We start from the raw sequence: 144,179 nt of genomic DNA on the forward strand, positions 1-144,179 counted from the left end.
TTAATGCAAAACATCCTATATATCCTTGGTCCTCCCTTACGTCTTTGGAACAGTCCCTCACAGCTATCTGAGAGGCTGTCTCCTGGGCTTAAGTTTTCAGCAATTGCACCAAATAAAACATAATTCTCAACTTTTAGGTTGTGCATTTTTTTTCAGTTGATATATATATCTTTTTTTTCTCTTATAATGAATCAGCTCACATGATTGTGGAGGCTAAGAAGTATCATGATCTCTACTTGGCAAGCTAGAGACCCAGGAGAGCCCAAGGTATAGTTCCAGTCTAAAAGCCAGCAGGTCCAAGACCCAAGAAAAGCTGATGTTTCAGTTCAAGCCTAAAGACTGAAAAGACTAAAGTCCCAGCCCAAGGCAGCCAGACAGGTGGAGTTCCCTTCTGCTTAGACTTTTTTTGTTCTATTCAGGTCTTTAATTGGGTAAGACCCACCCACATTAGGGAGGGCATTCTGCTTTACTCAGTCTACTGATTCAAGTGTCAGTCTCATCCAGAAACATCTTCACAGACATACCCAGAATATCTGACTAAATGTCCGGGGTCCCTGTAGGCCAGTCAAGTTGACACATAAAATTGATTGGCACAACTATCAACAGAGTAAAAAGGCAATACACAGAATGGGAGAAAATATTTGCAAATCACACGTCTCATAAGTAGTTAACACCCAGAATATATAAAGAATTCCTACAACTCAACAAGAACAAACCTAGTTCCAAAATGGGCAAAAGACTTGAATAGACATTTCTCCAAAGAATATATACACATGACAAGCAAGCACATGAAAAGATGCTCAACATCACTAATCATTTGGGAAATGCAAATCAAAATCACAGTGAGATACTTCAGACCCATTAGGATAGCTATTATGAGAAAAAAAGCCAAAACCTAGAAAATAACAAGTGTTGGTGAGAGTGTGAGGAAATTGGAACCCTTGTGCACTGCTGATAAGGATGTAAAATGGTGCAGCCATACGGAAAACAGTATGGCAGTTCCTTAAGAAATGAAAAATAAAATTATCATATGATCCAGCAATTCTACTCCTGGATATACAAAGAATTGACAGCAGGGACTTAAACAGATATTTGTACTCCTATGTTCATAGCAGCATTATTCACAACGGCAGAGAGGTGGAAGCAACTCGCGTGTCCAATGATGAATGAGTGGATAAACAAAACGTGATATATACATACAATGGAATAATAGTTAGCCTTTAAAAGAAAGGAAATTCTAACAGATACTGCAATAGTGATGAACGCTGAGGACATGCTAAATGAAATAAACCAGGCACAAAAGGACAAATACTTTATGATTTCACTTAGATAAGGTATCTAGAGTAGGCAAATTCATAGAGACAGAAAGATGAATGGTTGTTGCCAGGGTTTGGGGGAAAAGGGGAATGGGTAGTTACTGTTTAACGGGTCAGTGTTTCTGTTTGGGGTGATGAAAAAGTTAGTTATGAAAAAGTTTAGTTAACAAAAATGTAGCTAATCGAATACAACATAGTAAAAAGAATGCTACATCATGAGTAAATGGGATTTACTCTAAAAGTGTAAGGTTGGTTTAACATTCATAACTTTAATGTAATTCACTATATTGCCAGATTCAAATAGGGGGGAAAAATCATGATTATCTCCTTAGATGCGGTAAAACCTTTTGATAAAACCCAATACCTATTCCTGATTAAAAACTCACCAGGGGCTTCCCTGGTGGCGCAGTGGTTGAGAGTCCGCCTGCCGATGCAGGGGACACGCGTTTGTGCCCTGGTCCGGGAAGATCCCACGTGCCGCGGAGCGGCTGGGCCCGTGAGCCATGGCCGCTGAGCTTGCGCGTCCCGAGCCTGTGCTCCGCAACGGGAGAGGCCACAACAGTGAGAGGCCCGCGTACAGCAAAAAAAAAAAAAAAAAACTCACCAAACTAGGAAAAGAAGGAATTTCCCAACTTGATAAAGAGCCATAAAATATATACAGCTGTTTCATACTTAATGGTAGAAGACTGAATGCTTTCCACTAAAGCCTAACATCAAGAACAAAGCAAGGATGTCTCATCACTTTTATTCAACTTGATATTGGAGGTCCTAGCCTAACCAATGAGTCAAGAACCAAGTTTAAGTGCACAGAGATATGAAAGGAGGAAATAAAACTGCCTCTATTAGTATATGATAGGATTGTCTATGTAGAAAATCCAAAGACTGTACAAAGAATATCTATGAGAACTAATAAATTAGGTTTCAGTATACAAGATCAATATACAAAAATTTATTGTATTTCTTTGTTAGTTGTGAACAATCGAGAATAGAAATTAAGGAACAATACTATTTACAATAATATAAAAATATGAACTACTTGGGGATAAATCTGACAAAAGATATGCAAAGCACTTCTGAGAAAAATTAGACCTAAATAAATGGAGATATATGCTATATTCAAGGGTCAGAGACTCAATATTGTTAAGATTTCAATTCTCCCCAAATTGATCTACAAATTCAATACATTCCCAGTCAAAATACCAGTAGGCTTTTTTTTTTTCCCCCAGTAGTATTTGACAGACTGATTCTAAATATCCTATGGAAAAGCAAAGGGAGAAAGCAGTGTGGATAAAGACAGTTTTTATTTTTTAAAATAAATTTATTATTTATTTTTGGCTGCTTTGGGTCTTGCTGTGCGTGGGCTTTCCCTAGTTGCAGCGAGCGGGGGCTACTCTTCGTTGAGGTGCCCGGGCTTCTCACTGTGGTGACTTCTTGTGTTGCGGAGCACGGGCTCTAGGTGTGCGGGCTTCAGTAGTTGTGGCATGTGAGCTCAGCAGTTGTGGCTCATGGGCTGTAGAGCACAGGCTCGGTAGTTGTGGCACACGGGCTTAGTAGCTCCGTGGCATGTGGGATCTTACCGGACCGAGGCTCAAACCCATGTCCCCTGCATTGGCAGGTGGATTCTTAACCACTGCGCCATCAGGGAAGTCTCAAAGACAGGTTTCAGATTATGAGTGTTTGAGTCTTGAGAGAAAAGCCCAAGAAGAGGAAAAGGAAGTAAAAGGAAGATGAGAGAAGTTGGGCACAATTGAAAAAGAACAAAGTTTAGGAATTAAAACTACATGATTTCAAGAATTATTATGAAACCTCAGTAATCAAGATACTGTGGTATTGTGGGACTTCTCTGGCGGCACAGTGGTTAAGAATCTGTGGTGTACCCTGATACTAGCCGTGGTGTTTCAGTCCGAGTGATGTCATAATAGACCCCTTGTGACGTTATCATTGACTCAAACATTTAAAGAGTGCTTACTATATGCAGAGAATTAGGCATTCTATATGCTGTGATGGTAGCGGGTGAAGGGGGGAAGGAGGGAAGGAAAGAATAAACAGGAACGCTAAAAGAAATAGAAGGTATAGTCCTGCTTTAAATGAGCTTAAAATCTAGGTGTTAGAATTCAAGATCCAGTGTATCAAATGTAACTTCTGGTTCTTCTCTCCTCCTGAGGTTTCGCTTAAGAATGTTTAAGCTTGTAATGGAATAATTGTGTTACAACTTCCTCAGCTGCCCTTCAACTTTTCCTAGACTTGTAGTAACTTGGAAGATAGTATTTGCATGAAGATAACACTCTTTGCACTGACTGCCTAGTGGCTCATTTTTTCAAGAAGCCTGACTGAAGAAGGCTTTGATGTTCTGTAGTTGGCTGGGAAATTGAAGGGAACGCTTAGAGGCTGCTTTCTAACTGAAAGAAGAGTACTTTGGGCAGCTCCTCTGATTGTAGAGGTGGTGAAAGGATTTAGGACACTAGAGCAATTAAAAGGACAGATGGTTTTGTTGGTTGTGTAGATTATTTTTTAATTTAAAAAAATGTGAAAAGTACAGAAAGAAATATAACAAATAGCCATGTGCCTACCACCCAGAATGAACAGATATTAACATTTTGTCATATTTGCTTCAGATATTTTTAAATAAAAGAAAGCATTAGAGATAAAGTTGAAGTCCCCTTTGGTGTTCTCCCCAGACTCCTTCCTTCCTGTTTTTCCCTTTTCAGAGGGCCATAACAAGCATGAATTTGATGTATTTGTGTCTAGTCTCTGTTTATATACTTTTACTGCAGGTGTATGTGTTCATAAACTATGTAATATCATTTTGTATGTTTTAGATTTTATATAAATTGTGGATGTATAACAATTTCTCTATGAGAACTTCCTATGTTGAGTCCTTATTGTAACTTAGTCCTATGTTGAGTGCTTGTTGTAAACTTGTAAATTTAAACAATTTGTTTCAATCCTTCAGAGAAAGGGATACAGGGGATCATAATGTAATTGTCTTTCAAAAATATCAATCAATATGTAAGAGCAAGTTAAATATTTTCCCTTCTAAGATCCTGTTGTCTAAATTACTCCCTCCCCTGTGTTCCCAAATCATTTTGTAAACTTTGTATTATAGCACTTATCTCATTGAGTGTAACTATTTATTATTTGTTTCTATCCACCAGTTGGTGAACCTCTCAAAACCAGATGCGGTACTTTAGGTTTCTTTATCTAACATTTGGCATATTCTTCCTCAGTACCTCCATGGAAACTGTCTAAAATTTGGATATTCATTATAGTTTAAAACTCCTCTCCTCATGGAAACGTTTCTAAGTCCCAGAATACTTTCATACTTTCTTTTATTGTTAGACTGCACCCTCCCCCCAGTCATAAAATATCACTCCCTCCTTTCCTATAAATCACAATTAAGTCTATTTATTCAAGGAAGTTCATAATGTTTTCTGAAAGGGCCACATTTTTTTAAAACATCTTTATTGGAGTATAATTGCTTTACAATGGTGTGTTAGTTTCTGCTTTACAACAAAATGAATCAGTTATATATATACATATATCCCCATATCTCTTCCCTCTTGCGTCTCCCTCCCTCCCACTCTCCCACTCCCACCCCTCCAGGCGGTCACAAAGCACTGAGCTGATCTCCCTGTGCTATGCGGCTGCTTCCCACTAGCTATCTACCTTACGTTTGGTAGTGTATATATGTCCATGCCTCTCTCTCGCTTTATCACAGCTTACCCTTCCCCCTCCCCATATCCTCAAGTCCATTCTCTAGTAGGTCTGGGTCTTTATTCCTGTCTTACCCCTAGGCTCTTCATGACATTTTTTTTTCTTAAATTCCATATATATGTGTTAGTATACGGTATTTGTCTCTCTCTTTCTGACTTACTTCACTCTGTATGACAGACTCTAGGTCTATCCACCTCATTACAAATAGTTCAATTTCGTTTCTTTTTATGGCTGAGTAATATTCCATTGTATATATGTGCCACATCTTCTTTATCCATTCATCCGATGATGGACACTTAGGTTGTTTCCATCTCCAGGCTATTGTAAATAGAGCTGCAATGAACATTTTGGTACATGACTCGTTTTGAATTATGGGATTGCTGGGTCATATGGTAGTTCTATTTGTAGTTTTTTAAGGAATCTCCATACTGTTCTCCACAGTGGCTGTATCAGTTTACATTCCCACCAACAGTTACATGTACCTGTCCAGTATTCCCAGCACCACTTATTGAAGAGGCTGTCCTTTCTCCACTGTACATTCCTGTGAAAGGGCCACATTTAAGGAGAATTATTTATTTATATAAATGTGAGGTTTCATTAAAATATCTATCATTACCCAGCATTTCTCAACATAATCAATTAATCTATTAAATTACTTTGTTGATAATAATACTATATTGTGGGATCCTTAAATAACTGTTAATTTCTCTTGATTTCTTTATATTGCTTACCTTTGTGGGCATTCACAAAGCAGCCTACATACTTGTCAACAAAACTAATTTAGTATTATTGTGCTCTCTCTCTTCTTCATATTTTTTTATGCAGCATGGAATTCATCAGCAACTGGAAATGAAGGCTTTTTAAAGCAAATTTTAAAATCTCTTCAATCTGACAAGCATTTGTTGAGATACTACTATGTGGCTACCATTATACTAGACTGAAAAATATATGATAGGGACCTGTGAAGAAACTAAAAAACAAAAAAAAAATTTAAGATAGAATATAATATTCAAGTGCTAACAAGGGACATGAAGAAGAGACCTGTGAGGAGCAGAGTCTTTGGGAGAATCTTATGGAGAGAGAAGATTGACTGACAAATGAAGGCATTTCAGATAGGCTTTTCAATGAGCCATGGCTTTGGAGGTGAGTGCAGAGTTTGTTATTTCAGGGAAAAAGTAAGGAGACTGGTTTAATTGAGATGAGGTAATGTTGAGTTTACTGCAGATCAGAGTAGGAGAGTATGGGACAGAAATATCAGCAATTCAAAGGGGAAATTAATTTGGTATCTAAATGAAAAATGAAGGGATTCATTTGAGGTTAAGGGAGATTACATAGGATCAGAATGGTAAGGTCTTGAAAGCAAATAATAACAGTTTGGTAAAAATGAAACTTTCAATTTAGGAAGGTTTTTTGAAATAATAGAATAGAAAAAATCCATTGGAGAAGATCAAGACATGACTGTTTAAAACGATGAGTGTCAGAGCTAGGATATAGAAGTGGGACTGATAAGGGAGGGATAAATCCTAGTAAGTGTTGCTAAAGATAATAAGGATTTTGGATCATCTAACAGAAAATTATAAAGATAATTAAAAAAATTTTTTGTTGTATTTCATTTGAATTAATGGCAGAACATCAATGAAGAGGCTATCCAGGCTAAGTACTACCAAATAGGATTATATTGAGCAGAGATGTGGTTACCTAATTCAAGGGAACTTGGGGCAAAGTGTGTTCTAGAGAGCTCCTTCAACTGTAAAATAGGAATAATAGTATTATTGCGTTGGATTGTTTAGATTAATTCACGTAAAATACTTAGAATAGTGCCAGACATGTAGTAGGCCTTTAATGTACAGCAGTTGCTGTTAATATATTTACTATTACTGCTGCTTTTTTCCCTTCTCTACTTTTTCCCTGAGAGCCGCCGCCTTTTCGGCAGGGCTTGTTGTTTTTCAGTACATTTTGCACAAGCTCGGCTTTTTATCAGATCTAGGTCTTGGGCCACGAGAACTGCGGAGTTATCATGGCCATGGTAACTATCCGTTTCGCCAGGGATAAAATGCGCCTGTAAAATTTTTACATACTCCCGTGGCACAGAATGGTGCCTTCCTCTGATCGCTTCCCCCGCCCCCCCCCCCCGGCCACATGATAGTACAGTCCATACTGCGGCTGGAAAAGGTAGCGCAAAAGTTGAGCGCGCCGAGGATTTTCTCTTCTCCCGGAAGCAATTGTTCTCTAGAGCCGGAAACAGTTGCTGTTTCAAGGGAGGTGGGACTGGGCGGGTCAGGCCGCAGCGGCTGACGGCGGGGGAGGAGCCGGGTCCGCTGCCGGGTGGAGGGGCCAGGCGAGTGTCCTTATCCTAGCTATTGGGGCTCCGGCCTGTAAGCCAGTTGGAGTCGCGTCGGCGAGAACGATTGGGCCGAGCGGAGAAAGTCATGTTGCTCTTCGTGGAGGTGAGTGGACTTGGGATTCTCGTCCTGCTCTGAGGAGAGCAGGAGTGTGAAGGCGCCGGCCGGTTCCAGCGCCATGTGACTTTCCAGGCCGTACACGGCGCGGAACCGGCAGATAGGCTGACACAGCACCTGGGCCGTGCAGGCCCGCGGCTCCGCTTTGCGCGCTCGCAGCACTTTAGGAGGCTGTGAGAGGCGAGCGCCGTGGCGGGGGAGAACCGAAGGTGGAGTATCGAGGCTTCTCTGGTGCGGCGTGAGGATCGGAGGAAGGGGAAAGCGTCCCATATGGACCTTCTAGAGGAGGCGAGCGAGGGGGGGGGGGGGGGGCGGGGAGGGCGGAGTCTGCGGAGAAAAGGGTAATCAGGTGGGCGCGTTCCGGGGTGAACCGAGGCCTCGCGCGGCCCTCTGGGAGCAGGCGAGCAACATGTGGGGCTGCGGAGGCAGGAAGGTGAAATTCGGTAGAAGTGTTTGGGAAAGAAAGTTGAAAGCTTCTGTTTAGCAACCCCCACCAAATTTTGTTTGGTCCCCGTCCCTAGATCTCTGGAACGTTCTGTGGGTGGCAAGCGAGTTACTGTGAACGGAGGAGAAGCCAGTAGGATTTGGCTGTATAAAGTTAACTCAGGCAGCCGCTCCGTGGTGAGGGGCTGATTTTATGAACGGATAAGAGCCCTTTACAAGGAAAATTTCAAGAACGAGCGAAACCTAGTTCGGGGAAAGCCGGTTGTTTGGTTTTTTTTTTAATTGTTATTTTAACAATAGAAATACTTTTATTACTTTAACTGGAACATCTGCTGTTGGCCTATTTTAGCTTTAAAACGTAGTGGTTTTACGAGGTTCAGTTTCTCTTATTTCTGTCTTTCTCTTGTGTGCAGTGAGCATCAGCTGACTGCCTGGCTAATGCTTTGAGTAGATTCCAGATCATATTGTTCTTGCATTGTGAAAACGTCAAACCAGCAAAGCTGCAACTTCGCAGCTTGGCACTTGTTAACTGTGCCCACAAAAAGAATCTTTTCAATGAGGGAAGGAATTTACAGGTTGTATAATGGATCGGGAGCCAGTCTATGGCGGGTTTTTTTCAGACGGACGTGGCGGGGGGGGGGAATCTTAATCTATAGTATTCTGGCATAAAGTAGACACATGCTTCTGCCTTTTTTTTTTTAATCTAACCGACAATATGTAGCTGATAAATTTGATATCTTTATATTGGGTTTTAAAGAGACAGCTACCTTATAGAGTATTCCAACCTTGGTAGTAAAGATTCCAAGTAAATCATGAAGAGATTTAAAATTATTGAATCCATTCTGTTGATCGTTTTTTATCCTCGTTGTTTTCCTTAGGCAGAATAAGAAATCATATCTGATTTCAAGCAGTGCCAGTTTGTGTTAGGAATGTTATGCCAAGCAAATGCTGCAGGTTTTAAGTGTGTATGTGTTTTGCCGGGCAAAGGACTGTGAAGTTGTAGTTGTATAAACATGAATTCCAGAATAAACTTTTGAGGTCCAAATTGATTGCTTTGGCTTTGTTAAAATGTGAACTTTAATAATAACTCCATTTATTGACCGTTTAAGCTAGATCCTCTCGTTTCTAAAACAACCTTGCAGTGTTCTATAGATGAGAAAACTGAGGTGGAGAGTTTAACTTAGTAAGACTAAAGTAGTGGAACTGGGATTTAGATACAGGTCATTCTGAAGCCAAATCATAGCTCTCACTAAAATGTTACATATAATTAATATTTTCATTTTCTTTGTAAATCAGCATGTGGTTTTTAATTTTTCACATATAATGAGTTTTACTGAAAATTAACAATGGCATTAAATATTTGGGTCTAATTATATGGTATTAAAATCAATAAAATATAACATACTGGTCTTTCGGCATTTTGTTAACTAATATTCAATCCTTGTAACCTCATGATGTAGGAATTATTCTAAATGAGGGAACCAAAGTTCAGAAGTTTGATGTCTAAGGTCATTCAGGTGTAAATAATGTGGGGACTAAAGTCTGAAGTCTGGCTTCTAGAACATAAGTCACAGACTCCAAAACTTATTTTTGCACTTACTTTCCAATAAGCCAGGGGTTCTTAATCTGGGTCCCTAGATGGAATTGAGGAAGTCCGTGAACTTGGTTGAGGAAAAAAAAATTTGCCTGTTTATTTTCACTAGCTTCTAATTGAAATCTAGAATTGAAGAGAATTAAAAATTCTTGACATTTCAATGGATGCAACAAGAGAAGTGTTTTCATATCATATTACAGTTTTTGCAGATATCTTGAAATGTTTACGCGCATTGCTCCTTATTATATGTAAAAAAAAGTCTTGTTTAATGCACTTGTAAAGAAACATTTATTACTAAATTAGAAATTTTAAAATACTTTCATAACTATACTATAACTGATTTTTTGTAGTCCTGTGTATTTCATATACTTAAAAACATTCTGAGAAGAGATTCATAGGTTAATTGGACTACTGAAGAGGTCCATGGCATGAGGGAGGTTAATAACCACTTTACTACCAACTAAGTTGCTTTGGTAGGACTTCTCTAATCTGGGATTGATGAGTCCTCTGCAGCTGTGTTCAAAATCTTTTATTTGTGTGCATTTTTCTGGAGAGACCCCAGCTTAACTAGTTTATAACTGGAATCAGTGGGATAGGTAATAGGAATGATAATAATATAATAATAGTTGTGGTCTCATGAATTGTGCTCACTATTGATATGTCAGGCCTGTTAAGTCTTTTTGCATGTATACATTTATATACATCAACTCAAACCTATCTATGAGGTAAGTAGGATTATTATCGCCATTTTAGAGATAAAGAAACTAAGGCACAGAAAATTTAAGAAACTTGCCCAAGATCATACAGCTAGTGAATATTGAAGGTGGAATTAGAACTCTAAATTGCAGTATACTGCAATAGAAATCTATAGGCAGACTAGGAATCCTATTTTAGGTAATACTTAGATGTACCTTTTTTAAAACTTGGTCTTGCAGACAAAGGGCTATACTGACTTCAGTAGTTTTATTGTCTTTATCTCATCTCTGTTCTGAAGGAGACACATACCGTGTCTGTCTGTCTGGGAAGAGGTAAAAACGTTTGGATAATATACCAAATTGTCAAACATGTTCCAACATAAATTCGGTTACAAAAAATTCTGAAAGTTTGAAACAGCAATTTGCTGTGTTCTTCTGACTGCTAGAGAGTTATTTAAGTTTTTGAGCGCCAAGGAGGCAGTTTGCAATCTTTTCGTGTTTTTATGGTTTGCCAGTATTTTATTCATTTTTCAGATCATTTTCTCCCTCCAGTATTTCCAGCCAATTATGTCTGCTCTAGTTGTTTGGCAATGTTTTAATTGGATTTCTGTCTCTATTTGAGTTTTTCCCTAAAAATGAATACTTATAACTACTTATTTAGGTAGCAGTGACTTTTATGCACCCTAGGATGCATACTCTCACATAATTTTAAAAATTTATGATAAAATACACATAACAAAATGTATCATCTTAACCATTTTTAATGTACAGTTCAGTGGTATTAAGTACATTTACATTGTTGTGCAACCATTGCCACCATCCATCTCCAGAAGCTTCATCTTGCAAAACTGAAGCTCTGTACACATTAAACAGTAAATCCCTCTTCCCCCAGATCTTATACAATTTTAAAAGTAATTTATCTGACTTCTGAAGTTTTCTGCTTTTTTAGGTGATAACGTTTTAAATTTTAGGTTAGCTTTAGAATCTGAAGTAAGTGAGATATTTGCCTAGATAATTTTTCATTGATTTTATATTTCAGTAATCATGGGAAGTATTGTGCCTTTTACCTCAAGTATAGTACTCAGTTTTTTCCCATTAGCTTAAATAATCACATATTTATAAAAAGTTATTGGATATGACTTAGTTGAAATGACTTTTCAAAAATGACTGAAAAGAAGAAAGTGCCTTAACGAATTGTGAAATTATTGCCAAGAAGAATTATAAATAAGTGAATAGCTGAGTGATTTTTGAACAATTTGATTTTGGAATATTTATTGGAGGTGGATACAGAGTTTTAAAAAGGATAAACATTTTCAAAGAAATATTTTCAAATATAATGGGCTGAAAATGAAGTAGAAATTATTTTTGAAGTGTGAAAAGTGGAATAAAATGCTCAGAAGTGAATATAAAGATGTAAAAGTACCTCATGGTGCTTCAAATTACAGTATGTGAAAAACCAGTAACTAGAAATATTGATATTCAACTATTTTCTATCAATTCAGGCTGTCTGTGAGCTCTATATTACTTCTCAGCTAATGGAAGTGATCTTTAGTACTAGACATGAACATTTGAAATCTGTAATTTTGGTCTCTCCCTAAGAGCTTAAAAAAAGATTTAGACCCTGTAGGTAGAGATGGGGTCCGTGTCTGTATTGCAGAGGAGTGGAAAGTAGAGGAAGTTAGGAAACGAATGCAGCTATCATTGTGAAGTCTTAAAAAAATTTTTTTAAGCTTCCACTTCGAATATCCTTAAGTGAAAATGGAAAGTGACTCTTTAGCTCTGATAGTGCTTGTAGGATTTTAATATATTGTTCCTATAGTCTGTGTTTTGCTTAAGTTGTGTTTTCTTTAAAGTTCAATTCTTGAGGGAGGTTTCCAGTCTTGAAAACATTGTAAACTTTTGTGTTTTGCGCTATGATTTTCTGTAAGGGTTTTGGAATCCTGGGTTCAAATGTTAGCTATGACCTGAGGCAAGTGACAACTTTTTTTGATCCTCAACTTCTTATCTGTAATTTGAGAATGATTCTTCTGACAGTTTAGGTTGTGTTCATGGTGGGTTTTTTTGTTTTCTTTTTTGTTTTGTTTGGCTGTGTTGGGTCTTTGTTGCTGCACGCGGGCTTTCTCTAGTGGCGGCCAGCCAGGGCTACTCTTCGTTGCAGTGCGCAGGCTTCTCATTGCGGTGGCTCCTCTAGTTGTGGAGCACAGGCTCTAGGTGCGTGGGCTTCAGTAGTTGTGGCTCATGGGGCTCTGGAGCACAGGCTTGGTAGTTGTGGCGCACGGGCTTAGTTGCTCCGCGGCATGTGGGATCTTCCCGGGCTAGGGATTGAACCCATGTCCCCTGCATTGGCAGGCAGATTCTCAACCACTGCACCACCAGGGAAGGAAGCCCTGTGTTCATGGTGCTTATGTATTAAGCCTTGTTTGTAATACAGTCTAGGTAAAGGCTTGACAGACACTATCATGTGATCATCACAGCAAGTATTTCTGGGAAATTTATTAAAACTACATGATAGTAGCACTATTAATTGCAAAAGCTACTGTGAGATAGCACTGATTTAAGAGACGTATAACTTTGAGTTTGAATCCCAGCATCGTTATTGTTTTGCTGTAAGCCAAACAGGTTAATTACCTTACTTTAAATTTTTTATAGTTTGAGTATATTATCAATTGGGCAAATAAAACTTTTAAAATGAGAATGAAGCTTGCGGACTGTTAAAATTTAGACTCATTTATATGCAAGATTTAAAGAAATACAAATGATAAAGTGCAAATCGGCACTTTATATTTGCTCTTGTGGAAAAAAATATTTTTTCTAATGTATAAGTGTAAGTAAATGTAAGGAAAAGAAACTTGAATACCACATACTCATGTTTCCTCTCGTCTGTTGCCTTGTCTGGACATTTGAACCAATCTTTAGTTCAGAAAATGTCTCTGTATTTATAAACGACTGGCTCTAAATTAAAGACAGGAGTACTTTAGATGAATATTACTAGGAGTATGGTATGAACATAGGCATAGAGCCAAGGATGAGGAATTTAGTTTTGTTTGATTTATATATTATTGAGGGAAGAGAAAAGCATTTTCTCTGTCAGGGCAGAAAAGTCAGGAGTAATCCAGGGTTTGTATAGTACATAGTTGGCCAGTATTTCATACCACTAGGTAGTGCAAACTACAAAATGGGTAGAGTGACCATACCTCCCATTTTGTCCTGGACAGTCATAGTGTACACCTGTTTTCTGGAACAGATGTCGCACCCCATTTTATTCTCAAAAATGTCCTGGTTTGTATGATAATTTTTCAGAGGAGATCAGAGATTTACTGTGTGCTTTTTGGCTGGTTGTTGTTTTTCCATATCATTAACAAGGGAAGATAGTGTACTAAATTGGTACTAAAGTATTTGTTGTTGAATTGGCTATGGGAAATGTAAATTTATAGGATTTACAAAAATTTGCAGTTGAGCAAGCCAAGGGAAATAGGGTTATTCTATCGTTTTGAGTTGGAGGAAGGAAAAAAATAGGAGGGCAGTGATTGAGTAATAATAAGATACATTTATATGAAAGGTTGCATAAAAGAATGGTTAAGAACATGGACTCTGGGGCCAGGCTGCCTGCTCAGGTTAGGCAACTTTCTAGTTGTATGACCTTGGGCAAGTTGTTTAACTTGTGTTTCTCAGTTTCCTTATCTGTAAATTGAGGATAATACTAATATATGAGATATTATAATTATTATCTATCTCAAAGGGTTGTTAAGAGGATTGACAGTCAATGTAAAGCACTTAGTGTCTGGTACATAATAAGCATAAGTGAGTTGCTGCTTTCACATATACTTATGAAATATCTCATTTCAGTTTTCGTAACAAATGGTTTGCTGACTTGGCTATACACACTAGGAATTAAAAGGTGCCCTTTTTGAAAAGGATTATTTTGATATTTAGTACTGATATTTGAGGTTTGAGGTTTTTTGAGTTCATTTGTATGGTTAGCTATTGGCTTTATCAGATGACCAATTTGAAGTAAAATGACTTGGTATTTTGAGGACTATTTAAATGCTAAATATCTATTAATTGGGTTCTTAGTCTTTAACAGTAAGGTGATTATGAATCTCATATGAAGAACTTTTTAGGAAGAAGTCTAATTTTGATTATATCTTCAGATCAATCCATGATTCCCCCAAAGGTGGTTAGTTGTTTTTTTTTTTGACCGCGTTGGGTCTTCGTTGCGTTCGGGCTTTCTCTTGTTGCGGCGAGTGGGGGCTTCTCTTCATTGCGGTGCTCAGGCTTCTCATTGCGGTGGCTTCTCCTTGCGGAGCACAGGCTCTAGGCGCACAGGCTTCAGTAGTTGTGGTGCACGGGCTTAGTTGCTCCACAGCATGTGGTATCTTCCGGGACCAGGACTCGAACCCGTGTCCCCTGTATTGGTAGGTGGATTCTTAACTACTGTGCCACCAGGGAAGCCCTCCCCCAGAGTTTTAAGCACTCATCATCTGTCATATGACTGAGGAAGTGGGAATTGGGGGAACTTGTCTTTCCCTCTGATATTAGAGGATCAGCAGTAATAGTTTTATTGATGAATAAACTGAAGATTTCCTTCCAGGTGTGGAGTAAGTGAATCCTGATTTTTGACAATTGGGCAAATGACTTAGGTTGGTCCAGTTACCTTGCTATTCAAAGTGTGAGCCTCAGTAACTTCTTTACCCAGGGCTTGTTAGAATACAAACTCTCTAGCCCTATCCCTGAACTGCTGAATCAGAATCTGCATTTTATCAAGATCCCTAAATGATTCTTATGCACAGTAAAGTTTAAGAAACTCTCATATAGCATATAAATTTTATTATTGGTCTCCTGTGTGCTAGTTACTGTTCAAGGTGCTAGAGAAGAGTAAACCATAGACAAGGTCACTGCCATTGTGGAGCTTGCGGACAAAATAATTCAAGTTAGGGTAAGTGCTTTGTAATAGGGGGTAAATTTTATTGCATAAATTACCATGGATCTTACCTTTTAAAAAAAAATTTTTTTTTAATAGCTGAAAATTAGCTGTACCATGGCCCTAAGATAGAAATCATTGCAGAGCTGAATTGACTTCTGCCCTGGGTACTCTAGTTCTTATCTGGTGTCTATTTTCTATATCCATTTCTTCTGTATTGTTAGACACTCTAGCTGGAACTGGGGCCAGGGACTGTTTTACAGACTTGGTGAGGAGATTTGTAATATTCCTTAAATAGTATGTAACTTGTTGTCTTAAAGTTTTCTCTGAGGCAACTGTAGTATAGTGGCAGACTCTGCAGAGTGCCTAGGTTCAAATTCTGGCTCTGTCTTTATTAGCTGTGCAGCCTTGGGCAGATTACCTTTAGGTAATGTAAGGTTTTCCTTATCTACAAAATGTAGATGATAGAATTTAAATGTAGTTGTTATGAAGATGAATTAAGTGTTCCATAAATGTTAGTTATCCTTCTTTGTCAGAATGGGTGAAAAATTCCCATTTTTCATTTTTACTTTCTATAAAATGCCCCTAAGCATCTTCTAGTAGGACTCTGAAGTTTCATGCTGGATGAAATGACAGGTGTTTATTTTTTTGGGGGGGGTGGGGGGCGGCTGTGCCTTGCAGCTTGTGGGATCTTAGTTCCCTGATCAGGGATTGAACCTGTGCCCCTTGCAGTGGAATTGCGGAGTCATAACCGCTGGACCGCCAGGGAATTCCACCCCACTTTTTTTTTAAAGTAGTTGTGGTGTTGTCCTCTCAGTATTGGAGATGTAAAAATTAAACCTGGATGATTGATCTGCCATGAGGCAAATAAGTTTAATCAATTTCTATACTTTATTTCTGTTTTTCAGCATTTGTAGGGTTAAGTGGCATGGGATTTCTGTTTCTGATAGTAAATAGGTAAGTAAAACAAACAGTTATATATGACCAAAGAGATGGTTTTGCCATATTTATGGTGACTTTTTCCTAACTCTTGGTTCTGTTACCTTAAAACTGCTCTTTTATGACCAGAAGGTATCATTTTGCCAAGAAATTTATGTTTCTGTTTTTTCCTTTCATTTGTATCTTTCCCCAGATAGGAACTGGCATAAAATGGGTCAATCATAAGGACTGCTTTTGGCTTATTCGATAATGGCATATATTGCTTAGAGATAGAGGTGTTGATCTGTTAGTTTTATGGACTGACAATTTGAATTTTTTTGTGGTGATTTGAGAGTATCTTTGTGCTTACATACTGCATATGTGTATGTTGGCAGATAGTTTCAGCATGCACTTGGCCAATTTACATCCTTTAATAGATGTTTTATATAACTGTAGCCTCAAGGGCTTACTTCTAGTTCTGTGGGAGAGATAAGGATTTTTTTTTTAATGAGATAAGGATTTTTTTGGGCTTCTTCATTAAACTTAGTCAAAAGATGAGTCAAACATGGTTATCTAGAATTTAAATGAAAAATTAAGTCTTTTTTCTCATTAAACTGACTTGTCAGATTCATTATTGTGTCATTTTAAAGATTATTTGTTATATGAAAACATCAACGTTTTAATTTTTTTTTCAATTAAAAAATTTATTTATTTTGGCTGTGCTGGGTCTTTGTTGCAGCACTCAGGATCTTTAGTTGTGGCATGTGTGCGGGACCTAGTTCCCTGACCAGGGATCAAACCCAGGCCCCCTGCATTGGGAGCTCGGAGTCTTACCCACTGGACTACCAGGAAGTCCCCACATCAAGTTTTTTTGATGGACATTTTCAGTTTCCAAATTTTCTTTATATTGAGTAATTCTATAAAGGACATTCTTATGTATAAAGCTGTTAGGCTAATATTCTCTGTGGTAGCTCAAATAGTGAATGTTTTAAAAGTTTTTCACATCAATATTGACATATTGCTTTACAAAGGTGTTATGACCTTATTTATTTATTTGTTTGTTTATTTATTTGCCATGCCATGCGGCAAGCAGATCTTAGTTCCCAGACCAGGGATCAAACCTATGCCCCCTCAGCGGAAGCATGGAGTCCTAACTGCTGGACCACCAGGGAATTCCCTCTCCACTTTTTTCTGTGCTTGTGCATTATTTCACACACTTGAATCATTTCCATAAGATAGCAACTTGCTTTACTGTTTTTCCAAGTGTCTTCAAAATGTGAACATTTTCCATGTCTTCTATATTTTTTTCTCCATTTTTAAAAACTTTATTTTGAAATAATTATAGATTCACAAGAAGTTGTCCCCAGAACGTACAGCGTGGTACCGTGTACTTTTTGCCCAGGTCCCTCCAGTAGTAACACCTTGCTTAACCATAGTATGATGTAAAGACAAGCAAATTTACGTTGATACAGTCCGCAGAACTTATTCACGTCTCATCAGTTTTATATACAATCTGGTTTTAAGGCTCTAGGATATTCTGTATGTGGCTGGACTACAGTTACTGAACAAATCCTCACTCTCTTGTTGGTGTCTTGTTCTATTCGGGCTGCTATAACAATATCACAGATTAGGTAGCTTATGAACAACAGAAATTTATTTCTGGGAAGTCCAGGATCATGGTGCCAGCAGATTTGGTATTTCGTGAGGGTTTTCTGGTTCATAGATGGTGCCTTTTCACTGTGTCCTCAGTGGTGGAAGGGACTAGGGAGGTCTGTGGACTCTCTTTTAGAAGAGCACTAATCTCATTCATTTTCATGACTTAAGCAACTCCCAAAGGCCCCACCTCCCAGTACTATGACATTGGGCATTAGGATTTCAATATATGAAGTTGGGAGTTACACAGATGTTCAGACCATAGCAGTTGAATGTTTCTAACTTTTCACTATTATAAAATTGTGATGAACATCTTTGTATTTATATTTTTGTATATCTTTCTTTTGAGCAAATCTGACAAGTAGAATTTCTGGACCAGAGAATATATAATTTTAAGGCTTTTGATAAACATTGCCAACTCTTAGCAAAGTTATATGAATTACAGCAGTGAGTTGTTTCTTTTTATACTTGTCAAAATGGCACTAAGTAGTTCAATAGGCAAAATTGACATTTAAAAAATTTTTTTAAATTTATTTTTGGCTGCATTGGATCTTAGTTGCAACGCACAGGTTTCTCTCCAATTGTGGCGCGCAGGCTCAGTAGTTGCGGTGTGTGGGCTCTCTAGTTGTGGTACGTGGACTTAGTTGTCCTGCAGCACGTGGGATCTTAGTTCCCCGACCAGGGATCAAACCAGTGTCCCTTGCATTGGAAGGCGGATTCTTAACCACTGGACCACGAGGGAAGTCCCGGTAAAATTGACTTTTTTTGGCTGGGGGGTGGGGGGCCATGCTGTGCAGCATGCGGGATCTTAGTTCCATGACCAGGATTGAACCCGTGCCTCCTGCAGTAGAAGTGTGGAGTCCTAACCACTGGACACCAGGAAATTCCCTAAAATTGACATTTTGCAATTAATTATTCCTGCTTGTTTTTGTACCTTTTCCCTGTTTGGTAGATCTCTTACTAGTTTGCAGTTCTATTGTTTTATTTTCTTTTTTTTTGCCTGCATTGTGTCTTTGCTGCTGTGGGCGGTCTTGCTCCAGTCAGAGAAATGGCTACTCTTCATTGTGGTCTGTGGGCCTCTCACTGCGGTGGCTTCTCGTTGTGGAGCACGGGCTCTAGATGCATGGGCTTCAGTAGTTGCAGCACACGGGCTCAGTAGTTGTGGCACACAGGCCCTAGAGTGTGTGGGCTTCAGTAGTTGTGGGGGTGTGTGGGCTCATTACTTGCGGCGCACAGGCGCTAGGGTGCGTGGACTTCAGTAGTCGTGGCTCGCGGGCTCTAGAGCGCCGGCTCAGTAGTTGTAGCGCATGGGCTTAGTTGCTCCGCGGCATGTGGGATCTTCCTGGACCAGGGCTCAAACCCATGTCCCCTGCATTGACAGGCGGATTCTTAACCACTGCACCACCAGGGAAGTCCCCAGTTCTATTGTTAATAGTAACCTTCCAAACCTTTTCTGTTTTTACATACCAATATGTTTATCTGCACAATGATTTTATGTTTGTTAATATGAATAAAAACCAAAATGCTTATTGTTTTGCAACTTGAATTTTTTCACTGAATAATATACCTTGGAGCACTTTCCACATTAGTGTATGTAGGCCTTTTTTTTAAAACTTTTATAGTATTCTATGTTATGAAATATACTACATTTTATTTAACCATTTGTCTATAGATGGATATTTAGGTTATTTTCAGTCTTTCACTAATGGGGTCAGGGCTGCAATATACATTCTTGTATACGTCTTCTTCTGTACATTAATGGCTTTTAGAGTGTATACTCTTAACTAGTCTAGAGAAAAATATAAACATGCACAGGAATACTGCTCGTCTATATGCCATAGACCTCACACTTTGATTATTCTTGGCACCATTAGCAAGGGAGACATCAGATTTATGGGTAGTATGCTGCTGAAAGGCATCTAGTTAATTATTTTGAGTCATTATTAAATGCTCAGTGAAATAGTACATCCCGTCAGTAAGTAAAAGTTAAGTTTTTTAATCATAATTCCCCAATATTGGGTATTTATTTATAAATTAAGTATACGTGGCATAATATATCTTGTATGTTAAATATTAGCCTTAATCTCTTTATCATATTTGGGACCTCCCAATTCTTCAGTAGCTTTCTACATTTGCAGAAATGCCCATATTATGAGTTAGGCCTCTCCAGTGAACGTACTAGTCAAAACGCAAATTCCCAGATTCCCTTGTATCTGGATGGATGCAGGCATGTTACTAAGAGCCACTAGTCAGACCACACCTACAGATGTCTTCTATTTGAAAATATACAATGTAGGGAAATGAGGGTTCTATTCATAACTTCCATTTTATAGACGGAAGTGGCAGTAGAGGTGGTCAGCTTAAAGTGGAGTTAGTACAAGGTTGAGTTAGTTCCTAATGGAGAAGTGACATTGGTGCTGGTAATAATAAAAGTTGTAATGGATTTGAGTTTTGGCGTTTACTGCTTGGTGGTGGCAGGGTTAGTGATTTCCTCATCAGGGCACTTCCGGAACTTTTTTTTTTTTTTTTTTTTAAAGAAGATGTTGGGGGTAGGAGTTTATTAATTAATTTATTTATTTTTGCTGTGCTGGGTTTTCGTTTCTGTGCGAGGTCTTTCTCTAGTTGTGGCAAGCGGGGGCCACTCTTCATTGCGGTGTGTGGGCCTCTCACTATTGCGGCCTCTCTTGTTGCAGAGCACAGGCTCCAGACGTGCAGGCTCAGTAGTTGTGGTTCACGGGCCTAGTTGCTCCGCGGCATGTGGGATCCTCCCAGACCAGGGCTCGAACCCGTGTCCTCTGCATTAGCAGGCAGATTCTCAACCACTGTGCCACCAGGGAAGCCTGACACTATCTTTTAATAAATTACCTTTCTGTTTAATTTAGCCAGAGTGGATTCTGAATTCTAACTGATAAGCATGCACTGTTCACATGTCTACATAGGGGCAAATGTAAAGTTTACTTGCATTCTAAAATTGCTACATAAGGACTTCCCTGGTGGTCCAGTGGCTAAGGCTCCGCTCTCCAATGCAGGGGGCCCAGGTTTGATCCCTGGTCAGGGAACTAGATCCCACATGCATGCTGCAACTAAGAGTTTGCATGCCGCAACTAAAGTTTGTGCATGCTGCAACTAAAGTTCCTGCATGCTGCGAAGAAGATCCCGCGTGCCACAACTAAGACCCGGTGCAGCCAAATAAATAAATAAATAAAGATTTAAAAAAACAAAAGAAAAAGAAAAAACTGGTACCTAGAGGTGTTTTTGATTGTTTGTTTCTTTTGCCAAGTCGTGAGGCTTTCAGGATCCCAGTTTCCCGACCAGGGATTGAACCCCTACCCCCTGCAGTGGAAGCATGGAGACCCAATCACTGGAGCGCCAAGGAATTACATACCTAGAGGTTTTTAAATAATACCTGGGTACCTGTCCTGGTGGGGCTACCTGGTGGTACTATAAGAAAATTGGTTGTTTATTGCCTGAGCTAATTAATGATATGAAGTAGTTGTGAATTAACATCTCTAAGCGAAGATGTTGCTTTGGTTATTCATCTTTGGTGCTACTTTAAAGATGCTTTTGCTCCCTTGCTACGTTTGACATTTTGTTATTGGTTTTGATGTTTATTGTAAAAGCTTTTAGCAGCCCTGAAATCAAAAAGCCAAGACCCACTCCAATGTAAGACTTCCATTTTAAACAGGCACATGAAAACAAGGAAGATTGTATCAACTCTGATTTTCTAGCACATCAGAAGGGTAAATACAATAGTTAAACATTAGTTGGGTTCTTTTGTTTGTTTTGTTTTGCACCTATGCCTCTACTGTTCCATTCAAATAGACAGTTGAAAGTGTACTCTTGGCCTGGTTTATATTAATAGCTGAAATAGAAGAAGAAGACCCAGTTTCTACCTTTTCTTCATTGAGCCCACTGCCTGGTTGCAAAGAACACTTACTTAAATAAACTATTACAGTGGTAACAAAATAGAAGTATGTACAAATAACAAGAGGGAAAGAGGAAGTAGTGACCAACACACATGAAGTTAGGTGTCCAAGGTGTGTAGAAACTATAAGGAGTTTTGGTAGAATAGGCATTATACATACACACACACACACACACACACACACACACACACACATATATTTTTAAAACTTGCTTGTTTACTTTTTTTACCTAATGAAGGTTTTATTTATTTATTATTTTGTTTGGCTGTGTTGGGTCTTTGTTGCTGCACGCGGGCTTTCTCTAGTTGTGGTGAACAGGGGCTTCTCTTCACTGTGGTGCGCGGGCTTCTCATTGCTGGGGCTTCTCTTGTTGCGGAGCATGCGGGCTCTAGGCGTGCCGGCTTCAGTAGTTGTGGCTTGAGAGCCCTAGAGCTCAGGCTCAGTAGTTGTGGCTCACAGGCTTAGTTACTCCGCGGCATGTGGGATCTTCCCAGACCAGAGCTTGAACCCATGTCCTCTGCATTGGCAGGTGGATTCTTAACCACTGCACTACCAGGGAAGTCCCATTATATTTTTTAAAATAAGGAAACTGGGGTCAGTGATTGCACAGTTACTGGGTGGAAGAGTAAACTGGATCTTTGTTATACCATAGTTGCCTCTCAATTGTTGGAATTTCTCTTCAATTTTGCTTTTTTTAAAAAAAATTATTTATTTATTTTAGGCTGCATTGGGCTTTCGTTGCTGCACGCGGGCTTTCTCTAGTTGCAGTGAGCAGGAGCCACTCTTCATTGCAGTGCGCGGCCCTCTCACTGCGGTGGCCTCTCCCACTGCGGAGCATGGCCCCTAGGCACCTGTGTGTCAGCAGTTGTGGCTCGCAGGCTCTAGAGCACAGGCTTAGCAGCTGTGGCGCACAGGCTTAGTTGCTCTGCGGCATGTGGGATCCTCCTGGACCAGGGCTCGAACCTGTGTCTCCTGCATTGGCAGGCGGATTCCCAACCACTGCGCCACCAGGGAAGTCCCCAATTTAGCTTTCTTAAGACAGTATTGGTACTTTTAAAGAAATATGAATTTGAGATTTTGGAAAACAACTGGGAAGGTGGTTAATTTTTAAAAATTATGTTTTAAGCAGAGCTTTAAGCTGGTAAGAAAGCAAATGAAATCTTCAGACCAAAAAAATCAGGAAGTACTAATCCAGAGAAAGAAGCAGGTGTTAAACCTAGGTCCTGCCCCTAATGCATCTGTTGATCTTTAGTGGCCCAGAGCTTAGATTTTCATCGCAGTGCTTAGAGACAGGACAAAAGATAAACTAGGGGAAAAAACAGCTTTCTCAGAGAAAAGGAAAACTTGTCAGCTTTAGCCTTGGCTCTGGGTTGGTGGAAGGAGGGATCTTATTCTAACCACAAATCCTCTATGATGCAAAGTAGGGCTAAAATTCCCTACTTGTTCTCCAGAAACCCACGTTGAAAATTTTAAGTGATACCAGATTGGTTGTCTTACTGTGCAGTCATCCAGCAGAAAGAAAACAAATCCTCTGGGCTTCCCTGGTGGCGCAGTGTTTAGGAATCCGCCTGCCAATGCAGGGAACACGGGTTCCAGCCCTGGTCTGGTAAGATCCCACATACCGCGGAGTGACTAAGCCTGTGTGCCACAACTACTGAGCCCACGTGCCACAACTACCGAGCCCGCATGCCTAGAGCCTGTGCTCCACTACAAGAGAAGCCACCTCAATGAGAAGCCACCTCAATGAGAAGCCACCTCAATGAGAAGCCCGCGTGCCGCAACTAGAGAAAGTCTGAAGGCAGCAACAAAGACCCAACGCAGCCAAAAATAAATTAATTAATTAAAAAAAAGAAAATACACTTTCAGGACAAATGAAATAATGCATTGTAACATAAGGCAGAATGCGATTTTTGACTTGGGAAAAAATTTCCACTTACGGAATCATTCAGACTCTCTATCACAGCTTAGATGGCAATAAAAATGGTACTGTGGAAAATTGCTGTAGATAACTCAAAAATTTGTTCTAGGTACTCAAACACACACTAACATCAAAGATATATGAATAGATTTAATAAATTTAACAATACTTGCAAGTAGGTTGGGGTAAAGCAGTATTTCTATACTAATAGTATTTTATAAAAATATAGGTAGCTAAATTTTACATATAAACATTTCAAGTTCATCTGCTTAAAAAGGTTTATATTTTCAAGTTGAGCCAAAAACTTTAAAATATTGTTTATTTAATATTTATTATTAGATTACATAATATTATTGGGGATTTTCTTCACATTTAAGTAATGGAAAAGTTTTGTCTAAATTTATAATTTTAATGCACTGACTGTTTTTTTTTTTTTTTTTTTTTTTTTTTTTGCGGTGCGCCAGCCTCTCACTGTTGTGGCCTCTCCCGTTGTGGAGCACAGGCTCCGGATGTACAGGCTCAGCGGCCATGGCTCACGGGCCTAGCCGCTTCGCGGCATGTGAGATCTTCCCGGACCAGGGCATGAACCCGTGTCCCCTGCATTGGCAGGCGGACTCTCAACCACTGCGCCACCAGGGAAGCCCTGCTCTGACCTTTAAAATTAACAAATGGATCCTTTTAATATTTAGCAGGTAACATCTAAAGGAACTGGCTTAAATCCTAATGCCAAAGTATGGCAAGAAATACCTCCAGGAAATACTGATGCCACTCCAGTAACTCATGGAACTGAAAGCTCTTGGCATGAAACAGCAGCCACATCAGGGTCTCATCCTGAGGGTAAGTCGTAAATATTTCATCAGATTGAATCACATTTTGGTTAAACATACGGCCAAACCAGTTTATAGAACTTTTAATACATTCTTTGATTATTTGATAAAATATATTTATAAATGTTTAACATGTAATTTGTATACCATTCTCGTTTATTTCCAGTACGAATGGATTGTCACTAATTTCAGACAGTAGCTGTATCTTTGGGTTCAGCATTTAACCCATGTACAATATGGTATTTTTAAATTAGTTTTGATCTACCATCATTGCCAGTGTTACTTACTCACTGTTTGATCTTAGGCAAATGACTTAACCTCTCCATGCTTGTTGCCTTCATCTGTAAAACATTAACAATAGCAATTAATTTGGCATTGGTTTTTCTGAGAATTAAGTGAATAAAGTACATGAAGCTGTCTTATACATAGATAGTACTATGTAAGTTTAAGCTATTGTTAATCATTTTAGCTTATCCATAATGGTCAAACTTACCTCCTTTGGACCCTTACCTAAAATCTTGTGGATATTTTCCCAATTGCTAGAATTCTTTAAAATCTTGTTGTGCTGAGAGTGCCTAAAGATAGGATTTTAAAGAATTACTATTCACTTCCAGTATGTTTTCTTTAATACAGGTAATAGAGAACTTGCAGATGATATGTGTAAGGAATATGAAGTAATGTATTCATCTTGTGAAACCACAAGAACTACTACAGGCATTGAGGAATCAACTGATGGAATGATTCTGGGGCCAGAAGATCTGAGTTACCAAATATATGATGTTTCTGGTAAACTTTATGGTTTTATTGTTAAAATGAGAATGCAGTATGCTAGTCTTTTTCCCCCTCCAGTCTCTTTATCATTGTTCTAGTAAACATGGCATTGATTGGTCTATTTTATTATTTGAAAAGAAGTTTATGTTAATGAAATATTAGGTGACTTTTATAAATACTGTTTTCAAATGGCCAAACATGAACATTGTAATTTAAAAAGAATGTTTATTTTAAAGATCTTATTAAAGGAAAGTGTGAAATTAAAGATGAAAGGAGAAAACAGTCAATATAGTTAAAAAAGAGACCTAAATTACAATCTTTCAGAGTCCAAGTTTCTTGATCTATTAGTGGGGATCAACGCAAGTTCTGTCAATTTTCCCATCACTTTTGTCAGTGTGAAATGCATTTATAAATGTGAGATTGCAGGGATTAATTTTGAGAAAAAGGTTGTGTTATATCATAGTTCTACTACAGTTCAACTTGTGAGATAATGTTTTTTTTCACATTCATTTAATTAGCATGGATTATTAATTGCTTGGACTTAAAATGGATAAAATTTAAAAGAAACTAAAGATAGACTGTAGAACCTGATTACCTAACTTTATTTTTCTAAGTTCTAAAGGGTTTCTTTGGAAAATAAGTGTAATAGGGAGTAGGCATCTCTGTCACTGCTTAGTTCCCTGGCATTAGTCAAGGTATATAAACCTTTGTTCTCAGTTTATTTATTATATATATTTGGATTAGATTTCTAAGGTCGGTCAGCTTGTAAGTTGATATCTGAAGTAGAATGGGGTGGTATTTCCATATAATAATTTAAGGTGGTTAGGTTTTGCTCCCTCCTTGTTATAATATACCTATCCTGGCTACTTTGAACTTAGAGTTGGTTTAAGTGAATTGGCAACCAATTGGTATTTTTAAAAGTTTGCTGTAATAACACTGAAAGCTTAAATGAAGTTATTATTCATTTAGCCAGCATTTGGGTAGATGAATTTTATATTAGAAGGGTTGCATATACTATATAGAAATAGAATGCTTCTTATTTCATTTTTAATGAAATTAATTTAATATCTAATATTTTGAATCTTGAGTAGTAAGACAAAGTAGTGGTAAAATCATGCACAAAATTTATCTTTACAGGAAAATATAGTGCTCTAAAATTAAGCAGTGAAAAGAGTATTAAGAGATAGAAGTGGGTTTTTTTTTAATTGAAGTATAGTTGATTTACAATGTGTTAATTTCTGCTGTACAGCAAAGGGATTCAATAACACACACACACACACACACACACACACACACACACACACACACGTTCTTTTTTATATTCTTTTCCATTATGTTTTATCACAGAATGTTGAATATAGTTCCCTGTGCTATATAGTAGGACCTTGTTTATCCATTCTTTATATAATAGTTTGCATCTACTAGCCCCAAATTCCCAATCCATCCCTCCCCTACCCCACCTCCCCCTTGGCAACAAGAAGTCTGTTAAGAGATAGAAGTTTAAGGAGTGTGACTAACATCAGATTTACTACCGATAGTACAGATGTGGAGCCATATATATATCCCACTTTGTGTAGTTCCTGTCTTCAAATTTAGATTACTGTTACTTTTGTTTATGTATATAAATTTATTTGTTTTTTTGGCTGTGTTGGGTCTTCGTTGCTGTGTGTGGGCTTTCTCTAGTTGCGGCATGTGGGCTTCTCACTGCGGTGGCTTCTCTTGTTGCGGAGCACAGGTTCTAGGCACGCAGGCTTCAGTAGTTGTGTCTCACGGGCTCAGTAGTTGTGGCTTGAGGGCTCAGTAGTTGTGGCTTGAGGGCTCAGTAGTTGTGGCTCACGGGCTCTAAAGTGCAGGCTCAGTAGTTAGTTGTGGTGCACGGGCTTAGTTGCTCCACGGCATGTGGGATCTTCCCGGACCAGGGCTCAAACCCGTGTTCCCTGCATTGGCAGGCGGATTCTTAACCACTGCACCACCAGGGAAGCCCCTAGATTACTATTACTTTTTTCTTTTTTTTTTTGGCGGTACGCAGGCCTCTCACTGTTGTGGCCTCTCCCGTTGCGGAGCACAGGCTCTGGACGCGCAGGCTCAGTGGCCATGGCTCACGGGCCCATGACCAGGTCACGAACCCGTGTCCCCTGCATCGGCAGGCGGACTCCCAACCGCTGCACCACCAGGGAAGCCCCACTATTACTTCTGTTCTTTGAGTTTTCATTAAAGGAATAAATAGTTATCACATTTTTTAAAGTATTTAGGGTAATGTTTTACAGTATGGTATCTAAGTGCTTTTAGTATTACCGATGATTTGTTAATTACTTGATAAAATATGTAATTTAAAAACTGATATGAGGGCTTCCCTGGTGGTGTAGTGGTTGAGAGTCTGCCTGCCAATGCAGGGGACGCGGGTTCGTGCCCCAGTCCGGGAAGATGCCACATGCCGCGGAGCAGCTGGGCCCGTGAGCCATGGCCACTGAGCCTGCGCGTCGGGAGCCTGTGCTCCGCAATAGGAGAGGCCACAACAGTGAGAGGCCCGCGTACCACACACACACACACAAAAAACTGAGATGAAATCTGTCTAAAGAAAGAAGAATAGATAGGTTAAAAGGTAGACCTTGTGTGTATCTGAATTCTAAAAAGAATAAAAATACAGTTTTCTGGTGATTTTAATTTGTGCATACTTTGTGGCTTACTCTGAAAACAATATGTAAAGTTTACTACCTATGGTAATTAGGTATTAACATTTCCCCTCTTGTTTTCTACTATCAGGAGAAAGCAACTCAGCAATTTCTACAGAAGAACTAAAAGAGTGTTTGAAGAAACAATTAGAATTCTGTTTCTCACGGTACACTATCATTTTTAAATTGACCTTTCTCCGTTTTGAATTGTTTGATTAGTAGATGTGAAATACCTATGAAATAGAATGGAAAAATGGTTTTAATTTCCTTTGGTGATGTATTTTGGTATCATTCTTCAGTATATTTCTTAACTAGATTTAAAGATGTGGTGGTCTCCAGTTGATTATGTAAAGGGTCTAGTCCCAGTAGAAAGATAATGAAATTTCTGTTGGATATTTTTCCTATAATCATATTCAGTTTTAGAGTTCTCTATGTTTTTAGTAGTTTGCTCTTGTAATCTTTGAGCATAGAGTTATTTTTAATAAGATGTGGATGGGTATAGAATTTATATTACCAGTTTCTTCTATTAAATAAAGAGTTCCTTCAGGCAAACATTTCAAGATACCTTATTTACAGATAAGAATTAAGAATTATGTAGGTATATTTATAGCTTAGATGTATAAACCTTCAGTATGTAGAACTACCCCTTCCAAAATAAACAGAAGTTTGGATATGCGTGCAAATGTAATGCCTTCTGTTTTTTGGAGGAGGACCAGTAAACCAATTTTTTAAGCTAGAAACCTGGATTTTATCATAGACTTCTTTATTTCCTTACATATAATACAGTCTTGACTCAGTTTTAATTGATTCTTCATCCTGAATATCTCCCTTTTCTTCTCCACCTTTTTCTTCTTTGCCTTTATAGTCTAGTACAGGCCCTCGTTTTATGAAAACAAGACCCTTCTAGTCAGTTGTGCCTATGATGCAATTCATTTTGTCTCCCATACTTGTCATAGTTATTTTAAAATCTTTGCCTACTAGCTGGATCATTTGTGTGTCAATTTGTGTGTCATTTGAGGTTTTTTTTCTCTTGATTGTCACAATTTCCTGGCTTTTTGCATGTCTTATAAATTTTGATTATAATTTGGACACTACATATGCTGGGCACTACATATAAAAGAAACTAGAAAGCTGCAGTGCCATAATTTTTCTCTCTAGACAAGATTTGAGCTTTCTTCTGGTAAGCAGAAGCAGATTGATTTCTTCAATCCACTTAAGGATTGAGCTGAGTCAGGGCTGAGCAGCCACTTTAATTAGACTCGATCGACCTCTGATTTATCTCTGTTCCTTAGGCATGACCTTCTTAGGCTTTTGATTTAGAAGTTGGCAGGTTTCTGTTACCTCAGTCATGAAACACCAAGGGAAATTTAGTTCTGTTCTTCAGATGTTTGAGATGCGCTCTTTAGCCTCTTACCCTGTACAGCTTCAAAATCTGGCAAATGTCTTGTCAGGGAGACCTGTCTTAGGTTTGATGCAAGGTTCCTTCTTCTACTGGGGCTTCCACAAGACCACAAAGATTTTACTCTGCTTTTTCAGCCTTCCATCTTTCAGGGTCCCAGCCTTCCATCTTCCTCCTTAGAACTCAGTAAATGTCATATGGAGGAAAATCAGCTGTGTATTGGGGGCTCCTTTAGCTTCCAATTCATAATACCAGTCTTGTGCAACTGCCTAAAATAAAGCTCTACTAGTTTCTTTCTGGTCCAGGATCTGCAGATATCCTTGGAAAAGAAAGATTATCTTTCTGGAATTTCATTTTGTCCTTGTAGCTTCTACAGTTTTTATCTCCAAAAACATGATTTTTTTGTAATCTATCCAAGTTATTTTAGTTGTTGTAGCATGAGCTCTGGCTTATCATGATCTATCACATCCTACTCAGAACTACGATACAGTTCAAACCAGCCGGGTAATTGCCATTTGTAGCTCAGTAGAATTGCCACTAAGACATATTAGGTATTAGTCATGAACATAATAAGTATTAGTCATAATCCTCGATGTTATATATCTATTAATTTGACTTACTTCTGACAAGGTAGTTTCTTTAAGGGTGTGTCATACTGTTTTATGAGAGACTGGCTGAAAGTCTGAGTTGATTTAGGCTACAGCCTTTTAGTTGTACAATATTATGTTTACAGTTGTCTTATTTTCAAGTTCTTAAAGAATATCTGGTTGACTAGTATGTTCCTTTTTTTTTAATAAATAAATTTATTTATTTTATTTTTGGGTCTTCGTTGCTCTGTGCAGGCTTTCTCTAGTTGCGGCGAGCGGAGGTTACTCTTCGTTGCAGTGCGCAGGCTTCTCATTGCGGTGGCTTCTCTTGTTGCAGAACACAGGCTCTAGGCACCAAGGCTTCAGTAGTTGTGGCACACGGACTCAGTAGTTGTGGTTTGTGGGCTCCAGAGTGCAGGCTCAGTAGTTGTGGCACACGGGCTTAGTTGCTCTGCAGCATGTGGGGTATTCCCGGATCAGGGCTCTAACCGTGATCCCTGCATTGGCAGGTGGATTCTTAACCACTGCGCCACTAGGGAAGCCCTGTTCTTTCTTTTATGCTGAAGTGAGTTTAACTGTTACTGGTATCCTCTCTATTCTTTTTTCCTCCAAGACAAATAACCACCACTTGTTGACAATTGTAACCTTAAAAAGGTAATTACTACTCTATTTTAGTATAATTTGAATGTAAAGGCCTGGACCCTACTCTTTGCCAAGTACTAAGGCTTTGTCATTTTGAATGACAAAGATCCTTTGTGGAACCTGTATTCTGACTGGGGGAGACAAAACAATAAACATAATAAATAAGCAGCTTAGAAGTGTGTTAGGTGATAAGTGCTATGGAAAAAAGTAGAGCGGAGTAAGCAAGGGAAGAGGGGAATCAGGAGTACTTGGGTGGTTTCAGAATAGGGTGGTCATTGAGAAGTCATTGAGAAGGTGGCTTTTAAGCAAAGATTTCTAGCTATTTATAACCAGACTACTTCAAAGGTTTGATGTAAATAACAAGACATGAATTTGATTCTCCTTCAGTTTGTTGAACAAGATTTTATGTGTAAGATAGAGCATTTGTATCTTCTTTTTTAAAAAATGTATCTTAGTCTTTTGTCTTAATTTAAAATGTTTTATATTTATTATTTTAACTTTATTATTTAAATTTAAATAAAAAGTCAAACATACCTATTAAAAAATGCAAACATTAAGAAACTGAAAATCCTCCATGATCCAACTCATGGTTTACATTACAATTTTCTCCATATGCATATTCTAACATCAGTGATAAGGTATTTATAAGATGGAACAAAACTGTATGTAATATTTTGTAATATACTTTAATATTAAGCCTCTTTCCACATCAATATAATTTCATAAATTCCTTGTTCAAAACTGTTGGGCCCAATGTATTTGGGGATTCAGAAACTTTCCAGAAGTTGTTAGAATGTATCTGTTGTATATTACGTATTTTCATAGTTCACTGTGTTATTTCTGATAGCATAATTTTGTTTTCCTAGGTTTAGTGACAAAAGTGAATAAGGCATCTCTTTTCTTTAGGTGCTTTTTAAGATTTGTTTGTTTTATAGGACTGTTGCTTCTCTTATTCCTTTCAGAGAAAATTTGTCAAAGGATCTTTACCTGATATCTCAAATGGACAGTGATCAGTTCATCCCAATTTGGACAGTTGCCAACATGGAAGAAATAAAAAAGCTGACCACAGACCCTGACCTAATTCTTGAAGTGTTGAGATGTATGTAAATCCTACCTTTTAGCTTACTTTTAAAATCAAAGATTAAATATTCTTTTGACTTCTGATCATGCAGGAAATTGTTTTTAACTCCATATTTTTTGCTATTCTGTGCTAATAATTTATCTGTTTTTACTGACTGGTACATATATAGCTTGTATATCAGTTCTGTACCTTGGTTGTTCATCTTGATACCCATTTACTCAAGTATAAGCAATTAAACCTCTGTTTTCTGGGCTATTAGAAAGCTATATGTGTCATTATCACACCCTGTAAAGCAATCTGTTTCAAACTTCTAAACAAAAGTAATAAGTAAACTTTATATCACAACCCAATACACACATACACACAACTGAAATGTTAATAGTGGATTAATACTAAATGCTTGAAATGAGTTCATTTCTTTTATTATAAAATTGTTTTCACAACCTATTAAAAGAGTTGCGACCTGCAGTTTGACAAACACTGCTCCAAAGTTTGGTAAAGAATTTATATTTTAGATTGAGGCTTAAGAATTTTTAGTGGTGTTTGTGTCTTATATCAGCATTTCTCGGTAACCTCTCTTATACAGGTTTTGTTAACTACTTGAGTAAAGGTGGATCTTCACTTTTTTTTTGAAATTCGTTGAAATGTTTGAAGGTTAAATAAAGCAAGTCCAGTAATAGACTTACATGGGAGTAGGGATTTCCATTGTCAGAGGGATAAAAACATTTATGAAATCTCTGATCGGTTTGTACAGATCAAACCAGCCTTGATCTGGTTTGACCAGATCTTAAAATGACCCAGTCTTGTCAACATTTAAAGAATTTGCCAAGAGACAGAACCTCCTACCTCCAAGGGCTGAAACCTAGCACTTATACACAGGCCTTCTTCCTTAACAACTACTTTTATTCTCTCTACTTACCTGCACAGGAAGATGTGACATATTATCCTTTGAAGGGACTAGAAATAAAAGTTTTGGCTTGTGGTACTACCTTCATTCTATATTAACTCAAAACCAGCATCTGAAAGAAAGACTGTAATCATTTATATATAATTCTTGGTTTTAAGTGTTTCTCAGACTTTAATTTTAAGGAGAATTTTTTCGCATATCAAAGCTCATTACATTCCCTAGAGTAGTGTTTGGCTAATGCAGTACATTGATTTTACTTGAAATAAAGAATTTGGTAATTGTATACAGGGAAGTGCCCTATGAGATATAAATATGGTATACTCCTTAAAGGCTTCTTTTCAACTCCAACACTGTGCCACGTCACAAAATAAGTACACTGAGTATTTGTGCAATGAATAACATTGGACAATGTTCTTTGCATATCAGTCTCAAGATACTTTATTGTAACTGTGATCTTTGATTCTACAACTTAATTTCTTTAAGATGTTAGCCTCTGCTAATTTATTCAGTTGGAAATTGAAAATAGTTTTTTAATGGAATTATTAATATCACTATTCTTACACTTTTGAATGAAACTTCTTTAAAATTTCAGCTTCTCCCATGGTGCAAGTTGATGAGAAGGGCGAGAAAGTGAGACCAAGTCATAAGCGTTGTATTGTAATTCTTAGAGAGATTCCTGAAACAACACCAGTAGAGGTAAATCATTAGTATTGTTAAAGCTAAATATTCTTAACTGTTTATTTTATTTTATTTTCAGTAATTTTTAATAGATTTATTTATTTTTGTTTATTTTTTTGGCTGCATTGGGTTTTCGTTGCTGCGCGCGGGCTTTCTCTAGTTGCGGCGAGCGGGGGCTACTTTTCGTTGTGGTGCATGTGCTTCTCATTGTGGTGGCTTCTCTTGTTGTGGAGCACAGGCTCTAGGCGTGCAGGCTTCCGTAGTTGTGGCACACGGGCTTAGTTGTTCTGTAGCATGTGGGATCTTCCCGGACCAGGGCTCGAGCCCATGTCCCCTGCATTGGCAGGCAGATTCTTAACCACTGTGCCACCAGGGAAGTCCCTCTGAGTTTTGATAATCATCTTTTTCTAAATCCATATATTTTTTTGAGTTTTAGTTTTTAATTAAATCAGTTATGAAAAACAAGATATCTGTGCACAGTTCATGTCTGTGACTGTTGTAGACAGAGCATTTGGATTAAATGAAAATGCATAAAAATACTTTGCACCTAGAAAATGTTAATGTAGGACAGTCCCCCCATCCACCCACACCTTTTTTTTTGGACAATGACAGGACTGGAAAGATTTTACTCTTAAGCAGAATTTAGCTTGCCACTAGGATTGAAATAATACTTCAGTTTTGCTGATTATAAAATAAGCTTCCATCCCTAAATCATGCACAAAATTTGCACTATAACTATGCATGTGCTTGTTTCAGAGTATAATTCTACTCAACAGAAAAATGGGCAGAAGGCGTAAACAGTTACTAAGTAAAGAAATAGAAAGGACCAAAAGACATGAAGAGGAAAAAAAATGCCCATTTTTGATATATTTTTAGAGTTAACTGAAGATTTTCTTTTTTAGGAAGTAAAAGCTTTGTTTAAAAATGAAAACTGCCCCAAGGTGATAAGCTGTGAATTTGCACACAATAGCAACTGGTATATCACTTTCCAGTCAGACACAGATGCACAGCAGGTGAGAAGAAAACTTTTCTTCTGATTTGAAGTCCTGGTGATAAAAGCAGTAGTGTATATTTTACTTGAGAAAAATGTGTGCTTACAGTAATGTTTGTAAAGACTTTGGAGAACCTTGTTCACCTTTTTGGTGCTGCTTATTAATTGATTTCCTTTTTGATGATCTTCTTAAAGCTTTTTTTGTTTCAATTTAAGAACAGTTTGTTTCCTATCAGTAAAAATATTAACAATTTTTAAATTAACATGGGAATCAGAGACCATGTACTCAGTAGTTAGTATTTCTATTACAGAGTAGGCCCGCAATATATATAACTTCCGTTCTGATTCTTGGTATTTTGACATAATGATTTTACCCTTAATTGTTATCATGGCCTATTTAAAGATAAGTAATATTCCTTTGAAACAAAAATTTCTATAATAGCCTTTTAAAACCTTGTACTGATTTTTTTTTTTAATTCTTCATCTTAGAAGGCCCTCCGAACCCATTTTAAAATTGATAGGTAGTGATATTTTGGGTCTGTTTTGAATTTTGTGAGTATGTGTCAGTAGTAATCCATAGTAGTTTAATATACAATAAATGTGAACTGTAGCTGAAGTCTTAAATTTTTACTTTTTCATTCCCTGTCACCTGCATAATGGGATCATCTTCAGAATTTTTTATTGTTTAGTTTAGAGATAGTTGCAATTACCAAAACTCTCTTGATAGAATAATGATGGCTTTAATGAAATGTTTGAATGCTAATGAAAGTTCCTTCCTGCTTTGTTAACAGGCTTTTAAATACTTAAGAGAAGAAGTTAAGACATTTCAGGGCAAGCCAATCATGGTAAGAAACATTTGTTAGTCCATCATGAGACAAGAAGGTTTTTGTTGTCTGTCTATTAACAAACAAAGATGAATAACATTTTATAAAACCCATAATGATTTTAAAGAAATTTCTGGCTCATATGAAATGCTATTTCAGGAAATTAGTGATAGAATGTCAAAATACTTTGTAAACAGCAGTTTCTTCTAGAAGTATAACTTCAGACAGCATGAAGTTTAAGTTAGATGCTGATTGACGATGTGTAAGATAATCATAGATCTCAATCCTGCTCTTAGGAGCAGGAATAATTTTTTAGTAACAAAGGTGGAAAACATTCTCAGTACTTTCATTTCAATTAACTGCATCACTGCATTAATACTCGGCCATTTGGGAACCAGGAAATTGTCGTTGATGACACTTGCTCACAGTTTACATGTCTAATCTGTTCTCACATCCCATGAAATCTGCCTTCAAAACTTCTTTCAATCATTACTACCACTGTTTAGGCTTGAGCAATAGGAATAGCCTTTTAGCTGTTAGGCCTTCAGCTTTCCCCTCCTTACAGTCCATCCTCCACATTATTTTAAGTGTGAAAGTAATACCTATATGTGGTAAGAAAGTCAAATGATTTATAGTAAATAAGTTAATTAAATCTCCCTGTCCCAGATTCCTCCAGTCATTTTCCCTAGAGGTGATGAGAGAGCAGTTTTTTCTGCACCTATCTAGGAATTTTCTTTCTGTCTTTACGTGAATGGAAATGTATAGTATATACACGCCTATTCTTTTCTCATAATAGATCTTTTCATTCACCATTGTTACAGGTATACATTTAATACTGTTCCGTGATTTAATTATTAAGTTGTTGTTCTATTTACAAATAATTTGTAACATGCTTTCTTTAAAAGTTTTTTTTATTGTGATAAAATATGCATACATACAATTTACCATTTTTAAGTGTACAGCTAACCCAGTGGCGTTTAGTACATTCACATTGCTGTGCAACCATCACCGGTATTTATTTCCAGAACTTTGCAGCATCCCCAGAAACTCTATACCCATGAAACCATAACTTCCCATTCTTCCCAGCTGCTGGTAACTTCCCTTCTAGTCTCTGTCTTTCTGAATGTACCTATTTTAGATACCACATATAAATGGAATCATGCAATATTTGTCCTTTTGTATCTGGCTTATTTCACTTAGCATAATATTTTCCAGCTTCATCTATGTGGAGCATGTGTCAGAACTTCATTACTTTTTATTGGCTGAATAATATTCCATTGTATGTATATACCACATTTTGTTTATTCATTATCTATTGAAGGATGCTTGGGTTGCTTCCATCTTTGGATTACTGTGAATAATGCTGCACAACTATCTGAGTCCCTGCTTTCAACTCTTTTGGGTATATACTAGGAATTACTGGGTAATATGATAATTATATGTTTAACATATTGAGGAGTGCATAACTGTTTTCCAAAGCAGTTGTATCGTTTTACATTCCCACCAGCAATGGAGGAGGATTCAAATTTTTCTACATCCTTAACAACACTTGTTATTTTTGCTTTTTGGATAAAGCCCTCATCCTAATGGGTAGAAAGTGGTATCTCATCATGGTTTTGTGCTTCATTTTCCTAGTGGCGTATGATATCGGGCATCTTTTCATGTGCTTCTTTGCCATTTATATGTCTTTTTTGGAGAAATGTCTGTTCAAGTCCTTTGACCATTTTTTAAATTGGGTTATTTGTTGTTGAGCTGTACCAGATCTTTATATATTCTGGATATTAAACTCTTGTCAGATATATGATCTGCAAATATTTTCTCCTATTTTGTGGGTTATCTTTTTTACTCTCTTGAAGTGTCTTTGAGGCTCAAAAGCTTTTAATTTTTATGAAGTCCAATTAATTTTTTTGTTATCTATGCTTTTGTTGCCATACTTCATAAATTGTTGCCAAATCCAAGATCATGAAATGTTTCCCCTATGTTTTCTAAGGGTTTTATAATATTAGCCTTTCCTTTTAATTGAAATATAGTTGATGTACAATATTATGTTCATTTCAGGTATACTACATAGTGATTTGACATTTGCATACATTATGAAATGATCACTGTGTTAAGTCTAGTAACCATCTGTCCCCATGCAAAGTTAATACAATATTATTTAACCATATTCTTTTTAAAAAATATTCATTCATTCATTCATTCATTTATTTTGGCTGTGCTGGCTCTTAGTTGGGGCACGTGGGATCTTCATTGTGGCATGCGGACTTTAGTTGCGGCATGCAGGCTTCTTAGTTGCGGCATGTGGACTCTTAGTTGCGGCACGCGTGCGGGATCTAGTTCCCCGACCAGGGATCAAACCCGGGCCCCCTGCATTGGGAGCGTGGAGTCTTAACCACTGGACCAGCAGGGAACTCCCTGACCATATTCTTTATGCTGTATATTACATCCCCATGGCTTATTTATTGTATAACTGGAGGCTTGTACCTCTTAATTCCATTCACCTATTTACCTGCCCCACAACCCCCTCCCCTCCGTCAACTACCCAAATGTTCTCTGTATCTATGAGTCTGTTTTCATTTTGTTTTGTTTGTTTTATTTTTTAGTTTCCACATATAAGTGAGATCATGTGGTATTTGCTTTTCTTTGTCTTACCTCACTTAGCATAATTACCCTCTAGATCCATCCATGTTGTCACAAATGGCAATATTTCTTTTTTTATGGCTGAGTAATACTCCACTGTGTATATATATCATATCTTCTTTATCCATTCATCTATTGATGGGGACTTAGGTTGCTTCCATATCTTGGCTGTTGTAAATAATGCTGCAGTGGGGCTTCCCTGGTGGCGCAGTGGTTGAGAGTCCGCCTTCCGATGCAGGGGACACGGGTTCGTGCCCCGGTCCGGGAAGATCCCACATGCCCGCGGAGCGGCTGGGCCCGTGAGCCATGGCCGCTGAGCCTGTGCGTCCAGAGCCTGTGCTCCGCAACGGGAGAGGCCACAACAGTGAGAGGCCCGCGTACAGCAAAAAAAAAAAAAAAAAAATAATGCTGCAGTGAATATAAGGGTGCATATATCTTTTGGAATTAGTAGTTTTGATTTCCTTGGGTAAATACCCAGAAGTGAATTTGCTGGATCCTATAGGAGTTCCATTTTTAATTTCTTGAGGAAGCTCCATACTGTTTTTCCATAGTGGCTGCACCAATTTACAATCCTACAAGTGCACAAGGGTTCCCTTTTCTCCACATCTTCGCCAACACTTGTTATTTGTTGTCTTTTTGATGATAGCCATCTGACGGTTTTGAGGTGGTATCTCACTGTGGTTTTGATTTCCATTTCTCTGATTATAGTGATGTGGAGCATCTTTTCTGTCTGTGGCCATCTGTGTGTCTTCTTTGGGGGAATAAAAAGCCTGTATTCTGGTCTTCTGCCCATTTGTATATGGTGTGAGAATGTAGTCCAATTTGATTCTTTTGCATGTAGCTATCCAGTTTTCCCAGCTCTCTTTAAGAGGCTGTCTTTTCCTCATTGTTTATTCTTGCCTCCTTTGCCATAGATTAATAGGCCAAATATGTGTGGATTTATTTCTGGGCTCTCTCTTTGGTTTCATTGATCTGTGTGTCTGTTTTTGAGCTAGCACCATACTATTTGATTATTGAAGCTTTGTAATATAGTTTGAAATCTGGGAGCGAAATACCTCCAGCTCTGTTTTTCTTCCTCAAGATTGCTTTGGTATTTGAGATCTTTTGGTATCCATACAGAGTTTAGAATTACTGTTCTATTTCTGTGAAAAATGCCCTTGATATTTTGATAGAGATTGCTTTGAATCTATAGATTGCCTTGCTTAGTTTGGTCATTTTAACAATATTAATTCTTCAGTCCATGAGCATGGTGTGCCATTTCGTTTGTTTGTGTCATCTTTGGTTTCTTTCATCAGTGCCTTATAGTTTTCAGAGTATAAGTCATTTACCTCTTTGGTTAGATATTTTACTTTTTGATGCAGTTATAAATGGGATTGTTTTCTTAAAATCTCTTTCTGATAGTTCATTATTAATGTATAGAAGGGCAACAGATTTCTGTGTATTAGTTTTGTATCCTACAACTGTACTGAATTCATTTATTTTAATAGATTTTTGATAGCATCCTTAGGCTTTTCTATATATAGTATCATGTCATTTACAAACAGTGACAGTTTTACTGCTTCCTTTCCAATTTGAATTCCTTTTATTTCTCTTCCTCGTTATTGCTATGGCTAGGACTTCCAGTACTGTATTGAATAAAAATGGCAAGAGTGGGCATCCTTGTCATGTTCCTTAACTTACTGGAAATGCTTCAGCTTTTCGCCATTGAGTATGATGTTGGCTGTGGGTTTGTCATATATAGCCTTTATTATGTTGAGGTATGTTCCTTATATACCCACTTATTGGGAGTTTTTATCATAAATGTTAAATGTTTAATTTTCAAAAGCTTTTTCTACATCTGTTGAGATGATCATATGATTTTTATGTTCAGTTTGTTAAAGTGATATATCATATTGATTTATTTGCAGATATTAAACCATCCTTGATCCCTGAGATAAATCTTACTTGATCATGATGTGTGATCTATTTAATGTACTGTTGAATCCTGTTTGCTAATATTTTGTTGAGGATGTTAGCATCCATGTTCATCAGTGATATTGGCCTGTAGTTTTCTTTTTTTGTGTCTAGTTTTGGTATCTAGGTGATGCTGGCCTCATAGAATAAGCTCAGAAGCATTCCTCCTTCAATTTTTTGGAATAGTTTAAGAAGAATAGGTGTTAATGCGTCATTAAATGTTTTGTAGAATTCCCCTGTGTAGCCATCTGTCTGGTCCTGGGTGGGTGAGATTTTTGCATCCACCCTTTAGGAGCAGATTCTCTTGTTTCCTACAATCTTCTCAGTGTCCAGTATGTAAGCTCCACTGATTTTTCAAAGCCAGACCTGGTGCCTCATCTTCTTGTTTTAGGACCCTCAGCCTGGGGAGCCCAATGTGGCATTTGGACCTCTTGCTCCTTGGGGGAGGAACTCTACAATTGTGATATTCTTCCTGTTTGTGGGTCACCAACCAGGGGGTTTGGGTGCTGACTATGTCTCATTTCCACCCATTCTACCCATCTCATGCTTCCTTTTTCACGTCTTTAGTTGTGGAAAATCTTTTCTGCTAGTCTTCAGGTTGTTGTCATAGATACTTGTTCTGTAAGTACTTGTAAATTTGGTGTGTCCATGGGAGGAGCTGGGTTTATTTCTGGGTTCTCTATTTCCATTTAATTGATCTGTATGTCTGTCTTTATGCCAGTACCACACTATTTCAATTATTGTAGCTTTGTAGTAAGATTTGAAAACGAGAAGTATGAGCTGTTCAATTTTACTGTTCTTTTTTAATACTGTTGAGGGTATTCAGGGCCACTTGAAATCTCATATGAATTTTAGGTTGGAGTTTTCTGTTTCTCCAAGCAAATGCCATTGGGACTTTGATAGTACACTGAGTCTGTATATCATTTGAATATTGTTGTCATCTTAACAATATTGAGTCCTCCAGTCCATGAACATGGGTTTCATTCTATTTATTTAGGTTTTTCATTTCTTTCAGCAATTTGTAATAGTTTTCATTGTATAGGTGATGTATTCCTAAGTATTTTGTTCTTTTTGATAATCATTTTACTTCTCCTTTCTAGTTTGGATGTCTTTTATTACTTTTTCTTGCCTAATTGCTCTGGCTAGACCTCCCAAAACTATGTTGAGCGAAATGGCAAAAGTGGGCATCCTTGTCTTGTTCTTGATCTTAGGGGAAAAACCATCAGTCTTTTACCACTGAGTGTGATATCAACTATGTGCTTTTCACATACGGCCTTTGTCATGTTGATGAAGTTCCCTTCCCTTCCCAGTTTGAGTATTCTTACCTTGAAAGTGTGGAATTCTTTGAAATGCTTTTTCTGTATCAATTGAGATGATCATGTGTGGTTTTCCTTTGTTCTGTTAATGTGCCATATTACATTGATTTTCTTATGTTGAACCACCCCACCTCCCATCCTCCCTCCCCACCCTCCCGCTCCCATTTCTGGAATAAATCCCACTTGGTCAAGATGTATACTCTTAACTCCTGACAAGTTGAATTTGCTAGTATTTTTTTGTGGATTTTTAAAATCTATATTCATAAGAGATATTGGCCTGTAGGTTTTCCCCCACCTTGTAGTGTCTTTGTCTGTTTTATCAGAGTAATACTGGCCTCTTAGAATGAGTTAGGAAGTGTTTCTTCTTCAATTTTTTTGGAAGAGTTTGAGAAGGATTGGTGTTAATTGAGAAGGATTGGTGAAATTTTTCTTTTCTTTTTCATTATGGTTTATTACAGGATATTGAATATAGTTCCCTGTGCTGTACAATAGAATCTTGTTGTCTATCCATTCTGTATATAATAGTTTCCATCTGCTAGTCCCAAACTCCCAATCCAACCCTCCCTCACCCCTCCTCCCCCTTGGCAACCACAAGTCTGCTCTCTACATATATGACTCTTTCTGTTTCATAGATAAGTTCATTTGTGTCATATTTTAGATTCCACATATAAGTGATATCATACGCTATTTGTCTTTCTCTTTCTGACTGATTTCACTTAGTGTGATAATCTCTAGGTCCATCCATGTAGCTGCAGATGGCATTATTTCATTATTTCTTTATGGCTGAGTAATGTTCCGTGTGTGTGTGTGTGTGTGTATCTCACATCTTCTTTATCCATTCATCTGTCAGTGGGCATTTAGGTTGTTTCCATGTCTTGGCTGTTGTAAATAGTGCTATTATGAACATAGGGGTGCACGTATCTTTTCAGATTATAGTTTTGTCTGGATATATGTCCAGGAGTGGGATTGCTGGATCATATGGCCTCTTTGAAATTTTAAAATCACTGATTCAACCTCCTTCTTAAAGGTTTATTCAAATTTCCACCTTCTCGGATCAGTTTTTGTAGTTTGTGTGTTTCTAGGAATCTGTCCGTTTCGTCTAGGTTATCCACATGTTGATCTGCCTTTGTTTACACTGTTCTCTTGTATTATTTTTATTTCTGTAAAATCAGTATTTGGGTCTGATTTTAGTTCTCATTTCTGATTTAGGAATTGGAATCTTTAACCTTTCTTAGTCAGTCTAGCTAAAGGTTTGTTCATTTTCTTGATCTTTTCAAAGAACCAGCATTCAGTTTCATTGATTTTTCTGTCATTTTTCTGTTCTTTTTATCTCCATTCTAATCTTTATTATTTCCTCCTGCTATCTTTGGTTTTAGTTTGCTTCTTTCTAGTTTTTAGGTGGTAGCTTAGGTTATTGCTTTGAGATCATTCTTTGTTAACATAGGTGCTTATAGCTATAAGTTTCCCTCTTTGCACTGTTTTTATAACATCCAGTAAATTCTTTTTTATTGGGTTATAGTTGTTTTACAATGTTGTCTTCATTTCTACTGTACAGTGGAGTTCCCTGTGCTATACAGCAGGTTCTCATTAGTTATCTATTTTATACATATTAGTGTATATATGTCAATTCCAATCTCCCAGTTCAACCCACTCCCCTTCCCCCCTTGGTGTCCATATGTATGTTCTCTGTGTCTGTGTCTCTGTTGCTGCCTTGCAAACCGGTTCATCTGTACCATTTTTCTAGATTCCGCACATATGCATTAATATACGATTTTTTAAAAATTTATTTATTTATTTATTTATTTTTGGCTGTGTTGGGCCTTCGTTTCTGTGCAAGGGCTTTCTCTAGTTGTGGCGAGCGGGGGCCACTCTTCATCGCAGTGCGCGGGCCTCTCACTGTTGTGGCCTCTCTTGTTGCGGAGCACAGGCTCCAGACGCGCAGGCTCAGTAGTTGTGGCTCACGGGCCCAGTTGCTCCGGGGCATGTGGGATCTTCCCGGACCAGGGCTCAAACCCATGTCCCCTGCATTGGCAGGCAGACTCTCAACCACTGCGCCACCAGGGAAGCACACGATATTTGTTTCTCTCTTTCTGACTTACTTCACTCTGTATGACAGTCTCTGGGTCCATCCACATCTCTACAGATGACCCAGTTTTGTTCCTTTTTATGGCTAATACATCCATTAAGTTCTGATATGTTGTGTTTTTGTGTTCATTCATCTCAAATTATTTTCTAATTTCTCTTGCGATTTCATCTTTGACCCATTGGTTAAGAACGTGTGTTGTTTAATTTGTGAATTTTCTAGTTTTCCTTCTGTCACTGATTTCTAGTTTCATTCCATTGTGGACAGAGGAGATACTTTGTAAGATATCAGTCTTTTGAAATTTATTAAAACCAGTTTTGGTCTCTCATAGAGAATGTTCCATGTACACTTGATAAAAATATATACTCTGGTGTTTAGAGTACTGTCTGTCAGTGTTTGTAGTGTTATTCAAGTTCCCTGTTTGTTTATTGCTTTTATTTTATTTATTTATTTGGTTGCATTGGGTCTTAGTTGTGGCAGGAGGGCTCCTTAGTTGTGGCATGCAAACTCTAAGTTGTAGCATGCATGTGGGATCTAGTTCCCTGACCAGGGATCAAATCTGGGCCCCCTGCATTGGGAGCATGGAGTCTTAACCACTGTGCCACCAGGGAAGTCCCTGTTTATTGCTTTTCTGTTTTGTTATTATTCATTATTGAAAGTGGGTTATTGAAGTCTCTATTATTGCAGAACTGTCTATCCTTTCAGTTCTGTCAGTTTTTGCTTTACATATTTTGGGGCTCTCTTGGTAGATGCATGTATGTTTATAATTGTTTTATCTTTTTGCTGGATTGAACCTTTTATCAATATATAATCTCCTTTGTCTCTGATAACCTTTTTTGACTTTGTTTTGCATAATAATAATATAGTCATCTTAGCTGTATTTTGATTACTATTTGCTTGGAATACCCTTTTCAGTTCTGTTAATTTCAATGTCTTTGAATCTAAAAGGAATCTCTTCTAGACAGCATATGGATGAATATTGTTTTTTTTTTCAACCCACCAGTGTCTGCCTTTTAAGAGGAGAGTTTAAGCCATTTACATTTAAAGTTCTTACTGCTAAGTAGGGAATGCTTCTGCCATTTAGGTATTTGTTTTCTGTGTGTCCCAAATGTCTTTTCCCCCTGAATTCCTCCATTATTGCCTTTTTTGAAATTTTGTAATGTAACTATTTTGATATCCTTTCCTATTCTGTATACTTTTAAGTTTTGTTTTGTTTTGTTTTTTTTTAGTGGTTCTCTTGGGGGTTACAATTAACATCTTAAATATATAACAACCTCATTTGAATAATACCAATTTAGTTTCAGTAGTGTACAAATACTCTGCTTCTATACTTCTCTGTCCATCCCCCTTTATATTCTTATTGTCACAGGTTACATCTTTATATGTGTGCCCATTGTGGTATCACTTTATATTTTGTTCATTTTTCTTTTGAATCATATAAGGAAAAAAGAGGAGTCACATACCAAAGGTGCAGTCAGCCCTTTGTATTTCTAGGTTCTGCAACCAGTCCTCTGTGGATACCAAGGGACAACTGTACAATAATATTTTTTTAATTTACCTATGTAATTACCAGTGTTCTTTATTTCTTCTTATGGCTTTGATTGTTTGGTGTCTTTTCATTTCACCTTGAACAACTCCCGTTAGCATTTCTTGAAGGGTAGGTGTACTGATTACCTTTTATCATTTTGTTTATACATCTTTTTCCTGATCGCTATTAGGTTTGTCCATGGTTTTCATTAGCTTATTGAGTATACTTAAGATAGTTGATTTAACGTCTTTGGCCAGTAATTCTAATGTCTGAGCTTCCTCAGGATGGTTTCTATCAAATTCTGTTTTTCCTGTGAATGGACCATAGTTTTTGTTTCCTCGTGTGTTTTGTAATTTTTTTTGAGAATTAGACATGCCAAGGTAGTGTAAAGTGTTAACTCTGGAAATCTGATTCTCCTGCTCCTCATATATTACTGATTTTTTGCTTGTTGAGGGCTATAGCTGTTCATTTGTGACTTTTCCAAATTATTTTCGCAAAATATATATTCCTTGTTGTTTATGGTCACTGAAATTTCTGTTCCATTATCTCTGCATTTGGCATGTGACCTAAAAAAGATTTCCATAAATGTCTGGCTCTGAATAGGGTAGTACTGGTGGCAAAGGATTTTGTCCTTTTAAGTCAGTCACCAGTGCTGCTGTGAATCAAAACTAAGGCAAGCATGGGCACTGATTTCTCAGGAATCCACCAGACCAACCACAGTGCACCCTCAATTTTTGGAGAACAAAGTCCCCACTACATGCCTTGGCACCAGCCAGCCACTCCAGGAACACAAGCTACTGAGGGGCAGGGTTGGTAGCTACTTTTATATACTGCTCACTTAGAAAAGATCAGCAGCCTCTCCTTTTGTCAAGCACTCACCTAGTTATAAGTGTACAAGCACTCTTTCTTGCTTAATTATTGATGCAGTGGAGGTACCTACGCATAGAGCCTATTCTGCTGTTATACCACTGTTTTTCTGTTTATATATGCAATTATAACTTTAGGATAATACCCTAGAACTAAATTATCTGTATCGAAGAGTATATCCATTTACTTATTAGGTAGAACCAATTTACACTCTTACAGTATTTTTTTTTTTAATTTATTTATTTTATTTATTTACTTTTGGCTGTGTTGAGTCTTCATTGCTGCATGGGGGCTTTCTCCAGTTGCGGTGAGCGGGGGCTACTCTTGGTTGTGGTGCACGGGCTTCTCATTGTGGTGGCTTCTCTTGTTGCGGAGCACAGGCTCTAGGTGCACGGGCTTCAGTAGTCGTGGCTCGCGGGCTCTAGAGCACAGACTCAGTAGCTATGGTGCATGGGCTTAGTTGTTCCACGGCATGTGGGATCTTCCAGGACCAGGGCTCAAACCCGTGTCCCCTGCATTGGCAGGCGGATTCTTAACCACTGTGCCACCAGGGAAGTCCCTACAGTATTTTCTATTTCTTTAAAATTTCCTGTAGTTGATTCTCTGATTTTCCAACTTTTTTTTTTTGGCCACACTACACATGTGGGATCTTAGTTCCCTGACCAGGGATTGAACCTGTGCCCCCTGCAGTGGAAACATGGAGTCTTAACCAATGGACTGCCAGGGAAGTCCCCATGACTATTTTTCTGTGAAGATTTTCTTATTGATTTGTATGAGTTCTTAGAGGAGCTTAATCTTCTTGTCAAATTAACTATTTGTATTGTTACTATGTTTGTGGTATTTGTGTGGAAATCCATTTTGTTGCAGCAAGATTACAAGATTGATATTTTTCTTTATGCCTTTGGATTTGAATGTAGTTTTGCTAGGCCCTCTCTAAGAAAAATTTTCTTTTTTAATCAACATTCTTATAGTTTACATACAATAAAATGTACTTATTTGAAGCATACATTTTTATTAGTTTTTGCAAATTTATGCACTGTTGTTTTCTCAGTCAGTCTCCCCTCATCAACATCCAGTGTTGGCAATTATTGATCTGCTTTTTGCTGCTATAGGTTTGTTTTCTTCTGTAGTTTCATATGAATGAAACCACACAGTATATTCTCTTTTGTACCTGACTTCTTTCACTTGCCATAATTATTTTTAGTAAACCGTATTGTAGCATGTATTGGTAGTACACCCTTTTTTATTGCCAAGTAGTATTCCAGTGTAGGAATATACAGGCATACCTTGGAGCTATGGAGGGTTCAGTTTCAGACCACTGCAGTAAGGCAAGTCACACGAATTTTTTGGTTTCCCAGTGCATGTAAAAGTTACATTTACACTCTACTGGAATCTGTGAAGTGTGCAATAGCATTATGTCAAAAAATGTACATACCTTAATTTCAAAATACTTTATTGCTAAAAAAAAGTGGCAGTCATCATCCATGTCTTCAACCAGTTGTAATCTTTTTGCTGGTGGGGGATCTTGCCTTGATGTTGATAGCTGCTGATGGATCAGGATGGTGGTGGCTGAAGGTAGGGGTGGCCATGGCAGTTTCTTAAAATAGGACAACAGTGAAGTTTGCTGTATCAATTCTGTCCTTTCACAAACCATTTCTCTGTTGCACACAGTGCTGTTGGTAGCATTTTATCCACAGTAGAACCTCTTTTAAAATTGGAGTCAGTCCTCTCAAGCCCTGCCACTGCCTTAACAACTAAGTTTATGTAATATTCTAAATCCTTTGTTGTCATTTCAACAGTCTTCCCAGCATCTTCATCAGAAGGAGATTCTATCTCAAGAAACCACTTTCTTTCCTCATCTATAAGAAGTAACTCCTCATCTGTTTAAGTTTCATCATGAGATGGTAGCAATTCAGTCCCATCTTCAGGCTCTACTTCTAATTCTAGTTCTCTTGCTATTTCCACTGCATCTTCAGTTACTTCTTACACTGAAGTCTTGAACTGCTCAGTTATCCATGAAGGTTGGAATCAACTTCTTCTAAACTCCTATTCATGTTGGTATTTTGTCTTCTTTCCATGAATCATGAATGAACTTAATGGTGTCTAGAATGGGTGAATCCATTCCAGAGGTTTTTGATTGACTTTGCCCAGACCCGTCATCCACGGCAGCTACTATATAGCCTTACGAAATCTATTTCTTAAATAATAAGACTTGAAAGTCGAAATTACTCCTTGATCCATGGGCTGCAGAGTGGAAGCTGTGTTAGCAGGCATGAAAACAACGTGAATCTTAACGTGCATCTCCATTAGAGCTCTTGGGTGACCAGGTGCATTGTCAGTGAGCAGTAATATTTTGAAAGGAATCTTTTTTTCTGAGCAGTAGTTCTCAATAGTAGGCCTAAAATATTTAGTAAACCATGTTGTCAGCAGTTGTGCTATCATCTGAGCTTTGTTGTTTCATTCACAGAACACAGGTAGAGTAGATTTAGCATAATTCTGAAGGGCCAAAGGATTTTTGGAATGGCTAATGAGCATTGGTTTCAACTTAAAGTCACCAGCTGCATTAGCCCATAACAAGAGAGTCAGCCTGTCCTTTGAAGCTTTGAAGCCTTGAGGCCAGGCATTGGCTTATCCTCTCTAGCTATGAAAGTCCTAGATGGCATCTTCTTCCAATATAAAGCTGTTTTGTCTACGCTGAAAATCTTCATTACTTATTTTAGCTAGATCTGCTGAATAATTTGTTGCAGCTTCTACATCAGCACTTGCTGCTTCATCTTGTACTTTGATGTTGTGGAGACGTCTTCTTTCCTTAAACCTCATGAACCAACCTCTGCTAGCTTCAGACTTTTCTTCTGCAGCTTCCTCACCTCTCTCAGCGTTCATAGAATTGAAGAGAGAGTCTTGCTCTGGATTAGGCTTATGCTTAAGGGAATGTTGTGACTGGTTTGGTCATCTATCCAGATCACTAAAACTTTCCCACATCAGCAATAAGGCTGTTTGGCTTTCTTAGCATTCGTGTGTTCACTGCAGTAGTCCTTCTCATTTCTTTCAAGAACTTTTTCTTTGCATGCAAGACTTGGCTTAACTGTTTGGCACAAGAGGCCTAGCTTTCAGCCTGTCTTGACTTTTGACATGCCTTCCTCACTAAGCTTAATCATTTCTAGTTTTTGATTTAAAGTGAGAGATATGTGACTCTTTCTTTCACTTGAATACTTAGAGGCCATTTTAGGGCCAAGTTGGCCCAGTTTCAATATTGTTGTGTCTCAGGGAATAGGGTGGCCCAAGGAGAGATAGAGAACGGGAGAACTGCCCATTGGTGGAGTCAGAAACACATCTGTTGATTAAGTTCATTGCCTTATATGGGCATGCTTTGTGGTGTCGCAAAACAATTACATTAGTAACATCAAAGATCACAGATCACCATAACAAAGATAATAATTTTGACAAAGTGAGAAATATTGCGAGAATTACCAAAATGTCATACAGAGACACAAAGTTATTAAATGCTGTTGATATAAAAATATTGGACAGTATTTTGTACACTTGAAACCAATAAAATACTGTGTGGGGACTTCCTGGGTGGCACAGTGGTTAAGAATCCACCTGCCAGTGATGGGGACATGGGTTCGAGCCCAGGTCTGGGAAGATCCCACATGCTGTGGAGCAACTAAGCCCATGTGCCACAACTGCTGAGCCTGTGCTCTAGAGCCAGCGAGCCATAACTTCTGAGCCTGTGTGCTGCAGCTACTGAAGTCCGCGTGCCTAGAGCCTGTGCCCTGCAACAAGAGAAGCCACCACAATGACAAGCCCACGCACTGCAATGAAGAGTAGCTCCCGCTTGCTGCAACTAGAGAAAGCCTACATGCAGGAACAAAGACTTGACGCAGCCAAAAAAAATTATAATAATAATAAATAAATACATAAAAAATGTTTTTAACTGCAATATTTGGGAAATACAATAAAGCAAAGCGCAATAAAATACAGTATGCCTGTAGTGTGATTTGATTATCTAGTCACTTGTTCTTAGACATCTTCGTTCTTTCCATACATCTGTTTTAGTTAACTGTCTTTTTAAATCTTTTTTGTATCTTTAAAAATTTGGTTGTTAGTCTGATTATTGATTTGTAAGCGTTCCTTATGTATTCTGGTTACAAGTTTTTTGTCAGATGTGTATTACAAATATATTACAAATATATTTGCCCTAGTTTGTGAATTGCCTTTTGCTTTCTTAACAGTGTATATTAAAGAGTAGACTTTTAATTTTGATGAAGTCTGTTTAATCTCCTTTTTCTTTTAGGGTTCATTATTTTTGTCTTCTCTAAAATCAACCCCTCCTATGTCATGAGTATTTTTTTTCATGATTTCTTCTAGAAGTATTATAGTTTTAGTATTTATATTTATGTCTTATGATCTATATCAAGTTACTTTGTGTTTTTTGGAAGGAAAAGTCAAGATTCTTTTTTTAAAAGAAGTATAATACTTGTTCCAGCACCATTTGTTGAAGACTATTCCTTTGTTGGCTATTAAAGCATATATGTGCTTGGGTCTATTTCTAGACTATGTTCTTTTCTGTTGATCTGTGTTTGTCCCTTAAGTCAGTTCCCTGCTGTTTTGATTACTGTAGCTTTATAATAAGTTACAAAATCAGATAATATGTAAGTTCTCAAAGTTGTTTTGATTTTCCAAAATTATTTTTGGTATTCCAAGTCATTAACATTTTCATATAAATTTTCAAATCAGTGTGTCTATTTTACAAAAATATTTGCTGGTATTTTGGTTGGGATTGCATTGACACTATACATTAATTTGAGAGGATTGCCACCTTATTAATATCGAGTCCTCTAACATGGTATCTCCATTTATCTAGGCTTTTCGTTTCTCTCCTCATTGCTTTGTAGTTTTCGGCGTACGTGTCTTAAACGTATTTTGTTAAATGTATTAACAAGGTAAATGTACTTTTTTTGTGTTTGGGCCTTTTAAATCATTTGTATATTCATTACAGTAATGTATTCTACCCTACCTAATACAGAATCTCTTTCCTGAATCCATAAAGCATATTGTATTGAATGTAAACACTCCTTGCAGCATATTAACATGATTTCTTTACTACTTGCTCTTTGATGAAGTAAATTAACTTAATACATACTGATTTCTGTTTTATAGTACAGCATATACAAATACAAAATATAAATATTAGTAATTCTTTTCTTAACCTAAGAAAGATTTTTTTAATGGAGAGTTATTTATTTTAAAGTAGTTTAAAATCTGATGTGAAATTAGATTCTGACAATTTTTTTTAATAAAATGGCTTTAAATGCTTAAACTCCAATTTAGACCTATCATTTTTCTTAGATTTTATCTATTTTATGTAAAGATGCTTTTGCATGTGTTTTCCTCTAAATCATAGTTATTTACGTTTTTCACAAAAATTTAAAATAGTTATAAAAGCTATTATACCATAGTGCTGTATTTTATTATAGTATCTTTGTGCCCAATTAATTGGAAAATTATAGTGTTCGTGATTCAAAAATTAATAAAAATCACCCATGATAATTTGGGAGAGCTCTCACTCTTGTGCAGTGGACATCCAAGGTCAAGGGTCCTTGCAGACTTTGGCCTAGAGATATGCTTGTGAAGGAGTCCAATGAAACATTTATTGTGTGTGCTAATAAGTTGCTTCACATTTTATCTTGTTTCTCTTGTAAATAAGCAAGAACGCTTTTTTTTTTTCTTTTCTTTTTTTTTGCGGTACGCGGGCCTGTCACTGCTGTGGCCTCTCCGGTTGCGGAACACAGGCTCTGGACACGCAGGCTCAGCGGCCATGGCTCACGGGCCCAGCCGCTCCGCGGCATGTGGGGTCCTCTCGGACCGGGGCACGAACCCGTGTCCCCTACATTGCCAGGCGGACTCTCAACCACTGCGCTACCAGGGAAGCCCGAGAACGCATTTTTTATTGCTCTTCCTCCATAGATCAGTTCTACCTGGTATTAGTTCCTTTCAGGCTAAAGAACTTCCTTTGATGTTATTTAACAGTGTCCACCAGGGATGAATTTTCTTAGTTTCTCCTCATCTAAAGCTGTCTTGTATTTCACACTCATTTTTGATGGGTACAGAATTCTGTACATTGATACATGTACATGGATACAGAATTCTGGGTTGATAGTTTTAATTTTTTTCCTTCTTTTAAGATTGCATTGTTTTCTGGCTTCTGTTCTTTCTAGTGAGTCATTCTTGTAATATATGTAGTTTTTCTCCACCTGCCGCCAAGATATTTTTTGTTTTGTTTTCTCTTTGGTTTTCAGTAGGTTGACTCTAATGTGTCTAGCTATGGTTTTCTATTTATACTGCTTGGGGTGTTCTGAACTTATTGTTTGTAAATTGATGTTTTTCACCAAATTGGGGGAATTTCAACCTCTAGTTTTTCAAAAAATTTTCTGCCTCACTTTCTCCTCTCCTTTTGAGACTTCAGTTACACATACGTAGTATTGCTTGATTCACTGCGATTCTGTTTTTCTTCCATCTCTTTCTTCTTCAGATTGAATACTTTCTGTGGACTTGAATTCATCTTCAAGTTGGGTTCTAGCATTTCTATTTTAAACAATATATTCCTTCTCTGCTGAGATTTCCCCTTTTATTCAGTTTTTAAGAACATTATTTCCCTTTTATCCATAGCATATTTATTTGGTTTTAATAGATTGATTAGTAGAGCATGGCTCTTCTTGTTTCATCTTAATCCCACCTACTTCCCGATGTCCCCAGGTTTTTTGAAGCAAATTTGAAACTTAATTTCATCTGTATGTAAATAAACTAATACTGGTATCTCTAAAAGAAAGGGATTAAAAAAAATAGCCACACTACTATCACACTTTTTGAAAAATAAACGATAATTTCTTAAACATCAGGCACTGTTCACATTTTCCTGATTCATATTTTTTCTTTCTCTTTTTTCTTTTTTAAAATTTATGATTTGGGGAATTGCCTGGTAGTCCAGTGGTTCGGACTCGGCATTCTCACTGCTGGGGCCCCAGGTTCGATCCCTGGTCAGGGAACTAAGATCCCACAAGCTGCGGGGAGTGGCAAAATAATAATAATAAAAAATATAAAATACAATTTATGATTTTGTCCTCTGCCTCTTTAGTTTTACTTTTGGAAGTATGTTTTTGAAATCACTGTTATTTGTCTTACAAAGTTTCTCACATTATACATTTCATTAGCTATGTGTTTTTTTATTGTGTTAAAATACACATACATAAAATTTACCATCTTAACGATTTTAAATTTTAATTTCATTTATCAGTGCCGTAATATTAAATACATTCACGTTGTTGTGCAGCCATCACCACCATCCATTCTCATAACTCTTTTCTTGTAAAATTGAAACTCTGCCTATTAAACAGTAACTCTCCACTTTCCCCTCCTTCAGCCCATACTTTCTTTGATTTTTGACCATTTACCTCATATAAATGGAATCATATAGTATTTGTCTCCTTGTGACTTGCTTATTTCACTTTAATATGGTGTCTTCAAGGTTCATCCATGTAGCATATCGCAGAATTTCCCTCCTTTCTAAGGCTGAATAATCCATTGTATGTATATACAACAATTCGTTTATCCATTCATCTATTGATGGACACTTGGGTTTGCTTCCACATTTTAGCTTTTGTGAATAAGGCTGCTATGAACATCGGTATACAGATTTCTCTTCAAGATTCTGCTTTTAATTCTTTTGCATATATACCCAGAAGTGGAATTGCTGGGTCATATGGTAATTCTATTTTTAATTTTTCGAGGGACCTCCATACTGTTTTCCACAATGGCTATACCACTTTATATTCCCACCAACAGTGCACAAGGGTTCCAGTTTCTCCACATCCTCTCCAACATTTGGCTGTTTTCTGTTTCTTGATAGTAGCTCTTTTAATGAATGTGATGTGATATCTCTTCGTGGTTTTAATTGCATTTCTTCAATGATTAGTGATATTGAGCATCTCTTCGCCTACTTATTGGCCACTTATATATCTTCTTTAGAGAAATACCTATTCAAGTTCTCTGCCCACTTTTGAATTGACTAGTTATACTTTTTTGTTTTAAAAACGAGCTCTTTTTTTAATAAGTTTTTTTTTAATATAAATTTATTTATTTTTGGCTGCGTTGGGTCTTCATTGCTGCGCGTGGAGTTTCTCTAGTTGCAGTGAGTGGGGGCTACTCTTCGTTGCGGTGCGCGGGCTTCTCATTACGGTTGTTTCTCTTGTTGCGGTGCATGGGCTTCAGTAGTTGTGGCTCGCGGGCTCTAGAGCACAGGCTCAGTAGCTGTGGTGCATGGGCTTAGTTGTTCCACAGCATGTGGGATCTTCCAGGACCAGGGCACGAACCCATGTCCCCTGCATTGGCAGGTGGATTCTTAACCACTGTGCCACCAGGGAAGTCCCAAGTTGTATTCTTGAGTGTAGTTTAACACGATCCTCTGACCTCTGTATTTTATGCAAATTGGTAGCTAGATCTAGAGGCTTAATCAGAATTAGATTTTATTTTGGAGCAGCAAAGAGAACAAAAACATGTAGTATATGTCTTCGTGTGTCTCTCTTATACTAGCTGCTGCTGATCATTGACTAGATATATTGATTTGTTAATGGTTGCAAAGTGGTACTATTTCTGTGCTTTTTTCCATTTATTATTTGAAACACTTCCATAAAGAAAAGCTTTCCTTCATCTTCATTACCCTGAGGTACAGCTCATATATGCAATGTGTGATAAATGCTTGGTTCTAGCTTTTACTACCAGTTTTCAAAATAATGTGTCGGTTCCCTGGCAACCTTCAAAAACGACCATTCAGATATTTTTTGGTTTTGAATATTTAAACATATTTGGTGTGTTCATTGTCCTTACTGATGAAGTATGGCCTCTTTGAGTCCTTTTGTAATGGTAATTTTCAATGTTCCTTGCTCTCTAGTGTGACAAGATGTTCCAGGCTCTTGTACATTTTGTGTCAAAAGGCTCTGGAGTTGCCATGTTACTTTTATGGGAAAGTAATGTTTTGCAGTCCACTGGTTAGGCACAAGGAGTGCTTCTGGCTAATTGTTTGGTTGTTATTTCTAAGCCTTTTCTTTGAACAGAGCTATTAAATACTTTTTTATAAATGACAATATATATCATGAGTTTATATAGATGCTTTCGATTTAAATTCAGGCTACATGGTTTTTACTTCTTCAGTTGCTGTCTGCATCTCTTTTCTCCCACGTGAAAATCTCAGATGTCAGTGACCCCAATATATAATTTATGATTTGCTATATCCAAAATCACAGACAGAAGTCTTAGAATAAAAATACCAAAAGTCATTTAGAGTTTCTCTGTGTTATTCCTCTAGTTGGATACACATTTAGGTTCATTTTGCATTGAACTTTTACAAACTGATTTTTTAAAATTTTATTCAATGTGTGCATGGCTTAAAAGTAAAATATCTAAAGCAGTATATTAAATTCATATTCACGTGTCTGTGTGTATGAATGCAAGTATATCTTCATATCCACATCTAACTTATCTAAACAACACCTTACTATACATACCTTTCTCCTTGCATTGCCTCTTTTTTTTTTTAAATAGTATTTTCTAGAAATCACTCCATTATAATATTTAGAGCAGTTCCTCAGGTTTCTTTCTTTTTTTGTTTTTTCTTACATCTGATAATTGTGTGGATATACCACGTTGTTTTCAATCATTGATGGACTGTTGGGTTGTCTCGTGTGTGTGAGCGTGTGTGTGGGAGAGATGTGGGTCTGAGCCCCCTCACCCCCCACGTCCCCCCACTTCCTATCATAGTAAGTGTCAGTGAATAGCCGTATGCATCATTTTTTTAAAAACCTCTTTTTGGTCTGTGTGTATGCAGTAAATTTCCTAGAAGTGGGGTTGATAAGAATATGATAATATGCATATGTGATATTTTGGAAGACATTGCTGAATTTTCCTTTTTAAGGGTTGTGTTGTTTTGAATGCCCATTATCAATGTATCAGAGTACCTGTTTTGCCACAGCCTTATCAATAGAGTATGTTGTCAAATTTTTAGACTTTTTCCAATTTTATAAGTGAGAAATGTTAATCCCATTTTAATTGCATTTCTCTTATGAGCAAGGTCAAGCATCTTTTCATATAAGAGCCATTTGCCTTTCTTTTCCCCCTTCTGATAAGTTGCAGTTAGTTTTAATATTTTGACATTCACGGTTTTACTTTGTTTATTGTGTTAATTGTATTTGCCATGTAAAAGTTTTTAAAAGTACAGCTATCAATCATTTCCTTTTCTCTTGCTCTACTAACTCTATAGTACATGGAAATAATGTCATGGAAAATATGATCCAAATGTAAATTAAATGTATTTGTGAAAATATACACTTTATCCTTTGTGATTATATCCTTTGTGTTCTTGCTTCTAGGCAAGGATAAAAGCCATCAATACGTTTTTTGCTAAGAATGGTTATCGATTAATGGATTCTAGTATGTATAGTCCGCCCATTCAAACTCAAGCACAGTATGCCTCACCGGTCTTTATGCAGCCTGTATATAATCCTCACCAACAGTACTCTGTTTATAGTATTGTGCCTCAGTCTTGGTCTCCAAATCCCACACCTTACTTTGAAACACCACTGGTAAGTGAGATCCTTACAGAATAATACAATTTTTTCACTGAAGCTGAAATTTGAAGAAATCAGCTAGAATTAGAGTTCATGTTTTATTTTGTTTTGTGTTGATATTGGTTACTTTCTGGCTTTTAAATGGTGATAAGGATATTTAATCCCCCATATCAAATATATGCATATGACTAAGTCTAAGAGTTGAGCTATTGGTTCCTATCATTTTATTCTTTAAATGTTGCTGAGTAAATTAATAGACTGGAAAAATCCTGAATGATTTAAAATGATTTTAGTTTTGTGAAACTTTTTCAGAGAGAAATATTCTTTATTAAGTGTTGAACCAGTTGTTCCTTGTTCTGTAATTCAAGTGATAACTTGGAGTGAGTATTGCAAATGTTTAAAATTATTTTTGGCTTATCAAAGAAATTGATGCTAGGTTAGTTCATCAGAAGTTTCTTATGACCTTCACACCAGATTTTTGTCTTTACTATGAATAGCTTTTAAACATTAAAATTTTCTTTTAGGCTCCTTTTCCCAATGGTAGTTTTGTGAATGGCTTTAATTCACCAGGATCTTATAAAACAAATGCTGCTGCTGCTGCTGCTGCTGCTGCTGTGAATATGGGTCGACCATTCCAAAAAAATCGGTAAGATAAAAAACGATAGTTGGAATTTATTTATTTATTTTTAAATTTATTTAAGTTATTTTATTTTTGGCTGTGTTGGGTCTTCAGTTGCTGTGCGCAGGTTTTCTCTAGTTGCGGCAAACGGGGACTACTCTTTGTTGTGGTGCACAGGCTTCTCATTGAGTGGCTCCTCTTGTTGCAGAGCACAGGCTCTAGGCGCGCGGGCTTCAGTAGTGGTGGCACTCGGGCTCAGTAGTTGTGGAGCACAGGCTTAGTTGCTCTGCGGCATGTGGGATCTTCCTGGACCAGGGCACGAACCTGTGTCCCCTGCATTGGCAGCAGGATTCTTAACCACTGCACCACCAGGGAAGCCATGTACTCACTTTAACTGACACAATTGGTTAAAGCATTTGAATATCTTTTTTTTTTTTTCCCTGCCTTGCGGCCTGTGGGATCTTAGTTCCCTGACTGAGTTCCCCAGATCAAACCCTGGGCCCACGGCAGTGAAAGCACCAGGTCCTAACCACTGGACTGCCAGGGGATTCCCTGAAGATCATTTTTAAGTGTACAGAAAATTTTACTACATATACACATTCTTTAATTGCTTTATGAAGTTTCGAATGAGAACTCTTCGTATTGTAAGAATGAAGGATTCTTTATAAACAAAAGATTACTTGTGCTCTTGTAGATGACCCTTAGTTTGGTGATACAGTAATAACAGCAAAATTGAAGTATTGCTAGGACATATGAGTAGAAGTACAGTGAGCTTTAAAAACACACACTGTCCTCTAACCTCCATCCTGTTGTTCCAAAAAGATTAATTTCCATGTGCACACAGAGACAGTAATGTTTAAATCTGGAAAGACCTTTGTTATGATGTAGTTTTAATTCATTTTACAGATGAATTGAAGAAAGTGAAAGTTGAAGAGGATGAATACCTTGCTAGGGTTACATGGCTTTTTATCATCAGCAGACCTGAGATTAGCACATTTTCTTTTCTTCTACTATAGCTAGTAAAGTTTTTTTCTTAAAAATAATTGAGTTAATGGGCTTCCCTGGTGGCGCAGTGGTTGAGAGTCCGCCTGCCGATGCAGGGGACACGGGTTTGTGCCCTGGTCTGGGAAGATCCCACGTGCCGCGGAGCAGCTGGGCCCGTGAGCCATGGCCGCTGAGCCTGCACGTCCGGAGCCTGCGCTCCGCAACGGGAGAGGCCACAACAGTGATAGGCCCGCGAACCCCCCAAAAAAATAATAATAATAATTGAGTTAATACAAATGACAGTTTATAACTTCCCTTGTGAGGAGATACAGATTTCTCATGATTAGAAATAGTAGCTTTGTAAAAATATGTATCTGTTGATTTCACGTTTCTTTGAAGAGGTGAATTTTGCTTTAAACAGTTACGTCTACATGAAGTAGACGTCTTGGTTATAAGAGACTAAAAACAATTTTTAATAACAAAAAGTATTGGTGTTTGCAAATGCTTGACTTAAAAATACATTAAGTGGGCTTATGGTATTCCTTTATTGTCACTTGAGAGCACTGCTGTGCTTTCAAGAGGTAAAAAAAGAGATAAAAATACAATAAGAGGTAAAAATACAATAAGAAAGCCAAGAATGACAGTCAAGTCATTCTTGCTTTTTAAAAAAGTATATTTATTTATTTACTTACTTGGTTGGTTGGTTGGTTGAATGGATGGATGGATGGATGGATCCGGTCTTAGTTTTGGGAGGTGGGCTCCTTGGTTGCAGGAGGTGGGCGCCTCAGTTGCGGCGTGCATGTGGGATCCAGTTCCCTGAGGAGGGATCGATACTAAGCCCCTTGCATTGGGAGCGCAGGGTCTTAACCACTGCGCCACCAGGGAAGTCCCAAGTCATTCTTGCTTATAAGGATATATATCTGGTTTTGAAGATACAGGATAGGTTTAGTATAATTTTGCTTGTTATTCAAAACTACTTGTGTACAGTTTTTTGCGTTTGTTTGACCAGTACAGGTTGTTGTTAATTTTTAGTCACAGAAATAATACACGAATACTTCCTTATAAAAATGGAGATATTGCAGATGAACTAGAACCTTTTGACCACCAACCCAAATCCTTGCTTCCTTCTTACTTCTAAGAAGTGACCACTGCCAGGCCTTTATTTTTATTTATTTATCAGTCAAGAGCAGTTTATTACATTAACCTTGTAACAGCCCAGTGATGATCACTAGACCTACTTAGAGAGAATAGGACTAACTTTCAGAAGTCTGGGCAATTTTCTACCTTTCATACTTTATCTTTCTGTCATTTTCCTTCTTCCTTTACATCTTTTATCACTTCTTTCTTTCATCATCCTTTTTTCTTTTGCCAAGACTGCGATTGTTAAGTCCCTCTCTGTGAAGGGTAAGATTATGAGATCTGAGGGCTGTTAAACCTAATAACTTGTTTACTGGGTGTATTGAAATGCAATGAGAGAATTTCAGTGAGGGATAGTTTCTGAACAGATACATAAACAGCAATATCTACCTCATGAGGTCATTTTCAGATATGATGGATAATGTAAATTAGTTTGTGTTAGTTGACATACTGTAAATTTCATTGCTATTCAGAAACTATTTTGTAACGCATAAGTAATTATCTGGAAAAGTATTGTATATGAGACTTAGCCCAACATTATAGCCTAATTTTTATGTTTAAGTTTTAGTAGTAGTAATCTAATTTGTTATACTCTCTAAAGAGTAGTTAGTAGGATAGCTGGAGATGCTATTGGAATTAATGTTTAATTGTTCATAATTATGAGGTTTAAAATCCCTATTCAAAGAACCAGGAATTTACAGTGTGTTATTAATATTATAAATTTGTAACTATGAAAATAGACTGTAAAAAAATGGAGTATATAAACTGCAAGCAAGGGGCTAAATAGAGATCTAATACTTCCTTTTTTAATCTCCTGTAGAGCCAGGGTCCTCAGTTTCTTGGGCTTACTTTAGATGTTTTCACTATTGATTAAACTGCATCCTCTCTCCTTTACCCTGCCTTAGCTTCATCTGCTTACAAATTGTTAAGAGAGTTGGGTACTTATACCCATCATCCAAGGTAAAAGCTACTTTTGTTAGATGTAGGTGGTTTTTGTTTTTGTTTTGTTTTGCTTTGTTTGTCTTTGGTTTGGTTTGTTTTTTTGTTTTTTACCAGATTCCATACCTTAATTCATGAAGTCATGCCAGGCTATTAGTTGCGTTATATTTTCCTAGTTTTTTGGTCTCACATCTTTGTTGGATCTTTGAACAACTGATTTCATTTGGAGAGGGATGCTTAGTAGGAAGCTGGGATTTTAATATATTCCACTGTTCCTTTAAAAAAAAATTATCAGTCCCCTAAAGAGTTTTTTTAGACTTTTCCCCCAATTCCCCCATATGAAAATTTAATAATAGAGATTATTGTATATCTATTTGTGTAATGTATGCCAGTTCTTACTCCCTTTGTGGGTATTGTTGCCCCATTGAGAATGTATGGCATAGACTCAATAAGCTTCCAGCCTGGCTGATTTAGATGTATCAGAACTGCAGTTCGTGTTAAAGAAATTAGCTAAAATCCTAGTTATATCCTAAATTTGGGGGTAGAAGTAGCCTTATCTTGAAGAACTTTGGATCACCTCCCAAATCTCTCCAAACAGCTTTTTTTTAATGTAAAAATTCTTTGCCTTTTAAAAATAATATGTCTGAGACATTAAAGGGTTTACATTTTTACAACACAATGCTTCTGTGTCCAACCCAGTTTATGGAAAATCAGAATAGAGCAGAAGGCAATTTTTAACTTGGCCTGTTAAGAGTCTCTACCATTAAGAGAAAATATTTTCCATTTTAATTTATCCTTTCACGTATATGGTCTTATATTTCTTATAGTGTGAAGCCTCATTTTAGGTCAAGTGGTTCAGAACACTCAACAGAGGGCTCTGTGTCATTGGGGGATGGACCATTGAACAGATCTGGTTCAAGGAACTTTCCAACTGAACGACATAACCCTACAGTAACAGGGCACCAGGAGCAAAGCTACCTTCCAAAAGAGACTCCCACTTTGCAGATGGAACAGAATGGGGACTATGGTAGGGGCAGGTAAGGAAATATGGTAATAAATATGGAAATAAGGTATATGAAAATTCTTTAATCATAATATGAATGTTTGAAGACCATGATCTAGTGATTTTTAAATTTAATTATTGGTATATAGTTATGCTAAATACTTTATTCATGTAATATGTGTTACTAGTTTTTCATAATTAAGAAATTCAGAATGCCCATATAGCTCTGAGTCAGAGGTTTATAAAAGTTATTCTGAAGTTCTTTACAGTTCACTAAGGAAAGATTAGCTTAGAAAGATAAGATTCCATCTGCATCATAGTTTTAATTTCTAGCAACATCTAAACTGTGGGAATGGAGTTATATGTTATCTACCCTTCCTAAACAAAACAAAAAAAATGAACCCTAATATGCTCCTGATTTGGAGGGAGCACTGCTAATAAAAATGGGCCCAGCTTACTTAGTGGTGGTGGTGGTAGTAGGTGAAGTTTTTGGTAGATTAGCTCAGGATCTCTTCAGAAGAAAATATATCTTTTAATAATAAAGGAGATTTAGGAAGTATAGATACTTAAAATAGAAGTTCACCCATCTTTGATAGAATGTATACATTTGAAGAAACTTATGAGTTGTCCCTCCCACCTGCTTCCCCACCCCCACTCCCTTTTGTCATTGTTTAAAGGAGAACTCTCTTCAGAGGTCGAAGACGTCGGGAAGATGAAAGGATCCCAGTAAGTTTTGTTTTTTTTTTAACCTTTAATTACATACGTTCAATTTTTTTTTTTCTTCTGTGATTTACTATGGCGTTGACTTCTGGTGTATCTTTCCGGGTTTTTGTTTTATTGATTATAATATTGATTATAATTAGAGCCTGTTCTTACCCTGAAATATCCACCATCACCACTACCCCTCACCCTTAAAGCACACACATAGTTAGAGCTTTGACCTGTGTTGCTCACTTTAAAAAAAAAATTACTTGAATACCTAATCTGTTCACATGGTTTAAAATAAAATATATGAAAATATTCCATGGAAAGTTTAATTATTGCTTTATTAATGGAAATTTAAAGAGGTTCAATCTTTTGATTGTACAATGCTGCCACAGACAGTGCAATGATAACATCATATAACCATCACTTCCTATGTGTGCTGTAGTATCTGAAGGAGAATCCCTAGAAGTGGAATTTCTGAGTCACAGTTCAGTAAGTTGCTGCCTAATGGCTTTCTATAGGGGTTGTGCTGATTTTCACTCTTTGAAAAAAAGTTTCTGTTTATCCATAAGTCTTACAAGGTATATGATTTTTTGCCAGTCTGGTAGCATATGTGATTCACTTTTAAAGCTCTGTTGGATGGTGTTGGAAACTGTTATACTATTTATTAATTGTTACTTGGGGGCAGTTTTCTACCTAGTGCTGATTCTTATATTTGCCAATCCTGTAAAACCACTTCTAGATTTTAAAAAAAAATTTTATAGTTCTAGGCAGGTTCTTATTTGAATCCTCACTTACCTAGCTTCAAATTATTCATATTTTTTTTGTGTGTGTGGTTTGTTCATGGTGAATGTTTCCCATTTCTTAACTGTGGTCAGAAGGAGTTGAGGAATAAAAATAGTACAGGAAGACATGGAGGTCTGAAGAAAACCCTGCCTGGAATTTACATTTATATCATAAATGTGAAATACAATACTCACTTTACATGTATAAGTAGTGAATTGTATACATATATAATAGTATACTATATAGTGTACATATACATATAAGTATACAGATATCACATGTTTAAGCAGTGAAAAGGTACAAATTTTCAAAGAAGAAAAATATTGCATTATAACAAAAAGAATAGTCCTTGGGGCAAACTGTGAACCTTTTAAAAGTGTTGGTTTTTCATTTATAGCTTTCTATACCATGGCAGCCTTGAGACTTTAGGCAACACCTTTTTTAGGATACCATTGTAGCAGTCTATGTGAATTCTCAAGTGGCCCTGAACAATTGAGGAGAGGAGAGATTAGGTTAGAGGTCTGTTTAATATGTTGAAAATACCTGGATTGAGGACTGAAGATTAGGACTGAAGAAACAGGAGACCGGCATGCTTCTTAGTACAAAGGGCAGGGTGGGGGTACCCTTGTGCAGTGAAGAGATCTTAGCTAGAGGTACAATTTAGGATTTGTAAGCTTACATGTAGTAATTAAAGTTACAAGAGTAGATGAGATCATGCAGGGGACTCTCAGTAGAGTAAGTGATTTTAAAAAGGGCCAAGAATGGAACTTGAGGAACATAGTAGCTGTGGGGCTGAAAAATGTGATTATTCATTTTGTTGTTTGAAGTACCCAAGAGAAATCCAAGTGGAGATAGCTAATAGGCAAATTGATATCTGGGTTTCAGGCAAAGATCTGGTCTGAAAATATTTAAAGCGTACAACCTAGTGAGTTTTGGTAAATTTTCAGAGTTGTGCAGCCAAAAATTCACCAAAAAGTGAGAAAGATTGTTTTAAGAGTTGTTTGCATGTAGGTAGTAGTTGAAGCTGTGGATAATGGATATCACACAGGGAGAGTATGGAAAGGGAGAAAGAGTGGCAATCATATAGAAACCAAAACCATCCAAAGAGGTGGTCAGGGGGAGAAGAGCACATGCTTGTCAGATCTGAGAATGAAGGAAAAGAGGTATCAGAAGATGAGCTCCCACAGGAAAGAATGTTTACCATACCAAATGCTAGAGTGAGGTCAGAAAAAAAAGTCTGTCAGATTTTGCATTGTGGAAGAAGGCATTGGTGACTTGTCAAAGCAATTTTAGTGGTGTGGTGAGGGAGTAGAGAAGAAGATATAAGTGAGAGGTTTGTCAGAGGGTATAGAGAGTGGTAGGTGGAGGAGAAAGATGAAAAGATTTTCAAGGAAGGATATTGTTTTCCCTTGAGACTATAAAAGGAGAAAAGATGATGGCAAATTTAGATAGTGTAGGGGTTTTTGTGTTTATTTTTGTTATGGAAGAGGGTATAGCAAATTTAGAAAGCAAAGAATAGTGGAGATTGATTAGAAGGTTTAAAGAGTGTGGCAGAGTTTGCAAAAGAACCAATAGAAGGAGCTGACTAAAGATAGGTCAGATTGATCAATACTAATGAGAACTCAACTAAAATGAGAATCCAGGAATTTATAGGGGAACAGTTCTCTTCATTAGGTGGAGTTTGGTTTGTTTGTTTCTTAGAGCTTTCAGCTTCTGTGGTACAGGATTAGAGAATGAGATGAGCATGTAACCTGTTTTTTGATTTGTGTCTTTTAGAGACCCCATCCTCCAACAGCTGAAGCAAAGGCTCCAACACCAAAGTTTGACTTATTAGCCTCAAATTTTCCTCCTTTACCTGGAAGTTCATCAAGAACGCCAGGTGAACTTGTTTTGGAGAGTAGGTTGTCTGATGTTGTTAAAGGTGTCTGCAAAGAAAAGGTAAACACTGAAGCATCCAATCTTTATCTTATGGGACCAATCTTTTGCCTTTGTTTTCAGGGTTATTTAACATTTTATTTGCACTCAATGTTTATTTCTATCAGAGTGTTTATTCATGAGTTTTTAGCATACTCTGAGTATTATGAAAAGATTTGTGATAAAGCTACACAAGGTCAATAAAATGTTTCTTCACCTTTGCCTGTCTTTGTATCAGTCAACCCAGCTTGATAGAACTAATTTATGAAAGCTGAATGGAAAATGTCATTTCCACTTAAGTGCATATATCGATAATTAAGTGATAACGCGAATGAATTCTAAGCTACTCTGGTAAACTCAGTCTTCCAAAAAAATGGAGAGTTGATGTCAAAAGGTTGGGATAACCCATCCTACAATGTTTTTTTTAAGTGCAGACCTCTTTATGTGCTAAATCCTCATGCCCCACAAATTTTTCTCATTTTCTACCTTTTGTTTCTAATTCAGCTTCATTTTCAAGAGTACATGTACATAGTATATCTAGGCTTATAATGAAAAATAGTAGTCCCCTGCTACCACTTTCAACTCTAGCTTTTTCTCCTGACATTTATCCCTGTATATCTAATTAACATGTTTATACTGCTCCTTCTTAGATTTTTCAGTTTTAGATGTTGTCTATTAACTTTACATTCTAGAAGCTGAGGGTTTAGCTCTCTTAAACCAATATACTTTTCTCATCCTCTCAGTATATTGTACTTCATCATATCTATGCTGCCATCAATTACAAGATGCCCCATTATTTTGGTATCACTAAGAAAGCAAAAGACACTGCCAGGTAGACTAGGTCATGCCATCATTTGTATGTCACATCTCAATATTGCATCATTTTTTTCCATAACTGAGGCTTATGGTATATTGTTATTATGTCTCCTTTCTTATACTCTGCACAGCTGTGTTCCTGGGACTTCACTGTCATCCTGGGAATTTTCTTTACTCTTCTTTGGTGGATCCCTTCTTTTTCTTACTCTTGTATGACTTTCCCAAATTATGGTGGGTCACATCTTCCCAGGCTTCCTGTATAAGGTTTTTAGTATAAATTTCTTGAGATCTTGCATTCTGAAATGTTCTTCTGTTCTCACACTTGATCAGTAGCTTATCTCTGTAGAATTCTCTATTAGAAATCATTTTCCCTCAGAAGTTTGAAGGTATTTCACTGTCTTGTTAAAAAAATTATGCAATTTTGTAATTGTTTCACCACTTCTAAGACCTTTTTTTTTTTTTTTTTTTTTTTTTGCGATGCACGGGCCTCTTACTGTTGTGGCCTCTCCCGTTGCGGAGCACAGGCTCAGCGGCCATGGCTCACGGGCCCAGCCGCTCCGTGACATGTGGGATCTTCCCGGACCGGGGCACGAACCCATGTCCCCTGCATCGGCAGGCGGACTCTCAACCAGTGCGCCACCAGGGAAGCCCCTAAGACCTTTTTTTTTAAAAAAAAATTATTATTATTACATTTTCCCCATGAAAGTCAGGCTGTTTTATAATTAAAAAACTATTGTAGTTTTAGTGGCAGTGTTTTTTCTTAGTATATAAAATAATGGTGTGTTTTAAAGTTGATGGCTTCTCAGATTTGGTGAGGTGTGATACACAGACACATTTATTTGTTTGTTTGTTTGTTTATGGCTGCATTGGGTCTTTGTTGCTGCGCACAGGCTTTCTCTAGTTGCGGCGAGTGGGGGCTATTCTTCATTGCGGTGCGCAGCCTTCTTATCGTAGTGGCTTCTCTTGTTGCGGAGCACGGGCTCTAGGCATGCAGGCTCAGTAGTTGTGGTGCACGGGCTTAGTTACTCCACAGTATGTGGGATCTTCCTGGACCAGGGCTCGAACCGGTGTGCCCTGCATTGGCAGGCGGATTCTTAACCATTGCGCCACCAGGGAAGTCCCCACAGATACTTTTTTTTTTTTTTTTTTTTTTTTTGCGGTACGTGGGCCTCTCATTGCTGTGGCCTCTCCCGCTGTGGAGCACAGGCTCCAGACGCGCAGGCTCAGCGGCCATGGCTCATGGGCCCAGCCGCTCCGCGGCATATGTGATCTTCCCAGACCGGGGCACGAACCCACGTCCCCTGCATTGGCAGGCAGACTCTCAACCACTGTGCCACCAGGGAAGCCCCCCACAGATACATTTTTAAAGGATAATAATAAAGTGTACTTCTTATAATTCCAACCCACAAATATGGGATGAACACTTAATTTGATATTGGACCTTGTATGTTGAACCTCTGATTTTCTTGTTTGGTTTTTCTAATTTTTATCTTTGTACCTGTCTATATTTTCTACAGAGTTATCCTGAATGTTACCTTTTAAACCTTTTGAAATTTTAAAACATTTTAATCCCATACCCCAAAAACCTATTGAAATTTTTATTTTGTCGGTCGATTTTAATTTCTAGGGCTCTTTCTTTTTTTTTTTTGGTACGCTGGCCTCTCCCTGTTGTGGCCTCTCCCGTTGCGGAGCACAGGCTGCGGACGCGCAGGCTCAGCGGCCATGGCTCATGGGCCCAGCCGCTCCGCAGCATGTGGGGTCCTCCCGGACCGGGGCACAAACCCGTGTCCCCTGCATTGGCAGGCGGACTCTCAACCACTGCGCCACCAGGGAAGCCTCTAGGGCTCTTTCTTGATATTCGTTTTTTACTTGTGGTAAAATGCACATAACATAAAATTTATCATCTTGACCATGTTAAGCATGTACAGTTAAGTAGTGTTAAATGCATTCACATTGTTGTGCAACCAGTCTCCAGAACTGTTTTTGTCTTGCAAAACTAAAATGGTTTACCCATTAAATAGCAGCTCACATTCCCCCACTTCTCTCAGGCCCTGGCAACCACCATTCTGCTTTGTCTCTGAATTTGACTACTCTAGGTATCTCATATAAGTGGAATCAAACAGTATTTGTCTTTTTGTGACTGTCTTATTTCACTTAGCATAATGTCCTCAAGGGTCATTCTTTGTCATAGTGTGTATCAGTACTTCATTCCTTTCATTGTGCAATAATATTCCACTGGATAGTTACACCACATTTTGTTTATCCACTCACCAGCTGAATATTTAGCTTGTTCTCACTTTTTGGCTATTATGAATAATGTTATTGTGAACATTTGTGTATAAGTTTTTGTATAGACGTGTTTCCTCTTGGGTTTATAACTAAGCAGAATTGCTGGGTCATATGGTAACTCTATATTTAACTTTTTGAGGAGCTGCCAGACTGTTTTTTTTTTTTTTTTTGGTACGCGGGCCTCTCACTGTTGTGGCCTCTCCTGTTGCGGAGCACAGGCTCCGGACGCGCAGGCTCAGCGGCCATGGCGCACGGGCCCAGCTGCTCCGCGGCATGTGGGATCTTCCTGGACCGGGCCACGAACCCATTTCCCCTGCATCGGCAGGCAGACTCTCAACCACTGCGCCACCAGGGAATCCCCATGCCAGACTGTTTTTGCAAAGTGGCTGCATCATTTTACATTTCCACCCTCAATGTATGAGAGTCCCAATATCTACATACCATCAGTAACATTCATTATTGTCTGTCTTACTGATTATAGCTATCCTAGTGAGTGTGAAACGGTTTCTCATTGTGGGTTTGATTTGCATTTCCCTAATGGACAGTTATGTTGAGCTTTTCATGCATGTGCTTATTGGCCATTTGTTTATCTTCTTTGGAGAAGCATCTATAAAAGTTCAATTTTGAAATATGTTTCCACTTTAAGGATAAGGAAGAGTTGAGAGTTAGTTGCCCAGTGACTGCAGAGGATGAACAGACAGACTGCACCTCTGCCCAGCAACTCAGTATGAGCACCAGTCCTCCATGTACAGCTGAGCTTTCTGCATTAAGGTACAATTTCAAAGTAGATGATCTCTCACATTAAGATTACTTTTTCTTCTGATCATTTCTCAGGTGTTTCTTTGTGCTCTATACTAAGCCTAATGTCAAGTTCTTTTTTTCATAGCACAACTCAGCAAGAAAAGGATCTAATAGAGGATTCCACTGTTCAGAAAGATGTTCCCAACCAGACAACTATACCAGTTTCTTCCCCGAGTACTGCAAAGCCATCGAGAACAAATACTGCTTCACCATGTAATAGTAACATAAGTGCAGCTGTAGCTGTGGCCCTACAGGTAACTTGAATTTAGTTTAGCGAGAATAAAACAATAGGTTAAATAATGAGAAATTTTATTTTTCACATAACTCTTTGCTAGAGCAGAGTCATTTGGAAATAGCCCAATTGGGGCTGGTTGCCCGCATCGAAAAAGGAATTTAAAGTCACTCTGAAGAAATTGGAAATTTTAGCCTTGTTGAGGGAATGAAGAAATTACTGTTTATTCTGTTTCTTTTGATTGCTTTATTTCCAATCAGATTGTGGTTAAGTGAAGCTTCCTTCTCATTATGATGACTGTACCTTTTTTTGGGCTAGGGTATAGAGGTTTTGAGGCTCTTGAAATTCTTTTTTGTATAATGCTTAACAAATCTATGAAACCCATGAGGAGCCACTGCCATTTTTATTCAATTTCCAGAATCGTTTTTATAATTTGAAAGATATAGAAAAGCAGGGGGAAAAAAGCCACAGAATTTACCTATAAGTCTTTCATTCATTGATATAACTAGTGCATTTTTGGTACAGCTCTTTTTTTTTCCAGGTTAAGCACATTTTATCTTGTCTTTTAATAATAACGATAATAATAATAGAATAGCACCTACCACTTATGAAATGCCTACTATATGCTAGGACCAGTACTAAAGACTTTTTTTATGCTCTAGCCCATTCTCACAGCATCCCTGTTCTCCTCCTTTTCAGATGAGGTAATTAAGAGTTTATATTATTGGTTTCCAACTGCTCTGCTGAGATTCTTGTATCTCTCTTAGGGTTCTTTGTAGTCAGGGAAGAGAGAATGGAACCATTTTATTTCGTCATGTGGATGTACCATTATTAATTTAATCTGTTCTTCCTTGTTAGCCATTTAGGTTTCCAGGTTTTTTTGCATCATTATAAACATTGCTGACTTGTATATCCTTCAGATAAATATCTCAAGTGAAATTATTGTATCATACATAAATTGCTAAGACTTTTTAATTATATTCAACAAATTTTATTTTTAAAGATTGTACCTGTACACTTCAATAGCAGTGTATAAGAGACTGCCTAGTGCCCTTTCCTACAAGATAACTTACTGATTTCTTGTGGTTAACACTATTCTTTCTGTACTTTATTATTTAGAGAATATGTACCATAAATGTTTTTGTTTCTTATCTTTACTTCAAAGGAACCTCGGAAGCTAAGTTATGCTGAAGTGTGCCAGAAGCCCCCTAAAGAGCCATCTCCAGTTCTTGTGCAGCCACTGCGAGAACTTCGCTCCAATGCAGTATCTCCCACCAAAAATGAAGAGAATGGAGCTCCTGAGAAGTCCTTTGAGAAACAACATGAGAAGCCAGAAGCAAGGGCTAGTAAGGATTACTCTGGCTTCCGGGGCAATGCCATTCCCAGGGGAGCAGCTGGAAAAATCAGGGAACAGAGACGCCAGTTTGGCCATAGGGCTATACCTCAGGGAGTGACTCGACGTAATGGCAAAGAGCAATACGTGCCACCCAGATCACCAAAGTAAACAAAAACAAAAAAAACTGTTCAAAAACTTCTCTCTCTTCCCATTAAACTTGAGCCTGGCTATATTGAACTGTTTTGGAGGGGAGGGCGTGGCCAGGAAGGAAACAAGAGAAAGTACATCCTTAAATCATTATGGATTTTGGAGTTGTGAGCTATAGAATCCCAAAATTCATCTCTAAAGCGATTTTAAAATGCTGGAGGATTCCAATCAGTATAAATATATATATATATGTATACATATATAAAAATATAATTTTTCTATTTTTGTTTTTGATTTTAATTTGCAGAGATCTTCTGCCTGGAATCAATTTTGAGGGTTCAGATTTAGCTTGGGAGAAAAACACATTATACATCCTTCAGTATAGGAGATGAGGGAGTGAGAGAAAATATTTTTTGAAGAAACATTTCTGTAAAATTAGAAATTACTTTTTTTAATCTATTTAAAGTTTGGCTTGGAGAATGCCATTTCTGCCTATATGGCCTTGTGTTGCAAAACAGATCGGCGGCTGGGGTGACTGTTGTGGTGTGAGTGTGTGCAAGTATGATTGAAGCCAGATCTGTTGTCATGTTAGTAAATGATTTGAAAACTGAATGTAATACTTGAGTAGATTTTTTTTTTTCCAGTTTGAAATTTAGTCTGTCTTTTTGACCTTACTAATATTTCATTCAACAAGCTGTTAAACTCTGTACTTGGGGATGTGACTACCAATCAGTTTGATACTCAAGGAAAGAATGGGGGTTATTTGAAAAATTAAAATTTTGTGTTATATCTGAGGGGGTGGGTCAAATGGAGCTCAGAGGTTCAAGCTGCCCTGTGATTTTTCTTCCCCCCCCCTAAAATAGGAAACGATTTCTTTTTTTTTTGTTACTTTCTTCATTACTCTGTTCTTTGATTATCCACCCCCAAAAGCAAAATAACCAATCACCTACAGAATTGTATGTTTCTAGCTGCCTCGCTCAGTCTAGTCAAATCATATAACTGTTCTAAATTTCTGACTTGAACATTCAAGTATTTTACTCTTCTGGTCATGTATTTAGAACTTTAGATCCCAGAATGATAGGGCAGACCGACCCTACAGTAATTTATTTGTGTTAGTGTTAAAGATGAAACATTGTAGCTGACTCTTAAAGTGTTAAATAGTATAGATGTAAAAAGAAATTTCTTTTTAAAGGTTTAATTTGGGGACAACCTTTTCTGTTTACAATGTATTTATCACCTTCCTTCTTTCCCTTTCTAAAAAAAAAAAAAAAAAAAAAAGCAGTTTGGAATTCACAGAAACAGAACCAGCAAGTCACAAAATTTTTGAGTTGAGGTTAGATAGTTAAAATTAACATATAATTTCTCCGTGAATAAAGTTGTAGCTCTCACATTAAATAGGCAAGTTTACATGCTGGTGTTTAGAAAATGGCTAAAAAATTAAAAACCATGTTGCATTAATCTGTTTTAAGTCATACCATTTTCAGAGTTCTATGTAAGGTGGGGTTTTGTTTTCTTTTTAGGGATAGTTTGTGATAGTAATAACTGTCCCTTATGTTAGTGAATTACATATGTACAAATTGAAACTGTAAATTGTGAACACTGGAAAGCACCATTGTGACATAGAGTAAACATCTTAGTAATATATTAAAATGAATGTAAATGAGGGTTAAAATTACATTACTGTGAAACTCATCTTCCAACTCTAAGTTAAGCTTTGGAGATTTGTATTAGTAGGTAACTGTTCAGAGCTTTGAAAACACCGCACATTTCTGTACAAGCCAGAATTATCATTTCTTTGTAACTTATTATTCAGCTTGGCAATTGCTTTTGATTTGGTGGATTGATAACATGATATATTTAAGCAGTTTGAAACTATTCATTTCTACACACTATTTTCTACTAAATGAAACATACCATAAAACTACCTGTGCTGAAATTTGGGGGAAGTTTAGGTCCTTTAAAAAAAAAAGTATTAATAATCACTGACTACATCTATGATAAAAGTGCTTATTTTGGTTTACTTAGATAATGCTGCAGCTGGTGGAAATGATAAACGTTTAAAGTGTTAACACTCTGTGAATGTATTGGATTTAAGAGAATAAACATTTTACAAAAATCGCTTGGTAAGGATTATAAACTTAATTATTGCACTTAGATGAAACAATACTTTTTTTTTTTTTTTACAATGTGTCACAGAAATAGGCCTATATTACTTGTATCCTTGTATGACTTGCTGTTAGTCTACCCAACTTCTAAAAACTAAATGTTCTAATTGATACACAAGAAAAGAGTTCTTTTTCAAGAAAGCAAGTGTGTTCTTGCTTTTTCCCAGAAGGTGTTATTGAAAGTAGAAATTGAAAGACATGACCATTTTTAAATTTCATATTAAATATGTTTTTCAGTTAATTTGCCTCATTACAGCTAATAGTTCCCATTTTGATGGGATGTATAGGGAAGAATAATGTGTGGGTGTATGTGTGTGTGTGTGTATATATATATAATATATATATTCACAATATGTATTTAGCATTTATTTTATTATATCAGATTTAAGGTTTGTATCTAAATGATGCCTGTGAGTTGTGTGAAACTGATGGCTTTTTTGTCCAGCATTACTCTGTAACTGATGAGGGTCGGGCATTCATTGTAGTTTAACTATTTATTTGGTTCTTTAGAAGGAGGAATTTAAATGTCAAGTTTTTCTCTTCATCCTTATGACTTAACGTGTCCTTGGGTTGTTGGAGGGTAAAAGTAGATACAAATGATCTTGAGTGTATGGTTCAGTGATCTTCTGTCATACTTCTTAAATGCATGAGAACAAGAGTCACACAAGTTCATCACCTTGCACTTCACAGAGAAGGTGTATAGATAGAGATATGGCAAAACCTGCCTCCATTTTCTATCCAGATAATTAAGGTTTTCATGGCATCTAGGCCTGTCTTTAATCTGAGTAATTTCATTTTTGCAAATATAGACACTGGCATTCAAAGGAATGATCCATCTAAATTTTTTTCAACTGGATTTTGGAAGAAGATAAGATCTTTCAGTGATATGGTTTTATTGTTCTTATCATCTTATGTGCTCAATTTGCATGTGATCAGATGACATGCAGATTTATTTATTTTTGGTTTCTAAAATTAAGGTATCTTGAATATTGTTGTACATTCCTTTTTCTTTTTGAATACCAGGTTGGCTTTGGAGAAGGCGTAACGAGGGAGTATTAGCATCTGCTGGAGCAGAGACTAGTATTTAAAAGTTACTGAACACTTTATAGTTTTATTAGTTATGGCCTTAAATATTTAGTCTTTTGGCTTAAATGTCCATTGGTTTTACTTTGATACAGTTGAGCAGCACTGGGGTTAAGTCTGTTATTTATGTTGGCCATGTATATTAACCATATTTTAAAAGTACTGTTTTGTTTTTACAGAAAAGGTAAAATGCGAAAGAGGAGTTTTTGTAAATTCTTAACTACAGTGTATGGTGTTCTTTCCTAAGTTTTCATATTTCCTTACAATTTGGTGGCCATTAATTTAACTTTGGGCTTTTTGGTGTATGCTAATTTAGTCTGAGATTTCAAGAAGATACATAGACATTTCAGTCCTCATTAATTGAGGACATTTTAAGAAATTGAAAGAGAATTTGTTTTCAAGTTGAGAATGTATTCTTTTTTAAATTCCACCTAATTATTAAATAGTTTCAATTTTATTTTTAAAAGCTGTGAATTGTTGAGTAGACGGTTCCTGAAAGTACAAGTGAGATATCAACAGGCTGTGTATACAATGAAATGGTTTTATTTTCAGTTTTGAAGCACAAAACACTGATTAGTGTAAGAAACAATCCACATCATTATTGGGTTTTGTGTTTTGTTTTTTGCCTGATTCAGGTGTGAGTGATATCTCTTAAATGTTCGGGGTTGGGAGTCAGAACCAGTTATCTGGCTTCTCTTGTCCATTGCTTAGGTTTGTTCTTGTTGTCAAAACTGCACTCCCCCCTCCCCCCCCACCCCCACCCCCCGCAAATGGTGTGACACATGCTCATGCATATTATGTTATAATGAGTACATCGTTGTATTTGTATTTTTGTTTTCAACATTGCCAAGGTGCTATGGGAAATTAACACAAAATTAGAAAAAATAAAATTATTAAAAAGCAGGACTGGTTTCCTTTTCTCCAGGTGGCTTATCTCTAATGGCTACTTGTATTTGCTTTCTGATTAGTTTTTATGTTGCCCACTCTCTAGTTCTATTCTGGTTTCAGCTATTGTTTTGTTTTTGGGAGCGGGGTATGGATTGTGTGATATTTCATCTGCACAGTGAGGGTAGAGAGCTAGAAGATTCAGCTCTGTGATTCTGGGGTTTTCTTAAATTCTTTTAGTGTCAGAAGCAGTTATTGAAGGGGAGAAAAATCACAGGGCAATGTGCAGCTTAAGGGTTTGCCTTCGTGGGTCAGATTATGGCCTGATTTGAGTGTGTAAATTCTGGGTCTTTAAACTTCTGTTTCCAAGAGAAAGCCCCTTGGTTACCTTTACTTTTTCAACCACATCTTTGATTGCAAACCCTAGAGCTAAAGGGTTTGGGGGAGCTTTTTAAGGGAAGGTTTACTGGGAAATTTAAATGAGTCTTTTAATCTTTTTTTAAACTATGATAACGGCAAAAATGGAAAAGCTGAGCAATCTCTGGCTTTTTTTAACAACTGGTATCTGGAAATTAATGTGACAGCTCAACTTTTATTGAATATAGCATTGCTAAAAAACCCTGAAGTGTTACATAGCTGTTATGCCACAGTTTATTCTTGAATAGTAGAAATCTAGGTCTTTTAAAATATAGGCCAATTTCAAATTAGATTTTCTAATTCTCATATATTCAGAAATGTTTATTCCACAAGTTACGTGTTATGAGTGTATTTATAAATAATACATATAAAGGTAACATTTAATGTGAACATTCACTTTGATGATGACTTAGCATTGCCCTTTCAACAGCTAAAACCTTTATTTTGCTAATGAACATTTATCTTAATGAAGATAGCTGATATCAGTGAGCAAAATCATCCCAGTAATAACAGGTTTACAGGGGAAACATGCTAACAAAGCCTTAGGGCTTTCTATCAATGTGTTAGTGAGTTTATTTGGCCAAGAGAGGAGGTGCATAACTTAAATTTCTTCTTTACCATATCAGGAACACACTGTAATTGTGTATTATTTTAGGTGGACTAATGACCAATTGATGAACTTAGTTATGTAGGCTTTTGAGTTGTATTAAAAATGAATGGATTTATCAAGAGTCATATCACTGAGATACTTTATATATTTATGCCTTGTTAGAAAATGTTAACCGAAGTATGTCTCCAAGTTTAAATTTCAGTTTTATGCCTGGAAGTTTTTATAAAAAGTTTAACACTACTAGAGGACTGAATTTCCTTAAAAATCTCTGGAATGAAAACTGTCAAGGGTGTCTTTAGTTTGTGTGAGGGTTTAAAGGAATTGAGATGTTTTCACTTTCTTCATAATGCTCCATTTTCTTCTGGTGTGGGAAGGAACAAGCTTCCTAAATGTTCTCTCTTAAATTCATTTTTGGTAGCTGTTATGCAAATCTTTGAAGCTGCTGTACTTCTTTCCTGTTTCCTCTGCATACCTGCTGTATCAGACTTAATGAACCGTAGTAGAACTCCAGCCTCCCTATAACCTTATGTAGGCTGTTATCTATCTTTAACGTATGTTTTATATTTATTTTGAATGATGCATCTAAGTTCTAATTTTGCTATTTTGCATTCCAGATTCTGCCTATACAAATAACTATGACCTCGACATGTCAAAACTGAGGGTATTGACTTAGCATTGGACCTAATCGTGATGGGTGGGGTATTTGTTTAGCCAGTATATATTGCATGCTGTGTTCCAGGCATTGTGCTAGACAGCAAAAAATAGATTGGATTCCTACCCTTATGGTGCTTAGCATGAAATAATCATAAGTAATTGCAAAATTAGACCAGCAGTAAATGTGAAAGCCAGAACCAGGCAGAATCCATGCAGTTGGAGTGGGGGGTGGTACAGGGATGAATGCTTTCCTGAGAAACAGGACAGATATCTGAAGGAGTAGGAGTTAATTAGGTGAGCCCGGAGGAGAGTGTTCCAGATGAAGGAGCAACCCTGTACATCTTTATGATGCATTGGAAGAATTATAGGGTCCTGCAGATACAGTATGGGGGGGACCTTGTTCCGTCTTCCAAGCTGAGGACAGAGAAAGAGGTTAAGAGCCAGACTCCTGGGTTTGAAATTTGTGCATTATGGAGAACAGATGAGACGAGTTAGATTTTACCTGGTGATGATACAGTTGGAGCAAAGTGGTAGATTTGAGAAACATTTGGGAAAAAGACGTGAATGGGTTAGATACAGAGGGTGAGAGGAAGGCATAGAAAATGACTCATGAATTTGTGACTTTGGAACTGGATGGAAGTTTGTGGCATTCACTATGATTGAATACATTGGCAAAGAACGTTTAGTGGGCAGGGAGATATCAGTACGGTTTTGAGATGGTTATGCTTGTTCTTGCAGGATTTCTGATAATCCTAACAATGGCAAGATGGGGGGGGGACTGCAAAAAAATACTGAACTAAAATCATTCCCTTTAATTCTAAAAGACAGTTCATCTCTAGCATTATGGTGGTTTTCATTAGATTACATTTTCTTTCAGCTTACTTAGGGATAGGGCTAAAAATTATTTAATTTATATCTACCCCTATTTCTGTCTTAATTGTTGCTACCCTAATCCTAATTATCATCCTCTCTTCCCACGTGGACAGTCTCCATGCCAACTACTGTCAAGCACTTCTCATGTGAGTTCACTCAAGTTTTAATGTTTCCAATCCTCACCAATAAAATTGTCAGATTGGAGAGGAATTAAAAGCATTAAGCTTGTTGTGACTGTTATCACTGCTAAAAAAAATTTTATTATCAACTTGCCATTTTTCTATGGGAAGATCCCTAAAAAACATAATTCACACATGCCTCAGCAAACCAGCTGTGTCTTAGAAATGAAGTAACACGCTCATAAACACAGCTAGAAGGTTATAAAATTTGAATGTCTTATCAAATCCCCCCCAACCCTGAGTAACATTATAGTCTTCCCATAGCTATAGCCAACTCTGTTATTAATCTTGGTGTATTTAGGCAAATCATTTATTTCTCTCAGCTTGTTTACTCATCCAAAAATTTAGGGAGTAATAGCACATACTCTTCAAGATTCCAGATTTAACTTACTAAGTTAAAAACATTTTTTATTGTGTCTCACCGCTTATTTTCTTGTGGATGTATGGCTGTTTGTGTAGCATGCCACTTTCCATCAGTATTCAAATCTTAGAAATACCCACACACTAACTCCATGACCTTAATTGTTTCATTTATGACCATTTTGATCTTACATATCTACTATAAGCCAAGACACTAGGTGCACAGAATGCTAAAATTATGAAATTTCTACCCTTAATAACTAGAGTGGAGCATTATAAGCCAAAATATTACTATGAAGCGTTATGAATGTTTTGATGGTATTAGAAATACACATTCAATGGTGGTCAGCTCTGCTGGGGTTGGGGGGATAGGCATTAACTTCCAAATGGATTCATGAACAATATGTGGCTAGGTAGGTGAAGGAAGAATGAACAGCATACTGACAGAGTGCAAGTAAAGAAGGGCAAAGAGGCATGACCATGTGGCAAATTCAGTATAATAGTTTGGAATGGGTGGAGTGTAGGTTTCAGTAGAGTACGACAAGAGAAAAGCTGAATTTACTTTGCAGTCAAATCATGACCAATTGTATGCTAAGAAAATGACTTCACTTGATTCTGTAGGGAATGCTCAACCACCGAAAGTCTTAAGGAGAGGATTATGGTTATATTCGAAATTGAGAACACAAAGCTGGTGGCTATGTGAATAGTTTGGGAATTGTCCAGGTGAGAAAGATGTTTGGAATTAAGGGAGCAGTAGTTAAAGCAGTATGAGAGGTTGAATAATCTCTCCCACAAAGATGTCCACATCCTAATCTCCAGAACCTGTGAAAGTTATTTATACTGCAAAGGGGATTTTGCAGATGTCATTAAGTTAAAGATTTGGAAAGAGGTTTTCCTGGATTGTCCAGGTGGGCCCAATATATTCACAAAGGTAAGTCTAAGAGGGAGGCAGGAGATGAGTCAGTAGTACTATAGTATGTCTTGTGATGAAATACTATATATCACTTAAAGTGAATGAACTGGAAACATCTCTTACGTGTCAAAAGAAATATTGAAAGAGCAAGTTAGATTGACATATAGAGTTTGATATCTTTTATTTATAGTTTTTAAATTACTATTTATTGTTTATGGATACATCTAGTAAAAGTATAAAAATGTAATAATATACTTGGGAATGATACCGGCTGCAAGATGGTGGATACCTTTTAAATAACCATCTTTTGGGAAGGAGGAAGGGAGGTAAATAATACTAGGGATGCATGTATAGGGCCTTCAAATGTATCTATAATGTCTTTAAAGCTCTGAAGCAGAAATAGATGGTGAGATAGGTACATAGGTATAATTCTCTATACCTGGAAATATTTTCAAGTAAAAACACTTTTTAAAAATGTAAAAGAAGGCAGAGGAAAAGGAGTTCCCAAACAATACTGGCATTAAATGTTCTAACAAGAGAAGCAGGAGAAAGAGATGTTAAAGAAATTAAAGGAGAAAATTTCAAGATGTAAAGTATAAATGCCACGTAAGTGAGATGACGAGTCCATTGGATTTGACAGTTGGACGGCTACTGGTAACCATTACCAAACTGATTCAATAGACCAGGAGTGGAGGCCTGATAATAGAGGGTTGAGAATAGGTTGGAAAATAAGTAGAGGGGAGCCAGTGGCTTACTTTAAACGTTCAGTGATGGAGCTGGACCCAAGTGCATAATCAATCTTAATCTAATCCCTCTCTCTCCTCTTCCCTCACCTTTTTTCCACACCTTTCCCTCCCATGCCCAATCCACTAGCTGTATGTTGGCTTCTTCCTCAGGTGCGTTCTCTATGTGACAGGAAAGATTGGTCAGTAGCAGTTACAGGTTTACGAGGTCCTTGCAGCAATTTCCAGATGAGGAAAGAATTCTCCTCCCCAGTGTCCAAATCTTTCACACAACAGGACAAATCACCCTCAAGAGTTTTGGGCTTTTATGATTCTGTAGCTTATGATCCTCAGCCATCAAGGGAAGGGATACACCCAGTATCTATATATCATTTAGGTACTTCTTATCTGTTATTGCTAAAATTATATTTCTTTGATTGCTGGTAAGTTTTTAAATGTTTTTGTATCCTTATTAGCCATTTATTATTTGTTACTTATTTTTTCATTAGGTGGTCAATTTTTATTGTTTACTGGTAGGGCTCTTTTTTTATAATCTATTTTTGTTTTTTATAATTTATTTACTTATTTATATTTGGCTGGGTTGGGTCTTTGGTGCTGCGCGCGGGCTTTCTCTAGTTGCGGCGGCGAGTGGGGGCTACTCATTGCAGTGCGCGGGCTTCTCATTGCAGTGGCTTCTCTTGTTGCAGAGCACGGGCTCTAGGCGCGCGGGCTTCAGTAGCCGTGGCTCGTGGGCTCTAGAGCGCAGGCTCAGTAGTTGTGGCTCACGGGCTTAGTTGCTCCGCGGCATGTGGGATCTTCCAGGACCAGGGCACGAACCTGTGTCCCCTGCATTGACAAGCGGATTCTTAACCTCTGCACCACCAGGGAAGTCCAGGACTCTTTTTTATGTTCCGGATATTTCACTGTCTGTTAAATATACTGGAAACGCATTCTTATTTGTAATTTTTAAAATGTTAACGTTTATATCAGCGGTCCCCAACCTTTTTTGACACCAGGGACTGGTTTCGTGGAAGACAATTTTTCCACGGACTGTGGTGGGGGTGGGGGGGATGGTTCAGGCAGCTTGGGGACACCTGTTGTATATGGTTTCTTGCATTTTAATTGTTTTGGGGGCCATATATATCAACATTCACCTGTACAACTTGCTTAGAAAGCCCTGCCTATGCTGAAGTTATTAAATATTTTTCCTCTCTTCTAATACCTTAATTTTTTTTTTTAATTTTAACTTTTAAACACATTCAGTTTCTTTTGGTGCATTATGAAGTGTCACTCTTATTTCTTCTAAATAGTAATTTGTTAGAAAACAATTTGTTAGATACTTGATCTTTTCTCCTTGATTTGAGGTGCCACCGTTATCATAAAGGAAATTCCTAGTTATGCGTAAGTCTGTTTCTTCAGTATTTATCAAATTCCTTCTATCCTCTTCCTGCACTAATAACACCCTGTTTTAACTCCAGTAGTTTTTTAGCATATTTTGTTATTTGAAAGGACAAATGGTTCCCATGGTTTTTTTATTTAGAATGTTTGGCCATTCTTGTGAATTTTTTTCTTTAATATGGGCTTTAGAATCACCTAACAAATTTTGTTTTAGAAAAACCCAAAACGTTCTGTTGAAGATTTTATGGATATTGCATTGTACTAACAAGAAATTTTGGGAGAACTGACTCGACAAAAATTATGAGTCTTGCCACTAAAGAACATGCATGTTTGTCTTATCTTTCATTATTCACAATCAGTATTCCTTCATGACTTTTTGGTTTTGAGGCTTGTTGATTTTTAGTATGTTTTGATATCTGCTCAGGCAAATTCCTCTTCTAAATTTTTAAATTTTTCTTGACTTTCCTTGAGCATTTAATCTTCTATTCAAACTTTAGAATCTGCTTGTCAAGATTTAGAAAATTACAGTAATATTTTGATAAAGATTGCATTCACTTTTTTTTTTTTGCGGTACGCGGGCCTACTCACTGTTGTGGCCTCTCCCGTTGCGGAGCACAGGCTCCGGACGCGCAGGCTCAGCGGCCATGGCTCATGGGCCCAGCTGCCCCGCGGCATGTGGGATCTTCCCGGACCGGGGCACGAACCCGTGTCCCCTGCATCGGCAGGCGGACTCTCAACCACTGCGCCACCAGGGAAGCCCTGCATTAACTTTTATAGATTAATTTTTGGAGTATTGATATCCTTATGATATTGTGTCTTCCCATCTGGGAATAGGTAACTATTATTTAGGTTTACAGTTTTCTTCATATAAATCGTACACATTTCTTGTTAGGTTTATTCCTACTTATGTTTTGCTGTGACCGAATGGATTTTTCTTTGAATTGCCTATTACTGTAAGACAGGAAATTATTTATTTTTATATGTTGGCCTAATCTTAAGCCACTTCATAAAACTAATTGTAATTCTGATAGAACTAAACTAAGCTCCGTGAGAGTATACACCTTTTTCAAACACTGTATTCCTAGCACCTAGACAGTTCCTAACATGTTACATTAACTCAGTATGTTTGAATGAATGAATGAGTGAATGATAGTATTTTAGTTGATTCTCTTGGATTTCTGGGTAGACAATATTTCCAGTTTTTCAACTGTTATAATTATGAAACTTTTAGTAAAGATTGCTTTGTAGATTCATGTTTTAAAGTACCCATTCTCTTACTATATAGCAATATTAGAAAAAATAGAAAAAGATACAATTACAAAGGTATGATCTCCTGCAGAAATATTTCTCTGTACTTAAAAAAATGTTTATTTATGGAAATTTAAAAATATATACAAAAGTAGAATAGTATAATCAAGCTGCATATTCCCGTCACCCAGCTCCTTCTATGATCTCAGCCAATATTACTTCAGATATACCTCTACCTTCTTCTCACCCCACCTTACACTGGGTTATTATGAAGCAAATCTCAGGCATACCATTTCATCCATAAATATTTGAGTATGTTTTCCCATTAAAAATTACTATTTTAAAGTATATAATCACAATGTCATCACCATATGTAAAAATATGACAATAATTCCTAAATAGTGTTCAAATTTTCCTGATCCTCATAAATTTTTTCTTTCCTTTAAAAATCTCTTATTTAAGGGCTTCCCTGGTGGCGCAGTGGTTAAGAATCCGCCTGCCAGTGCAGGGGACACAGGTTCGAGCCCTGGTCCAGGAAGATCCCACATGCCGCGGAGCAACTAAGCCCGTGTGCCACAACTGAGCCTGTGTTCCAGAGCCCACGAGCCACAACTGCTGAGCCCATACACCACAACTACTGAAGCCCACTCGCCTAGAGCCCGAGCTCCACAACAAGAGAAGCCACTGCAACCAGAAGCCCGTGCACCGCAACAATGAGTAGCCCCCGCTCACCGCAACTAGAGAAAGCCTGCGCTCAGCAATGAACACGCAACGTAGCCATAATTTAATAGATAAAATAAAATTTAAAAACTGCCATAGTCCTCATGTAAACCAGAAGACATACATACATATATTCCCATAGATTCTCCTTACATTGTTGCAGTTAAACGGAAATTTCAAAGTCTACTTCCCAGTCAACCATATTACATTCCTTTTTTAAGCTGAAATTCTTTCCTCAACCTAAAAAAAATTTTTTTTTCCCCTCCAGCCCATGAATGATATAATACTGTCTGGGAACTACTAAAGAACAGATGCTAAGGCCTTACTCTCAAAGGACCAATTTTGGATCAGAATGGAAGGGAAGGAAAAACACTGGAATTCCCTCTAATTCTGCAGGGGACTTTTGACGTTTAAAAAAAGATTCAATACTACTAAAGAAAGACTATGAATGACAGTTTAAGGCATCTGCCCCAGTAGTTCCTGGTAAAAACACACACATGTGTGGATCCTTATACTGAATTAAAATAATACTTTTGGAACACCTATTAAGTCATACACCAAGGAGGATAAAAAGATAAAGAAGACGAAGTTCTCCTGTAAGTGGTTAGATGTCTAGGAAGGGGGAGGCAGATTCTCCCTCCTTTGTCTTAAATGCTAGAACTGAAATAGAAAAAAAAGAGCTCCTGGTAAATGCAATCGGGAAGCCCCAGTGAAAGAACTGGCCTGAGTTCAAATCTTTATGAATCGGAGGTGTCAATTAGGGGGAAACGGAAGAAGTGACAAGACAAAGGGATACACAACTAAGTGAAGAGAACTGGAAAAAGCAAGGCCTGGGGCCCCTGAAAACTGCGTGGTCGTGAGTTCGTAAAAGGTAAAGGCTACGTGTCCCGGTGGACATCAACACCGTTGGCGTATTTAGCGTTGGAGAAATCGGGGCGGCGGGCTTGGACTCGTCGTTTCAGGAGTCTGCCAGTAGAGGGCGCCATCAGACCGCGAGTGCTCAGCCTGACTCGGCTTCGGAGGCGGTGCATCCTCAGCCCGGGGGCGGGGCTGCCGCGCTCACGTGACCCTTGCTCATGGCGGCGGCAGCAGCGGAGGCGCTGGCGGCGCTTGGCGGCCGGAGCCGGATCCTGTAGACGGGGTGTGGGCTCGCGTCAGTCCGTCCCTCTTTCGGCCCCCTCGGTTGTCTTCCGGAGTGTGGCTGACAGAGCCGGGATGGCGGAGCGAGGCCTGGAACCCTCGCCGGCTGCGGTGGCGGCGCTGCCGCCCGAAGTGCGGGCGCAGCTGGCGGAGCTGGAGCTGGAGCTCTCGGAGGGTAGGAGACGGGCGGGGGGGAGCGGTCACCCGGGCGCCGCTGCGGATCGCGGCGAGGGGAGACCAGGTCCCCGCCGCGCGCCCTGGTGGCCGTGCGGGCAGAGTGGAGGGGGGTCCCGGAAATCTGGCCCGGGCTCTGAAGGGTCGCTCCCCTTTTCTCTCACCCTGGGAAGTGGATTTCCGTGTGATTCATTGTGTTCCCTGGGAGGGGGTGAGCAGAGGCTTGGAGGAGAGGTCCTCCCCAGGCCCGGGCTGCTTCTGCGCTCCCTGCCCCCCAAAACCCGAGACAAAGCTGTGTCCTCCCGCTTCAGGCTTCTGCCCGGGCGCCGGGGCACGGTGGGGGCGGGGCGGGGGTGAGGCCGCCAGCAGGGTGGCTGACAGCTTTCTCCTGTTCTCCTCTACCCTTTTCCAGGGGAGGGCCCTAGCCTGTTTCAGCTCCCCTTCCCCGCCTTCAGAAAAAGAGAAAGACAGGGGAAATCCGCCAGCATTTCTTCTTCCTTCTTTAACAATGCGAGATGCCTCCCTAGTGACAGGAGAGAGATAGAAGCGGGGTGGGCCGTAGAGGGTCCTAGGGAGGCCAGAAGAAGTGGCATTAACACAGAGAGGGACACACAGGGCTGCTTCTAGAACACCTTTGTCATAAGGGTTTTTTTTCCTGGTGCCTGTATTCGGGCTGAATTGTCCGCATCTGATCACCTTTTGCAGTCTTTGAAGAGGGAAGGAGAGAGGTGGCTACCGGTTACATGCAAATCCTGGCCGGCACCGTCTTTCTTTTGTTAATGGTTTGTTACAAGGAGGGTTGGATTGGTATTGAGAATTAAAAGAATGGAATAAGTCGAGCCACTATTATTAGAGAAGTCCCTGGACAACAATGAGAGAAACGTTGCTCTGTTGTGGGCATGTGATCAGGCTTCTTGTGCAGTTGTGATCAGTTCTTCACAAAGTTCCTGTTTTTATCACAGGCTGCCTCTGAGACAAAAGCAGCATTTTCTCCAAGCTTGATGTCAGTACTGTGGTGGTGTCCCCAGAGTTGCATATTCTTATTGAGTTCTTTGCCAAAGGCCCTCTTCGCTAGCATTTTTCAAGTGGATTAAAAATTGTTGGTTGGAAAAGAAGAATGTGATAAGTTCCCAGGAGAGTTCTGACTTTTTGTTTACTTATCAAGGCATTCTCTCTCCCACCCCGCAGTCCTTTACAATGAAAAACCAGAAGTAGATTTGAGTGTTATAAAGCCAGTTGAGCATGGAGGGAAATAATTATTTTTAATAACCCTGTTAGGTTTTCCCAGTGTATAGGGAGGTGCTGTTTTCATTTGCACTTTATTATCAGCATATTTTTTTTCAGTTAACCAGTTGGGAAGTTATTCTTTGGCCAGTGCCCAGAATCATTTGTGGTGGGTGAGTTTGTTTCTGTGAAATGTTTAGGGCATTGCTATCTTGGTTCTGCCTCTCAAAAAGCCTCATTCTTCTGGACTAAAGCATTGTCATTCAATCCGTGATGACTTTCATTCAAGTCAGACTTTTAAAAGTTACTTTATAGTATCACATCAGCTATCTTTGATTAGCCAGAAGGAGAGAAGTTTGGCTGGATGTTTGCATCAGAACGAGATTAAAAATAGGAGTTGATTGCTTTTACATGGAAAGGGAAATCCTGGAAGCTCTTTATTCTTGATATATCTGCTTCCAGCTTTTTATCGTTTACTTCTCTGGGTGTTTCTAGAGATGATTCCAAGGAACTATTTCTAGGACTCACACTGATTAGCTCACCTTTGTCTCCTTCAAGAAAGTGTGAAACTCCTACAAACTGTATTGCCAAGCCTTCAACATTTTTAAGGACAAGTGCATGGTTTGTTTTCTGATGCAGGGTTGTTTTGCTTTGGCGTGTAACTGAGTTTGAATTGGTTTCTTAAAGGTTTATACTACATTATCCTGTATTCCATCTCTTTTAGCGATGGAAAACGGGAAAAAATATAGTTGAAAAACCTCGGACCTGCAGTGTCAGCATCTTGGCCATCTGTCTGTCTCTCTTGCTTAAGGTACAGAGGATGGTTGACTGGAGGAGTAGGTAGACATTTTTAGGAATTCAAGTGAAGTTGAAACCACCAACAACCCCCAAATCTATAGCATGCTATTTGTGATGTCTGTACCATATTTTGAAGGGACCTATGTTTGTTTAAAATTTTCTCTATGGTTACTGCTCTGACAAAAGTACTTTTTTCTTCTGGGGAAAAAAAAAAGATGCTTTTAACTGTGTGTTCATTGTGTGTTGTTGGCTTTGGTGCACTCATTCCTCCATTTTATTCATTTTTGTAGGTTCAGGCTGTAGTTGGTCCTAATTATAGCGATCGTCTGAGCTGTATGCCATTAAAGAATTTTCTTTGTGCTTGCCTGTATTTTCAGCTGCAGGCTCTGGTCGCAGATGAGCCAGCTCTGCGCCGGAACGCAGGTTGTGCCACCCTGGGCTGTTTGCCGCAGAGTGCGTTGCAGAACCCAGTGCTGTGGCTGGTGCTTCATTCAGGCAGGTCACCATGGACTTGGTGCTTAAAGCTGCCTGCTTTTGCACCAAAAAGAACAGCCCAGCACTGTCCAGAGAATCATTTAAAATTGAACGGACACCTAATCATGCTTTTCTGTAGACTAACTGAATAGGCAGGAGGCTTCCGCAAGTATTCCCATAACTGAAAATTTTTTCATGATTCACATGTATTGTTATATTTATTATGTATTTGGTAATAAGCTCTGTTGTCTGAACTTGAGTCATATGTTTTAGTCAAGTGTATGCACATAAAATAACACTAATGAGGGGAATTTGTTTAAATCTGTCTGATAATTCATTGTGTTTGTGTCATGATCTTATGCATTATGTCGTTTGAGTGTCACTGCAACTTTGTGATTAGGTAGAACAGATGTTATTAATACCTGTTAATAGTTTTTTGTTGTTGTTTTGGTTTAACAGAAGGGAAAACTAAGACTCAGAAAGGTTAAGTATTTTGTCTAAAGTTGCTCACTAATAAGTGCGTTATCTTCAGCTGACATGTAATTATGGCATCTGTTACCATCGAATGATTTAAATATCTTTACGGTTATTGCACAAGCTATTAACTCTAATTTTTACTCTAAGCAAATGCTACGAAATAGTTGTATGCCACAATTCCAAAGAGTCTTGTTGATTCTCTTTCTGAAATCTCTTTTAAATCTATCTTTCACTTGATTCAGCAGACATTTATTCTCTGCTTACTATGTGCTAGGGATACAGAGGTGAGTATGGTACTGTGTTAGCTTTCAAGGAGCTCTGAGTCCGGTAGGGAAATCGCTTAAAAATACCAACAAAACAGTCCATGAGACAAAACAGTCCATGAGGGTTCTGTACAGAAACTGCCTTCTAAGAAAAGAGGAAGCTGTCTGCTTTGTTGTTGTGAAAAAGGAACAGCAGAGAACCTTAAATACAAAACTGGATGCTGGTAGAGAGGGCTGTGATTTAGCTCGTGAAGTTGTCATAAGTGTGAAGGAAAGAAGGCAGTCTGTGGCAAATTAGAAGGGGTGCAAGTCTTTCAGTGCCTGAAAACAGTCCCAAGATGACAACTGGAAAGGTATCTAAGATAAAATAACGCTTACAGGAAGGGATCCTCCCTTTTCTTGTTTGAACACTTCTCTGACCACAAACACAACAAACCCAGTCACATCCTCCCTTTCTCCTGTCTATTTCATCATGTATCTCAGGGTCCTCAAAGAGTGGTACAGGTCCACCTTGAAGGTGGAGGGGAGAGAGACAGCTGCTTCCTAGGAGTTGAAGTGAATCCTCTTTAGGAGTTGGGCAGAGGTGGGGGAGTTGAAGAGGAAAAGGGGGAGATGCTGAATTGAGATTGTATTTCACAGTGTTCAAAGTGGGCAATTGGAATTAAGCCACTAGAAAACTGGTAAATCCTTCTTACTTTACTTATAATGGGAAAGTGGGCCACTTCCCCCCAAATATGTAGCATAGTCATTAATTCATAAGAAACACCTTTATCAGAAAATTATGACTAAGGAGTTGTCGTTCCTAGTGTTAGGAGTATTAAGGAAGGCAGGTGTGTGGGTTTTTGAAAAACCAAAACTGGCCATTATCTAAGTGATTTATTCTCTGAAAGTTGCATATCTATATTTTTGGTGGGCTATACCCGCCTTATGTTGGAGCTTATCTTTAGGAATTGCTTGTCAGAGCCTGTGACACATTCCTTTGAAAATCCTCATAGCAGCAAATTTTAATTCTTTGAGGGTAGAGTTTCATTTTATGGGTTACTTGGTGTCAAGTAGAGAAAAGCTGGTTGATGTTCTTCTGGAGTCCAAACTAGCTGTGAATGAAAAAATTAGAGTGATTATAAATGTGTTTTATTTGTAACTGTCAAAAAATTAGAATGATGGTAAACTGGTTTTGAGGGTAGTTCCAGAAGAGTAGTGACAGACAAATTCACTGGAAGAATGATTCACTTTACTGTAAAGGATAGCGCTTGTTTAGACACCCTAGTTCTATGTATTTTGAAAAATTAATCTTGTTGTTTGACAGTCCATAACACTGAGCTGGATTTTTTTTTTAATAAATTTATTTATCTATTTATTTATGGCTGCGTTGTGTCTTCGTCACGGTGCGTGGGCTTCTCATTGCATGGGCTTCTCATTGCGGTGGCTTGAACTGTCTCAGAGTTTGGGCTCTAGGTGCGTGGGCTTCAGTAGTTGTGGCACACGGGCTCAGTAGTTGTGGCTCGCGGGCTCTAGAGCGCAGGCTCAGTAGTTGTGGCTCATGGGCTTAGTTGCTCCGCGGCATGTGGGATCTTCCCGGACCAGGGCACGAACATGTGTCCCCTGCTTTGACAGGCAGATTCTTAACCACTTCTCTACCAGGGAAGCCCCTGGATTTTTGAATAAGAGAAATCTTTAACCCTTCACTCTCAGCCCAGCCCTTGGTGGCTGCCTTCTTTCCTGGCCTTTGTGAGGATTAGCACCTCAGGGTTGAAAGTTCAGATGATTGGCTAAAAACGGCCTTCACATGTATTTGTATTTTAATGATTATAGTTCTTCATGGTTCTCTTTCATGATTAATCAGGAATGGTCTTTGAAACACTCCTTCCCGCTTGTCTGCACCATTTCTCACAGTTCTTTAAGAGTTAGTTGAACTTCTGCCTTTTTTCTAAACCTGCCCCTGAACACTGTGAGCTCTCTTTCTCCAAACCTTATAGCATTTACAGTTTATATCATTTTTGCCAGTCATAGATTTTGTAAATATTTAAATTGTTTTTCATTTCACCTCCATGTAAGCTCCTAAGTCTTTTAAACAACTGCTCAACAATTTCTTTCTTGTATTGTTTTAGGAGTGCGATAAATTTTTGTTCACCTCAGATTTTAATTGAAGCAGAGTCCCTGTCTTGGGGATTTGATTTTGGCACAAGGGGTGGGGTTGTATGATCATTTAAGGAGCGCGGGTTTTGGCATCTGGTGGGCTTGGGTCCAAGTCCTGGCTGTCACTTAGCCCTGTGGCCTTGGATGGACTGCCTAACCTCCCTGGTTTTAGTTCTTCAGTTCTTAAAAAAGGAAGGACAACCTCATTAGAGTTGTAAGGAGGTTTAAAATGAGATCATAGGAGAACGGCTGAGTGCGGTGTGTGCGTGTAGTAAGTGCTCGGTGTGTGTAATCTTTATTGTTTCTGATAGTGGACGGATGCATAGTGACTTGGCTGTTTTTAATATCTAGTGTTACTTAGCGGAATATGATTACATGTGAAGTGACGAATGGAATCAATTAGTGTAATTCTTTTTTGCAAGTAATACTCGACTCCTCCATCAGTTGCTCCTGTCGGCACCCTCTACCCTAGTTGAGCACGTGTTGTGTCAGTGCAGGCGGTTGACTAGAGCAGCACAGAGTAGCTGGTTTGTTTCACGTAGACATCTGGCATGTGTGCATTTCTAAGCCTGTAGGCTCTGGCAAATGGCTCTGAAATTTAAGCATGGTTTCTTAGACTCAAGCGTCTTCCAGCTATGTATGAAAAGGCACGTGTGGATGCTCAACCTTCACATGGTTTTTGACTCTTCCTTTTCCCCCCATTTGTCCTTCGTGAACAACTCCTTTTGGCTCCTCGTTCAAAAGTTTTCTTGCATCCATTTTTCCTTTAAGTTGCATTTACCACCAGCCTTGTTCAGTCCTCTATCTTTAGACCTAAGGGTCAGCCCTAGATGGATCTTTTATCTTTTAAAAATACTATTTTTATCTAAAGGCGTTGCTAAATCCAAGGCTCTGTTGCTCATTGTCTTTATTTTAGTTTTTATTTTAAAAAATATTTATTTATTTATTTATTTTTGGCTGCGTTGGGTCTTCGTTGCTGTGTGCGGGCTTTCTCTAGTTGTGGTGAGCGGGGGCTACTCTTTGTTGCGGTGCGCGGGCATCTCATTGTGGTGGCTTCTCTTGTTGCGGAGCATGGGCTCCAGGTGTGCAGCTTCAGTAGTTGTGGTGTGCGGGCTCAGTTGTTGTGGCTCGCGGGCTCTAGAGCCCAGGCTCAGTAGTTGTGGTACACGGGCTTAGTTGCTCCGCGGCATGTGGGATCTTCCTGGACCAGGGCTCGAACTCGTGTCCCCTTCATTGGCAGGCTGATTCTTAACCACTGCGCCACCAGTGAAGTCTAGTCCAACTTTTTTTGGACTATGTCATGGACATTTAAGTAAGAGTTTTCGTATATTTGTGTTTATAATGAATAAGTTGCCTTCCCTTGTGGATGCTCTTCTATGAATAAAATATTTTCTGAAAGGCCATTTCTTTGGAATTTTATAGCATCACAGCTGACAGAATCTTTGGATACACGGGTTGGCTTTAGTGGACCTGGAAACTCTAAAGCCGTGTGTAGAATTGTGAGTGTGAGTGCTTATGTGCCTTTTTGGGGAGCAGAGTCTCCAGCTTTCATCAGTTTCTCAAAAAGGACTGTGAAGCAAGAACCAAATCTGTGTACTACCACTCTTCATTCTTACTAGCCTGTAAGGAACGCCAGACTCCCTCAGCATCCCTCCTCAACACTCACAAACTTACCTATATCAGTTCCCACCCGTATCCTCTTTCCTTCTTTCCTCAGAGGAAGAACTGTCCCCCTCCTGTTCTGCAGTGTGTCCCTGTGACTATGATCTCAGTCCTCATCCCTTCTCCTCTTCTGGGATCTTGGGATCTTACTTTATTGATCCATCTATTCACTTGTAGTCTTTTGTCTTTGTTTTTTCCTCTCATCTTTAGCCTCTCACTTAACACTTGGCTCTTGGCCCCCTCCCTTCAGCCTATAGATACGCTGAAGTTTCTCCCATCTTAAGAAAAGTATCTTCCCGCAATCTTGTATTGGAACCTATTTGCTTTCGTGTGCTAGCGAAATCTTAGATCTTAGATCTTAGAAAGTAGAGCCTACATTTCCTTTATTTTGTTTCTTACCTTTGCTCACTCCTCAGTCCGTTGCTTCTGTCTCATCAAGCCTCTGAAAAAAACGTCTCCAAGGCCACCAGTGACTTCTGATTTAGACTGAAAAGTACCCACATCTTTCTCCGCAGCATTGGATGCTGTGGACCAGTATCTTTATAAAACTCCCTCCTTCCTTAGCTTTTATGGTATAATTTCCTTCCAGCTCCCTACCTATTCCTTCTCCTCTCCTTTGGGCTTCTTTTTCTCTTTCTTCCTCCTGGTGTGGGTGTTCCTGGTATCTGTCATTAGCCTTCATCTCACTTCACAGACACTTGCTGACTGATCTCATCTATGCCCAGGGCCTCGGCTGTCAAGGCTGGGAGATGACTCCCTAGTCTGTATCTCTAGCCCTGACTCCTCTCTGCTCCAGACATCCCATTTATTCTCCCCAGACAACTGTAACTTAGTAGGTCCAAAACTGTACTCCTTGTTTCTGCTCCGCAAATACTTGGGGGTCATCCTTAACTTCTGATGAGTCACCAAGTTCTGTTGATTCTGCTTCCTCCCCTCCATTCCCATTGTTTCAGCCTTTGTTTAAGCTCTTACCATCTTTTGCTGAGACCATTACAGTAGTCTCCTAACTCGTCTGCCTGCCTTCAGTCTCTTCTCTCTTCAGTTCATCCTTCTCTATTCTGTGATGGAATTGATCATTCTGAAACACAGATCTAATTGTGTCCTTTTCCCTGTTGAAAAATTTTCACTGGCTTCCCCAATCCACAGGATAAACTCCAGGCATCCTTTGTGTAACAAGACCTGCCTGCCTGCCTTTTTAGCCCCGCTTCCCGCGCCTTCCATGTTTTTGCTGTCTTCTCTAGCCATGCCGAATGACTTGTATTTCCCTGAATACATACATGGTGCTTTTTCACTTCCATTCCTTTGTACACGTTGCCTTTCTCTGAGAAATGCCCACTCTGGCATGTTCTTCCCCTTTTTCTGTCTCTTTAACTTCTGTTCCACTCAATTTCCTGTAAGAAGCCAGCCTTTCCTAAGCTCTCTTAAGAAGCTAAGATCTCTGTATAAGTAGCCATCAATTATTGAGTGCTTATTTTGTAGCAGGCCCTGTGCTTAGCACTTTATATATCCTGCCTGACCAGTAAGTAGGTGCTGAATAAATTGCTGCTGTTGTCATGGTGATGAGGGAACTGAGCTAGCAAAAAGCAACTGAACCTTGAGTGGAACAAAGGGTGTGCCAGCTCCTGCCCTCACACAGACCTGATCTTTCCCTTTTTCCCTACCAGGAACAGTAACGTTCTGAAGTGAATGGCAAAGGGGAGAGAACACACTTGAATCATTTAGAACTGTTTCTGCTGCTTACTGTATGATCTTGGACAAGTCTTTGAAGTGTGCTTCTAATCCTAACAACTCCTAAAGATAGGTGTGTCATTTCCATTCTGTAGAGACTTGTTAAGGAACGTGAAGCCTGAAGGTAAAGTGCGCTGGGGTTGGAACCCACCTCAACTTGGCTCCAAACCCCACGGTGTTTCCACACTGCCTCCATCTCCCTGAATCACGTTTCAAGTAATTCAGCAAAATTCTTTTCCATCTTAACTATTGGGCCCCACTTTTCTTAGGATACAGCTTCTGTCTTTGGAGTTTGGGAGGTAGGGCTCCCCAGAGAGAAAAGAATGGGAATGTTCTATCCTATTCTAAGAGAAATGGATAGCAGTTGGAGTGAGGTTGGTTATTTTTGACCTTGCTTTGCCAGAACCAGCACTCCAACATATATTTGGAGGATTTCATTTATATCAGCTTGACTTCTGGAAGGGTGTGACTTCTTCTTTTCTAAAAAGAGCAAAAGATATTGGGTAAAATCCTTTAAGACTGCGTATCTGTAAAGTAAGAGATAATTTTATGTACTTATATTTTGATGTGAAATTGATTTTTCTTCCTTGAATTGAGATGGGGTTGATGAGAAGCTGAAAGGGGAAAATCCAGAAGGAGAATATCTTGGATGCTACACAGGACAGCCCTAAATGAAAATGCACAGGTCTGGTGTCTTTGAAAGGTCCTTACTGTGCCCTGGACTTGAGCTTCTGGGCTACAGATAGAGTATTGTGGTTACATTCTGGTTCAGAAAGAGTTTTTTGTTTGTTTTGTTTTTTCCTTAGGATATTTAATGTTTAATTTAAAAATTAATGTTTAAATTAATGTAGATATTTCTGTAAATGACATTTACTTTAGTTGATTTTTCTGGAGTTATTTTTTGTCAAAGAAGAGCCCTCTCATATCTCCTTTTTTTTTTCCAGAGGACTCTTGCTTTTAGGGGTAAACTAAAGCAGCTGTAGGATTTTTTTCTTTCTTTTTAAGGACCTTGTTTCAAGGTTATGTTTGGGTTATGTTTCAATTTATTCATAAACTGGAACCTTCTGGGTTTTAATTCAGGTCAGGCATGAATGCATTACAGTGCTGGCCAGTCTTGTCGTTGCGGAGCACAGGTTCCGGACGCGCAGGCTCAGCGGCCATGGCTTATGGGCCCAGCTGCTCCGCGGCACGTGGGATCTTCCCGGACCGGGGCACGAACCCGCATCCCCTGCATCGGCAGGCGGACTCTTAACCACTGCGCCACCAGGGAAGCCCTGAATCTCCTTTTTAAAAATGAACCCAGGGGCTTCCCTCGTGGCGCAGTGGTTGAGAATCAGCCTGCCAATGCACGGCACACAGGTTCGAGCCCTGATCCGGGAAGATCCCACGTGCCGCGGAGCAACTAAGCCTGTGAGCCACAACTACTGAGCCCACGTGCCACAACTACTGAAGCCCGTGCGCCTAGAGCCCATGCTCTGCAACAAGAGGAGCGACCGCAATGAGAAGCCCTCGCCCGCAAGGAAGAGTAACCCCTGCTTGGCGCAACCAGAGAAAAGCCCACGTGCAGCAGCGAAGACCCAACACAGCCAAAAATATAAAAAATAAAAAATGAAAATGAACCCAGCAGGAACTGTGAGGAGAAGTTTCTGATAGTTTCTTGCATAGTAAATCTGTGACTGAGGCAAGCAGGCTGTCTTAATTTTTTTTTTTTAAATCAAGGTATAATTGACATACAACGTTATATTAGTTTCCAGAGTATGACATAATGATTTGATATTTCTATATGTTGGGAAATGATCACCTCAATAAATCTCATTAACATCTGTCATCTTACATAGTTACAATTTTTTCCTGTCTTAAAATTGTAAAGAGTTGTCATTCTTTTTTTGGCTGCGCTGCATGGCATGCGGGATCTTAGTTCCCTGACTGGGGATTGAACCCGTGCCCCCTGCAGTGGAAATGCAGAGTTTTAACCACTGGACCGCTAGGGAAGTCCCAAGAGTTGTTATTCTTACTTTATTGGACTTCCTTTCTGGTTTGGAGAAACTTTCATTTTTAAATTGAATGTGTAGCAAAAGCATTTGTGAGTTTTCCTCCCATGGTTCTTTGCTTATCGTTTTCTTCAAGGAGACCAAGGGAAGTCCTAGAAGAGAACTTCCTCATTTGTTGGTTCTCTGAGCTCTAATCTCTAATGTTACTCCTATATTATAGTTATTTTTCAAATGACCTTAAAGCTATTATATGATCATTTGCATAAATATTCTCATCTCCCTTTGTAAGCTGCTTGAGGACAGCACACAGCATCCTCCAGCATAAGTGCTTTTCAGTACTTATTCAGCCAGTGAATGAATCTAGACTCTTTTCATCAGCCTCCTTATCTATTCTTATTTCCTTAGTAGTGTCTGACAGACTCTTCTATTACAGTCAGACTGGTTTCCTCCCTCTTTTTCCTGACTGGCTCATTCTCATCTCTATGCCTTTGCAGCGACTATTTTCTTTGTCAGGACTACCTTTTCTCCTAGTAAAATTTACCTGTGGTTTCACGGCCTGGTTGATGTCCTTTCATCATGAAACCAACTGACTACTTTAGTCCTTATTAATCTCTTCTATTTTTAAGCTATTGTTGTATTCAGTGACAGTTTAACACTTAACTGACAGCTGTTTATTTGTTTTATTTATGTTGTTTTTGCCTCCTCAGTTAGACTTTAGATTTTGTGAGTGTAATGACAAGGTCTTCTACCTTTGGGAACTTGTAAGGTGCTAAACATATCAATATATCAGTAAAGATGTATTGAGCACATTTATTTACAAGATCTATTGAGAGGGTGAGAGATACATAGAAGGCAGATACCCTGCTCTCAAGGAGCTTTCAGTCTAGTAACTTCTCAACAAATAGCTGTTTGGGCTTTAAAAATATTAATTTAAAGTAATTGTCTTTTGAGTGAGCACGTAGAAACTATTTTATACTTGAGTGATAAGATAGCATTTAAACAACCCCATTTGAAATGATTCTGGGAAAATGGCAGTTTGAGCACATCTCTGCTGCCCTCTTTTTTTAAAACTCAGTTCAAGTAAAATAACAATTTCAAAGCTTAGAACAAAAATACTAAGAGTTGGAATGGGAACTCATGAAAGTCGAAGGACTTGGAGGGTAGATCCAGGAAACCAAAAATGCAGATAACAAGAATTTTAGAAGGAGGAATAAGTAATAGAAGAAAAATTCCCTGAGCCAAAAAAAGATTGAAAAAGACTGAAGATTGAATGAGTTCACTGTGTTCCAGGCAAGATGGATGAGAAAAGGCACAAACCTAGGCATATTCTGATAAAATTCTTGAATTCAGTGGTAAAGACAAAAAAAAACTACAAGTAAGTTCCTAGATAGAAAGATAAAGATTCAAAAGAAAAGAAAAGGTTAGAAACATTCAAAAGAAGATAAAGATACAAAAGAAAAAGTTAAAACTACCACAAAACAGACTGTTCTCATTTGCATCACTATAGTGTTGGTGGAAGAAGCCGACTATTGAGAAAAGGTCCACTCCAGAGACCTTGGCGGCAGTCTAGATACTATTCACCTTTCAGGGAGAAGAAAGCTCTGTGTGGGTGTGCAGGGATTCACATTATGTCACCCGAAGACTCTAATCTGGACAGTATACTCTAATCAAACAAATAATATTTCCTCTCCTCCTTCCAAAGTAGGAAGAGGAGAGGAAACAGTGATAGACAATGGACTTTGAAATATATATATATATATATATCATATATTATTGTTACTCTATGTTACATATAATATATATATCAATATAATTACGTATATTGAGAGTGATAAGGAATGTGTAATATAAATGCTAAGTAAGGATCTTTGAAATTGAAGACACATGTTGAAAGAGAAAACCTTGCCGTCTGAAGGAAATATTCTAAATGATTCCAGCAAAACTTGGACATCGCAGGACAGGGTAGTGTGTGGTGAGTGGGAACTAAAAGCATTCTTTGGTATCATTAAGATGTTGGCAGGGGAAGTATGGCAATGAACTGCCTTTGTGAGGAGAAGAATACTTCATTTATACTAGTGCTAAAAAAATTGTAAAATACTTAAGGGAAAGTATCACAAGAAAGGCGCAGGCTCTGTGTGAAGAAAATGGTAAAAGATTAAGGATGATCTGAAAAAAATGGAAATATATACCATGTTCCTGGATGGGAAAACTAAATAGATGTAAATTTAATGGAAATTAATTACAACTCCAGTGGAGAATTCTTTTGGTGGTGGGGAAATAGGTAAAACAATCTGTGTTCAGATAGAAGAATAAATGTTTTAGAAAAGCCAAGAATATTTAGGCACAGAATAGTGAGGTGGTCCTTGCTTTACCATGTATTGAAACAGATTCTAAAATGATCATACTCAAAGCAGTGTGGTATCAGCATGTGAATAAGGATGAGCAAACAATAAAGTACCCCAATCCTTGTATATGTAAGAAACATAATTATAAAAACATGAAGGTTTTGCAAGCTTAGACTAGCTTTCTTTCCAATTGTCTCAAATTAACAAAAGATCTTAAAATAAGTTGGCCAGGGCTCCATAGGACATCAGAAATACTGATGTTGTATTTATCCTTGATACTCTATTTATCCTGCCAAGAGGAGCACACTGGAACCATTCCTCCTGCAGTGTCTTTCCAGTGCCTCTAAAAACAAAGCTTAATATTGTGGCATCTGGCAAAGGAAAAATATTTAAAGGGTTCATCTTAATTTTCCCAGAGCAGGCCATGAAGGGGTGATTTGGAGCTGAGAAGCAATAAATTGATAACTGGCACATTCTTGACTCCTCTCTTTTCTTCAATCCAACGGCCCATATCTAGTCTATCAGTAAGTCTTTTTGGTGCTACCTTGAGAAGTACCCTCGCATCTGCTTTTCCATCACTGATCACTGCCGATCATCACCTTGCCTCTGTTACCTCATCTGTAGCTTCATAGTGCCTTATCTCGTGTCCCTGCTTTTTTCTCTCTAACCTATTTTCCACATGGCAGCTACAGTCAGCTCTGTAAAATACAAATTAGATCATGTTGCTTCCCTGCCATTGAATTTCCTTCAGTGGATTTCTGTCTTTTAAATAAGATTCCAGGGACTTCCCTGGTGGCACAGTGGTTAAGAATCCACCTGCCAATTCAGGGGACACGGGTTTGATCCCTGGTCCAGGAAGATCCCACATGTCGCGGAGCAACTAACCCTGCGAGCCACAACTACTGAGCCCGCATACCACAACTACTGAGTCTGTGCTCTAGAGCCCACGAGCCACAACTACTGAGCCCACGCGCTGCAACGGCTGAAGCCCGCGCGCCTAGAGCCCGTGCTCTGCAACAAGAGAAGCCACCGCAATGAGAAGCCCATGCACCGCAACAAAGAGTAACCTCCACTCACTGCAACTAGAGAAAGCCCGCGCGCAGCAAGGAAGACCCAATGGAGCCAAAAATAAATAAAATTAAAAAAAAAAAAGTAAAATAAAATTCCAGCTCCTGTTCCATGGTCTACAAGGCCAGCACTCCTGTTCCCTCATCTACTTTGCTTCAGCCACACTGGCTGACTCTTCTTTCCCTCCTTTCTCTTTTCCTCCCTCTCTCCTTTTCTTTTTTCCCTCTCATTCTTTTCCTCTCTTCCTTCTTTCTCTGCCTCCCTCCCTTTCTCTTTTCTTTTCCTTTTTATTTATTTAGCTACTATTTACTGAGTGCCTACTTTATGCCACATAGGTACAGGCAATACGGCAGTGATTAAAATAACAAAAATCCCTGCCCTTAAGGGGCTTACGTTCTGTAGGAATAGACAGAAATTAATAAGTAATTTCTATTGCCTGTCAGATGGTAAAAATTTCAGTGGAGAAAAATCATGAAGAGCAATAGAGAATACTGGGGCCGGTCAGTGAATACAATTTAAAGTAGGGAGTCAGGGATGACTTCATCATAAGATGGCACTCGAACAGAAACCTGAGGATGGTGAGGCTTTTTCTCTCCTTTGAACAAACCATGCTTGTTCCTGCCTCCAGACCTTGTTCCTTGCTTTTCTTCTGCTGAGAATGCTCTGCTCCAAGTGCTGTGCTTGGCTGGCAACTTTGCCTCCTTTCTGTCTCAGCTCAAAAGTGACCTTCTCAGAGATGCCTTCCCTGACTGCTGAGTTTAAATGAGCAGCTCCTCCCCACTTTCCCGATCTCATCTTTTTATTTATTTATTTTGAAGTCAAAGTGATTATTTATTTATTTATTTTTGGCTGTGTTGGGTCTTCATTGCTGTGCGCCGCCTTTCTCTAGTTATGGTGTGCGAGGCTACTCTTCGTTATGGTGCGTGGGCTTCTCATTGTGGTGGCTTCTCTTGTGGAGCACAGGCTCTAGGTGTGAGGGCTTCAGTAGTTGTGGCCAGTGGGCTTCAGTAGTTGTGGCTTGCGGGCTCTAGAGTGCAGACTCAGTAGTTGTGGCACACAGGCTTAGTTGCTCCGTGGCATGTGGGATCTTCCTGGGCCAGGGCTTGAACCCATGTCCCCTGCATTGGCAGGCAGATTCTCAACCACTGCACCACCAGGGAAGCCCTCATCTTTTTTTTTTTTTCTGTTTAAAATTTTCTATTTAATACCACCATTTGAAATGATCTTGTTTGTGTATTTATTATCTGATTCCAGTAAAATGTTAGTTCTGTGAGAGGCCTTGCTGCCTTGCTCCCTGCTGGATGCCAGGACCTAGAATAGAAGACACTCAGTAGACACTTGTTCGCGAATAGATGGACTTTGCAGGGAGAAGATTCCAACAGGATTCCTTAGATGGTGATAGCTTTACAGAGTAAAGAAATGTCGGCTCTGTCCCAGGGCCTCTGCTGGGAAGGGACAGGGACCCCTGTGGAAGCTGGCCAGGGCTGGAACTCAGGGGCCCATGATGTTTCCTGGCATTCGGTTAGTTTCTCATGTTTGTTTTTCCTTTGTTTCCTTCACCTATTTATCTGCACGCTCTGATTTTCCATGTGACTTTTACAGCTGGGTGGTGTGTGACAACTTTCCATTTTATCAGCGGGCCTGGCTCTTTGGCCCATACATTTCAGTTCAGCTGATATTTATTATGCAGAAGTGTATAGAAGATGCAGTGCCAAGCCTGGTAGAGTGCTTGCATGAGAGCCAGAGCTGGAGCCAGGCCGCCGAGTACCTCTGCTCCCTGCATGGAGGGACATCCGCTTCTGTGTTGACTTGTACTTGCCTGTGTGTCGATTCCCTTTTCCTCTACCTTGACCAGCTGTATTACTCACAGGATCTGATCTGAGGTGTAAGCTCATTGGGTGAGTTTTTCTGTAGAATAGATAGTGGAAGCAACCTCGTTTTGGTTTAACTGGTCAGTCCTGGTTGGGAAAAACTAAATATTTCCCATGTTTGGTTTTTCAACATCTTTTCTTGGCCACATTACATCTTTTCCAAAATGTTGGAAAACCAGGGAAGTGAAATATTTAGCCATATGGTAAGTATTTGGTTTGTTGAACTGTCACACCTTTGGACAGTTTATCGTAGTTTATGCAAATTGTGTGGCCAGCTAGACTTCTGAGGGCATTCATAGGCCACCCGTAACATGGCTACCTGTATGCATACGACAGTTTTATTTTAGGTCCCAATGTTTTCTCTCAGGTGCCTCTTTGAGTACCTGTGTCCAAGATGTTGTTCAGACACTAAATTTATTGTAATTTTACACATAGGATAAATATAATAAAAATCTCGAATATTCCATTTATTTATTATTCTGTCATCAACTTGAGGTTTATCTTTGTGGCTGAGAAATAGAACTTGTGAAACATCTTAATAATTAATATTATCCTATTTCAGCAAGGGTTGAAAGAAATATGATTTAGATGATTATCATGTTGAAAACAAGACTAAAGTATTATATGTTTATCAACCAGAGATCACCATTGGCAGAAGTAGTAAATTGCTCAGAATTCTGAATTTGATTTGATTATCTTCTAACTTTTCCTTGCAATTGTAGAAAAAAGAGTTTTTCATTAGAGGTAGGGATTCTTTCCTGCCTTCCCCCCCACCCCCCTGCCCCAGTCAGTTTTTTTTTTTTTTTTTTTTGTGGTACGTGGGCCTCTCACTGTTGCGGCCTCTCCCGTTGTGGAGCACAGGCTCCAGATGCGCAGGCTCAGCGGCCATGGCTCACGGGCCCAGCCGCTCCGCGGCATGTGGGATCTTCCTGGACCGGGGCACAAACCCGTGTCCCCTGCATCGGCAGGCGGACTCTCAACCACTGCACCACCAGGGAAGCCCCCCCAGTCAGTTTTAGTTGTCTGTTTCCATACCTATAAAATGTGGTTAAGAATGCTATCAACCTTACAGGATTGATGTGAGAATTAAATTAGTTAATACATAAAAATACAGTGATTAGAACAGTGCCCAGCCAGGAAGTCCCTGACAGTAGTTTTTTGTAGTTTTTTGCAGAGATAAGATACTGCAAACAGTATCTTTATTGCATAATAAATGCCATAAGGAAGGCATGTACAAATACTGAGGGTGCTCAGGCAAAGGGCGTTCATGTACCTATGTTGTTTCTGGGGAGGAGTATCGCTCAGGCTCAGAGTCATCAGTTGAATAGGAGTTTGGTGGGAGGACAGACCAGGGAGGAGGATAGTTTAGGTTTGGAGAAAGACATGGGTTTGTGAATCACTGGAGTATGTTGGAGGAATTACGATGATTTAGTAGTCATTGCTAGAGCATAAAGAGTAAGCTCAGTAGGTCCAATAAGCCTGGACAGGTGGGTAGGTCTTAGAATCTTAAATTTTATCTCGTAGGTTCTTGCTTCTCAGTAGGAAATGTGCCAGGGTACTCAAAACTGTAGGATAAACATGGTACAAGAATCTTCTTGGGGTATCCATTTAATTGAATTTGGGGGAAATTATTGCTACATTAAAACATGAATATATTATAATACAGGATTTAAAATCCAAGATAAAATATAATTTTAACTTTTTAAATAAAAAAATAATACATTTTGCCTTAGTTGCTGGCTTTTTCAGGCTGTGCCTCTTCTAGGCCCTCCATTCCCCCCCATCACTTTCTTCGGGTGAATGTTTAAAAAGCACCCATATAGGTCATGGGGAGTCATTGAGGAATTGTAAGCAGGAGTGGATGACATCCGTATTTGGTGGAGATCAGCCTAGAGGAGGATGGTTTCAGGCTCCTGTGTCACACAGTCAAGGGTCACCATTCACATAGAATACAATGCGAAATACCTTAAGTAGATAAGAACAGGGCAAGAGGGCAAGACAGGACAGGGAGAGTTACAAGGTGGCTACTGAAACGAGCTGGTGGCCTCTGCAGTGGGATTGGGGAAGAGGGAATGAAAAGAGGTGTTTAAGGAGAATCGATGAGACTCGTGTAGAAGAGGAGAGCGTGTGATGTGTTGGAAGAACCTAAGTTGACGCCTAAGAAACTTAAATTTCTGGCTTAGCGTCTTGAGGGAAAGAGGGCACCATTTTCTAGTACAAGGAATAGCAGAAGAACAGTTTGGAGTGCGGGAGGAGATAAATTCAGTGTTCCTGAATTGGAGGGGTCTTTGGGCCATGCGGGTGAAGGTGCGTAGCAGGCAGTTGGCTATGTGTGTGTGGAGCTCTTTAGAAAGGCCTGTCCTGATGACACACCTTCAGTTCTCCCGAGTGGCCATCACTGGCAGTGAGGCCCACGGGCATGACTGAGGTGGTCTGAGAGGAGCACAGCGAGTGAGAAGAGGCTAAACAGAGAGCTCTGGAAGTGCTGCCATTTAAGGGGGGAGGCTGAAGGAAAGGAACCTGAGAAACTGTCAGAGGTATGTGTGGCCAAAGAGGGAGGAGAAGAGCAAAGCAGCAGGGAATTTCAAGAAGTGCCTGTCGCTGCAAGAGAGTTTAAGAGTAGACTGGGAAATGCCGTCCAGATTTACCGGTGGAGGAGGCCACTGCTGGTGACCTTTGCTTGAGCTGTTTCAGTGGTGTTGGGGGTGGGGACTGCAAACCTGTCCGGAGAGGGTGAGGCATCCAAGGCGGGAGAGGAAGTAGAGGCAGGCTGCCCGCGCTGCTTTTGCGAGCCTGGCTCTGTGAAGTGGAGGAGAGAACAGTAGCTAGGATGCTTATACATTCACCTCCTCTTTCTCTCCCACTGGAAAGTAAGTTGCACGAGGGCAGGAACTTCATTTTATTTACTGCTATATCTCCAGGGTAGAAGAGAGCTCCAGGTGCTCAATAAATATTTGGTGGCTGAATTAATGAGTTATGTTAAGATGGGAGAGACTTGAGCATGTTCATTTGTAGGGTGGAAGGGTAAGAGGTCTTGGAGAGGAAAGTTTGAAGGTCTAGAGGAGAAAGGATGTGATGGAACATGGTCTCCATGAGTCAGGAAAGTTTGAGATTCCAAGCCCCTCTGGAGTGACTATCCAGGATACCAGGAGTGGCTCCTTTTCTGCTGAAACTGAAGGAAAGGAGGAATGGATGGGAGCAGAGGTAGATGTTTACAGGTGGTGGAGGAGGAAGTTGAGGGAGTTCTCTCCTGATGGTCTTATGAGTATTCTCTGAGTTAAAAATAAATTAAGAATGAGTATCATGTGTGTATCCTTGGAAAACATTTTGTGAAGACATACAAAAAAGCCACCCCTATTTAAGCAGTTATGCTTATGGGGAGAGTCACAGACAGGTAATTGTAGGCACACACAAGGTTGTGGTCGGTGATATAAAGGGTAGATGAGGTAAGGATGCACCCAGGGGATGAGTAAGTAGGTGAGACAAGAGGTCTCAAGTTTCAGACGGGAATGCAGGGAGTGGCTGGGAGCTGGGAGGAGGGATCCACACACACTGTGCACGCCATTTCACCCTGCCCCAGGAACCTTCTGTCAGCAGGAGACTGTCCTTGGATCATGGGGAAGTGGGAGGAGAGGCAGTGCATGAAGCTCCTCTTTGAGATAAAATGAACTGAAACCTGAGCCTTGAGGGAAGTAGAGTCACTCATTGTTAGTAACTCTTCTGGTTCTAACCAGGCTGGTTTTCCAGTGATTTATTTCTGATTCATTTGATAGGAAACTGCTTTCCCAACTTTTGACAAACCTGTTATCTGAAATGATTTGTCTGTTTAGAAGCACAGGTAGTAGTGAGAAAGGATATGAGAGTGTCGCAGCGAGTCATGAAGAACAAGACATGACCATATTTATTTACTACATCAGGCTTTAGCTAGAATTAATTTAAAGAATATTAAAGTGTCCATTTTATTTTAATTAGCAATTGTTTAGTAATAAAGTTTCACTTGTTCAGAATTCTCTATTTTCAGTCTATTCGAGTTCAAGACTACTTACTTCTCAGAAACTTTCTGAAAGGGAAACTAGAGTAGTAAGGATGGGTCTTTTAGTCTTCTAGACTTTCGTTGAAATTAAATAACCCAGCGAAGCAAATTTTGTTTTTGTCTTTTGCTATTAACCTTAATGGCCATTATTGCAAATTAGTCTCTGATAGCTAAGCAGCATGAGGCAGGTTAGAGTTGAACTTGAGTCCTGGCTACTTCTGTTCTTGGATTTCTCACATGTTAAAACACGTTCCCTATAAAATGAGCAGAGGATCTTTCAGAAAGGGATCTGATTCTAAGAGTTAAAGGGGTTTTGCTTAGAACAAGTTGCAAATTCTAATCACTTATTTAACTGCCCTATCAGGGAAGGCAGGTTTATGGTGTAAAAAGCACCTGTCAATTTTTGGAGATGGAGAGAAGTACCTTTTTTTCTCTTGACAGGAGGTGAAATCAGAGGTTGACTAAGACATGCTAATTGGAACTTGGTATCGTCTCAGTTGGCTCAGTACTTAGAATTCATTTTCTCTAAGCCAGTGGTCCCCAATCTTTCTGGCACCAGGGACTGCTTTCGTGGAAGACAATTTTTCCACAGATGGGGTGGGGGGAGGGTTCAGGTGGAATGGGGGTGATGGGGAGCAGCAGAGGAAGCTTCGCTCGCTCGCCCACCCCTCACCTCCTGCTTGCGTCCCGGTTCCTAACAGGCCGTGGACCGGAACCAGTCAGCAGCCCGGGGGTTGGGGACCCTTGCTGCAAGCCATCCCTGTTCTGATGGGGAATGGGGGGAAACCCTATGTGCCTCCACCTCATTCCCCCCAATTCTAAGTTTTTTAGCCATTAGTTGAATAGTTAGAACTCCAGTTAGGCCTTTATTTGGGGGAAGAAGAATGACTTTATCAGCCTTTGGGGGAGAACCTAGGGGACAAGAGAGTCTTCAGGTCAATTTGGCATCAACAAGCTGAGGACCTGTTTCTCATTTTTACAGAGAACTAAGTTATAGCCAGATCCCTATTTTCCTGGAATTTATGGTGTGTGTGTGTGTGTGTGTGTGTGTGTGTGTGTCTAAGAGAACATGTTGAAGACTTTTGAAAGAGACCTGACGTCTGGACCCTCTTTACAGATTGTCATTTTTGTTGCCTTTTACGGGAATCAACTGGGAAAGCATTCTGAGATGAGGCATGTCAGAGGCAGTGAGTGAGGTAACAGGGAAAAGGTCACTGGGTTCTGGTCCCATTTCTGCTATTTCTTTGTGACCTCAGGCAAATCATTTAACCTTTCCTGGCCGCTGGGAGATGAAGTGGCTAGATGAGGGAATCTAGTTCTTTCCAGCTCTTAATTCCTGAGGTGACCTGTGAGTATGGTTTAGGAAAATGTATGAAGAAAAAATCATATATATATATATTTTTTTTTTTTTTTTTTCTTTTTTTTTTTCCCTTGGCCGTGACACACCGCGCAGCACGTGGGATCTTAGTTGCCCGACCAGGGATTAAACCTGGATCCCCCCTGCAGTGGAAGGAGAGCCCTAACCACTGGACCGCCAGGGAATTCCTGAGGAAATCCTGTTGATATTTTAAATTCATTAAGACAGTTATTATTTAAAGGAAATCCATGTATAATGAGAACCATCAGTTGCCTAATTTATATTCATTCAGTCAAAACTTATATATTGAATTTTCCTAAAGTGAGATATACATTTAATTATTCAGGGTGTGTGCTGTTATCATTTTGGTCTAGTGAGGCTTAGGGGATGGAACTTTCATTCTGACTCTTACAAGTTACAGCTTATCAAATTCCCCTCCTAATGCATCTCCTCTTCCCTTTGTCCCTCTATGCCTCCCCAACCTCAGCATCCTGCGTGTTTATCTTTGGTAATGCCTGTGTTCCTTTACGTTTCTTTCCTTTTATTTTTTTAAGATTTATTTATTATTTATTTATTTATTTTTGGCTGGTATTGATTGTGGCATGAGGGATCTTCGTTGAGGCATGGCGGATCTTTTGTTGCAGCGCGTGGGCTCTTAGTTGTGCTGCATGAGCTTCTCTAGTTGTGGTGTGTGGGTTTTCTATCTCTAGTTGTGGCGCATAGGCTCCAGGGCGCATGGGCTCTGTAGTTTGCAGCACGCGGGCTCTCTAGTTGAGGTGCACGAGCTCAGTAGTTGTGGTGCACGGGCGTAGTCGCCCCACGGCATGTGGGATCTTAGTTCCCCGACCAGGGATAGAACCTGGATCGAACCCATGTCCCCTGCATTGTAGGTGGATTCTTAACCACTGCACCACCAGGGAAGTCCCCCCTTACATTTCTGCTTATCCTTCCCAGAGGCTGGAAATCATGTCTTATTCGTCTTTACTTTCCTTATTGTAAAACATCGAGGGGAAGAAAGGTAATATGTGAGGAAATAGGTAACAGCAGAGTCAAAGATGGCCCAGATTTTAATTTGGGGTAATGGGAGAATGTTTATGTTATACGTAGAAATACCTGAGGTGCTGGTTTGGGGAGAAGATGATGAATATAATTTTGGACATGACGGAATCTGTGGCACTGGCAGGACATTCAGGTAGACTGTTCCAATAGGCAGTTAGAAATGGTGACTTATATCCTGGAGCGGTTGGAGGATTTGAGGTTCATCAGGGTGAGTCAGATCTTTGAAAGGGAAAGTGAAAAATGAAGCTAAGGGGGAATGCCTGTATTTAGGAAGCTAGAGGAGAAAGAAGAGTCATCCAGGCTGCCAGAGGTGATCGCAGAAATAGGAGGTGTACTGGGGTGCGTAGTAAGTGGCTTTTATGGAGGTAAATACTCAACTATGTTAAAGCTACAGAGAGGTTAGGAGAATTAGATGAGGGAATACAGATGATTGGATTAGTCAGTTCCAGCCCTGTGGCTGGACCAGAGGCTACATTAAAAAGTGATGAGGACGCAGAAGCAATGAGTCTGTAGGCTTCTTAGTTTGAAGTTGGGAAAAATGAATTAAAGAACAAGGGCAGGTTCAAAGGAGTACTTATTTCTCTTACTTTATTTTTATTTTTTAATAATAGAGGATACTGAGAAATCTTTATAGGCCTGGGAGGCTAAGAATGGAGGCTAAGAAAAGATTGTGTTGGCTAGGGAGATTTGGACACAGATTAGATCCCTGGAGGGTAGATGAGGGTGAATTTGAGAGCAGGCTGCCGTCAGGTTGGAGAGGAGGGAGGAGCATCTCTCTGAGACAGGAAGAATGGTTTGGTTGAAAAAAATGATTTAGGGAGAGGAAATTGGTGTGGGATTAAAGGGAAAAGAATATTCAGAAAGATGGAAGCATGGGTTTTGAGAAATGTGAAAAGAATTAGAGCAGCAGCTGCAGGGGAGTTCGGGAGGAATTAATGAAACAATGAAAGCAATGCTGGTGCTCGTAGGCAGGCAGAGTGTGGTCAGCATGAATTTGGAGGGGACACAGTTGTGATGCTTGTGTCCAACTGTGAGATCAGGGTGTCATACAAGCCGTCAGTGTGAATGACGCTGGCTACAAAGACAGTGACAGGACCTGGAGTCTGGGGGGAAGCAAAAGAAACCAGCAGTAAAGATGGAATGTGCTCTGGGGGCTTCAGGACTTCAGTGCCCTAACCTGGGCTTCGTAGTTGAGACCAGCAGCATTCCTGAGTCCCTGTGTGTTTGTTTTTATGAAGCAGGAAAAAAGATGGTCTTATTTAAGGGTTATTGAAGTGGAAATGAGGTATGAGAATACTTGTAAGAATACTGTGCATTTTTTTCCTATTAAATTAAAAAAAAATGGCATGGGAACATTGTTGAAAAACTCCATGAAATGGAAAAATAGCCTCCCTCCTCCCCCCGCCCAGCCCCATCCCACTTCCCAAGGTGTAGCCATTTTTTATCAGTTAGTAGTATAACTTTCAGTATGTTAAGTCACCTTTAGGAAGCATGTCTTGATTCTCTGTTATGAACAGTTGAGAAGTGTACCCATTTCCAGTACTCTTTCCTTCTGAGTTTTTGCAGTCATATTAGTGTTCTTTTTTAAAAAAAACCCTTTATTTTTTTTTTAAGTCTTTATTGAATATGTTACAGTATTGCTTCTGTTTTTTGTTTTGGTTTTTTGGCCTCCAGGCATGTGGGATCTTAGCTCCCCAACCAGGGATTGAACCCATATCCCCTGCATTGGAAGGTGAAGTCTTTAACCGCTGGACCACTAGGGAAGCCCCTACTGGATCTACTTTTAATTTCGTCTCTGCTTTCTATATTCCTTCTCGGTCTTACTCAGCTGCTGTTGTTTCTCGTACTTTGTCATTTTTCTTGTATTCTTAAAATTTGGAGTAGTTATTTTTGATATGGGGTGCAAGAGAGTTAAACTTTTAAGTCCTTGCCTTTCAGTAACATCTTTATCTCTCATTTGATTGTCATTTCTGTGAATGTAACTTGTTTTTATACTCTGGATGCTTTTAGGGTTTGCTTTTCGTCTTTGACGTTCTGACGTTTTCCCTAGGCTGTGTCTAGGTGCCTGTCTTCTCCATCATCCTGTTTGGGGGTTAGAAGACTCTTTGAATTTACTGGTTGTCTTTCTGGAGCTCAGGGAGAATTTTGTTTTATTATTTCTTCCCTTCCATGTGCTATGTTTTTAAATCTGTTTTGTGTTTGCTGTCTTTCCTCTCTCTCTTTTACTTCCGTTTTAACAGCAGGTTTATTCTTAATTTTTTTTTTTTTTTTTTTTTTGGGGGCGGTACGCGGGCCTCTCACTGTTGTGACCTCTCCCGTTGCGGAGCACAGGCTCCGGATTCGCAGGCTCAGCGGCCATGGCTCACGGGCCCAGCCACTCCGCGGCATGTGGGATCTTCCCGGACCAGGGCACGAACCCGTGTCCCCTGCATCGGCAGGCGGACTCTCAACCACTGCGCCACCAGGGAAGCCCTCTTAATTTTTATAGACGTGATAGTCTCTTGAATCTCTCTGAGCATGCTAATTAGCATTTTTTTAAAAGTTCTCTTTTAATTCCTGAAATAACTAATATTTCCTTTGGGGCATGTTTTTCCAGAGGTCCATCTTGGTCTACTTTTCCTGTTCTGTTGGGTTTCCTCAGATGTCCTTCGTGGTTGTTCGCAGTTAATGTGTCACTAGGTTGATTAGGTAGTTGGTGTGGTTTTCTTCTGGAGTTGAATAGGTCTTATTAGCTATTTACATTTTTATTATGGAATATCACATGCAAAAGAGTATGTGTTATGTGTGTGCACAGTTTAAGGAAAAACAGCAAATTGTCCATGATCTAGTTTAAGAACTGAAACCTTAAAATATCTCTGAAGGCCCGTTGGGCCTGTCCTGTTACTTTCACCTCACTCTCAAATGTAACCATCATCCTGAATTTTGTTACACATTCCCTATTTCTGCTTTATAGTTTGTATGTATCCCAAACAAAGTATTATTTAGTTTTGTAAGTTTGTGAACTTTAGGAGTGGAATCATGCTGTGTGTATTCTTCTGTGACTTGCTTTTTTTTTTTTCGCTCAGCATTGTTTAGGAGGTTCATTCTTGCTGATGCAGGTTACTGTAGTTCTTTTTTTGTTTTCCTGCTGCTCTGGCATTCCATTGCATGAATTCACCACATTTTATTAGTTCATTCACCAATTGGCAGATATTTCAGTTGTTTCTAGTTTTTTGCTGTTGCAAATGACATTGCTATGAACATTCCTGTGTATGCCTTCTACATTTAAATATATATATATTTTTTATACCTTTAGTCATGGATTTTCAAATGCATATATAAAAGTCTAGAATTAAACAGAACAAAATCTCTGGATAGGAAATTGTGAATGATTAAAAATGCTTTTATAAACTTTGTATTTTCCATAGTTCCTTACATGCCCTTAATTTTATGGTCTGGAATTTTAAAAAATCAACTGAACATACTCGCTATTTTTCTTTGGAAAACACAGAAAAGGATAAGAGTTGATAAGAGAAATTTGCACTAATAAATGTGGAAAAATTCAGTGCAACTTTCATAATGTTAACTATGTTTTTTTGCATGCTTAAAGATTTTGTAGAGTCATTAACAATGCCATCTATATCAAGTTAGTCTATTTGTAAGTACTTCCAAGCTTGAATTATAGTGTTTATGTCAAGTTTGTAACTTTTTAAACTTCTTTTCTGTTACTTTTCATCTACCATCAGTCACTCACATTTCCTTTGTCAGCATCATGCAGGATAAAGGAGACTTATCAAAAACATTTGCTATCTGAGGACAAAGAATATTTTTGAAAGCGTTCAAAAAATTTAAGAGATTTATTATAGGTTAATTAAGCTTTTGAATTGTGAAGATTTTGGTTTTTGCTTTTGTTTTAGTGGTAAGGTTTCTCAGAATGAAGCGTGCCAGGCTTTTGATAATGATTTTTGATACTCTAAATAACACAGACTCACTTTGGGTAACAATTTTTCTATATTGCCTCACTGACTCAGAGCACCAGGTGACTGAGCAAATAGATCATTCAAAACAACTGATCAGAACTGCCCTAGTGGTACAGTGGTTAAGAATCCGCCTGCCAATGCAGGGGACACGGGTTCGATCCCTGGTCTGGGAAGATCCCACATGCCGCGGAGCAGCTAAGCCCATGCGCCGCAACTACTGAGGCTGTGTGCCACAACTACTGAAGCCCTTGCGCCTAGAGCCCGTGCTCAGCAACAAGAGAAGCCACCGCAGTGAGAAGCCCAGGCGCCGCAACAAAGAGTAACCTCCGCTCACCGTAACAAGAGAAAGCCCGCGCACAGCAATAGAGAGCCAACGCAGCCAAAAATAAATTAAAAAATAATAATAACAAATAAAAATTTAAAAACCAACTGATCACAGAGCTTGGGAAGTTTGTGTTCAATTTTCATTGATTGGCAATAGAACTGATAAATTTGGCCTCAGACATAAGGAAAAATCCATTTTATATACCAGTAAACTTTGTGGCACAGTTTTGTTTGACCTTCATTTAAAGATGCACCCCCTCTGATAAACATCACTTACAGGCCTCTGGAGTTCTTACTCTAAGACAAGTGTCATTCTTTGAGTGCTTCCTGAAGTACAAAACATGGTAATACTTCCATTTAAACATATTATGGGAGTTGCTTGAAAATTTGTGATGATCACACCGTGGTATTAAATTTGGGTCATGGAACTTGCTTGATGTAAGCAGTTTTTTGTTTGTTTGTTTTTTTTAATTTTTTTTTTTGAGGTACGCGGGCCTCTCACTGTTGTGGCCTCTCCCGTTGTGGAGCACAGGCTCCGGACGCACAGGCTCAGTGGCCGTGGCTCACGGGCCCAGCTGCTCCGCGGCATGTGTGATCTTCCCGGACCAGGGCACGAACCCATGTCCCCTGCATCGGCAGGTGGACTCCCAACCACTGCGCCACCAGGGAAGCCCATCCTCAGTTGGTTTATGAAAGAACCTAAACCTCAAGTTTTGGAGGAATCCCAGAGGTCCTCCTCACTCGCACCACCTCTTTGCAGCAACATGTACTGTACAAACTTGAGAAAAATTGGCCGTGATGCCAGTTTTAATTCAGGAAGGTCAAGTTTCAGAGTTGGGTGGAAGAAGAAAGTTGATAATAGTTTAGACTTATGTATGGCTTAGGAGATTAGGAAGCGAAAATTGGGGTTGATGCAACAACCCACTTAATGTCCATATTAACTCCTAAAATGCGAGCACTTTGTTTCTTATATCATCTGCTTTTCATATTTCACCAAACAAAATACTTCATGATCTCTGTGCCCTACCATGGGAAAGTCTTTTAGAAATTTTATTTTGGTCTTGGATGACTTAAAATATTTGTGAATGTATTGTAGAGAAATGTTAGTTTTTCCCGTACAGAATGTGATGCTCTTATTTATTGATTAGTCCCATCTTAACAATATTTATAGAGTCTGGAGGAAAAGATGGGGAGAAAATGACCCAAATATTGTATTTAATATTTTAGTTATTTTTAAGGTAAGTTAGTAAGGGGAAGGGATCCATGTGTACTTGGTTTGAATGAGAGTCAAAATCCCTAAAAGTGCTCAGGGTGTTAGTAATAGTTGTAATTCCGGTTTGAAATTTGCATCATCGCAGTATAAAAACTGAACTGATGTACTGACAGTTGGAGGGGAAATTTCTTTTTTTTTTAATCCATGGTCACAGACAACTTCTGTTTGGAGAACAGAGAGAAAGTCAGGCTAAGAGAAATACAAATAGAAAATGTTTAATCCTGTGTTGTGGCTTACTGTAGCATTTCTTATCCCCTTAAATTTTGGACTAGACTTCTACTAGAATTCTGTGAACTTGAGTGGTATGTGTGATTGCCAGCTGTGTGACCTTTTGAAGTTTGGAACTTTCTGGAATCTTAATTCCTTGTACTCTCCAACCTGTAGTGTGGGAAGGTAACACACATACACACACACACACACACACACACACAATTAGGGCAGGCTAGAGAATCTCATAAATAAAATGGTAAAAGGCTACAGTTGTCTTGGAATTCATAAACACGTTTAAAAGTTCATTTTTTCATCTTCGTAGATGTGTATTTCAGTAAGTTTTTCCTCTCTTCATTTTCCTTCATAAAAGGAAAAGATTTTTTTATTCCTGAGTTATCACTCTCCTAAAATATACTCTTTTGCTCAGATCTGTGCTATGTATAGAGTGTTATATTCCTGCCCACGTCTGATGTGGAAGGAGAGACACAGAGAGGAGAGTGGTGACTGACTCAGAGAGATGTAAATGATCTTATTATACTTGAACTGCAACCACACCTAGAAACCTTGACAATAACAGGGTCTGTGTTTGATATTCCTTACTTGTTAAATCCTGTCTGGATTTTATTATGCCACATGTGTGTTGTTCATCAGCAAAGTCGAACGGGTGCTAGAACAATTGCAGAGCTTTTACCAGACTCATGATTACAGTTTCTCGCTTTGGCCATACAAAGAAAATGAAACACATAACCAAAACAAATTTCTAGTTGTTTCTGGTATTGTTGGTCTGGTTCAGTGGTTTCAGTGCTACAGATCCTATACCAAGATAGATTTTCATGGGTAAATTCATTAAGGTTAAGATAGTCTCAATGTCTGTGGCAAGCCGTTAATGTTTTTAAAATAACTTTTCCCTCATTATAAAAATAACACTTTTAAAAAAAATTTATTTATTTATTTTCGGCTGCATGGGGTCTTCGCTGCCACGTGCAGGCTTTCTCTAGTTGCGGCAAGTGGGGGCTACTCTTCCTTGCCGTGCGCGGGCTTCTCATTGCAGTGGCTTCTCTTGTTGCGGAGCACCGGCTCTAGTAGTGCGGGCTTAAGTAGTTGTGGTGTGCGGGCTCAGTAGTTGTGACTCATGGGCTCTAGAGCACAGGCCCAGTAGTTGTGCACAGGCTTAGTTGTTCCAAGGCACGTGGGACCTTCCCGGACCAGGGCTTGAACCTGTGTCCCCTGCATTGGCAGGCAGATTCTTAACCACTGAACCACCTGGGAAGTCTCACACATGCTTAATTTAAAAAAAAAAAAAAAGGAAACTAAAGAAGAAAATGACTATTTCCTTAAACCTAACGCCCAAATATAAACACTAATACTATTAAGTAAATCTCCTCTAGTCACTTTTCTATTTACATATCTTTAAAAAAAAATCGAGGTACTACAGTAAATTCAGTTTAGTTAACTTAAAAAAAAACTATTTTGAACAGTTCCTATTTCATCATTCTTTAAAAACATGACTAAGTAATATTCCATGGGTTTGGATATACCATAATATTTGGATATTCACCTACTGTTGGAATTATAGGTAGCTTTCAGTTTTTCTCCAGTAAACTGCTTTTAAAGTAAACTTTCAGGGAATTTCCTGGTGGTCCAGTGGTTAGGACTCAGCGCCTTCACTGCCAAGGGCTGCGTTCAATCCCTGGTCAGGGAACTAAGATCCTGCAAGCCTTGCGGTGTGGTCAAAAAAAAAAAAAATTATAAAGTAAACTTTTAAATTGAAGTATAACTTATACAAAAAAAGAGTCCAAATGATAAACATATAGCTTAGAGAATTTGTAGTGAATTTTTATAACATGAACACCCATGAAACCCCCCAGATCAAGAAAGAGTAAGTTAATTACCAGCATCCAGAAGTTGTGCCCCTTCCCGGTTATTACCTCCCCAAATGGAGCTACTACTCTGGCTCCTTTCATCATTGATTGGTTTTGCCTGATATGAATTTTACATAAATGGAGTCATATGTATGTTCTCCTTAGTTCCTGGCTTCTGTTACTCAACATTGTATCTGTGAGTTTCATCATGTTGTTACTTACAGCAGTAGCTAATTCTTTTTATTCTATACAGTATTTAATTGCATGACTCTACTACAATTTATTCATTCTACTGTTTGTGGACATATGGTTTATTTCCAGTTTTGGCTCTTATGAATGTTCTTCTATATGTCTTTTGGTGCTGTACATTGGATATATACCTGGTAGTGGAAATGCGTGGTCATATGTTCAGTTTTCATAGATATTATCAAACGGTTTCCCAAAGTGATTATCCAAATTCCCATCAACAATGTATGAGAGTTCCGTTTGGTCCTGTACTTACCAGCACTTGGTATTGTTAGTTTTCTTACTTTTAACCATTCTAGTAGATACATAGTAGTAGTATTTCCTAGTGGTTTTGATAGTGAGCACCTTTTCATATATTTATCAGCCTTTTGGATATGCCCTTCTGTGAAGTACTTGTTCAAATGTTTTGGCAATTTTTAAATTGTGTTTGTCTTTTTATTGATTTATAGGCATTCTTTATATATGCTGGGGATGAGTTCATTGGTTGCATACACTGCAAATATCTTCTCTCTGTGGCTTGACGTTTTACTCTCTTAATGGTCTCTCTTGATTACACAGTAAACTTTAAAAAATTGACAGTGTTATTTTGGTAAAAATGTAGACACATCGTGCCTTGCCAGAGGTTACTTACTTGGAGGACAGTGCGTAAGGGGATAATAAAATCAGAAGTTCTGTTATAGTTAGCTTTGTCCAGCATAATGGCCATGGTTTGCCTCCCCAGCAGTGCCAGCTCTCTTACAAATAAATGTGGGCCCTTCGTTGCAGGGGGAACCAGCTGAGCACGTGGATGGATCGGTGAAATTTCTCTCTAACCCTGGGAGACTACTAAAAGCTCAATTCCTTTTAATATTGGCTTAGTAGAACCATGTTTTTATACTAAGTATTGTACATACAAGTTAATGCTTAAATTGCACGCAGTGGCATAGGATCTTGATATGTTTTAATCTATCCATTTAAAAAGTAGGGATTATATAAAAGAGTAAAAGTTGACTTTATTTTTCTCCAGAGTTAGAAGAAAATAAGAGCTGCAAATCAAAAGTTAAAAATATAGGTACTGAGGGCAAAAAGACAGAAAGGAAGTATTATTTAGTGGTTAAGAACTCAGGCTGGAATTCTAGCGCTTCTGTTTGCTAGTTTGGCAATTTTGGTATGGTATTTATCTTCCTTCAACTTTAGTTGCCTCATATTTGAAATGAGGGTAATAGTGAACCCACCTGGTAAGGCTTTTGTGAGGATTAAATGAGATAATTAACGGCAGGTGTCTGTGGCCCATAGCGCTCAATAAATGTTTATTTACTATTAGGAAGTAAAGGATAAAAAATAAGGTTAAAAACATTTATTTGTAAGGACAAACTGAATTTACATATGCTTTTGGGAAACCAGAATTTTTTTTTTTTTTTTTTTGGCCGTACAGCTTGCGGGATCTTAGTTCCCCCACCAGGGATCAAACCCAGGCCTACAGCAGTGAAAGCACAGAATCCTAATCACTGGACTGCCAGGGAATTCCCGAGAAACCAGAATTTTTAAGAGAGCTAGAATAAAGATATAAGTGATCCTAAAGGTTTATAAATGCATATATTCCAAGATTGTTTTATCCCACTTTTCTCCTTTTGGCTTCAGAGTCATATCTAGATTTGAAACTGCCTCTCCGGTTTAAGCTTTTGTCCTGTGGAGGTGACTCTTCCAATCAGCGTTTGGCAGTAGACACCAGGAGTTCAGTTTATACAGCTTAACCACTTGCACTTTTTTAAAAAAATAATTGATTTTTTAAAAAACACATAATACTTGAACTGTTTTTGTTTTTTGAACTGTTTTTTTAAAAGTTTTTCTTTGCTAAAAAAATTAATCTCCCTCTAAGAATATAGTCATAATTTTCTGTGTTAAATCATCCTTTGATTCCTTTGGAAGGCAATGAGGGAATCCTAAAATAAATTCTCTTCTTTAAGGGTAGAGAAGTAACACATAGGCATTGTCTCCTGGTTAAGAATTCATTCTATCTTTTCTGTGATTTGAGGTTCCAAAAAGAAAACAAGATATATCTGTAATATCTTATAAAAACAAAGGGAACTGGAGACTACGTAAGTTTTAAAATATTTCTTCTGCCTTGGATTTCTAAATGAACAAAAGGAAAGAATAAACTTCATGAATATTATTCTCTACTGTTATAGACTGTCTAGATTAGTGCTTCTTAAAAAAACATTTTTTATTATGGAATATCTCATTCATAAGAGTAGAAAGAATAGTATAACAAATCCCTATGTACCCATCACCCAGTTTAACAATGATCAGTTTATGACCAGTCTTATTTCATTTATAACTCTATTGTCTTCCCCCCACCCCATACTATTTTAAAGCAAATCCCAGCTATATCATTTTATCCATAAATATTTTAGTACATATCTCTAGAAAATAAAAACCAAAACAAAAAACTCGTAACCAAAAACAAAAAAAATAAACAAAAAAACCTCTTAAAAACAAAACAAAAAAAACCCATTATACCGTTATCACCTAAAAAAAGAAAAATTTTAGTTTTGTCAAGTATTCAGGCATGTGTTCAGAATTTCGCCAATTGGCCCATTGATTTTTCGTCTTCTTTAACTCTTTGTTTGAATTGGGTGCTTTTTGGCTGCTGTCCTGTTGCCAGTGTGCTGTATTTTGACATTGTATTTCATGTGTGGACATTTTATAACCCTAGGATTTGAAGGAGGGTGGGGTAGGGGACTAGCAGAAGTATAAGAATCTTGCACGAGTATATGAGTTAGTAGGCCGGTCTGTGGCTCTGATTATTTGAACAGGAGGAAAGTAATCAGTGCAAATTGGCCAATAGGCAGCTGCCGTTCTCCTTTAAATTTCACAAAAGTGTCTCTACATTTGCTGTTGCCACTCCATCCTTCCTACTGTGCCTTCTGCCTTCCTCCTTCCCTGGACATGTTCAATGTGTATCTAAAATATTTTATGCTCTTTTGTTTTAAAACTTGTTTTTAACCTGTGTTTGGGTCCTTGCCTCACTCTATTGTGATTATCTTTCTACTTGCTTTTCTTCCTTATCTCAATGAAAACCCCTTGAGGACAGGTACTTCCTTGTTTACAGTTAACAGTTCCAGTACCTAGCACAACTTAGAGTTAGTGCTCAGTAAATGTTGTGGAACTGTAACTAGGTTTTCCGTATTAATATTAATTGTTATAATTTATTACAAGACTTCAGATCTATTATAATATTTACCTCTTTGTATTAAAATAAGTCATGATGACTGACAGTCTTCTGTGTTGGGCATTGCCCTTGGCCCTTTACATGAATTTTCTTTAATCCTTATAGTAACTAGTGGATAGATAGAATCCCCATTTTATATTTGAAGAAACTGAAGGTCGAGAGGTTTATCAGTTTTCTTAAGGCCATACACGTCCATGCCTCTCTGGCTTTTAAGCCAGTGCTCTTTCCATTACATCACATCCCCTCAAAGGGTTGGTGTGTCTGCATGGGGGAGAGAGGGAGAGACTGATATGAAACTTAGGACACTGCCTTTGCCTCTGAAATAGTATTCAAGAAGAGTAGGCAGGACTTCCCTGGTGGCGCAGTGGTTAAGAATCTGCCTGCCAATACCGGGGACACGGGTTCTAGCCCTGGTCTCGGAAGATCCCACATGCCACGGAGCAACTAAGCCCACACGCCACAGCTGCGGAGCCTGCGCTCTAAAGCCAGCAAACCACAACTACCAAGCCCACGTGCCACAACTACTGAAGTCCACGCGCCTAGAGCCCATGCTCCGCCGCAAGAGAGCCACCGCAATGAGAAACCTGTGCACTGCAACGAAGAGTAGCCCCCGCTCGCCGCAGGTAGAGAAAGCCTGCGTGCAGCAACAAAGACCCAATGCAGCCAAAAATAAATAAATATATATATATATATTTTTTTTTTTTAAAAAAAGAAGAGTAGGCAGGACCAAGTCAGAGGTCAGTTATCAAGAGGCTGTATAAAAAGTTTCCATGAAGGGACTAGGGAGATAGGAAGTAGACCAGGAAATAAATTGGGAGGGTCAGAGCAGGAAAAGCTGCTTAGTTAGACATCAGACTGGAAGGCCTGGAGGAGATAGGAGGCTGGAGAGGCAAAGATAGAGACAGAGAAGGGACAGGGTACAGGCATGTCACAAACTGGTTTGAGTCAAATCTCACAAACGTGAAGTTCCTTTAGCGCAAGTCCCCGTAAAGCACAGTTTGACATTTCTTGCTGGGCTAGGGGTGGGTCCTCAAAGTGAAACACCAGACTGAACAGACCATGAGAGCCAGGAACCAGGGATGCCTAATTAATATTCTAAGCTGCTTTTATGGTGCTGACACATAGTAAATACTTAATACAGGCTTTTAAATCAATGATGAATTCATTTCTAATCTTTTAGAGTTGCTGACATGGGAGAGATGCTGAGAACACTGTAATTTTGTAAAAATACATTTTATGTTCAACAGTGTTCAAAAAGGAAAAAAATAGCTCAGTTTGAGATTTGGGGCAGAAATTTGGGAGAAATACTGAGAGACATGTTCAGAAAAGGAAGACCTGTCATACTTGGACTGAAAATAAAGAAGGGGCAAGATAGCTGAAGTTAATGACTTGGTACTTGGTTATCAATGCAATTGAATTCAGTGAATGCCTTTTGAACACTTATTAATGTGCCAGATATTATGCCAGGCTAGGGATAAATTAGATAGCCCTCTCTTTGGGAACTCCCAGTCTAGACTAGAGGAAGACAGAAAAAACAGTGACAACGCTTATCATCAGTTCTATTGTGAGACATATGTCAAAGGAAGTAAGGGAACACAGGGAAGTTCTGTATTAGAGTCGCGTTCAGCTGAGATAGACAGAAAGCCCAAATTAACAGTGGTTTATGTGAGGTAGAAGTTTGCTTCCCTCTCACATAAATGCTTACTTAGGTGGACTGTGGGGTGGTGTGATATTTCATGGTGTTAGAGTATCTGTGTTAGTGCTCCACCATGTGTGGCCCCAACCTCACGGTCTGAGATGGCAGCCTCTTCATTCAGGCAGTAGGATGGGGAAAGGAGTGAAGAAGAAAAGGCATAGAGCTGTCTCTTAAAGAAGGTCCATGGACCCTTGTGCTTATATTACATTGGTGAGAGCTTCATTATATAACTACCCCTGTAGTTAGCTAAAAACGGGGGTCCTACCCAAGTGCTTAGGTAAAAATGGGGGTTCCCTAACTTAGAAGAGGAGGATGAATTTTGCAGAACAGCTAACCGTCTCTGTCACTAGAACCAAATTTTACCTTTCGGAGAAAGTGATGCTTAACCTGAGACCCGAAGACGATGGGAGTTAGCCAGGTAGACAAGATTAAGGAAGGCAGAAGGAGGCATGTGGATGGAAGAGACATTGGCAGTTTGTGGGACTTCAGGTCTTAGGTTTGATTCAGCATTGGGTAGGTAAAGGGCAGCAGCCTCAGATGAGCCTGAAGAATCACTAAGAGCTGTGTCAGTCATTTTAATGAGTTTGTATTTTATTTTGTAGTCAGTCAGAGCCATTGACCAGTTTTAACCGAAGGAGTGACTTGATGAAATTTCTATATTAGAAGGGTAGCCCATGTTATTTGAAAGACAGATTTTGGGTGTGGTGAGCCCACTTTAGCTCCAAGACCACTTAGAGAGTTGCTACAGTGGTCTGGGGGAGAACTAGTGGTCTACTTTTAGTTCCCCAAGCATGCCAAAATACTCCCTTCCCTTCCCCCTCTCCCCTTCCCTCCCTCCCTTCCTTCTTCCTTTTTTTTTTGTTCCTCAATTTAAAAAAAATCAAGTTCACATACCATAAAATTCACCCTTTTAAAGTGTACAAATCAGTGGTCTTTAGTATGTTCACGAAGTTGTACAACCATCAGCACTATGTAATTCCAGAACATTTTCATCACTCCAAAAGAAACCCTTACCTGTTAGCAATCACTCCCTGTTCACCCAGCCAGCCCCTGGCAACCACTAATTACTTTCTGTCTTCATGCATTTGCCTATTCTGGACATTTCATATAAACAGAGTCATATGATATGTGGCCTTTGTGTCTGGCTTCTTTCACTTAATATGTTTTCCATGTTCATCCATGTTGTAGCATGTATCACTACTTCATTATTTTTTTGGTTGAATAATATTCCATTGTATAGATATACCATATTTTGTTTATCAGTTTATCAGTTGAACGTTTGGGTTGTTTCTACTTTTTGGCTATTATGAATAGTACTGCTGTGGACATTAATGTGCAAGTTTTTGTGTGGACATGTATTTTTAGCTCTCTTTGGTATATATCTAGGAGTGGAATTGCTGGGTCATATGGTAACTCTGTGTTTAGCTTTTTGAGGAATTGGTAGATTTTTTCCCAAGTGGCTGCACCATTTTACATTCCCACCAGCAACGTATGAGGGTTCTAATTTCTCCACATCCTTGCTAACATTTATTATCTGTCTTTTTGCTGATAGCCATCCTAGTAGGTATGTAAATGGGTTGTTTGTCTCTTTATTGTTGAATTGTACGTTTATTTTATATTGAGGATAGTAGACTCTTTTCAGATACATGATTTGCGATTATTTTCTCCCACTTTGTGGGTTCTTTCTTGATAGAACAAAGAGTTGTGAACACAAAAGTTTTTTATTTTGATGAAGTCCAGTTTATTCCTTCTTTGGCTGCGTGTGCTGTTGGTGTCATATCTAAAAAAAAAATGGTTGCCTAATCCAAGGTCATGAAGATTTACACCTATGTTTTTCCTTTAAGAGTTACATAGTTTTAGCTCTTACCTTTGGGTCTCTAGTCCATTTGAGTTAATTTTTGTATAGGGTGTAAGGTAGGGGTCCATATTTATTCTTTTGCAGATGGATATCCAGTTGTCCCAGCACCATTTTTTGAAAACTCTTCTTTCCTCCACTGAATTGTCTTGGCACCTTTGTCAAAAATCAGTTTTGAAATTGGAAAGAGTGAGTCCTCCAACCTTTGTTCTTCTTTTTCAAGATTGTTTTGACTGCCAAATTGTTTCTTGCTTTGTAGCTATCTATTCTCTTTGTCTAAAAGACTTACCTTGCCCTTGTTCTCCTGGAGAATTTTACTTATCCTCTAAGATTCAAATCAGCACAGCATCTCTGTGAAGCATTTTGTTTTTGCCTTTGCAAAACTGATTGCTCTCTCCTTCAAGCCACCACTTTATTTATCTCAGTCTTCCCAAATGCAGGAATGAGCAAACTAGGGCCAGAAGACCAAATCCAGTCAGTTACCTTTTTTTTTTTTTTTTTAAATGACCCAGGAGTGAAGAATCGTTTTTCAGTTAACAGAGTTACATTTTAAATGGTTATATGAGTACCTACATAATAGTCTTGATTTTGCCTTTGGCCAGTAAAGCCTAAAATATTTCCTATCTGAGCCTTTAGGAAAAAGTTTGCTAACCCCTGTATTTATCATGCAAAGCATATGTAATATTTTACATGTCTTTCATAATAGAATGAGCTTTTTAAGGACAGGACTGAATCTTGTTCATTTTTCTGCTCCTATTGTCTAGGAAAACACTTGGTATATGGTAGGGGTTTAGTGAATGTTTTTTCGATGGATGAATAGTGTGACACAAAGTTATTTTTAAATTATAATTTAATTACTCTTATAATATCTTGACTTTTTTGGCTTTATCTACTTAAATTTTGTATACAAGTATGAATTATGTAGATTTCAGAATTTCTTTACACCTTAAGAAAGACTTACAGAATATAGTTATGGAACACCTTTTTAACAGAGAGAAAACTCCGAGTACATATAAAGTAAGATTTATTGAGGAATTTATTAGAAACAAAAGCAGGATTCCTCCTCTTGATTTTACAGTTCCTTCTATGGAAAAGATATGAGTACAATTGAATATAGCAGGCTGCTATGCCTGTCAACTTTGTTTCCACTCTGCACTGATTCCATCATCTTACCCTATCCTAGGCCAACCAGATGTGCTTCCTTTCTCAAATAAGATGAAAACGGTTCATTGTTTATGCACACTTGTGCAAATATGCACAAATGTAGCAAAAGTTAGTCCTGCCCTTCGGGAAATACAGCGAACTAGTATTAAGTGAGAGGCAGCATGGTTTACTCCAGGGATGGCATATAGTTTTAGATGCTTACTCCTTCCTGTCGGTTGGAGGTATGCGCTGTGGAGAATCTGAGGCCATGCCTGAGATCAGTGAATAGAAGCCTCTGCTTTTGTTGCAGGAAGAGGACATGTATGCCACATATTTACCTTCCATAGGTGGTGGAATAAGGCACAGTATGGAACCTGACTGATTCATATATTTCCAACACTTATTTTTAGACAAGCTATTTTGTTCTTTGAGAGTCTCAATTTTCTTATTTGGAAATGAGTCCAGTAATACCTTCTTCACATACTTGTCAGGATTAAATAGGGTAATGCATGTGAAGCATCTACCCAGTGTTTTGCAAATAATAGGTGCCTAACAAGTGTTAGCTCTCAAATAGGGATACTTCTGAACCAAGAATGATCACATCACGGCCCTATGTCTCAATTTGCAGGGGCTAATGTAGTAGGCAGTGGAGAAAGAATTTTTAAACGAGATGTCTGTTTTGAACTTATAACTGGTTTTATGTATAAATAATTTAGAAATGCATTATTTACAAAACAATTTAAAAAGATACCACTTCCTATTAGGCTTTATTCCTTTTACTGCTTATTCAAAGGTTAACAATTTACCTTGGCTTATTTTTACTTCCCTTCCTCCTTGACATTCACAGCACTGTTAACCACAAACTTAGTTGAAGCCCTTTCATCCCTTGGCTTTAGTGAAAATAGCACTTTCTAAACAATTTCACTCTTTTTTGGGGAGGAAGGGACAAACTTTTATGTTTAACTTTAACCATTTTTTTTTTTTTTTTTTTTTGCGGTACGCGGGCCTCTCACTGCTGTGGCCTCTCCCGTTGCGGAGCACAGGCTCCGGACGCGCAGGCCCAGCGGCCATGGCTCACGGGCCCAGCCGCTCTGCGGCATGTGGGATCTTCCCAGACTGGGGCACGAACCCGTGTCCCCCGCATCAGCAAGCGGACTCCCAACCACTGCGCCACGAGGGAAGCCCTAACCATTGATTATTGATTCGATTGGTAGTTAAAATTAAAGTTTGTCTCAAAAGATTGAAAGATATCTAGGAAGTAATAATTTCCCTGTGTAATTTTTTTTAATTAATTTTTTTGGCTGCATCGGGTCTTAGTTGCGGCACGCCGGATCTTTTGTTGCAGCTTGTGGACTTCTCTAGTTGCAGCACGTGGGCTTAGTTGCCACACGTAGGCTTAGTTGCCCCGCGGCATGTGGGATCTTAGTTCCCTGACCAGGGATCGAACTTGCATCACCTGCATTGCAAGACAGATTCTTAACCACTGGACCACCAGGGAAGTCCTCCTGTGTAATTTAATGATGACTACAACCCTAGACAAAGAGTCATTTAAAATGCTTAATGGAAATATTAATTGGTACCATTTTTTCAAGAAGATAATTTGGCAGTAACTCAGAGCAGGGTTAACATTCTGTAATTTGGGATCCAGCACATTCCATGTCTAGTAATCTCTCGCACAAAAATAATAGCAAGAACGGTAAAAATATATATCGTGAGATGTTAATCTAAGCATTAGTCTAAGAGCAAAAGTGGGAAACAAACTAAACGCTTGTCAGTAGAAAAATAGTGAAAATTTACTATTTTTTTTTTTTACTATCATCTTTACTATTCATTCATTAAAAAAATGAGCTATACAGGTACTGAGCTAAAAAATGTCTGATATATTAAGTGAAAATAATCAGGCTGTGACACAGTATGTATAGCATGATTTCATTTTTGTGTTAAAAGAAGTGTGTATATGTTAAACCTTGTGTAAGCATAGGAAAAAACTCATTAATCTTAATGATTTCCATTGGAATTGGGTTTAGAGAGGCAGAGTAAGGAACTTTCACTTCTTACTATGGCTGATAATTATGGGTGACTTTTACATTTTTTGTGTGTACTTTTCTGTGATTTTTCAAATAAAGCAACCTTAAGAAAAAAGAAAAATTAATGGAGAACAGTAAGGGGGAGATATGGATCCAACTAGCTACTCTTAACAAGGATGCCCTTTAAAATTGTATGTATTTATATGCATACACCTGTATATATGTATTGATACATAAATTTATGTATACACACACAAACACACATACATATGAGTGAGTACAGTTGGACATTCAGTTAAGCTGCATGATGCATTGTATTGACATGCATTTTAAAGTGCAAGACACAAAGAAGTGTTTTTTCAAACATCACAGTGTACAATAATAGTTCTTAAGTTCTTTAAGAAGTGATAGGATTTGTTCTGTAAATGTACAGTTTTCTAGTGTTGCAGTAATGTGTGTTCACGTTTCCCCAATGCAGGTTACAGCTTGTTCATGTCTCTTAGTTAAAGTTTAAATTTTATGGTAATCAACCAACTGCATGACCTTTGAAACGGAGCAAAGAAAGTACTCCAGAGCAATGAGACTCTCAGTACAACCACTCTGGGTTTGGACTGTAAGTTGGAATTCTCTTCCAGTGTCCAAGTCAGTGATGAGAGTAGGGTCTGTTAAGAAAGCTGTGTGTTGTTCATGATTTCCTGTTTAAATTTATTTTATAATGATCTCCTTTACATGTAGAAATATTTAGCTTATGTCTCTGTGCTCTTAATTTTGTTTTATTCTGAATAATTTTTAAAGAACTGAATCTTGGGCTTCCCTGGTGGCACAGTGGTTGAGAGTCCGCCTGCCGATGCAGGGGACGCGGGTTTGTGCCCCGATCCGGGAAGATCCCACATGCCGCGGAGCGGCTGGGCCCGTGAGCCATGGCCACTGAGCCTGCGCGTCCGGAGCCTGTGCTCCGCAACGGGAGAGGCCACAGCAGTGAGAGGCCCGCGTACCGCAAAAAAAAAAAAAAAAAGAATTGAATCTTGTGACTTGTTCTTTTTTAGATATGGAAATTTAAGCTCCGCATGTAACAAAGGAAAAGTCCTATTCCAGATTTAATAATCAAAATACCTAGTTGTATCAGATTTGGAAATTTTCTTAACCTTCCCTTCAGTGTCACTGGCAATTTTAGATTTTCTAGGGACTCTTCAGTTTGCAGGTTATCTGTGCTTCTGTTTTCCTCCTTCATTCCCCCGCCTGCCCCCTGGAACGGCAGCCGTATGCTCTGTGTTAGTTCTTGGCCTAGTGAAGGCAAAGGAGATGCTTAGAAACTGTGGATTTTGTTTTTTTAGGCCTGACTAGTTTTGTGTGTAATAGATAACATTAAGTTTTGAAAATTTCGATGAGATCTCTTGGGTTTTAAATTTGGGATTAAATACCAGCTTGCTTTTTTTTTTTTTTTTTTTTTTTTTTGCGGTTCGCGGGCCTCTCACTGTTGTGGCCTCTCCCATTGCGGAGCACAAGCTCCGGACGCGCAGGCTCAGCGGCCATGGCTTACGGGCCCAGCCGCTCCGCAGCATGTGGGATCTTCCCGGACCGGGGCATGAACCCGCGTCCCCTGCATCGGCAGGCGGACTCTCAACCACTGCGCCACCAGGGAAGCCCCCAGCTTGCTTTTTGAGACTTGAAGTTTCCTGAAGATTTGGCCAGTTTCTTCATTGATTTTTTTTCTCCGTCCGTCTTTTTCATGAGACTGTGACATTCACAAGTGAATTGAGAAATTGAACTACTCAGACTCTAAGTATGAATATTTCATGAGAGACACGCTGTCTAAAAGAACGATTAGCCTCTAAGATATTCTTTATGACCATTGGTATATTACTAGGTCTGTAACAGTTTACCATATTTCAGGATTCTTGAGGGGAATGGTCTGGAGAACCTAACAGGCTTTTCCATCTCTCACGACTCATTTTACTTTATTGAAAAATTACCTTAAACATAAGGAAGTGAATAGCTGGTAGAACTGGATTCTAAACTGTGCAGCTTCAGTGGGAAGGGAGTGATTTGTCAGTCAGTGCTTGCGCTGGCTGTTCATCTACAGGCAAACGCACTGGCCAACTTCTGTGCAGTTGGTAAACACTGCTGTAGGCTGGCGACAGGTGCTGCTTACACACATCTCAAAGCAAGTGACAAATTGCTCTTCTAGGGATTCTATTTAGCCACAGATTTAAGGTTTATCAGTAGTGTTTTCAGAAAACAATATTTTGAGAACCAGATTCTGTCATTTCTTTGTTTTGAAGTCTGTAGTCAAAGCAGCTTACATAATGTATACGTTAACAATAGCTTCCATTTATCGAGTACCGCTTTGTGCCAGGCACTGTGCTGAGTACTTTACATACGTTATTTACGCAAAAACCCTGCAAGATAGGTATTGTTATTTTCATTTACACATGAGAATTAAACACGTGAACCTTTTTTTTTTTCTAATTAAAAATTTTTGGCTGCGCCACATAGCTTGCAGGATCTTAGTTCCCGGACCCAGGATTGAACCTGGTGGGCCCATGGCAGTGAAAGTGCCAAGTTCTACTGCTGGACTGCCAGGGAATTTCCAGCACTTGGACCTTTTATCACACTTCCTTTTGGTCAACTTTTTCATTCTTTCCTTTACCTCTTTTTTTAAAAAAAATAACAGTGTTATTGAGATATAATTTACATGCCACAAAAATTCACACTTTTATAGTAAGTGTACAGTGAATGTAGTGGTATTTACTCTATTTACAAAGTTGTGCAACCATCACCACTATCTAATTTTAACATAGTTTCATCATCCCATAAAGAAACCCCAAACCCATTAAAAACCACTCCCCATTTCCCTCTTGCCCTGCTGTAGGCAACCACTAAACTTCTGTCTCTATGGATTTGCTTGTTCTGGATTTTTCATATAAATGAAATCATATAATGATATGTGGTCTTTTGTGACTTCTTTCACTTACACCTATTCTTTTTAAAGTATCAAATATTACATCAGTCAGGGTAGTTGATTCAGAAGAATAAAGCAGTAATAATATGGTAATAATTCTTTTATTACTGTTGAGTAACATGGTATTTTGAATACGTAGATTTCCCAGATGACTGATACTTACCATAAGCACATTTGAAGAGCAGAAGCTATTCAAATTTGAGTCAGGGACGATGGAATTCAACCTAAATTGCATGATATATTTTCTCTAATTTCTTAAACATAGCATAGTTAATAACCTGGGGTTCATTATTTTGAATGTTTATTGCGCTGTACTATATTGCTGTGGTGTCCTTGGGCATTGGAGATGTGAAAGACTCATCTCTATGTTCATCTCTATACTGAATGGCTTCTGATTGTTGTGCTTTAACGGTTTCTGATACTTCTGTGTGAGATCAGTTCATTTATTTTAAATTTGAATTTGATTAAAATTTGTTCTTTTTCCCATACTGAGCAATACATACTCATTGTAGGAGAAGTAAAAAACCATAGCGAAGAAAAAAGATGAAAAATTACCCATGTACCACAGAGCTAACCATCGTGAATATTTTGGTATATATCCCTAAAGTCATACACACATGCACACACCCACGCTTGCACATGCACAGGGATGTATACATGTATGCAAGGACTTGATATAATTCTATATCTTTTTTTTCTTCCTTTTTTTCTTTTTGCCAAATGGAATCATACTCTTGTAATCTGCTCTTTACATTTCAATAAGTATATTTTCACAACTTAAAAAAAAATTAAATGAATTTATGTCAAAGAATTTTACAACGTATTCAAAAGAGAATCCAAAGAGCAGGCACTTGTATAGACAATCAGGAATGCTGAAATAAATTTACTAATAGATACAACACTGGTGTTTTGAGGGGCAGAGTGGTGAGAGTATCAGTTACATTACATTTTCTCTGGACAGAATTCATTTTCATTCTTATCAGTTTTATACAAGTTACAGAGTTGTGAAATAGCTGTCAATGACTGTGAAAGCCCCAGACTCCAGTAGTTTCAGATAACCCTGGAAGGGTGTACCTCTGTTCTATTGAAAGGACACTGAGTAATCTTTTTTACAGAATCATTTTTATTTATTTAAAAAAGTTTTTAAAAATTTTTATTCATTTTTTATACAGTAGGTTCTTATTAGTTATCCATTTTATACATATTAGTGTATATATGTCAATCCCAATCTCCCAGTTCATCACACCACCTCCTCCCCTCCCGCCGCCACTTTCCCCCCTTGGTGACCATACGTTTATTCTCTACATCTGTGTCTGTTTTTGCCCTGCAAACTGGTTCATCTGTACCATTTTTCTAGGTTCCACATATATGCGTTAATATATGGTATTTTTTTTCTCTTTCTGACTCACTTCACTCTGTGTGACAGTCTCTAGATTCATCCACGTCTCTACAAATAACCCAATTTTGTTCCTTTTTATGGCTGAGTAATATTCCATTGTATATATGTACCACATCTTCTTTATCCATTCGTCTGTTGATAGGCCTTTAGGTTACTTCCATCACCTGGTTATTGTAAATAGTGCTGCAATGAACATTGGGGTGCATGTGTCTTTTTGAATTATGGTTTTCTCTGGGTATATGCCCAGTAGTGGGATTGCTGGGTCATATGGTATTTCTACTTTTAGTTTTTTGAGGAACCTCCATACTGTTCTCCATAGTGGCTTTATCAATTTACATTCCCACTAACAGTGCAAGAGGGTTCCCTTTTCTCCACACCCTCTCCAGCATTTGTTGTTTGTAGATTTTCTGATGATGCCCATTCTAACTGGTGTGAAGTGATACCTCATTGTAATTTTGATTTGCATTTCTCTAATAATTTGTGATGTTGAGCAGCTTTTCATGTGCTTCTTGACCATCTGTATGTCTTCTTTGGAGAAATGTCTATTTAGGTCTCCTGCCCATTTTGGAGTTGGGTTGTTTGCTTTTTTGATGTTGAGCTGCATGAGCTGTTTATATTTTTTGGAGATTAATCCTTTGTCCATTGATTTGTTTACAAATATTTTCTCCATTCTGAGGGTTGTCTTTTTGTCTTATTTGTAGTTTCCTTTGCTTTGCAAAGGCTTTTAAGTTTCATTAGTTCCCATTTGTTTACTTTTCTTTTTATTTCTATTACTCTATGAGGTGGATCAAAAAAGATCTTGCTGTGATTTATGTCGAAGAGTGTTCTTCCTGGGTTTTCCTGTAAGAGTTTTATAGTGTCCGGTCTTACATTTAGGTCTCTAATCCATTTTGAGTTTATTTTTGTGTACAGTGTTAGGGAGTGTTCTAATTTCATTCTTTTACATGTAGCTGTCCAGTTTTCCCAGCACCACTCATTGAAGAGACTGTCTTTTCTCCATTGTATATCCTTGCCTTCTTTGTCATAGATTAGTTGACCATAGGTGCATGGGTTTTTCTCTGGGCTTTCTGTCCTGTTCCATTGATCTATATTTCTCTTTTTGTGCCAGTACCATATTGTCTTGATTACTGCAGCTTTGTAGTATAGTCTGAAGTCAGGGAGTCAGATTCCTCCAGCTCCATTTTTTTCCCTCAAGACTGCTTTGGCTATTCGGGGTCTTTTGTGTCTCCATACAAATTTTAAGATTTTTTTTGTTCTAGTTCTGTAAAAAATGCTATTGGTAATTTGATAGGGATTGCACTGAATCTGTAGATTGCTTTGGGCAGTATAGTCATTTTCACAATATTGATTCTTCCAATCCAAGAACACAGTATATCTCTCCATCTGTTTGTAACATCTTTAATTTCTTTCATCAGTGTCTTATAGCTTTCTGCATACTGGTCTTTTGTCACCCTAGGTAGGTTTATTCCTAGGTATTTTATTCTTTTTGTTGCAATGGTAAATGGGAGTGTTTTCTTAATTTCTCTTTCAGATTTTTCATCATTAGTGTATAGGAATGCAAGAGATTTCTGTGCATTAATTTTGTATCCTGCAACTTTACCAAATTCATTGATAAGCTCTAGTAGTTTTCTAGTGGCATCTTTAGAATTCTCTATGTATGGAATCATGTCATCTGCAAACAGTGACAGTTTTACTTCTTCTTTTCCAATTTGTATTCCTTTTATTTCTTTTTCTTCTCTGATTGCCTTGGTTGGGACTTCCATAACTATGTTGAATAATAGTGGTGAGAGTGGGCATCCTTGTCTAGTTCCTGATCTTAGAGGAAATGCTTTCAGTTTTTTACCATTGAGAATGATGTTTGCTGTGTGTTTGTCATATATATGGCCTTTATTATGTTGAGGTATGTTCCCTCTGTGCCCACTTTCTGGAGAGGTTTTTTTTTTTTTTGCTGTACGCGGGCCTCTCACTGTTGTGGCCTCTCCCATTGCGGAGCACGGGCTTTGGACGTGCAGGCTCAGCAGCCATGGCTCATGGGCCCAGTCGCTCCGTGGCATGTGGGATCTTCCCGGACCGGGGCACGAACCTGCATCCCCTGCATCAGCAGGCAGACTCTCATCCACTGCGCCACCAGGGAAGCCCATCTGGAGAGTTTATATCATAAATGGGTGTTGAATTTTGTCGGAAGCTTTTTCTGCATCTATTGAGATGATCATACGGTTTTTATTCTTCAGTTCGTTAATATGGTGTATCACATTGATTGATTTGAGTATACTGAAGAATCCTTGCATCCCTGGGATAAATCCCACTTGATCGTGGTGTATGATCCTTTTAATGTGTTGTTGGATTGTTTGCTAGTATTTTGTTGAGGATTTTTGCATCTATATTCATCAGTGATATTGGTCTGTAATTTTCTTTTTTTTGTAGTATCTTTGTCTGGTTTTGGTATCAGGGTGATGGTGGCCTCATAGAATGAGTTGGGGGTGTTCCTTCCTCTGCAGTGTTTTGGAAAAATTTGAGAAGGATGGGTGTTAGCTCTTCTCTAAATATTTGATAGAATTCACCTGTGAAGCCATCTGGTCCTGGACTTTTGTTTGTAGGAAGATTTTTAATCACAGTTTCAATTTCATTACTTGTGATTGATCTGTTCATATTTTCTGTTTCTTCCTGGTTCAGTCTTGGAAGGTTATACCTTTCTAAGAATTTGTCCATTTCTTCCAGGTTGTCCATTTTCTTGGCATAGAGTTGCTTGTAGTAGTCTCTTAGGATGCTTTGTATTTCTGTGGTGTCTGTTGTAACTTCTCCTGTTTCATTTTTAATTTTATTGATTTGAATCCTCTCCCTCTTTTTCTTGATGAGTCTGGCTAATGGTTTATCAATTTTGTTTATCTTCTCAAAGAACCAGCTTTTAGTTTTATTGATCTTTGCTATTGTTTTCTTTGTTCCTATTTCATTTATTTCTGCTCTCATCTTTATGATTTCTTTCCTTCTGCTAACTTTGGGTTTTGTTTGTTCTTCTTTCTCTAGTTCCTTTAGGTGTAAGGTTAGATTCTTTATTTGAGGTTTTTCTTGTTTCTTGAGGTAGGATTGTATTGCTATAAACTTCCCTCTTAGAACTGCTTTTGCTGCATCCCATAGGTTTTGGATCGACGTGTTTTCATTGTCATTTGTCTCTAGGTAGTTTTTGATTTCCTCTTTGATTTCTTTAGTGATCTCTTGGTTATTTAGTAATGTATTGTTTAGCCTCCATGTATTTGTGTCTTTTACTTTTTTGTCCCTGCAATTCATTTCTAATCTCATCGCTTTGTGGTCAGAAAAGATGCTTGATATGATTTCAGTTTTCTTTAATTTACTGAGGCTTGATTTGTGACCCAAGATGTGATCTATCCTGGAGAATGTTCCATGCGCACTTGAGAAGAAAGTGTCATCTACTGTTTTTGGGTGAAATATCCTATAAATAACAGTTAAATCTATCTGGTCTCTTGTGTCATCTAAAGCTTGTGTTTCCATATTAATTTTCATTTTGGATGATCTGTCCATTGGTGTAAGTGATGTGTTAAAGTCCCCCACTATTATTGTGTTACTGTCCAATTCCTCTTTTATAGCTGTTAGTAGTTGCCTTATGTATTGTGATGCTCCTGTGTTGGGTGCATATATATTTATAATTGTTATATCTTCTTCTTGGATCGATCCCTTGATCATTATATAGTGTCCTTCCTTGTCTCTTGTAACATTTTTTATTTTAAAGTCTATTTTGTTTGATATGAGTATTGCTACTGCAGCTTTCTTTTGATTTCCATTTGCATGGAATATCTTTTTCCATCCCCTCATTTTCAGTCTGTATGTGTCCCTAGGTCTGAAGTGGGTTTCTTGTAAACAGCATATATATGGGTCTTGTTTTTGTATCCATTCAGCGAGCCTGTGTCTTTTGGTTGGAGCATTTAATCCATTCACGATTAAGGTAATTATCAATATTTTTGTTCCTATTGCCATTTTCTTAATTGTTTTGGGTTTGTTTTTGTAGGTCATTTTCTTCTCTTGTGTTTCCCACTTAGAGAAGTTCCTTTAGCGTTTGTGGTAGAGCTGGTTTGGTGGTGCTGAATTCTCTTAGCTTTTGCTTGCCTGTCAAGCTTTTGATTTCTCCATTGAATCTGAATGAGATCCTTGCCAGGTAGAGTAATGTTGGTTGTAGGTTCTTTCCTTTCATCACTTTAAATATGTCATGCCACTCCCTTCTGGCTTGTAGAGTTTCTGTTGAGAAATCAGCTGTTAACCTTATGGGAGTTCCCTTTCATGTTATTTATCGTTTTTCCCTTGCTGCTTTCAGTAATTTTTCTTCGTCTTTAATTTTTGCCAATTTGATTACCATGTGTCTCGGCGTGTTTCTCCTTGGCTTTATCCTGTATGGGACTCTCTGCGCTTCCTGGACTTGGGTGGCTATTTCCTTTCCGATGTTAGGGAAGTTTTTGACTATAATCTCTTCAGATATTTTCTCGGGTTCTTTCTCTCTTCTCCTTCTGGGACCCCTATAATGTGAATGTTCTTGTATTTAATGTTGTCTCAGAGGTCTCTTAGGCTGTCTTCATTTATTTGCACTCTTTTTTCTTCATTCTGACCCGCAGCAGGGAATTCCACCATTCTGTCTTCCAGGTCCCTTATCCGTTCTTCTGCCTCAGTTATTCTGCTATTAATTCCTTCTAGTGTATTTTTCGTCTCAGTTATTGTATTGTTCATCTCTGTTGGTTTGTTCTTTATTCTTCTATGTCTTTGTTAAACGTTTCTTGCATCTTCTCAATCTTGGCCTCCATTCTTTTTCCGAGGTCTTGGATCATCTTCACTGTCATTATTCTGAATTCTTTTTCTGGAAGGTTGCCTGTCTCCACTTCACTTAGTTGTTTTTCTGGGGTTTTATCTTGTTCCTTCATCTGGGACATAGCCCTCTGCCTTTTCATTTTGTCTATCTTTCTGTGAATGTGGTTTTTGTTCCACAGGCTGCAGGATTGTAGTTCTTGCTTCTGTTGTCTGCCCTCTGGTGGATGAGGCTATCTAGGAGGTTTATGCAAGTTTCCTGATGGGAGGGACTGGTAGTGGGTAGAGCTGGCTGTTGCTCTGGTGAGCAGAGCTCAGTCAGAATCATTTTTAATAATTGCATGCTGTTTCATAGTATGCTTTAACATAATATATTTAATCCATCCCCCATTCTTGGACATTTAGGCTCTTCGTGTTTTTTCAACTTTAGACACCATGTGCATTGCGTAGTCTTAAACACTGTATCTTTTCTTAATTTCTTTAGAATCAATTCCTGCCCCCTGCCTGCCTCCTTCTCTAGTCCTGTAGTAACATTTGTGGGTCCTGTAACAAGTTGTGTATTTTACATCTCTTTTCTTTTACACAATTCACTTTTCTTGCCAGTCTTATCTTTCATGTCACAGTTTGGGTGACCCCTTCCCTTATCACTCGCTCCCAGGGCTGGGTTCTAGGTGCCTTTCATATGCCACCTCTTAGTTCCTTTTATCAACCCTCTTGTAGCATTTCCCACACTGTTTTGTGTGTTACTTATCTTCTTCTTTCGTTAGACTATGAACTATGGACTATAAGCTCATTGTGGGCAGCGTTGGCATCTTCTCTCTTCTACATTGAAACATTGCCTGACACATGATATGTCTCTTCGCATTTTTATGCAGGTGGTTTTTCTATCTTCATTTTAGGAATCAAATTCTACCTTCTCTATTCCAGTACAGCACTTTTACACTTACAGTCTAGAGTTTACCATATACTGCTTGGTATTATGGTTCAGACCCCAGTAAGTCTTCCCCAGAGATTGTCACTTCTTAGGGCAGTTCCACTCATCTTTGTCACCTCCAGAGAGCTTAGGGCAGTGCCTTGTAAGCAGCCATAAATGTTTACATTGAATTGATTCATATGCTCTTCATTAGGCCTGTCTTCCACTCATGTTTCTTGTTAACCACTTGTTTCCTTGTTTCTCACCTAAGCTTTTTGTCTTCTTAATTGTGGTAAAAAACACGTCTCGTAAAATTTATCATCCTAACCATTTTTAAGCGTACATTCAGTAGTGTTAGGTATATTCCACTGTTGTGAAACAGATCACCAGAACTTTTTCATCTTGCAAATCTGAAACTCTGTGCCCATCAAACAACTCCCCATTTTACCCCTTCTCCTGGTTACCAGCCCCTGGTAACCACCATTCTACTTCCTGTTTCTATTGGTTTGACTACTCTAGGTACCTCATATAAGTAAAATCATACAATATTTATCTTTTTGTGACAGGCTTCTTTCACTTAACATAATGTCCTCAAGGTTCATCCATGTTTTAGTATGTGTCACAATTTCCTTCCTTTTTAAGGCTGAATGATATTCCATTTTATATATACACACAGACACACACACACATACACACATATATCACACTTCCTTTATTCATTCATCCATCAGTGGACATTTAGGTTGCTTCCACATCTTGGCTGTTGTGAATAATGCTGCAGTGAACATGGGAGTGCACATATCTCTTCTTCGAGACCCTGCTTTCAGTTCTTTTGGATATATACCCGGAAGTAGGATTGCTGTATCATATGGTAGTTCTATGTGTAATTTTTTGAGTAATCGCCATACTGTTTTTCATAGCAGTCACACCATTTTACACTCCCATGAACAGTGCACAAGGATTCCAATTTCTCTGTATCCTTGCCAGCACTTATTTTCTGTTTGTTTTTGATAGCAGCCATCCTGATGCATGTGAGGTGATAAGTCACTGTGTTGTTGTTTTTAATTGAACTGTAGTTGATTTAAATATTGTGTTAGCTTCAGGTGTATAGGAAAGTGATTCAGTTATATATATATATTCCTTTTCAGATTCTTTTCTGTTATAGGTTATTACAAGATATCGAATATAGTTCCCTATGCTATACAGTAAATCCTTGTTGTTTATTTTATAGTGGTGTGTTTTTGAAGTCACTGTGTGTTTGATTCGCATTTTCCTGATAATTAGTGATGCTGAGCCTGTTTTCATATCCTTGTTGGCCATTTATATATCATCTGTAGAGAAATGTCTAATCAAGTCCTTTGCTCATTTGTTTTGTTTTGTTTTGTTTTTTGCGGTACACGGGCCTCTCACCGCTGTGGCCCCTCCTGCTGCGGAGCACAGGCTCCGGACGCGCAGGCCCAGTGGCCATGGCTCACGGGCCCAGCCGCTCCGCAGCATGTGGGATTCTCCCGGACCGGGGCACAAACCCGCGTCCCCCGCATCAGCAGACAGACTCCCAACCACTGCGCCACCAGGGAAGCCCCTTTGCTCATTTTTTGATCAGGTTATTTGCTTTTTTAATTGTTGAGTTGTGGGAGTCCTTTATATAGTCTGGATATTAACTCCTTATCAGATCTGTGATTTGTAAACACTTTAAAAATTTTACCTTTATTGAGTTACAATTGACACATAAAATTGTAGGAGATTTAAAGTATACATTGTAGTAATTTGGAAGCATACACATTGTGAAAGGATTTCCCCCTCTGGTTAATTTTTTTTTAAAATAAATTTACTTATTTATTTATTTATCTATGGCTGCATTGGGTCTTCGTTGCTGCGCACGGGCGTTCTCTAGTTGCGGCGAGTGGGGGCTCCTCTTCGTTGCAGTGCGCAGTCTTCTCATTGCGGTGGCTTCTCTTGTTGAGGAGCATGGGTTCTAGGCGTGTAAGCTTCAGTAGTTGTGGCACATGGCCTCAGTAGTTGTGGCCTATGGGCTCTAGAGCACAGGCTCAGTAGTTATGGCACACGGGCTTAGTTGCTCCGCGGCATGTGGGATTTACCTGGACCAAGGCTCGAACCCATGTCACCTGCATTGGCAGGTGGATTCTTAACCACTGTGCCACCAGGGAAGTCCCCCTCTGGGTTAATTTTCTTTTCTTTTCTTTTTTTTTTTCCCCCCCCGGTATGCGGGCCTGTCACTGTTGTGGCCTCTCCCGTTGCGGAGCACAGGCTCCGGACACGCAGGCCCAGCGACCATGGCTCACGGGCCCAGCCGCTCCGCGGCACGTGGGATCCTCCCGGACCGGGGCACAAACCCGCGTGCCCTGCATCAGCAGGCGGACTCCCAACCACTGCGCCACCAGGGAAGCCGCCCCTCTGGTTAATTTTAACACACTTATCACCTCACATATGCATGTATGAATTTAATTAATTAATTATTTCTGGCGAGAACATTTAAATTCTCTTTTAGCTACTTTAGTTATACAATAGAGTGCTACTAGATATAGTCACCAGGTTTTACATTAGATCCTCAGACCTTATTCATCTTACAGCTGAAAGGTTTTATCCTTTTACCAACTCTCCATATTTTCTCTAGCCCACAGCCCCTGGCAATCACTTTTTTACTGTTTCTGTGAGTTTGACTTTTTTAAAAATTCCACATATAAGTAATACCATGCAGTATTTGTGTTTCTGTCTGACTTATTTCATTTAACATAATGCCCTCAAGGTTCATCCATGTAGTTGCAAAGGGAAATTTGTAAATATTTTCTCCTGTTCTGTAGGTTGCCTTGTTACTCTGTTGATTGTGTCCTTTGATACATGGAAGTTTTTAAGTTTGATGCAGTCCCATTTGTCTACTTTTGCTTTTGTTTCCTGGGCTTTTGGTGTTATATCCAAGAAATCATTCCCCATTCCAATGTCGTAAAGCTTTTCCCCTAAAGTTTCCCCATAAAGCTTTATAGTTTCAGGTCTTACATTTAGGTCTTTAGTTATTTGGGGTTGGTTTTTGCAGATGGTGTAAGGTAAGATTGCAACATCATTCACTTCCATGTAAATATCCAGTTTTCCTGGCACCATTTGTTGAAGAGATTGTCCTTTCTCCATTGAGTAGTCTTGGTACCCTTTCACTTAAGCTGTTTTTTAAACTGCCATTTTATTTGCGAGATCATTTGATTAAATCTCACTCCTACTATACTGAAGTATCATGGAGGCAGGGATTGTGACTGTTTTGCCGACCTTTGTACCCCAGCATGTAGCACAGTGCCTCACACTTAGTATAGGCACTCAACATTCATTTATTGAGTAAATGAGTTAAGCAGTTTAGCAAGAGCCAGCATGTATATTGCAGGTCGGTTTGAGAAATATTGCCAGAAGTGTTGCCAGGTAGGACTGAATTACATATCTGATAGCACTGTCCATTTTATCTAAATAGGATTGTTATTCTGACAGCCAATATACAGTCTTTTAAAAAAATCTCCTGAAAGAGGCCTTTGGTTCATTTCTCTTTTCCTTTATAATTGAATTTTTACTGAAATTTTATTTGTATTGAAATTTTATATGCACGTATTTCAAAGTTAAATAATTTTATAAGATTTCACCACAAACAGGAGTCTTCTGCTCATCCCATTCACCCAATCTCTTTCTCCCTAGAGCTTTTAGCTGATTCGTTTAGGTTTTACCTTTATGCCTTTATGTAACATGCAGACATTACTTCTTTTTGATTTTCAGTTTTGGTTGGTTTTTTTTGCCTTATATATTAGTTCCCACCTCAGGCACCCACCTACATTTTCTGTACCACTTTCCTCTCCATATAGCATAATTGTGGTTAAATGTTAGATTGATATTAAATGTTCACATTATTATGACTATATAAATGCTATTGACACTAAATATTGTGGTACGCCATTAACATTTCTTCTTTCCTGCTTAAATTTGTTTTCTTTGGAATTGTTCGATATTTTTATTTGCTTATTTTCTATGTATTTATCATTCATATGTCTCCAAACTCTCTCCCAGTTGCCCGAGTCTCCCCTTTATGTGATCGTTTGCATTAAGTATTCTGTCGGTTTCACCTTCTTGAACAGGTCCATCCTGGAGTCTTCTGACCCACTCTGGTGTAGATGGGTTGATCTGGTTGTGTGGCACAGCTGTAGAGGGGATCACCTTTCTCTAGGCACCTCAGGATTGCCCTTGCTTTTTGTGTTGCATCCTCTGGTTTCTGGGTTCCATGTCTTTACCTTGGGGTTTACTCCTTCACTTTGGCTGAGTGCATCCCTGAAAGACATCTCTACATGCCTCTTACTTTTTCAGTACGGAGTCCACCTCCTCAACTGTGCTGGTGTCCCCCATTCTAAAGATGCTCTATTTTGTCTTCTAGATAATAAATCTGTAGTCTTCTGCTAGGGTGAGGAAAGGGCATTCTCTTGGTTGCATGGAGGAAGGGAGAACATCTGCGAGTCTAACTTTTCTTAAACAAACTTTCAACAAATCTTCCTATTTGTAACCTACTTTCACCCCCATTTCCAGAAGGAACTGGTCCAGCCCATTCCTGAGCCTTTTGGATTTTCACAGTGTAAATTGCCCCGCTTCCCCATTGCCACTTAGGATTCAGCTTTCTTGGGTCTGCTCAGCCAGCTATCACTTTATCCTGCTTCACGTCTCTTCGACTTCTCATCTTTATACCAACTACTCATCTATGGGTATGTCTTCCTCCTTGCAGGGTTTTGCCACTAGGAAAACAGGTGTTTACTTGTTATGTAGAAAACACATGAATAATAGAACAAACGTATTAGGAAGGCTGAGTTTATTATCCTAAATGATAATACATATTGTGAGACTTTCTGAATTGCTAAGCCTTGGTTCTTTGTGTATAAAATGGGGTAATAATCTCTTCCTACTTTACGGGACTTTGAGAGGCAAATGAGATAGATGGAGCAAAAGTGTTTGGGAAGCTCTGAAATGGTATGTAATTTTTGTGCTCATCTTGCTTTCTACACGTGGTTCAGGCAGAGGTCCGGGAGGTGCTTTCCGAGTGTGGTGTGTGTGCAACAGTGGGAATTAGTAGATCCCTGGGGACATGGCTGCAACTTGGGTGGTATCTCCACTTTTGTGTGGAAGCCATCGCTGCTCTGTCCTCTTAGCTTGGTAGATCTGAAGCATTGGTTATACCATTCCTGGTAGTGACACTGATGTTCTCACAGCAGTTGCAGGGCCTCCCTAGGCAGAGGACACTGCAAGGATGCATGATGATGGCTGCCCCCTGCTGAACTGTGGCTTATGGGCTGCTCTGGGGGAGATACTCCCTGAGGGATCTGCTGGAGCCCATGGTGGGCAAAAGCCAGCAAAAATTTATTACCATTATTGTGACTATATCTATATGCATGGCCAGCATAGCCCTGGAAGAATTTAAGTTATATAAACTTTGTGAATCTTAGTAAATACAGTCTAGCATTCTTGTTGTTTCTCCTAAGGTTGAGCTTGCGTCTCTGCCATATAATTGGCATACTTCCTTGTTTAACTAAACATGTTTCCTTTTTTAAATAAGGAAAACTAAGTACATAAATGGTAGTGTTATAGATAGTAAAGAGTGAACGTTGGGACTTACCTGGGGGTCCAGTGGTTAAGACGTCGCCTTCTAATGCATGGGGTTCGGGTTTGATCCCTGGTCGGGGAGCTAAGATCCCACATGCCTCGGGGCCAAAAAGCCAAAACATAAAACAAAAGCAGTATTGTAACAAATTCAGTAAAGACTTTAAAATGGTCCACATCAAAAAAAGAAAAAAGAACAGTGAACATCAGCACAATCCAATGTAAATTGTCACAAATTTCAAGATTTATAGGGTTTTATTAAATAGATTACCTCAATCTAGTTCAAAAACTTTTAGAGATTGCATTGTTTTGATCAATCTCCTTTACCCTTAGAGATAACCCAAATAACAGAAAAACGTAAATAGTTTCAGATACAGCAGTGCTGGCTGAGGATATCAAGGTGATTTAAAAGTTTCTGTGCTTCTGCCAAGGGTATCATTGAGAACCCTACACTCCTAGGATTGAAAGGAACCTTAGGGATTCTCTGTTCTGACATTTTTTATAGATGTGGAAATTGGGGTCCTGAGAGGTGGGGTAGTTTGCTTGAGGTCACTGAGTTGGCAACACTATTTCTGAACTTGTTTGCTACCAACAAGGAGCATCTCAACAACAGTTCAGAGAGCTTCCAGTCAGAAATGGCCAGATTAATATGCCTAACAACCTCTATTCTTTCTCATACTTCAATTAATGTCAGTAAAGAAAAAAAAGTTGGGCTTCCCTGGTGGAGCAGTGGTTAAGAATCCACCTGCCAATGCAGGGGACACGGGTTTGAGCCCTGGTCTGGGAAGATCCCACATGCGGCAGAGCAACTAAGTTTGTGCACCACAGCTATTAAGCCTGTGCTCTAAAGCCCGCGAGCCACAACTACTGAGCTCATGTGCCACAACTACTGAAACCCACGTGCCTAGAGCACGTGCTCCGCAACAAGAGAAGCCACCACAATGAGAAGCCCGCGCACCGCAATGAAGAGTAGCCCCCACTCACCGCAACTAGAGAGAAAGCCCACGTGCAGCAACGAAGACCCAACCCAGCCCAAAAAATTAATTAATTAAAAAAAAAGTTAAGCATTACCTCGTAAGGGTAAAACAGAAGTATAGAAGAGACAACAGCAACAAAGTTCTGAAATTTGCAGAGCAAGTGGATAAGTGATAGCTGACTGAGCATACACAAGAAAGCTGAACCTTAGTGGCAATGGGGAAGCAAGGCGACTGTGTAAATCCAAAAGGCTCAGGAATGGGCTAGACCAGTTCGCTCTGGTGATGGGAGTAAAAGTAGGTTACAAACAAAGATTCATTGAAAGTTTGTTTAAGAAAAGTTAAGACTTGCAGATACTCTCCCTCCTCCATGCAGCCATGAGAATTCCTCATCCTAGCAGAAGACTACAGATTTATTTTCTAAAGAGGGTAAAATAGAGGATCTCTAGAATGGGGGACACCAGGCACAGTTGAGGGCAAAGAGGGCATGCTGTCAGGGCACTTTCTACTCATGTGTAATTTCTCTCCATACCTAGTATCATATATCAAAGTTGATTTAGTTCCAAATTTGCGACACAGGTGATTAGGTGACCCCCACCCCCACCCCTTCCCCAGAAAGGGACAGACTTCTTACTAACCATTCTCCCACTGAGTGAATCCTTTAGGTTTTTGGGTAACATTTCATTTTACCTTTTCTTTCCTCTCCTGTAATTTAGAAGCTAATCTTCACAGAAAAGAAGAGGATGATATAATGAAGTTTAAAAGTCGAAGGGTAAATATTTTCTTGGTAGTATACCAGTTTTGTCCTAACAATTGGGCTAATCAGCAGTTGGTGCTTTAGGAAGATATTATTGTATTCGTCCGTAGATCTTGCAAGTCACCTTAGATGTTTTGGCCATGGAGGTGGGGATGGCGTACAAAGAATCCTAAGATGTATTCTTTGCTCTTGTAGAAGGAATCGAACCCGTGTCCCCTGCATTGGCAGGTATATTCTTAACCACTGCGCCATCAGGGAAGTCCGAGTGTGTTTTCATATTATGTATTCTACAGTTTGTCATTGTATTTCCAGATTCATTAAAAGGCAGAGAATCTTCTGTGGACATTTTCTAATGCTTCCATATGCAGACCTTTATTTTTCATCCCCACACATCTCCAGTTGCGACTTTTACATAGTTAAATTTATTTGTTTAAAGAGAGCTACACATCTGTCCGTCTGTTTTTGTCGTTGTTTTTCAAAGAGAGCTACCAGTAGCTTCTGTGGAACTCTTCAGAGTAAATAAGTTAAATTAGCATACCTGTGAACACATTGCATCTAAGATGACAGAGTACCTTGGTTTATGGAAATGATATTCTTGAGAGGTTGTCTATAAAGTAATTTCTGTATATATAAATTTGTTTTTGTTTGTTTGTTTGTTTGTTTTTTGACTGTGCTGTGTGGCATGCGGGATCTTAGTTCTCCGACCAGGGATCAAACCTATGCCCCCTGCAGGGGAAGCATGGAGTTCTAATCACTGGACCACCAGAGAAGTCCCTATATATATTTGTTTTATTATATAACTGAAGAAATTAATTGATTCTAACGTAATACTGTTCAATCTCTTTTGTAATTATTGGTTTGTTTCCCTTTGAGGGATTCTTAATCTACTAGTAAGTGACCAAGTTTTATCTCTGTATTGTGAGATAAGTCCTTCTTGATTGAATGAAAGAGAATAAATAATATAGTGTCATAATTCAGATATTTGGAATCACTTTCCAAAGTGACATGTGAATTGTTTAGTTATCTCAACTGACCTCTTGACTGCTGGGTACAAGCTTCTGAATAAAAAGAGGTGGTAGAGGGGCTTCCTTGGTGGCGCAGTGGTTGAGAGTCCGCCTGCCAATGCAGGGGAAACGGGTTCGTGCCCCGGTCCGGGAAGATCCCACATGCCACGGAGTGGCTGGGCCCGTGAGCCATGGCCGCTGAGCCTGCGCGTCCGGAGCCTGTACTCTGCAATGGGAGAGGCCACAACAGTGAGAGGCCTGCGTACCACAAAAAAAAAAAAAAGAGGTGGTAGAGGAAGGGGAAGTGTCATGAACTGTTCTTCCAGATTTTGGATCAGGTCTTAAATAGTGGTTATCCCTGATTCTAGAATAAAAAAACTATAGGGCATAGTAAGGGAGTATAGATGGTAATAAGGACAGGAAGGAAGTTAGCCTTTAGGTCTCTTCTGTACATAGGGTTGGAGCAAATGCTTAAAAGCATAACTTTTCCATCCCTTACAGCAATGCTGTTTGTTTGTTTGCTTATTCATTCATTCATGCATGCATGCATGCATGCATACTGCACTGCACAGCATGCAGGATCTTAGTTCCCTGACCACTGATTGAACACTCGCCCCCTGCAGTGGAAGTGCGGAGTCTTAACCACTGGACTGCCAGAGAAGTCCCAGCAATGCTATTTATATTGAAAGTTATGGAGTTAATTTTCTTTAAAAATATCCTCAGGTTATTTTATGGTCAGATTAATATGTCACCTAAGTACAATTCATTAGTATGACTTTATGGCCTTTGGGTGGCCAGGGGTGGGGTAGGGACAGACTGATTGTAGTACAATATGAAATGTAAGCCAAATAAATACTTAGTCATGTTGGTACCAAGGGAATAATTGTAACTCTTACGAACCGCCAGATCCATTTTAACTGTCTTGTAAAATCTAACTGCCATCTAACTGTCTAGAAATTAGCTGCCACAAAGAAACCTATAATACTTTAATAAAATTAGGTATAGAATAATTGTTAAAATTTTAAGGTTATAAAGCATAGCTTTATTTACTCATGGAACCAGAAAACCAGTGCACCAATTTTCATTCAGTTCATTTGTTTGGGAGCTGCTGGTTGTTTGGTTTCAACGTATGCTTAAGTCTTGTTGAGATGTAATTTCTTCCACTTTGTTTCCTTTCCTTTTTTTTTTTAAGCTCTTGTTCTGTGTACCTTCTTTGATCCTTAAGTCTTGAAGCATTGACATGACATGTGGCAAATTTATTTTTCAGTCCTTAGGTGGTGAGGATTGAGTTAATCATGTATCCCAATTCATGGCACACCATCAGCACTGATCTGTGCAAGTCTTCTCTCTTAGCTTTCAGAATTAATTAGAATTAATTAATTTCTCTTTTGCCTCCACTTTCCACTTCTGTTCTCAGTCCCCCATAGTTAACTGTTCTAATATGTTTGATGTATTTTTGTAAATATATAGTAGTGTGTTTTTTTGGTGTGTGTGTTGTTAAATTTACCTAAATGGTGTGCTGTAGTCTTTGTTCTGCTTCTTATCCCCCTCAACCCCTGCCTCCTTCCCCCCTTTAAAGACTATTTTTGTTGCTGTGTATATATCTAGTTCTTTGTTTCTAACTGCCATCTACTGTCTATAAATGATTTGTTCTCTCAGTAATAGACACCCAGATTGCTTTCAACTCCCCACCACCACAGACAATGGGATAAACAGCCTTGCACTTGTTCTCCTGTGGTCCTGCGGGAGAATTTTCTGGACATCTGCATAAGAGTGGATTGCTACATGTACTTTGATTAAGCACTGCCAGATTTGGGCTCTTTGTCAGTGTGCACAATGGATCCTGTTTCTCCATCTTCCTGCCAGCACTTGGCTTTATCTACCTTTCTAAGTTTTGCCTATCTGATAGGGGTAAAGTGGTATCTTAATGTTGTTTTAATTTGCATTCTCCAATTACTAATGACCTGCAGCATCTCTTTGTATACAATTAATCCATTTTGAATGCCCCTTCAGTGAATTACCTGTTCATATCTTTCGCCCATTTCTTTAATTAGAGTTTCTGTCTTTTCTTGGTTGATTTGCAGAAGTCTTTTATCTAGTTTAGAATATTAGCCTGGTATTTGCCTTATCCCAGTCTGTGATAATACGTTAATTTTGTCAGTGGTGCCCTTTGTTGAGCAGAAGCTAACCTTGATGTAATAAGTCTATAATTTTTTTTACCTTATGGCTTTCTGGGTCTTGTTAAATAT

The 144,179-nt window shown here is 38.8% G+C and overlaps 2 protein-coding genes across 8 annotated transcripts in view; both read left to right on the forward strand.

Annotated features, from left to right (window-relative positions):
- Positions 1-7,261: 7,261 nt before the first annotated feature.
- LARP4 (La ribonucleoprotein domain family member 4) lies at positions 7,262-71,344 on the forward strand. Of its 5 annotated transcripts, XM_029205261.1 has the most exons (18): positions 14,625-14,637; positions 15,073-15,158; positions 16,052-16,100; positions 24,248-24,395; positions 25,019-25,171; positions 27,920-27,995; positions 31,419-31,555; positions 33,037-33,140; positions 34,025-34,135; positions 34,905-34,958; positions 55,749-55,961; positions 56,471-56,592; positions 60,453-60,662; positions 61,306-61,354; positions 63,896-64,057; positions 67,785-67,909; positions 68,025-68,193; positions 69,337-70,953. In XM_029205261.1, the coding sequence occupies exons 5-18, from the start codon at positions 25,042-25,044 to the stop codon at positions 69,673-69,675; spliced, it is 2,001 nt and encodes a 666-aa protein (XP_029061094.1). In that variant the 5' UTR covers positions 14,625-14,637; positions 15,073-15,158; positions 16,052-16,100; positions 24,248-24,395; positions 25,019-25,041; the 3' UTR covers positions 69,676-70,953. The 5 variants fall into 5 exon arrangements, 4 of the variants coding, with proteins under 4 accessions (XP_029061091.1, XP_029061093.1, XP_029061092.1 ...); XM_029205258.1 differs by lacking the exons at positions 14,625-14,637; positions 15,073-15,158; positions 16,052-16,100 and adding an exon at positions 7,262-7,477 and having other exon boundaries at positions 69,337-71,344; XM_029205259.1 differs by lacking the exons at positions 14,625-14,637; positions 15,073-15,158; positions 16,052-16,100 and adding an exon at positions 7,374-7,477 and having other exon boundaries at positions 24,251-24,395.
- An 11,634-nt stretch (positions 71,345-82,978) lies between these two features.
- Positions 82,979-144,179, forward strand: part of DIP2B (disco interacting protein 2 homolog B) — a 235,370-nt gene continuing 174,169 nt past the window's right edge. For all 3 annotated transcript variants that reach the window (XM_029206503.1, XM_029206504.1, XM_029206505.1), the window contains exon 1: positions 82,979-83,196. In XM_029206503.1, coding sequence (XP_029062336.1) covers positions 83,097-83,196 — 100 coding nt within the window. In that variant the 5' untranslated portion in view covers positions 82,979-83,096. The remainder of the gene's footprint in view (positions 83,197-144,179) is intronic.

Source organism: Monodon monoceros, unplaced genomic scaffold (assembly GCF_005190385.1).
Source record: "Monodon monoceros isolate NGI ecotype Baffin Bay Population unplaced genomic scaffold, NGI_Narwhal_1 Super_Scaffold_6, whole genome shotgun sequence".
NCBI lineage: Eukaryota > Metazoa > Chordata > Mammalia > Artiodactyla > Monodontidae > Monodon > Monodon monoceros.

What these genes read in the sequence shown, in the direction of transcription:
- LARP4 (XM_029205258.1), top strand. An exon ending in TTAGAATTCTGTTTCTCACG is followed by an intron (nt 27,996 to 31,418) that starts GTACACTATCAT and finishes TATTCCTTTCAG; the next exon opens with AGAAAATTTGTCAAAGGATC. An exon ending in CAGACACAGATGCACAGCAG is followed by an intron (nt 34,136 to 34,904) that starts GTGAGAAGAAAA and finishes CTTTGTTAACAG; the next exon opens with GCTTTTAAATACTTAAGAGA.